Genomic DNA, 102617 nt, shown 5'->3' on the forward strand with positions numbered 1-102617 from the left:
TCTCGGAGTAAATAAGACAGACGAATAAGACTTTTTGAGAATAATTCAATAGAAAACATGAGCCACAACAACGAACACAAATAAGGTAGTTATCAGTATGCGACTTGGTATAGCCCTAATGTCCCATGGAACTGCCTTTGAAAACCGCCCCTCATAAATATTTCCCCATACAGCTCATTCACGGGTTCATTCTTTCCCACTTACATAAATTAAACCATTGGACGGGATCCATTAAATAAAAGATACATTTTCTTCAGGGAATACAGACATTTTCCCAAGGTTTGCTGCGTAGATCATTATTCAAAAAGCTGCGCAGTCTTGAACATATTTGAGGCAAAATAGCTTAGTATGAATTGATCAGTTCGGTGAGATAAAAAATCGGGGGCTTTTTTTTTTTTTTTTTTATAAATCGGCCACCTGCCTCGCTTGACAACAATAGCAAAAGCTATTCCGAAAGGACATTGACGAGGTTGGCTATTACTGATTGCACTCATCTTTTCGGTCTGCGGATTGTCTTCCTTGCCAAGCGTTTTCTGTAGCAACTGCGCCTTGCAGAACGAATCGTTTGGATCGACGCTTTGCTACAAGGGCTTCTGCTCAGCTCAATTCGTTCCACGGCAGCGGCAGACTCAAACATAGACAAAAAAAAAATTAGAGAAACGGCTGATTTGGCCTAGAGGCGACAAATCAGACAAACATTTGAGAAAAAGATAGCGGTTCATGTGCAGGCATATTCAACGCGCTGGCTGCATCCAGAGTGTGTCAAAAGGATGGGATATGTCAACAAAACCGTCAAAAGATACACGTTCTTGTTTTGGATTGCCTGTCTAGTGCTTCTTGTTGAGGGTAAGAGAGCGAAGCAACCCAGGTGCCCATCATCTTGTACGTGCACCAAAGATAATGCCCTGTGTGAAAACATAAGGACGGTTCCTCGCAGCTTTCCTCCAGATGTCGTCTCACTGTAAGTGATTGTATTTACGTGTGTAAATTAACAAATCTCTGTCTGGCTGTTTGGAAAAAGACGTATGCATTTATAGATAGATTTTGCCAAGATTTAACTCATCCATGTTACGTAGCTATTATACAATTGATAGCTACCAATGATCTGTGCGATGATTGTTAGCTATTCGAATATTTAAATAAAAATATAAGCGATAATTTCTGTTGCTTGGTATTTAACGTTTATTATAAGCTAACGGTTACAGTGTTGCAAGACCACCGTTGTGAATGCGTTTTTGTTGCTCGCTCACGGCAATTGTACTTTTTCCTTTAAAGATCTTTTGTGAAATCTGGATTCAACGAAATTGCAGAATCAAGCTTCTCTCACACACCAGCCCTCCAGCTTCTGTGAGTTTCTTTTCATGAGTTTCATTTTTATCTTAAATTGGGGCCTTTATCGCATGCATTGGAAATAGCTATTGCTCTGTTTTAAGATCGCCATATTTAAGTGGACAAAGCTTTGCACTGACAGACGCAACATTGGGACCAAAGTGCTTGACAGTGGTCTCTGTCTTACGTTGTGCGTTTTACCTCTAATATGAATGGGGGGTTAAAAAGCCACCAGAGCTGTGTATTTCATTAGTTTACATGGAGACATTTAATTCCCATGTTTTGACTTGTAAAATATTACAATGCTCGTCTGACTTAAAATTTTAAGCAAAATAGAATAGCGGTTGTTTATGGACATACGTTTTATATATATTATTAGCAGGTGCGAATTAAATATGTGAGATAATTGGCAAATGTTGTCTACCAATTGTTATGCTACAATCAACGTATCAGTTTGCTAGGTTTTGTCTGTGCCATTGGGAAGAGCACGCCCCTGCAGCCCGCTACATAATAAACTCAGACAACAATGGCATCAAAGCATTCGAGCCTATAGTCTGGTGTATGTGGTTTGCTTTGGTGTGATTACTTTTTGCTACAACTCCGCAAACGTCAATACTTCGCACAATACATTTGTCTCGTTGTTCATCAGTTTGAAGGTGTGAAAAATAGCTCACGCTTTGGTGATACTGTGGTAGGATATGACGGGATAGGACAATAATATTGTTACAAATGAGCCATTTTTGGCAACTCATAATGGCAGACACTGTTCAGGATATGCTCATTGTTAATGTGTCATTCCATTTTTGGAAGAATTCAACAGAGAACAATTATTAATGCACAAGAGAGTCAATAAAATGCATTCGATACATGCTGTAACATTTTGAAACCTCACATACTCATTTATATGTAAGAATGCTTAGTAGGCTATTCCAGTCTTTCGGTCAGATAATGGCTGGTTATATACATTGTATCCTCCCATTTTCATTATTTTTATTAGAATTTTATTCTTAAATTTCTCACTGTTTCCTTGTATATGCTACAGTTAATTACCAAACAGCAAAATTGTATTTCCCAAACATTGCAGTGTAGTTATGTATATGTCATCTTTCCCATTGTACCTTGTACTGACTCATATATGAATAAGCATATACTCATCAATGGAACATTGAGACAAAAATGAGTCAAATGCACTTAGTTTGCACACACAACTGTAAGAATTCAACAAAAGGATTTGCTGGACAAAAGGAGTGGTAGAATTACAATGCCCCGCCAATCTCATTGACCCTCAGTGATCAGCTTTGATTTCTAAGGAGGAATATCAGTAAAAGACTCAGTGATGAAAAGAGAATCTCCTGTGATTTGAAAGTTAATCATTTTAATTAAATTACTGTGAGAGTTAGGACACACTGTTCAATCAGCTACATAATATAGTTCATCCTGTAGGTTCTGAAATATTATTTTATCACTGAATTCAAGATACAGTATGTAGTGTCCAACAGTCTCCTGCTACCTGTAACCCGAATTTGGCACTAGCTGTGGTAATTAGATATAATCTATTTTCAGTCAGCCTTGAGTGTTTTTGTATCCTTGATGGAATTATTTGTGTGTGAGTGTCCAGGTCCTATGCTGATTATGTCAAAACCTTTACCAGAGATGACAATTGTTGTTCCCAAAGGAATAGCAACATTATCTTAACGAGTCAAGGATCAAGTGGCTTGTTTCTGCTTGGAACAGTGATCTAAAATCTTGGGCATAGAACAGTTGTCATATAATGTAAGCTTTTATATTGCAGTGGTATAGTTTAAGCCATTCCAAATGTCTACACTGTCACCTGTCTCTTTTCTCCTTATAGCCTGTTTACAGCCAATACGTTTGATTCTATAAACGATGACGCTTTCCTTGGCCTTCCCCATCTGGAATATCTGTGAGTCACATTCATTTTCATATAATTGATCCCACATAAGGTATAAAGTAGATCAGTTGTTTTTATAGTAAAATCTTCACTTCATAATCATTGGCTTTCACAGGTTTATTGAGAACAACAAAATCAAGTCCATATCGCCATATGCTTTCAGAGGGCTAAAGTCCCTGATACACTTGTAAGTATTCTTTAAGTTTTTTGCTAACTATAGTTCAAAAGTACAGATCTTATTTGTTTCTGTCTGTGTCCTCCTAGTTGTCCTGCTGAACTTATCAATAAAATACATTGATGCAATTACAGTACTGAATTATTGTGTAGGCTTAATGGCTACATGGAAGAGCATCTTGCAGTCTAGTTTTCGCTGATACTTCCCCCTTTTCACTTGAAATGTTACATGGTGTGGTATCCAGGTAGAAATAGGTGTGACCTTTGCTTGTTATCCACTGTTAATTTGACCTGTGGATTACTGAGAGGTCAACATGACTCATCTTCTGGAAATACTGAAAGGAGTATGAGTGCTATCTGACAGATTGACAGCCTGTATTCCCATTTTCTGAAGTTGGCATTGGACCTGCTGCTTTAGGCCGGATTCTGCCTTATCTTGCCAATCAATGTACTTTAGAGGCACATGACAACATCCCCAACACTACAAATAAAGGCACACACCTAAATCAAAGCCACTGTGCAAATAGTTTTATAACTGTCCCATTATAGCATGCCCCAAAAACTGTGCTCTTGTCGGCTATAGAATTTGCCCGGAAAATATAATAAAGCTTTATATATTATATTATATGATTAAAGCTTTAAAATAAATAAAGTAAATAGCCTTTTTCTTATAAAATAATCCCCAAGTATATCATATACTGAACAGTTGCATTTAATGACCAAGACCAAATGTAAAAAGTAAGAATATATGTATACATGCATATTCATATACTCACATTCAAGTTCAAGTTCAAAGTCAAGTTTATTCAGTTGCTCTTCCAGTGGATATTTCTGTCTAGGAATATATTTCTGTCTATTTCTGTCTTTTTTCCAGTCCTTTTTATCTTGACTGCAAATAGATATTCTCCATAGTTTGATTTCAATGATGCACACTGGTAATGATAAGATTTTCCAAAAATCATTACTGGTTATGGTACACAATTTTACTTTCTTTATATAATCATGCATGCTGCTGTGGTATAAGCAATAAATGCAATACTTGCTGTAATCTTAAATGACCCCTCAGTCAGATATCCCAGGCACAATATATCTTTGATATGCGATATCAACAATACACTATGAGATGAATACAGTATATAGGTCATACCATGAACAAAAGGTTGGCTCACAATTTCTAAATCAATTGTTGTGTTTTTAAAGTAATGCAGTGAATCACACTGTTCAGATAACTGAACAACTTCACTGTAAGTCATATAAATGGATAACTTTAGATGTGAGGCTATTGAAAAACACATTCAAAGACAGTTTCAGTGTACGAAAAGTACCTTTATTTCTGATTCCAGGCATAATCTAACCACTGTTTCTGACCTAACAGGAGCTTGGCCAACAATAACCTACAGACACTGCCAAAAGATGTTTTCAAGGGCATGGATGCTTTAACAAAAGTGTAGGTTTTTTTGTTGCTTTACTTGCACCATTATCTTTAATCTGTTTGTATCATTGTATATATGCTCATAGTCTGTTTCAATAATCTACAGTTAATTGAAACATTTTCAAATGAACATTAAATATTACATTTTGTTATCATCTCATATGAGAGCTATTCTCCTTCAGTTGCATGTCCTTGATATGGGATGGATGTATTTATCATTTATCCAGGGATCTCAGGGGAAACATCTTCACCTGTGACTGCAAACTGAAGTGGCTGGTGGATTGGATGTACAGCACTAATGCCACTGTGGATCAGATTGACTGCAACGGGCCTCCACTGTACCAAGGGAAGAAGATCAATGACCTCGTTCCACAGTCATTTGACTGCATAACAACAGGTATTGCCGAACTGCTCAATGTGTGCTCTGTTTAATGAAAGCCAACAAAGCAATCATTTAATTGGACTGCAAATGATGTTGGACTATGCATTGTAAAGTTTAAGGTTTAAACTGTGTGCATTAGCATACCAAAATATAATATGCAGTAATAAAATATTAGGCCTTCCTGATTGATTTAATTCTGTTTATTTTGAGGAGATTGACCATATTTGAACTTTTTTTTTTTCCTACAGAATTTGCAGCGTATCAGTCACTAAAGTTTGAGTCCATTTCAGTGGAGTCTTTTTCTTTTGGCAATGATCAGTATATGGTCTTTGCCCAGCCCTTTGTTGGAACCTGCAGCTTTCTGGAATGGGATCATGTTGAAATGGTCTTCCGAAATTATGACAACATTGACAGTGAGTACATGACTAAAGTGACTGCAGGTCAAAATAACAGGTTTGCATTTTTTGGCCGCAACCACTAGATGGTGGCAAAACATTTTCACTGAAGAGGTAAATGATAGCAAAGTAATAAATTGTTTCAGAAAAATGTAACAGATATGTTGCAATATTGCTTTGTGTACTTGAACAATTTAAACAACACTGCGTAAAGTTCTTATTTTATATATTTATGTAATATATAATATTTTTTCCTCACCATTTAACAAATGTAGCTACACATTCTGTTGCATGAATGTCTTAACCTCGTTTGTTTTCCTTGTTTCTTCGTGTGTTTGTTTGTTGCTCCGTTCTCACAGGCACATCCACCGTCGTTTGCAAACCCTTGGTCATTGACAACCAGCTGTTCATTATAGTCGCCCAGCTCTTTAGTGGCTCCCACATCTACAAGCGAGACACGTCGGCAAATAAGTTCATCAAGATCCAGGACATCGACATCCTGAAAATACGCAAGCCCAATGACGTGGAGATCTTCCGCATCGACGGAGAGTCCTTCTTCGTCATCGCCGACAGCTCCAAGGCGGGCTCCACCACCGTGTACAAGTGGAACGGCAACGGCTTCTACTCGCACCAGTCCCTGCACCCGTGGTTCCGCGACACGGACGTGGAGTACCTGGAGATCGCCAGCAAGCCCCACCTCATCCTCTCCAGCAGCTCCCAGAGGCCGGTCATCTACCAGTGGAGCAAGAGCCAGAAGCTGTTCGAGCGCCGCACAGACATCCCGGACATGGAGGACGTGTACGCCGTCAAGCACTTCAAAGCCAAGGCCGAGCTCTACATCTGCATGACGCGCTTTATCGGCGACTCCAAGGTGATGAGGTGGGACGGCTCCATGTTCACCGAGATGCAGACCGTCCCCTCCAGGGGCTCCATGGTGTTCCAGCCTTTCTCCGTCGACAGCTGGCAGTACGCCATCCTGGGAAGTGACTACTCCCTCACGCAAGTCTATCGCTGGGATGCAAAGAAAAACCAGTTTGTCCACTTCCAAGAACTTAACATTCAAGCACCAAGGGCATTCTCCCTGGTCTCCATTGACAACCGTGAGTTCTTGCTTGCTTCCAGCTTTAAAGGGAAAACTCAGATTTACGAACACCTTATGATTGACTTGAGCAATTGATAGATTGTGGAGGCATGTGTTGGAAAACTGCCCTGGATGGAGTTGGACTTGTTAAGACTTATGCATGATAAAGCCCATTAATAATACTTCCAGATGAATGCCTTGCTAGAGAAATCCATCTTTTTCTTTTTTGTCATCAATTATTCCAGCGCTTTTGAAATATTCTTTTTTTTAAAAGCCATTGTTAATGTATTCTCTGCAACTACAAGCAGTACACACATGTACAATCACATCTGTTATTGACAAGGGGGGAAAATAAAATGTACTTTTTAACCTATTTATTAACCTGTTTGGAAGCAGAAAACCGCCAAATAAAATGTTTACATTTTTCTGTCTTTACAGTTGTGAGAAAAATATTTATAAATGATGCTTTTGTAAATAAAAGAGGGACCATGACAGAGAGAAAACTTTCATATGGAGATTAATTCAATTTTAAATCACCATAATATTTGTAATTTAATAATTTAACATGTTGCAGTGCAGAATTAGATGTTGTTTGTGCGTGTGGGGGGAAGGTGGGGTGGGGGGAAATAGCCTTTGGCGAGTTTTATTTTTATTGTTGCTTGTTTGTATTAACTATAATATAGTACTAATAAAGAAACTTCAATATAATGACTGGTTATGTAGTTTTGTTTAACAAATAAAAGGAAACAAAATGTCAACGGGTTGGATAACTTATAAGCCTACAGAATCTGTAAACTAGGCAAGATGGATATGAATATGCAGACTAGCTGAACAAGCAATGTCCTACATGGACAAATAGCATAACTTAATTTTAATATTACGATACAGATGTGGTCTGTAATGTTGATATGAACACTGAAATTCGTTGTGGATTCAATAAAATCTTTATCCTGATCTCAACCTTCGATAAGTGCAAGTTACACCCTCTTCTAACTTGTATTCGGATGTGGCTACTGTATCAAATAAAATGCCAAAATAGCCAAATATGCGTTTACTTCATACATCCACGTTTCTCCCGTTTATAGCAACACACAGACAAATTACAATTTCTTCCAACATAATTGTGTACAGTTATTCTAGAGTCGCTTGTTGCTCATTCAACTTTGAGAAAAACTTTGTGCAACGTTATTGTTGTCCAGCCTTCGCTGATCACAGTTTGCATGAACCTGGCATGAAGGTTGCTCGCGTTTCCCCCTAGCGGAAAACGGAACAGCGAGTGTGTAAATTATGTACCAAGGTTACTTATTAAACTTCATTCACCACTGTTCAGGGACCTGCGAAGGAGCTCTCCCCAACAAAGTATGCTCGCATCTTGCATCTGAAAATGGGTGATTTCAGTGACAGGACCGCAGGCGAACATGACGACGACGATGTTATATCGGCTGTCCCTCGAAGTGAGGAAGACATTAGACTCGAGGTTTTGAACATAGTTGACAACGAGGAAGATGATGAACGAACAACAGAGAGGATTCATCTACAGAGTACAGATAACTGTCATGTACCTGACGATGCAGGCGATTCAAAGACGCTACGGATCACCAGCAAACATAACCTCAGTCCCCAAAAACGACTGTGTTTACCCATGTGTTGCAGAGAAAGTACGGCTGGCACAGGGGGCACCTCATTGGCGAAAGACACAGGTACTTGTTCAACAGTGCTTAACGTTACTTCCAGTGAATTGCTAACGTTATTTTTTTTTAAATACAAATTGACACTACATATAAACTAGCAGACTGACTAAATTAGTTCATTGGCTATTATTTACGCACCAAGCTGTGATACAGGAGCCCTATTGCCACAGAGCTGAACTTGACAAACTTCAGAAGCTGTTTTTACAGTCGGGGCCGGTGACCCTTTTGCATGTTGTGCAAAAAACTAACAAGGCGTAATCACTAACGTTTACAGCAACATCCCGGTAATTGCGTACGTCACCAGTACTACGTTTTTTCACCCTAAAACAAAGTTTAGGCCTAATTCTAAAATGTGATTTCGTCGAACGCATCAGCTAGCTAACATAATAGGATTAATTTGAGCAGCTCGGGTCGACATGTACAATGTGCTTCCGTTGCATGACTCTGCATTTTATAATTTTCACCAGTTGCTCTAAGCAGGTTAATTGTAAGGCAAAGTAAATCCACGTACGTGTGAATACAATGTAGACCTAATTATTATTTAAGGATAATTTCTAGCAGTTAACACCTTATTATAGCTATATAATAATATGAATACTACTACTACTACTACTACTAATAATAATAATGATAATGATAATGATAATAATAATAATAATAATATCTGTTAGCTGTGATGAGAGCTCTAAGAACCGCAGTAGTCCTACAAGAAATAACCTGGCTATTGACAACGCTATAACCTCTCCTATGTTGACTATGTTGAGTAGTTTCAGGTGTTGAGTCGACCCAAGAGAAAAATAAAGTTTAACATGATTGCATGACTAATTTGAAAACTAACCGGTCAGGTAGTTATACATACAATTGTATTCACACATTGTTGAATACATTTACATGTGGATTTAAATGGAAAATTTTGGCTTATGTTTTGTGTCTGTTAAAGTTAAAGTTACAGCCTCTTAGAAACAAGCCATTGGTTTGTCAGTTCTTTTATACTGTATGTTTCATTCTATATGCTTATGATGCCTGAGGCATACTCATACTCATTATGCATACTCGAACTGCCCTTGCCCTATTCATATTTGCTAAAAAAGATAACTTTTGTTATCCAAATAACCAATGTCAATTGTAAGTTAACCATGAACATGGGGAGCACAAGCAGGTCCTGCTGGTAATTAAAATATTACAATAGAAGATCTTCACATTTATACAAGTAATGAAACCCCTGTGTAAATGAGGAGCAATAAGAGCTGAGGTGTGACTCATCATTAATCAACATACAGGCCACTGTGGATGCCTAAGAGGTTGCAGTAGGTGGAGCAGCATATTCAAAAATCCTGATTTTTCTTTCATGATTTGACACATTTTACATGAGTGCAAGGCAAAACAGGCAGGTATAACTTTCAGCCTGGGAAAGAGAAGTCAGTTTATGCAAAGCCCAACACCTGTTTGACTTTGACCACACCGTTTTTTTGCTCACTATCTACACACACACACACACACACACACACACACACACACACTGTACATACGTTTGTATACCCTCACAGTAATAAAATATATAAAATTAAAAAAAAAAATTTTTTTTTTGAAAATATGTTTCCCAGCGGTGTACTATATTTCTGTATCTTAAATGATATTTGTACATTTGTCATTGTGAAGCATTGCAGTAATATTGCTTATTTATGTATTCATTTACTTGAATATACTGTATACTTGAATACATAAATATGTTATATTTATTATTATTATAAGTATATTTGGTTTCCATAAGGGTATTTCCAAATGAAAAGTTGCTGCCTAAAATCTGAGCAGTTTGTTTTGTCTTTCAGCTCCAGCAAAGAAACCAGCTTGCGCAGGCCTTGGCCTAGTGTATGCTCTTCTGTCATCACTTTTGTTCTCCATTTTGGCTCTTCTTGTGAAGAAAATAGACGGGGTACATGCTGTGGAAATAAGTGCTATACGCTGCTTCTTCCAGATGGTCTTTGTGCTACCTGCGTTGATTTATTATAAGTAAGTTTCCAACATTTTTGTCCAAAGTTCTTTTCATTATCTAAAGTTCACTGCTGTCCAGGAGAGAAGGAACTGTAGTGGTGTTAAATAGAACTGGGGGAAAGTACAAACGTGCACAATTTTCAAAGATGCATACTTCCTCCTTGTGTGAATGACATTTTTTTCTGTGTATAAATACTGCAGTCGTTTCTGCCCCTTGTGCTTAATTCCACATTTTGTAAAAAAATTTGACTCGCAGAACTGGGTTCCTTGGACCAAGAGGCCAGCGCTTTTTTTTGTTTTTGAGAGGGTTGTCGGGGTCGAACGCCATGATCCTGTTGTACTACGCGGTGCAGCAGATGCCCCTGGCAGACGCCATGGTCATCGTTTTCAGCAACCCCGTGTTCACCTCGCTGCTGGCGTGGATGTTCCTCAGGGAGAAGTGCACTGTACTGGACCTGCTCTTCACCGTCTCCACGCTCTCGGGCGTCGTGCTCATAGCCAGGCCTCCGTTCATCTTCGGCTCCAGCCTCTCCGGGATAGAGGGAGACTACGCCAACCACATCAAGGGCACCGCGGCCGCCTTCGCCGCTGCCATCTGCGCCGCCTGCACCATGGTCGTGCTCAGGAAGATGGGCAAGAACGTCCATTACTACCTCTCCGTGTGGTACTACGCCGTCATGGGCCTGATCGAGTCCGTCATTGCCATGTTCGTCATCGGCGAGTGGAGCGTCCCCCACTGTGGTCGGGACAGGTGGTTCCTCATCTCCATAGGGGCCATCGGAATCGCCGCGCAGACGTTTCTCACCAAAGCCCTTCAGCTGGAGAAGGCAGGGCCCGTGGCCTTGATGCGGACCATGGATGTAGTGCTGGCGTTCATCCTCCAGTTCCTCTTCCTCGAACAAAAACCAACATGGTGGAGCCTGGGCGGGGCCCTGTGCATTATCTGCAGCACAAGTGGGGTGGCCCTCAGGAAATGGTACAACAGCACCAGAAAGAACACGCAGAACGGGCGCAATGGAAAATAGAGAAATATTTCATCAAATGGGTCAACACTCGTGTGGTATGAGAGGATCTAACGGCCCTGGAAGGCCAGTATTGCAATTTTGGTCACATACATTTAATTTTGGTCTCTACTTTTTTGGATGTAGAACTTATTTTTATACTGTCAACCAAAGAAACAGTATGCAGTAACAATATTACTGGAAATATAACAGTACATTACTTCTGCATGTTTCTATGGAAACGCACAACACTGTAAGTTTACAGTCTAACTGAACCTGCCTTTATTACACTGGCCACGTTCCAGTGGAGCTTTAGCATTGTGGGATTTATGTGATTTATATTATAGTGGGCTGAAGGTCATTAAGTTGTAGAGTTAAAATGTTCGCCAAGATGAAGAACAATTAATTTAATTTTAGATTATTTTTTGTTGTGTGGGCAACACAAGGTTTTTTTTTATTTCAGGTTTCTTTCCGAATTAAGCTTTAAATATTTCCATGTCAGAAGATCAGTGATATTTGGAAAAGATAGGAAGGGTGTAGTGCATATGTTTCACACAGTGAGTAGAAAGCAGCCATGTCATTTGGGGAAAAATAAAGAAGGTATCAGTTAAACTGTCACAAGAACATTCAAAGCTACACTCAAATGGTATCTTTATTTAATAGGATTTTAAAATATATCTTTTCATGAATATATCCAGTATGTTCATTGTTTATATAGGCATAATGTATTGAACAATACTGTACTGGATGTTTTATTTGATAAGTAACCATTTTCTGTTAGGAACAACTAATTAAGCATAATTGCACTTGTTTTTTACATTCTCTTTTTTTGCACTCTCCATGTTGCCCAGTTTCAAATCTTTCAGAATAATATTCCCGGGTGGCATTGGAATCTCGTCGTAGAGTTTTATTTTAATTTTATTTATTAAATCTCTAGTAATGGTTTTAGCTCCCACTGTGGGAACAAGGTCTTTTCACTTAATTGCATACTGCAAAGGATGGATTATAAAGTCAGTAAGCAGTATGTAATTAAGTCCAAATTAAGTCCATATTCCCACAGTGCGAAAGCGGTCTTTTACCTTAATTACCTACTGCAGTGGATAGATTATAAAATTGGTCTGCTTTTTATTATACATAAAATGTGCTTCATAACAATCTTGCAATGATAAAGATGCAAATTTAATAGTCAAATGTTCGTTCTTTGTGTGGTTTCTCATATTTCTCCTCTTGCCACCGATAGCCTTGGTGCTATGTGTAACATTTATTTTAAGAGCTTTTTAAAAGTTTGACTGAACACAGATTGAAATTCATGAAACTGTGGATTTCTATCCTTCATAATATACACTCAATGAGCACTTTATTAGGTATTTATTAGGCTTTTTTTTTTTTACTTAAATCTTTTGCTGCTGTAGCCTATCCACTTAGAGGTTTGATGTGTTGTGTGTTCAGAGATGCTCTTCTGCATACCACTATTGTAATATGTGGTTATTTGCGTTACAGTCACCTTCCTATCAACTTTGACTGGTCTGGCCCTTCTGCTCTGATCTCTCTCATTAATAAGGTGTCTCTCCCCGTAGAACTGCTGCTCACTGGATGTTTTTGTTTTTTGCAGCATTCTCTGCAAACTCTAGAGACTGTTGTGTGTGACTATCCCAGGTGATCAGCAGTTTCTGAAATGCATGATTGTATGCATTGCACGGCTGGCACACAATTGGCTGATTGGATGATTGCTTGAATAAGTGGGTGTACAGGTGTTCCTGATAAAGTGTTCAGTGAGTGTGTATATACAAATCATTTTTCTTCTAAAAGGAAAGAATGGATATTGTATTTGTATTAATCTAAATTAAACTACATTTAAATGTGGGGAAGGTGCACATGCACTTAAAATGTTTAAAAAATAATGTGCTTTTTTTATGTGTAACATAAAATTTCCTCTATATTTCTCTTTTTATAGAAAAAATAAATCCATCCATCATTTAGGCATCATTATAATAATTTCACAATTATTGGGAATGTGTGGTATGTTGTGAGCATAATTCTCCAATTATTTTTGCTGTATTTTTCAAAGACATGTTTTGGATTCTAAGCAATTTTATAAAGAGATATGTATTTAAATATATGTATATAAATATGTATTTTCTTTATTTTATGATGTCTAATCCTCAACAGTAAATATGTTTAATACTACAATGTCTAATGGTGTTTTCATCACTGTCATTCTTATAAACAAAGTTATCCTTTGATGATGTTTGGATGATAACAGTTGCCTTAATATTATAGCAGAAATAGTTCTTATTATTAGTTATTATTGATTATGATAAATTATTATTACAATATATATATTTGTAGGATTGGCAGCCTTGATAAAGACATTTGTTTGAAGCCACTCCCACCCTCCAAACTTTGACCCCTTTTGGTGTTTGAGCTGTGTTTCGAAACACTCAAACACATATTCAATGTAATTTTCACACAGTCAAAAATAGCTTTGTGAATTGTGATTTGTAACACGAATCCAGCTGAAGTTAAGTCATTCAAAATGGGAACTTTGCAGACAGGAGAAAATGTAGGTGTTCATGTAGAAATCAGGAATTTGTATAGCCTTATCAGCGTTTTTACTGCGCAAGCTACTTTTCAGAGAAAAAGATCAATCACTCCGAGGCAAAAACATCTCAATAGAGAGAAAGGAAAACGTTAGTGAAACCCTGGCTTGGTGCATGTGGTGATAGTGAAAACAATAATAGTGACACATAATATTTACATTGTTAAAAATATATGTCAAAAGTATTGACTATTGAAGACTTACTTTAGCATAGTTATTTGGACAAAAACTAAAAATAATATTTTGGGATTCCTAGTCTTTGTCGTTTGTATTTTTAAACAAATATTGAAATACCTTGAAAATGAATGTACAGTGCTACTTTCAAGTAGGAAACCAAGCCACAACAGAGCTACACCACTTCATCCGCCATGGAATGTAAATCTTTCCAATGGCACGGAATGCAATTCTGAAGTACAGGCCATGAGCTGGAATAAGTGATATTGCCTGCTGTATAAATGTAAACTACAGGAGCTAAAGCAGATTAATGGTGTGGGTAGAGACCGGTGTTTTGTGTTCAACAAAAACCATTGAGTCAGGTCATGTGGTCATATGCTAGCGTTTCAGAGACGTTGTCTGTGCCCTGTAGGAGGCCATTGTCTTTCTTTTTTTGTTTTTCTTTGCTTACTGTTTGCCGGTGTACATGAAAGCACATGCGTGTGTGTATGTGTGTGTGTGTGTGCATGCGTGCATACAATTAAAGTATTGGAACAATGACTCTGTAGTCCAGTACATAAAAGGATTTGACTATGAGGTTAAAGTGCACTGTCAGCTTTGTAGGCCATACCCAGTGTCTGGTGAAGCTCTGTCGGTTCCTGTTTCAGTTATTGTTTGTTTCTGGTGCGTTTTGCCTTCAGTCTTGTCTGTAGCATGCAAAATGCATTTTCATGTGGATTCATGGTTTTAGTCTGTTTCTAAGGAGACCAAACATGAATACTCTTCAGCTCAGTTATTGTATAGGTATATTGTAAAATAAAGCTTCTAACAACAGAGGTAATACTTGTAGGCCGATAATTGCTGAATACAGTCGGTTGCAACCTGTACCTTCAGGAAGCAAGTGTTCCATATAACAAAACCAAATTGCACCGTGTTGGTTTCTGCTCAAAACTGGAATTGCTACTAAAAAATTATTCAACAACCATTATCTGTGTATCAACTTTGACATTTTCAATCAATGAATCAGTGATGTCCTCACTTCAAATCAAAAGCTATTTGTTCCATTCAGCATGTGGAATGGTGAAGGCAGGATGGTATGTGTGTGTTCCTCTTCCCAAGCCATAAAGTAATAAACCCTCAGCATAGCTTTAGGGGAGGGGGGGGGGGCAGTGATTGAGACAGAACAGACAGCATGATTAAAATGGAGCAGGCTACTTCAGTTATGTGGACAATGCAAGTTTGTAAAAAATATTTATAAACTGTTTTGCCTGGGTCTCAATGCCAATAGTCCAACCAGTTACCCGACAGGTGATTGATTTAGCCAGTTGACATTCTACTTTCTGGCCCTGAGACACTCTATTGAATGTGAAACAGTGTAGCACTGCTAAATAACAATAGACCATTCTGGTTTAATGGATCACCTTATTGCATTCCCTGCAAAAGTATTCACTTTGCACTACATTCTTATATATATCCATCTATCCATCCATTATCTTAACCTGCTTATCCTGAACAGGGTCGCAGGGGGGCTGGAGCCTATCCCAGCATACATTGGGCAAAAGGCAGGAATACACCCTGGACAGGTCGCCAGTCCATCGCAGGGCACACACACCATTCACTCACACACTCATACCCACTCTCCAATCAGCCTAACCTGCATGTCTTTGGACTGTGGGAGGAAACCGGAGTACCCAGAGGAAACCCACACAAACACGGGGAGAACATGCAAACTCCACACAGAGAGGCCCTGGCCGACGAACCCAGGCAGTGCTACCTACTGCACCATCCGTGCTGCCTATTCTTATATATAGGCAAAAATAAATAAATAAATGTGTCACTGTCCCAATACTTGCATTTAACTGCAGGAGGCCACAGCCTCAAGGAATAGACCATGTGATTCATTATCATAACAAACTACAACAGAGATTTCCCAAGCAAAAGGTCAATTAAACCTTACACAGCATGCGAGTACCTGTAAATTATGTGTTTATGAACAGATTTTGTACAAATATGTGTATTAGTAATAAATAGGACTTATGAAAACAAAGCATTATGTGTATTGCATGTTTACTATTTAATCCCACCAAAATATAAAATAAAAAATGTTATATCTGAAACATTACTAATTGTCCTATTAAGAGGTGTAATGGACGCATGACTCCAGCAGAGGGTGAAATTGGCTGTTAAATATGCCATGATTGTATATTGTTTCTAAGAACTTCATTTTGTCCTTAAAATGACCGTATCCAAAGGTCTGCATCAGAATGCAAATTACCGATTCACTAAATGGAATGGTGTGCTATTTCAATTAGGTTAAGATAAGTTTCCCATAGAGGTTAATGTATGTCATAGGGCAAATTATCCCATCATTGCTTAACAGAGGCTGGGGTGAAATACTATTTGAGTGTAGACTGTAGGTTTTCTAAACTGAAATACAGGCAAAATGAAAAATCTCACCCAGGGTGCAAAATATTTCAACATGGGTATTGAAGACTGCCAAAAAAAAAAAAAAAAACTTTGTGGGGACAAATGTATGCCTCTTCCTCATTTGAAAACATCTGCAGGCAAAGTGGTTTTATTTCTGAATGGCAAGTTGGGATTTGTGGTTCAACACATAGCTGCTGGATTACATGGTAGTCACTTGGGGGCAGAGAGAATGAGCATTCTTTCTGGATGGCATAAGAGCTCCCTCCTGGTAGGCAAAGGGAATTGGAAAATGATTGCAAATCTTCTCCAGCGAGTGACATAATCTGGCCATCGTTCAGCAGGTATTGGCAGGCATCCTCTATGCACTCTCCAGCACCAAGACTCTGCCTTACCCACACCGTGGGTCAGCCAATGAGGGTTTCCAGTGTTACACTACAGAAAGAATCAAATGACAACAGGATGTCGCAGTTCCAGCTTCTGGCCACTAGAGGCCGCCAGTTCCGCTATGCTAATTTTTCTGTTTTGTCTCCCCCACGGGTTTCACCTGTTCCCTTGTGTAATTTAAGCCCCTTGTTCCCGCTGTTTCAGCGTTTGAACTTCGTGTTGTATTTACATGCGATCCATTTGGTGTTCACAGATCGACCTGTCGTTGGTTGACTTACCTACTTCCAGTGTCCATCTGCGTTTGGACATCCCTGCCCTGAGCTCTCGTGATACAATAGGCTACATAAATAAATAAATAAATAAATAAATAAAGCTAATATCCGATTTCTTTATGACAACTGCCGTTTCACTTTCTGACAAGCTGCACATTGTTAAGCAATCATTACGAAAAAGAAACATCTGATTGAGCAATAGATAAGAACGCTGTGCAGCAAAGTTTGAATACTTTCGCAGGGAATGGCAAGAGATGACCAATTCAGCCGGAATGGTCTAGTTATTTAGCAGGCCTGTTTTCAATCGATACCATAACTGGAATGCAAAGGCTTGGTTAAGGAATTGGTTAAGACTCATATAAAAAACGATAAGAAACATAGGAAACGAGTAATATAGGCCGAATATAGGGATTTACCTCAACCCAGCAAGTGGTAGGTATTCTGCACAAGAACACTTGCCATACATAAACCTAGGTGGAGAGGTAAAAAATGATTGAACTGTGGGTGATTAGCTAGCCGTTGTTGAGAATGCCAGTTAAATAATGTTACCAGACCACCAGGGAACCCCCACTTTGTGCTAAGTGGAATCTTTATTCATCGAATTGAGTTAGAATCTCGTTTTAACAAAAGAGGACAGTGCCCCCTTCACTGCATTGTGGTATCTGGCTTTGTTCTGGTCAGAGGCAAGATTGTCCCACACTGGACCACCAGCACCAACACCAAGGTCATATGAATATAGCCCATGGGATGCAGGATCTAAGATTTGTTTTCGTTTGCACATGATAACAGATGCATTATCTACAGATCAAAACAACCGGTAGCAGCTGTAATAAATCGAATTATGAAATATGATACATGATTAGATGCATAGAAATATGAATTCTCACCAAGCTTTTCATGAACACAAATAACCTCATATTGCCTGTTCCCACTGGTAGGCTACTCGTCTCAACAAGACCAAAAATGTACGCATTGAAATTAACATTTATATACCTACAGATTCTAATACCTCGTCCGTCGCCTGCTTTCATAACACCAAATTGTTTTGCTATCACATAGAAAACAATAAACCAGTCGTGGTTTTGAAGAGACAGCTATATTGTGCAAACGAGGAAAAGATTCGGACGTTTCCCTTTGTTTGATTGAAGGATATGGTGAACGTAGCCTACCGGTATCTCCAGTTTCGTTAAATAAGTAACAGCGATCGAGGATAGTGTGCAACCTGCAATAGATCCGCGATGTAGTTTGCACTTCAGTGCATGTCGTGGAAACCCAGAAGTATGCTAGAGAGTGTGCAAAAAGACTTGCAACGTTGCTAATATGAGATAAAAAAGAAAATAGTATGTTCACATTTTACAAAATATCTTCGGTCAACTAACCCTCAGAAATCTAAATTCTGAATTACATCGACTCGATTGGCGCGTCTATAAGTGCATGATTTTCGGTCGCAACAACCAGACCTGGTTAACTCCACTAAACAGTTGAAATAGGCGCCTTTGTTTTCTGGGACAGCAGCCTGTAGTCGTTTTCAGTAAGTGCATAAAATACATTTAAGGCTACAGCGTATTTCCTGGCAGGCGCAGCCTACAAACGAAAAGAATCTGGATGGACTACTACAATGTGTGTGAAAGAGAGAAAGCCCTGCTTTTGGCTTTAGAGAACACAGTTAGCTCAGACATTCCAATGGTGTGACACAGAAAACCTCCCTTTATCTGCTTATCGGTGTGCAGTGGCGCTAACTATTGTCTCCATTCAAAGCGTCTGTCGGGAAAAGCCCACTTCGTTGCAAATACTGAATGAAAACTTTGAAAATTAATTTGATGGTCCTTCGAAACGTGGAAATTGAAAATACGAAGAGCGCTCATGGAAACATGACAGATCTCGACGCTAAATTGCAAACATAGTCGGCTTTGCATTGACAGCGCGGTAAGTGAGAAACTTACTTCCATATATTTTGATAGCGCGCAAACACGTGCATTATAAGACATTGATCTAGGCTTTGTGTTGCTTTCATTTCAAGACGTTTTAAGCAATAGTTACTAACAAGCACTATCCTAGGCTATAACTTCCTTTAAATTAGAAATTAACCTATGCGCTATACGTTGGAAAGTTTCGTTACGTGTTAACATCAACATAACATCCATAGCTTGCTAGCCAGTGGATACGGGTGTTTGTAGGCTACTCCAATTACATTTTGTGAAGCAAAACCATAAATTATTCGTAAATATTCATCGTAAGGTGGTTACTTTACAAATAGCCCAGTAGTAAATACGTAGCCTTATGGCTCCGGAATGGTTCACGCACGAAAAACTAAACGTTAGCAAGGGCTTTCTCCCAGGGTAGTTACTGTCATCTAAGGTTAGTGTAAACATTCGAAAAGTTTCACATCTACAGAACAATGGTCTTCTTTCACCTATAAGAAAAGTAAAAAGGCTTGCAGGTAAGCAGTGTTTTCGCCTGTTGAAAATCCCTGAGGATATTGGTTATTAACCTTTAACCCCAATGTGACGGTAAATTGAAAAAAACAAAACTCTATGTAGCCTATGTAGAACCATGGGACCAGTTGTTCTTCAACACATTCACAATTTGCCAAATAAAAAGGGTTGTAATGGAACTGATTAGATAGAAATAGCCTTTCTAAACTTTTGTTGAAACGTACACCTCTGCTTTCAACGAATTCTGATGAAAATGATCAAGGATTCGCTCCATTTGTGTTTAGCAAGTCACATTACAGCTTTGGAGTATTTCCAAATGCGATGAGCAAAACGTAGTTTATTAAAGGACGTGATCAAATCAACAACAACAATAATAAAACTAATCTGGCCAATAATAATCAATAGATCAACCAATAACAGATAATGATGAAGCCCATTGCTTCTCGGTGTTTGACAGGATGAGATGGGAGGACATGGTCATTATCGTTTTATTAGTTTTAACTAAGATTGCTGCATTCATGTGCCTGCTTGTGAAATCTCAGATAAGGCGGGGCTGTACATCTCTTCTTGTTGATGTATTTTCTTTTCACTTGTGCCAGGGATTTTAGATCCACGCATATCAGCCCATTCTTACCTTGACTATGAGGAAAATTTCCCTGTGTCAGTGAGTCATTCTGTGGAGTTTCCATTGGTATCCAAAAGTATTTTAGTCTCTTGGAACCTGCTGAGGAAAGTGGATTTATGACCAATTTCTTCCATATAGGCAAAATAGCCAGGCTATTTGTACCATTGACTGCAGTATACGCATCAGTATACTTTTGGAATAATAATAAAATAATAATATTTAATAGTTATAATAATAAAATGGCAAGCATTAATAAAAAGAGTTAGGCATCTCTTACCAGGTCAAGCACAATGTCTCAATTGGAAGAAGTATGCAAATAGAAAAATACCGTGGGCTTGCATAAAAATGTAATGTGCACTAACTGGATTTGTATCTTTGACCCTCTGGCCTTAAGGCAGTAGACATACCTTCTCTGCCCTCACACAGAAAAACTTTTTGTCCCATCCAGGGTTAGGGTGTCGCAAAATAGGGCTAGATTAACTTAACTGCAAATTTAACTCAAAAATATAATGGCCTGAAAGATGATAACAAGATTTTGGGACTACTGGCTCATGGGCTTTTCATGGCATTTTGGGTTGTTTGATTATAGCTGTTATGTGAAAATTCTGTGAAATCACTGCAGCCATGGCTCTTTATGTCTGTAACTGTTTTCAAGTATCTCAATTGGAGACTACAAATAATAAATCTGTATAAATTACATGTCAATACATTGAGGAGATGTATTGATATTGTTAAAGAAAGTACAAATGTGGGAAATCCAATATGGTTGGCACTTTATTGATCTTTGAGAAATATTATTGTAGACAATGTGAGAAAATAAGCCTAAATGAAAATGATGTAGCCTAGGCCAAGTTTTGTGCAAACTGGTCAAGCATTCTTGGTGGAGAGATTTTTAATGGGCTTTCATAAAATCTAAACTCTGGAACATAAAATATAATAGGCTTTTTTTTGTGTTCTTGAGGCACATTTTATTGTGAGAAGAACATGATACCAAGTTTCATGTTTGGATGTTAAATTGACAGGAGTTATGATTTTTCAGTTTGCATTATCAGTCTTCTGCTCTAGCACCACTTTGGGCTGTTGGTGCCATATTGTTAGGTCACATGCTTGGCATGGTCTTCTACAAACATACCAGTTGTGCTTTTTCACGGATTCTATATCCATTTTATACAAAAGTGGCAGAAAATATGATCTAGAAGAAAAACAATAGAGCTCCAACAGTTACGGTGCTTCAATTTTAAATCATGATGACCAACTCATGCCACTACTCAGACATACCGTACAACTTTCCTCAATGGGTGCTTTTGGTCAATTAAATTTTCAGTTTTTCCATGAAGTTAGTGGCATGTAGAATATTCCTTGAAATGTTGTTGTAGTCTGACAGTGATTAGAATGAGTAACCTCCTTTTGTGGAGGTTGGTTGTGTTGACTGAAGGCACCCTCCCCCAGATTGTTTAAGACTCCATGGCAACAGGTCTTTTCCCTTGGTCCATTGGTGCTCCTGGAGAGTGTGTCTCTAACCAGCAGAATAGGAATGACTGTTGATCCTCTGCGTTTTTCCACTGCTGGAATATTTGTAGAATGAGTGTGAATTGGCTGTGGTCAGATTAAGGATAGTATTTGTGCAAAAGGCTTCTCTCCAGATAGCTCTCTCTCCCTCCCTCTCTCTCTCTCCTCTCTCTCCATTTCTCTCTCTCCCTCACTCACTCTCTCTCAATATCACAATGGCCTTTGTAAAGTGAGACCTACAATATAAGTTTACATCAAATAAATAAATAAAAGCAAAGTAGCTGCTGCTGAAATCCATTGGCTTAAAAACTATGACTTTCCCTCCCTTCTCGCAGACCTCACTAATATCTTTCCCCAGACCCCCCTTTCCCTGGGTGAAACAGTCCACACATTATTTCATGCAGCAGTTTATTCACTTCCACTGGCGTCTGTGGCCCTGCCTCCTAATCAGTTCCATATGCTTATTAGACGTTCGCATGAATAGGTTCTGTGCGGTTTTCCCGTTTTATACAGATTTCATAATTTTCTGGGTATCACTCCCAATTTCTCGTAAAGCCTACAGGTCACTATATATTAAACATTTCTGACTCAAACATTTCTTCATTTTATTTTCTAAACATTCTGAAGTAATGAGGGGGGATCTGATTAACAGGAGTAAGGTTCACATGAGTAATGGCTTTCGCATTGTTAGTGCTCCCACGGAATGCTGATATAAATGTCTCCATAATAAGTTGAGCAACATAAGGGAAGGTAGTGTTCTCCATCTGAGTTTTATGCATCAGTGACATTTAACATATCAAAGAGTTGAGCGGCGGTGGAATTCTGGGTCGCAGTCACATGGCTCGTCTTTACGTGGGTGGTTGAAACATTGATGCAAGTTGACCATACTCATTTTCTTTATGGCTTTTCCCCCACCGCTGGACCTGAGCTGGTGACAAAGCACAAACAGTGATCTGTTTGTGGCGGTGCGTTGGAAAGCCTTCACTAAACAGCCCCGCACTCTTCCCAGGGGAAATGTTTTGGTGTGAGGTTGACTGCAGTTATATTTATGCAAATTACAGCAGTGAATGTAATTTGCACCAAAATCTTTTGCTCTGTGCAGGATATGGACTATGCAAAGTAAGCACAGAGGCCTATGACAGCAAAATAATTTCCCTAAATTTTACAACCAAATAACATCCAATGGACTTGCTCCTGGTTGAGTGCAATTGTTTCCAAATGTAAATGAGTTTATCTGAACATGTTATTGTTATTTCTTTAATTGCGCTTGTATGTTCCATTAATTATTCAGGCAGCTGACGAGACATTCAGTGCAGGGAATTTGTAATGGGAGGTGGCAGACAGATTAGAAGACGAGTACAAGCATAAATACCATTTCAACCAAGGATGATTTGACCTTCTTACAATTTTTTTATTAATTGCATTAATCTGGGCATATTTACAGAAGCAGTTCTGCCCCTCCCAAAATTGCAGCTGATTGTTACTCCAGGGATACTAAACTGCAATTGTTTGGTTCCATAATCACAATGCCACTTCTGTGTTATTTTGGCAATTCCACAATTATAGCAAGCTTCTTTCAAGTGTCAATTAGCTGCCTAATGCAATTTGTCATACAGATGAACTTAAACCGCTACATATACATAAGATCATTACAGTGAGTGTTTCCTCCAAAGGGTACCGTGTTACAAAGTGACGAACATTTCGTGTTAATCTAATACATTTTCTTGTGGCTTCTTGGACCTCTGAGGTCATCAATGTGCCTCCTTCAAAACTACGGCTTTTTAATGCAGTGGGTTTTTTTTTGGCCTTTTAAAAAATTAAATACTTTGTGACATTTGTTTATTTCAGTTTGCTCCACATGGGTTAGAATTAGTCATGGTCCTAAGTAAGGATTTGTTCTTCTGTATGAAGGTTTTTGTGCAGTGTGACCTGCCAATGATTCATTAATTAATTAATTCATTCAGAGGAACATGACCATAACATTACAAGCCATTTACCTTAAGGCTTAAACAAATTCCTAATGTATTTTACTGTGAAAAGTTAGTTGATATCTGTGATAAATTGACCACAAGGAAGGATATTGTTTATATACACATAGAAAACATGCGGAGAGTAAAAGGAGCTAAGAAGACTATTGTACATTACATTATTACATTACATTACATTTAGCAGATGCTCTTATCCAGAGCGACGTACAATAAAGTGCAAATCAGAACCAGGGAAAATTGTGTTGAAGACTCTGGAGGAAAGTACAGTTCCAAGTCCTAGAGTGAGCACATAGATAAAACTTGAAGAGTACATCAACTAGCATACCACGGTTGGCAGATAGAATACCCAGCCTAAATGGTTTAAGCGTCCAGCGAAAAACAACATACGCAAACAAAAAAAAGTGGGGATTCTTTTTCTTGCACCACCGTGCTGTGTTTGAGAATGGCGGTGTCCTTTGCGGGACACATGCCCTGTACTGATGCAGCCGAACGAGAAACACCGAACATACTGCCAGGAGGAACTGCTGACATACTCTCATTCAACACACAAGCACACTCCGATTCCTTACTGTTATCAGTGTACTTATCAAAGCCACACATCCGTCACTGTGCCCTGCCATCAACAGTTTGACCCAATTAGCTCTGCAGTCATTAAATGAAAGTGGCCATTCAGCAAAGTTTGCTGACAATACTTTCCTATTTAAAGGTACAATAGGTAATTTCACACTTCTAATGGTCAAGAGAGGAATTGCAGCAACAAACATGCTCAAACCACAACACTGTTTATCCCACCCCTTCTCTGTGAACACGCTGACGTTGAAACGCCATTGGCTGTGGCAATTAGAACCAATTTTCAGCCCGTCAACTGCATGTTTTGAAACCCAAATTTAAGGACTATAAACACAGGCAGAGGGTGAGTCAATATGTCACTGAGCCTTTTTCAATGATAGGAAGGGATTTACAATGATCTTGAAACAATGTTTTAAAATCTTACCTTTTGTACCTTTAATTGAGATCTGTTTTAATTAGATCAGAGAAAATATTTAAAAACGCGGCTTTCACAAGTGTGCCACGATGGTGTGTGAGAATAAATCTTTTAGTGCAGTCACAAGTGCTACCGATACAAAGCTCACACTATAGATATACGTACATGCATAGGCTATTTCTACAGTCTATGCTATGAACCCACTTATATTTACTCATTGGTTTTTCTCCAGTATGTCAGTGTATGATGAAAGATTACCATGGTAAATATGTCATGGACATAAAGTAACTTCCCTTTCAAAATCAGTGAAAACGGTGTGTTTGTGCTAAGTAGAAATGACTGTTTCAGAGTGGGTCTTGCCAGATTCCCCAAGAAGGCCCAGCCCTCTGAGATGATCGTTAAAGTGCCTCCTTTTCCCTGTCGTTTGTTCAGAGCTGCACTGCAAACGGGAGGAGAAGCGTGGGCTTGCGGAAAACGGCTTCAACACGCCTTTTCCCGTAGCGGCTCAGTCTGGTGCAAGGCCTGGGCGGAGTTGCGGTAAGGTGGCGCTCTGTGAATTTATGATTAATTTTTAGTGTAGGCTATGTACTATGTGATTTAGACCAACCTTTACCCCATTTTTTTCACCTCTTGTGAAGGCGGCGTTTTCAATTGAAATAAATCTGTGTATTTCCGTGACTTCGGCTAGCCTGATAACAGCAGAACTTTGATCTGTGAAGTGCACACAGAGACCGCGCTCACTCAGCAAGCGGACTCCGTAGCGTGAGCTCACTGCAGATTCGATTTGCCTTCATGACGTATAGAAGAGAAGCGGTGTGAATGTAGTTCTGCCAGGTGGTGAGATCAGGTAATACATGCAGTGCAGATTGTTTTGGGGGAGTAAAATTTATCTTTGTGATTCGGAGGCATTAGAAACTAAAGCAGATACACAGTTGGCTCCCCAGGTGTAAAATCCAGCCATGACCAGCTTGAAATACCAGCTACCAGCCGTTTCAAAACATAGCCTGAGTGATCAAACCATGTTGATTAAAGAGCTGGTCTAACTGGTCAACCAGCTATCAGCTGTTTCAAAACCTAGCATTTTTTTTCCCAGCAGGATTCAGTCATTGTAACTGCTTTCCCAGCAGTAAAACGGCATTAGCAAATCAGGTGTGTCAAAAGTGAGCAGTCGCCTCCTTAGTGGAGCACGAGGGAGACTGCCTGCCCATTTAGACCATGTTCAATGCATCTTAGATGACAGATTTTAGACATTAAACATTAAACATTAACATGTTCTTATTTCTTGTTAAGAAAATTGGCAAATTATAATTAAATTAATCTTCTTGTTCAAACTGCTGCTTTCAATTATTATGGGATTTTTCCCAATGATAAATCCCAGAGAACATGCATTCCAAGCTGTGACCGCTTCTGCATGTGGTTACTGTTGTTCACGCTTTCTCTGATATTCAAAAATGTTCAGAAATAGTTATAGCCTACGGCTAATTCCATGTCAAAACGGAACCAACTCATTCCACAACCGCTGGTGAGCAGCAAAATTTATGGCTGATTTTGGAAAAATAAAGTATACATTTACAGTAAATCAGAACACTATAGCTACATGTTGTATATATCTATTTGTTTAACTGCTTATGACAGAATGTCGTACTTTTTGACAGTTGCATAAGCATGACATATTCACATTAGTCAGGGTGGTCCTGGGACACAGGAGTTTAAACTAAAATCTCAGGAATAAGTCGCGTCTGTGTTGTGTGCCATCTGGGTGATTCACAGCAGAGTATACTCCTTGCGGCAACACATCTAGAGATCTCTCAGAAGAAATGACAATCTTCTTTTTAGCAGGTTCAGAGACATTTCAGTGAACTGATATGGCATAGGCAACTTCGCAAGTTGGATAACTTTCATCATCACAATGTTGGGGATCATCTCATAGTCATGGGCTTCCATTGTAGCCACTGTGGGATCAACAAAAGTTGTGCTTATGTGATGTAAACTATGCTCCAGGATGCTGTCTCGTGGGATTGTGTCACATTCCTCTGGTAAGAACCTGGACAAGCGGGTGGCTGTTTACTGGTCTCTTCTCCTGATGCCACATGCCAATCCAGCTCATTCCACAAATTTCCAGTGGGGCTGACTTTTCCTCTGTAGGCCACCTCACGGGATAACCGCCTCGTTCCCATTTAGCAGGAAGGTTGCGGTCACAGTGACCGCACCAGGAAGTACCATGCCCTGCCGGAATGTGGTCCTGTCAGGTTGAGCCTGGAGGAAGGACTGTGAGTGAATCACACCCAGATTTTGACCGGATTTGATCATTTTTGCGCTGTCAGGCAGCCTACAGTCAGTGGAGATGTGGATTTGTGCCCAGCTCCCTGTCAGACGGTCGTTGTGGAGAACAGACTGCACATTGTTCTGCCGTCTGCGCCACTCCAGCTGCCAGCTGCAGGACTGCCCGTGCAGGGCTTTGAGTCATCGCCCTGTTCCCCGGACCTGGCTTCTCCTCTGGAGAGACCACCTGAGCACCAGCTCTCTGTGTCACCACATATCCTCTGTCCCTCTGACTGTGTACCCGCCTTCTCTAAACCGTGTACCCGCCTTCTCTAAACCGTGTACCCGCCTTCTCTAACCCGCCTTCTCTAAACCGTGTACCCGCCTTCTCTAAACCGTGTACCCGCCTTCTCTATCCCGCCTTCTCTAAACCGTGTACCAGCCTTCTCTAAACCGTGTACCCGCCTTCTCTAAACCGTGTACCCGCCTTCTCTAAACCGTGTACCCGCCTTCTCTAAACCGTGTACCCGCCTTCTCTAAACCGTGTACCCGCCTTCTCTAAACCGTGTACCCGCCTTCTCTAAACCGTGTACCCGCCTTCTCTAAACCGCGTACCGGTCTTCTCTAAACCGTGTACCCGCCTTCTCTAAACCGTGTACCCGCCTTCTCTAAACCGTGTACCCGCCTTCCCTAAACCGTGTACCCGCCTTCTCTAAACCGCGTACCCGTCTTCTCTAAAGCAATGTACCTGTCTTCTCTGAACTGCGGATATGTCCGTAAACCTGAGCCGCAGCTCACTGGGTTACCCCATACCCTTCGACCTTCTGACTGCACCCGTCTTCTCACAGCTGAACAGCGTATATGCAGCCTGTCGGACCTGGGCTACTGGCCGTGGGAAAGTGGAGCTTGGGCTTGGGCTTGGAGGGTGGGGTATGTGGCGGGAGGTGCAGTGACTTGCGGTTCCCAGCTAAAGGCCTGTTATTGATTGAAAGCAGGGCCACACTGTCTGAGTGCCAACTCAGCATCCAGAGTACTTGTGGCACACATGCACTGTACTTCCCCTAAGTAGGGGAGAGAGTAATTTATGACATTTCCCTTTCTTATCTTTTGGTGGGCTTGATGCTCAAAAGGTTAAACCACCGACTTTTTCTCAAAAACACGTATGCACATTTATTTAATAAATACGTTGTTCGCTCTCTCTTTCGCAAACTCATTGTCATGGAGATCAGATGTCTGCCTTAATTTTCTTCTGGAAAAAGAGTACAATAAGGAAATGAACAGTAAAACTGGCCAGAGGTGGCTGACCTGTGATTGGAAAAATATGAAACTGTGGCTGTTGAATCTTGGAAAAGAGCCGGCTAGCTCTGCCAGCGCGTCAGTTGTATTTTCTGTGGGATTGGGAATGTATAAGGGAGGTATCCTGGACTAGTGAAAATGACCCAGAATCACTGCATCTCCTCCGTAATCCCCTCGGACTGCTCTCCCCTATAGAGGCCTTGCATTCCAGACGCCCACTCATTTTCCAGCGGTGGTTTTCTGCTACGGCCCGGCCGGCGGGATTCAGGACAGCTGTGTGGTTTCCTGGGAATGCTGAATTTCATAAGGCTCACTACGCGTACCGTGGGGAGAACCAGGCGTCGCTCTTCAGCCAGAGCGTGGTCACACAGACGGAAGAAAACCGCAAACGTCTCTTTCGAAACCACCAGCCACCGTGGGGAGAGACCTTTCCAAGTGCTCTTATGTTGCTCTGCGTAAGGGTCAATGCTGAGTTCTGAAGAGGCTATTAAAAGAAGTCTGAGCGTCGACTAAATCATTTCTGTAGACGCAATACAATTGGCCATGGACAAGGGGAGTGACAGTCTGAGTCAGACTCGGTTTAAGCGATCCACAAAACTATGTGGTTCAGAGGTGGATGTGAACTGGAGGGGCTTGAATGAAACTCAAATATTTGCCATGACTGGCAGTTTCTGAATTTAAATACTGTTTTTGTGCTTAAAATGTCATTTTGATAAACTTTAACACTTGTGAATTCCTGAGGTTTGCCGTGTGTGTTCTTTCTATACCCATCTAGTGCATTCCAAATATCATACTGTAGGCACTGATGCACATGCGTTTAATGCTGCAAGTCAGATAATATTTTGGGGTAAAAGGGTAGAGTTAGATATGAGTGAAATGGTATGCAAGCATTTTATTGTTTTGCTTCACGTTTTTTGTGACAATGTTGACGCTAATGTGTGTTATTCTTACTCTTTTTTTTTTTTTTTTTTTTCCCAGTCCGTGAGATCCCAAGAGGTCGGGCATGTCAACAGGATCGAGGAGTGGCGAGACTGGGCTCCACTGACCCTGCATCACAACGCCCCCCGCCCCCACCAGGCCCCGTGAAATGCTCAATGCGCAGTACTGACATGTGACCGGCCCATCTACGGGGGGTTTACTCAGGAAATTCTTCCCTCGCTGAGGATTTCTCTCACTCGCCTGGTTTTCACAGCTGGAGGGGCTTTTCTGCCTGTTTGTGACCACCACTCCCAGTATGCCCGTTACGCACATGCCCAACAGGAACCCAACACCGTTCTGACCGTGGGGCTTCACACTGTTAGCCGGATACTCACTCGCTCTAAATGCTCTGTGATATGAGTGTGCGTGAGGGCCCGAGGACTCCCTCCCTGTGTGTCTCCATGCCTCCTGACGACCCGGGCTCCCCTGTCATTGGACCCCCAGGACGGGGGAGGGTCGCATCAGCTCTGCCGGCCAGGACCAGAAATAACCCAGGCACCCCGGACTTCAGCCTGTCTGACAGTGTCGAACCAGAGGGGGAACTGCAGGAGTCACCCCCTCCTTCCCCGGCCGACCCGGAGCGACAGGCCACCTCAGCGGCCATTGGCGACGCTTCAGCGATGTCCAGCGACCTGGGATCGGCCGTCCACATTGACAGCCCGGGCTGCATCGAGGAGGGCGCGGGGAAACAGCAATCATGTGACCCGGTGGAAACACGGCGAGTCTTCCAGGAGGAGACGGACGGGTCTGGGGGGAAGCAGCCTCCTCTGGGAGAGGGTGTGGAGGAGGCAGACAGGCCTTGGGAGGAGCAGCCTCCTCTGGGAGAGGACATCCCTCCGCCACCCCGCGTGACTCCAGGAGCGAGTGCCTCTGAGCGGGACTCCCGTGTCGGTGCTCAGAAGTGCAGGCTCTTAGGCTGCCAGTTGAGCATGAGGAGAGGCAGCCTGCCCGAGACCTCCCTGCCCCTGGCCTCGCGGGGGGACAAGGGCACTGGGTGCGCCCGGTGTGTGAAGGACGGGTACTCCAGCTTGGAGAGGGCCTCCCGGAGGAGCCGGGCCAGGACCTCCGTCCCGGGCTGCTGCCGGTGTTCCTCCCAGGCTGCCCCGCTCCTAAAACCCAGCCCGCAAACGGGTCAGAAGAACGGCCTGTCGGAGTTTGTGCGCAACAAGAAAGAGCGCTCCACTGTGCTGGTACGCAGGTACTTCAAAAACAACCGCGAGGTGAAGAAGTCTGTGTGCACGGGCACCAGAGCCATCGTGAGAACGCTGCCCTCGGGTCAGATCGGAGAGCGGGGCTGGCTGGCTGTTTGCAGAAAACCCTCCCATGCGTGCGAGAGGCGCATCAGTCCAGCCAGCGGACGCAATGCGCTGTTTCAGACCGCCAGCCTGCCAGCCTGCAGATATCTCCGCCGTCTCGAGGTCACACGTCCAGAGGTAAGGCCGTTTGCTTTTCGCCAGGAGGCTTCAGCCGGCATGAAAGGGGCTTCTGTTACCCGGCCGAGCTCTCACCTGCATGTTCTCATTTCTGTGTTATTCTCAATTCCACACCGTGCTGTTAACTGCCAACAAAATGATGACCGGCGTCAAACTTTTCTGCTGTTATGGAACAGTTGAGCAATATGGGTGTCTTTGTACTTTGTAACTTTAAGGGATTTTAACTGATGATGTGTTTCATTTGAAGGGGTTTTGGTGTAATGACATAAAACCAGCACCTGACTTGGGTGTCTTCCATGTTAGGGACTGTGAGTAGATATTTCTGGAAGAGGAATCCAGCCACTAAATATGGCACCGCACTGTTTCCAAATGCCGGTCTGCCTCTTGATATGTGTGAGAAAAGAAAGGGTTAATTCCTTTGGTTCTGTTCCCTGTATGATAAAAACACTGGCTCAGTAAATGGGCAGTGTTACAGAGATGGGGATTCCCATTGGAAAACATATTGTAACAATTAGCCAGACCACATGAGTAATTCCTGCACCTCATTGTATGGAGTGCCAGGGAGAGAAGAAACCAAACCCGTTCACATGCCCCCCCCCCCCCCCAGAAACAAGGTACTGTACTCTAGACACACTGACGAGACATGACAACATGGGATAATGATGCTTGTGTGAGATTTGCTGAAGGCTCATAAGGAACTGTTTATTTTCAGTTTAACTTAATTTTGTGTCTAATGTTGTAAGGGAGAGGGGGAGGTAAAAGAGCCCTGTTTTTCCAGTGGTAAATGTCTGCTGGAAATCTCTACAAATTGCTTTAAATGCCTCACCTGCAAGCATGTGGATTTCAGTGAGGTTTTCTGGTGCACCGCACTTGAATATTATTTGGATGTTTCCCAATGTGCCATGCATGGGAGTCTTCTGTTCTCCAGACTGGCCCATTGAAATGGTGAACACTGCTTGTTTCTTTTGGAAGGACAATGGCTAGAGTAGATCTCGCTGATAAACTGGACACAGTGTACTTAATCCACTCTAGGGTACACACAATAGTCATTTTTCCATTATGAGAGTGGCAATGAGAAATGGTCATAAAAATCTAATTGGCTCATTAAAACATATTGGTTGCAGGTCTGTGTTTTAATAGCTGGACGGTTATTATATTTGAGTAAGGGAAGCCATCCCCTCCCTGCGCATATTTACTAGCGACATGTTTATGGCATCAAGGTTGTTAGCCTACTATTTTAGGGAATTGTATTAGAAAAGCGTTCTCACTAGAACTCCCTGATTAGTTTTTAACTCAGAACGAAAATTCTCATAACCGCCTTTGACAAGCTATCTACAGCCAAATCAGCAGTCTATTGAAGTGCGAATTAGACGGATAATCTTAAAGTGCTGTTTGGTAATAGTAACAAATGAAAGCCTGTGTCCAGACGTAGCTCCCTTGGCGAGACTCTAGCTGCAACAGTGCAGTCTTTGTGTTCCCTCTTTGATGTTGCAGACAATGTCTGCAAGTAGCCACGCAGCGAGGCGAGTGTGAGCCGCGAGTGCACATCTGGTTGTGTGCCAGACGAAAGGATGCCTCGGCTTTGTCTGTTTTTGGCTTGCGAGAAGCGGCGTTACATATGTACCCTGTGTGTTCACTTAACGCCTTTTGAATCAGGCCGGTTTGGAAGCGAGCGTGCCTGGTCGTCAGGCCCGGGAGTCTGAATGAAAAAGAGGGTACGCCGTGCGTGGTCGTTTTTCGGTTTTTCTCCGTCTCCTTTGTTGTTTCTTAATGAAGGGTGATGGCCAGAGAGGCTCTGTGCCCCACACACTGGGTGCCGAGGTCACGTGCTCCCAATGATTCACGTATTGAGCTCAACCAAATGGCATTCGCCCCGCTGGAGAACAAAGCTTTTTGACTGATTCAGGTCTGCCAACGGTTGACAGCGCTTGACAGCTGGGCCCACATGTAAAGATGCTCATGAAGCCTGTATTGTCCGTCTTAGAAGATTGGGCTCTGAACTGTTTTAAATCACAAGCTAACACTGGGTTTGGAGTAGGGTCTGTAAGATGACCCTGGATTGGTCACATGGGGGAATATTACTGTACTCTAGAGAATGTGTGTCTTTTGAGTGTTGACAATAAGTGTAGCATGCTTTATGTCTGTGTTAAATCTTAAGAGAGCAATTCAGATATATTTTTAAAAAATCACTTATGGTTCCAATGGAAATATCAAAACCCGATGAAATGTATCTGGCTCTAATATTGGACCAAATGTTCATTATTTTCTATTCGAAATGATAATGTTGGGTCACTTTTGTGCTGGGTAGTGGTTTGGCAGGGAAAAGCAAACAGGGTTTGAGTTCATCACGAGGACAGCCTTTGCTCAAATTGAGAATTTAAGTTTTAGCTACACACTTGCACCCAGCTGCATCTTTTTGATTGTCTTTATTTCTTTTTTTCTTTTTTTCTTTCTTCCTTCTATATTGAAAACACTTTTCCTGCTTTTGGGCTATTTTTCTTCTGGAGGGTGTAGGAATCGAGAGAGGAAATTTGGTAGGTATCACAGTCCATAACGTTCTTTGAAAAATGATTGAATTTGTTCCGGTCCCGATATTAAGCCATGCATTCTGTCCAGCGGCTATGTGCACAGACAAGGGTTTCAGCCTGCCCTCGGTGCTGGAGGTTCCCATGGAAAAGTGCTGAACACGGGTTTCTATTTTGCCGGGGAGAAAGGATCCATCATGCAGCAGGCGGATGAATAACGGCTGAGAAAGTGCAGTGATGTTGCTGGTGGCTCGCTGGAATGGCTGCTCCGGAGCATAACTCATGAACACTCGCCAGTGCGTACTCGCCACCACAGAACAAACCTCTGTTAGGATCCGATGGTGCCGTTGGCTGCAGCGACCGCAGACGCTGGCTTTTTATTGCCCCTTTGTGGTAGAAAAATATGGCTCGTATCAACTCTTAAGCTCAAGTCTTGGCTAATAATGAGCCTATTGAAAAGGTTAATAATCGAGACGCCTGTCAAAACAGAATCTTTAGTGTTCCCGCTCGGTTACTGTGGAAACCAAACACATGCACTGTAAGGCCTTTGTGCGTTCTCGCCCGCCTTTCTCGCTTCAAACCGCCGTCGTCAAAAGTGATCTGTTTCCCCCTTCGTTCCTGACTTTCGTAGAGGAATTCCAGGGTGTCCAATATACAGTATTTATTTGCAGAGCTTACGAAGTGGGCCAAAACACACAGGGTTGTGGAAATAGGCTTAACCAGAGGGGGCTGGGGGGGGAGACGGTGTACCCCCAGCACAGTGGACGAAAGCCAGCCATGTTCCTTCTGACCAGAGCCATGACCCCAGGAGGCGGGGCTTCTCTGGAGACAGCAGAACCAGCACTACTGGTGTACGAGTTGGCAGCCCAGGGCAGTTTAGATATTTAAACAGGGAGAGGCTCCAGGCCTGCAGCAGTGGGAAAGACAGATTTACATTGACCGATGACACGAGCCAACCCGCTTTGCGCATTCAATAACATGTTACTTCACCGTTTTCAGTAGCCTGCATTCATTTTTCAACTTACTTGAATGGAAAATGAAGTTCATTTGCACTTTCGCTAATGGAAAATGAAATGGGGCCACTTGTTGTGACAAGATGGCATTATGAATTTTTCATATACTATGTCATCAAAGGCTTTTTTTGGCAGCTTCGAGGCACTGCTTGTCACGATTGAAAATTTAGCGTGCTAATTAACAAGGTTTAACACAACAACCGTTTCCATATTCATCAGGAGACGTTGTCTCTGCCTGTGTGGGGGTCAGGCAGGCGACTGGGTGGATGCCCTGGTTTGTTCACGGAAACTCCACAAGCGCGTCTACCTAAAATTAATGCACACCTGCCGCCAGGTTGCTATGAAAACATTACGTAAATCCATTTGTTTGGACAACACGTCTCCTGGCTTCCTGTAATTGGGGTCATGTGCACGTGCTTTGTTCTGGCACATTATCTCCCAGCAAGTTTGAACAAAGGCCTCTGCTTCCCGTAATTGGCTGCATCTTCGTCTCTCCTGACAAACAGATGTTAATGTCCGGGAAGATTGGTCTGCCGGCAAAAGACTAAATCAACAGAAACAGCCCAGCCGGCCGGTAAAAAGGCCACGCTTTCAAATTAGCAGGGTCTGTAGGAAGAGACCCTAAACCTTCGCTGACCCTCATCATCTTAAAGGATGTACGGGAAAAGGGCTGGCGTGCAGTAATTCATTTAGGCCGCATGCTCGGATACTGGCCATGGGTTATGTGAGGAATAGCACCGGGACACAAGGGCTGGCTGGGGACGGAGATAGCCGTTACCATGTCGTGAGCAGAGAGTGACTCACGCTCGCCAGGGGAAATGAGGCAGGAGTTAAAGCAGACCCCAACACAGAAGATAAAAGAGAGAGAGCTCAAATGTGAAGTAATGGTATACGAATCAAAGAGGCAGGCTTGGGGCTGTATGGAGATCTATTGAGAATATAGAGGGGGGGGGGATTGCCATGCAGGTGATGAGTAATGGAAGAAGAATTGTGGATGTGAAAATTTTGTAGCTGACGCACAAGTCTGATATTGGTAAGATATACTTCTATTAAATTAATTGAATATCAAGCTGTTTTTATGTGAAAGCCTTTGAAAGCAGTATTTAGCATCCAGCAGTAATGCATAGTAGCTACATCTGTACTATGTAGCAATCTTCTATCTCGCATTTCAGCTGGATCAAATGAAAATATCTGTTAGGACTGGTTTAGAGTATTTATGGTGGGTGTGGTTAACAACAATGGTGTCAGATTGCTACTGGACCATTTCTGAAATTCACTGCACTGTTTTTCATTGCCTTTTTGTATACATCTGTACTAGAGTACATTGGCGTAATGTTCAGAACTTCTTTTAGTACTACAACAACAACAACAACAAAAACCTAATTACCATGCAAAATCTTGTCAAATATATAAAACGTTCCAAATATGCTGTCCAGAAAGGATGAACCTCTCTTTATGACCAGAAACCCAACGGGCACACTAAAACTTTCATATTCCTTACATTTTCATTTTATTCACTGAGCCTTGAGGCTTGTAATGATTGGGTCGCAGGGGAAGCTTGTGAGCTTGAAATAGGGGAGGGTAAAAGCTGACCTTATAAACCGCTGCTGATCCAGAACATGTATTTCATGCTGTTTGAATAAACAGTGGCAATTTAAACAGAGTACCCACTTATATACTGATTCATATTTACCCATTAATGCAGGGGCTTTTTTTTGTATTCATTCTATGAATCACTTACAATCATAGAATGAATAAAAAGATTGGTGTAATCCATATGTTGGTTAAGTGCAATTTAATCTTTCTTGTATCAAAATGATTTAATGCAAACAGTGTTACAGCCTGCTGTGTTTCAGGCTCTCTAGCCTCTACTATCTGATTGGGTGTGAGTATGAATAAGCAGAAAAGCACAGAGAATGATGTAATGGTTATCTTACAGGGAGGATTTGTTTCGTAAGCAAGAACAGGAATGACACCCGAATATATGACTCCGCTTTCTGGAGGCGTATTTTCAGAATCCTGAACAGTTATATGTGTTCTTTGTTCCAAATTCTGTTGTTAATTACTGGTTGTTTCCCTTTTTTTTGTTTCATAGATGATGAATCAAACATTTTGGACGTTTATGCTTCACACAATTTGCAAAAACAGAAGGAAATCTATAGCCGATTTTCTAATTTGACTAATTCACTCGGTCACGGGAATAGCTAAGTATCCGCGTAAAACTGCACAAACTGAGCAGAGAGGTGCTCAGAGCAGACTCTCCCATGCTCTCTGGACTCTCTTATGCAATCCGTGGCCCAGTCTGGTACAGATAAATCTCAATTTCTTTTCCAAACTGGATGACATCCTGCTTCGCTTTTGCCATCTGTTTTATTCTACCGAAACCAGGTCAGAGTGCGTGTATGAGAAAATGAGAGAAATACGTCAGCCTCTATCGTAGTGAATCTTCGTTTATCCATGATCTCACGAGGAGATGTGGGCTTTCTCAGCTTCTGTTTGATTCTCACATCAGTTTAAAAATACCAGGGAAATTTAAGATGGCAGTTGTGCTTGTAAACAGCCTCACTTGACTCCTGCTATATTTAGTGAGCAGGAGCGACTTCACTTAGCCTATTGCCTTAAATCACTATCTCTGGCAAGGAATTCTGTCACACTGTGCTACTGCTAACATCCCGAAAATAATTCCAATAATTATATATACTACTGTAATATCTACGGCTAATTTATTCTGCTTGTTTAAGTGCAGTAACTGATAGTGTGCTGATTATTGTATTGGCTTGTAAGGAACCGAGAGTTGTGTAACGTTGCCAGGAGATGGCCTTGTCTGTTGGCTGAAAACACAAACGACTTTGGATAACAAACCGTTCGCCAACATGAACAGCAAATAATGGATGTAGATCCAAAATCAATGGCAGATTAATTAAAAGAAAGAAATACACAAGCCCGTTCTGTGAAACATTAAATAAACCGATGAAATTGCAGTTGCTAAGAACAACAGGAATAACCCTGTCTCCAAACTTCAGGGTGATGAATGATCTCAATACACATTACTACAAATATATTTAACAAAAAATGTATAACCGAGTGCGCCAACACCCCGCGCACTTCCAGGGGTGTCGGCCAGGGTTTCTCTTCAGTTAGCCATGGCCTGATTCCAGTGCGAGGGACAGAACTGTTTTTATTACCTCTGGTCTCCAGCCCCACTCCTGACATGAGATATGTTTTATTTGTGTATGCCTTTCATGTGAACTTAGAGGCAGGATGAGCTCAGTCTCTCAGGGGAGAGGAAAGCAGGGCTGGCGATGATGAGGATTACCCAGGCAGAAGCGCCGAGGTCAGGGGTCAGAGGTTATCGCAGACCGTGGAAGTTTTTAATCAAAGGTGAATGAAATATGGCTCAAGCAACAATAGGCTATTTGCACAAGCCCCACTAAATGCAGGATGCTGCAGTGAAGTCAGCCAAGGCCTTAATGGGATTTTCCTACTGAAAGTGTGTCAGAGACTTGTGCTGCAGCTTGTGTGAAAGCTGTTATATTTTTGTTGGAAGCATCGGAAGCATCCAGAATGCAGGAGCTCTGTTGCTGAACCGTAGTTCAGAAGTTGTTTTGTCTTCATTTAGAGGACACTTGTACTTCGTCCTTGGCAAAACCAGCAGCCATAATGCAGTTGATTGTTCCCCTCCGTTCATGAGGACAAAGTTGCCTTTCGAAGTGTGTATGTATTTAGGTGGAAGCTACTTGTGTTTCAGGTAAATTTATGAGGTTCAACAGGAAGCTCATTCAGAAAACGCTGCGCTGAGTGTGGAACAGCGCGGAACAGGAGGAACCGTCAACAAAGCAGCAGGTGCTGCCGCAGGGAGCGTGTACTCGGGACTCAGGAAACTGGGCGACTCGCTTTAAGCACGTCTGCTGGGAATACAGCTCTTACACACTCCTCAGAGGCCACACTGTTTGAGCTCCGTAGTTAAATAACAGGTTGTAGTGTAACAGATGGTAATAAATTCTGCTTTGAGGCGCAATTTATTTCAACTTGTTAAAATGTGGGCTCTGGGCTGGCATGTCCAGCTAAGTCTGTTGTTGGTTTAAGTGATGCAACCCACAGTCTGAAACAAATCAAAAAAGCCTGACTGTGGCTGGCAGGCCTATAGATGAATTGTCCTTAACCTCTCCCAGAGAGGGTGGGTTTTTGTCAGTGGGCTCTTTCCTGCCTTGTGTCGTAATAGTAGCTGCTCTCTGTGACTGGCTGCTTCTGTCTGCTGTAGCTGTGTGAATTGCAGACCTCCAGGACACTAACTACAGTACACCTCTCAGCTGGTGGAATGCAGAGTGACAAATGCGTCAACCTGCTGTGCAGTCTTTTGAGGACGGGCTGGTTAATGTAAACAGACAAATTGACAGAGAATGTGAAATGAGCCATTCCAAGCAACAATGCGGTCAAGCATGTTTGAGGTTTAAAAAGCTCCGACACTGTGGTTTCTTTTCAGAATCATGTCTGTATCAGTCATTGTGGCATCTATGGTTAAAATACATGATACATGCTTTTCTTTCCTAAACAGTCCTTTTTTAATGTTTAATTTAGAATTCTGAATCATATACAGCATGTCGCACTTATTGTAGCCAAGGCGAAAGCGGGCAGACAAGCGCATTCTGTACTCCGAAATACGTGACTTCTCCCAGCTGCTGCTTTTCTTGGGTTGGAGGAGGACACTTCATGTACGGCTTTAGTAAGCAGACTCCAGGCGCCTGGTCGACCAACAAAGGTTCCTCTCTGCTGGCTAAACCCTCCCTAACCCTACCGCCAATTTCTGTTGTTTTGTGAGGCTACTGTCCGTTATTACTGGCACAGTGGGGACGTACATCCATGCACTACTGCTGTGCCATAACAAGTCAGGAGTTAGAGGAGAACGTTCCACGTGTGGCCTTAGCCAGTGGAACGGTCAAAAGGACGACCAAAATTTGGGGTAGCTTCGAGCAGGGTTAGGGAGGGTTCACCCTTGTTCTAGTGTGGTACCCCACAATAGAAGAGTTCTGTGAGTCCCCCAGGAACCCACCTCAGACATTTCTAACACGACCGAGAAGACGACGACCGCATATTGGACTGGAATTTGACCAAGACGAACACCTCCTCACCCACCTTCAAAGAGCACACTGGGGCCCAGAGATAGCCCCACTCCGGCCCTGTTTTGTGTTTACGGGCGCCTGGTTTGGGGCTGCGGTTTGACGTGTGGAGAGCAGGCCCTCTCGGACCAGCGCTCCGGGATCGGTGGACCGCGCGGCGGGTGTGGCTGGCTCAAGAGGGGTTCCTCCATCACGCAGGAATGCGCACATGGACCGGCCTGGTCCCGTGGGCCTGCAAGGCCTCGTGCTCTGATTAGGGTGCGCTCTGCTCTGCCAGATGTTCCTGCTGTGAAATGTGTTAGGAGAAACACAACATGCCTAAACAAGCGTGGCCTAAAAGGAACATCTTTCTTTTGGGGAATGTTGAATTTGTACATTTTGGGAATGCGGTGGTCATGGCGATTGAAGAGTAGGTGCATTTGGGATTAGCAGTCATCCCAGAATACATTTCTCCACAATGCTTTGGAGCCCATTATGCTTGACATGTTTAGCAGGGCTGTGGGTTTTGGTTAACCAGAGTTAATGTCCGCAGTACAGTGTCAATGATACTGTTGTCATTACATTTCTCTTTGCCTAAACATTGGACAGTGGTCAGTATTTCTGAAAAATGTATCTTGTTCTGAAAAAAACAATAAAACATTCACTTCAGAATTCTTTATTTTAGCTTCAGTATTTTCAATTCAGTATTCCCACAGTGTATCCCACTTGTATCAGACATGGTTGGTTTGGAACACGAGAAGCCAGCCACTCTTGTATCTTGTTTGCACATGTTTTTGAGCTTATTATAAGTGAAACTATTTTGATAGAGTGGGAAGATTTAAAGCACACTAGGTCATGCCCCCAGTCTTGTATTATCTGGAATGTACTCCTCCATTTCATAGTCTCAATTGCACATTGCGTACCTTCTGATGGAATATACTGGCTAACCTCTTATTGTAACCATTAGCAGTTCATGTTACCATACCATATCTTCACTCTCCCCATTAGCTTTTGCATTTTTTTTTTTTTTTTTGTGCATTATTAATCTTTAATCAAAGCTTCTATTCTGTGGCATTGTATGCATATTGTTGAAATTGTGAAACTTACTTTTCTTGGGAAGCACCGTAGTTGTAGGTAATGTGAGTAGTTTGTGACTTAACTGTGACTATATTTTAGGATGGCTGCACGTGGCTTTGTTCAGTGCTCTTGGTTGCCATCTAGTGATTTGCTAAGGGATTTATGTTCTGTAAGCTGAGAGTTAAATTTGTGCCCTTCAAACTGGTAAAAATTCATATTTTGTCAGTTAGGACCATAGTGCTGTGTGTATTTGCTTGTGTGCCTGGTGCGGGCATTTATTTGAAGGGCTACTGAGCTATTATTCTGTACTGGTTCCATGTACTTTGGTCCTTACATCTCATTCTGTTGCATTTTAAAATGTTATGATTTTTTAATTGCAGTCTTTCTATTTTTTATGAATGTTTTTAGAATGTAATTTAGCTTTTCAAATGATTTGAAAGCAAACTCTTAACACTGTGGCTGTGGCCATGTGTAATAAGGGTGTAATAATGTCTCTCAGTTAAAATAGATTAGAGTTTATTTTGTTCCATTTGATTTGTCTCTTTTTCATACAGTGTGCTCACAGGGCTTTCCAAAAGTTTTAAATGGTTTGAACATTCAGCATGATGATGATGGTATATTTGCTTCACCACACGATGGTATAGTGGTGTGCCAGCTAATTCCAAGTCTTTCGACTAACCTCCTTTGCAGATAACCACCAGGAGGCAGTAGTGACCAGGGAAATGCATTGCAGTCCTGTGGGGGTCATTGCGATCTCTCTGGTAGTTGAGGTGATCCATCTGCAGGAACTGAGCCAGCAGCAGCTACTGATTCTTGCTTAGAAAAAACACAGGGAATTTAGCCTACCTTATTGTCAGACTAACCCAAGCATTCTGTAAACCTTTACTGCCCCTATGATAGATAGTTCCAGTATTTAGTCTGTTGTGACTTGGGTTGGCTTGCTGACATTGGTTATTACACTAATGGGCAGAAAGCCAGGGTGATTTCTTTGTATTTGATATTGTCGTAAATACACACACACCATCTAATCTTTAGATAATTAGATCGCTTGCACCAAGGAAAGGTGTAGCAGGCAGTCTCACACTGGGAAACGCTTAAACAGGAACCGACTGCCTCTGGCTATACTTGGCTAATTGGCTATTTCCTGCAGGTTCAGTTGTTTTAAAATGTAGTTAACGGGAATATAAAGCTCACTTTTGGCTCTGTTGCTACATTTTCTGTATACAAACCGGCTTATTTGTGTTGTGAGGGTCGGCTTCAGCGGAAAGCCGAATACTTAAAGACGGTACTTATGATGTTCTCATGGCAACAGTGCCTGGAGCAGGGTAATGAGAGGGATCAGCGGCTTGGTTCAGGGTGAAATTTTCATCAGTTCCCCCTTCGCAAAGATAATGAGGTTATTACATGGACAGCCATCGCTGTCTCACAAGCAAGGCAATCGGACCGCAAGCTTTTTTTGGTGTGTGAGGGTTTTATATTACTGCCTAAATGTGTGTCAGTTTTATATGCCGAGTGATTAGACTCGCTAATTGGCCAATTCAGTGCCGTGGAATAATGTTGAGGATTTCAGTCTGCAAACATATAGTTCATTGGATGGTGTAGGACATTATGCCATCTCATCATCAGATGTGAAGTGTTTTGACAATGCTTAAGGTTAATTCCGGGGCAACTAATTCAAACTGCCAATGCATCATCAGCACTTTATCAGATCTCTAATCAATTTACATTTGTTATCAGTAGTCTGCTACTAAGAACCCATTTTAAATAAAATGTAGTCCTCTAAAGCTAAACTAAAGCTTTCATCGGTCATGAAAATATGTAAATGGAAATTAGTATGTTATGTCTGTGTTCTAATGACTGGACTTGTGAGTAGGCATAAATGCAGTTTTTCATAAAATTTTGAATGCTGTACTCCTAGCACATGATAAACGTGTTTGTGTGCGGCAGGGTTGGACAGTACAGTGAGTTATTGCCCTCTCACACGCTCCCTGACCACCAGGCACTCTCGTTACTGTGGTGAAGAGACCACACTGGGTGCCCAGGGACCAGGTACAGCAGCTAGGGGCAGTGGTGAAGTTGCTCCCTCCACTGTCCCTATGGTTTTCCTCGTCCTCCATGTGTGTCCCTCAGGCCCACCTCTGTCAGTGATGGAGTGAGGTCTGTGGACAGAGCCACACTGCCACTGCCTTTGATGCTAGCTGATCTATTTGCATTTTGGGACAAAAACCAGGAACGGGCGATTTAAGAGCCGGTCCTGTGGGACAATCCGACTAGATGGATGTCCCCTCCAGTCTCTCCCTGGAAGGGTCTCGGAGTGTTCGGATAGCTCCGCGTTGAGGTCGAGCCTCCGGGGGCACTGTAAGAATAATTGCTGGATTTTCTTTTTTAAACAAACGTTTTCCGAGCGGAGCGTCTTGACGCGACGCTGTCTGGTCTATGCGGAGAAGCTTGAGAACCGCGGAGAAGAGCCTCTGTTCTTGGAGAGGTCTTTGTGTCCGATAAGATCTCTTCCTTTTTGTCCCATTACTGAGGACTCATTGCCTCGTGGCCAAATAAGGGGAGCCCTCCCAAAACTATCCTTCAGATCCTTCACTCTCCTCAACCCCTTCTCAGCTGTCTCCTCTCCTCTGTTGGGACCCCTTCCTCTGCTCTCCAGCTGGGGAGGATTTTAAAGGAAACACTCACTTCTTTTAAATTGCTCTCTGTTCTGGATACTGCTTGACAGTTGGCACGTTACAGTAAGTACAGTTCTTTTGGACTTCAGGCTATTCATGTCATTGAGCGATGCATGTATATTTTTGTTTTATATTTGTTTTATCAAGCTGTTTGGATTCATTTCTCTTTCTCTTTTTATGGAACTTCGGAATGCTGCTGGTTATATTCTGCTGCTACTGGTTTAATTCCTTGGTCCAAATTCTTTTCTGGTTTTACACAAGATTCTTTCTAAGATGCAATTTCCTGCATGGAAAAAATGAACGTGTTTTATAGGAATGGTCTTCCAACACTTATCAGTTTACACTTTTAATTGCAGATTGAAATAATTCCAATTTTTCTTCAGAAACCTTCTGTACATGTGTGCTTGTGTGAAATTTAACCCCAGGGAAAGTGTTTTCTTAGAACTGCCAAGTTTTTGCACCAAGCTAATGGCTCATACATGTTTTATTTTGTAAGTACTTTTGTGTGTCAAACCAGATACTTTTCCTGGGATGTGCCTAGATACCAAGTGACCGTGTTCATATGATATGTAGAGGACGATGTGTCATACAGAGTGGTCTGTAGAAGGGGCCTCTATTTTTAATCTCTGTGTGTCTTGATGTTCCCTTGAGAGAAATTTGAACTGTTGAACGGAATAGCCACAATATGAGAAGCCTACCACCACACCAGACACTCCACCACATTATAATGGCAAAATCACTATCCACTAAAGATTTTTAATTTCATTACTTGACAATAATGTCTATTGGTTTAATACACAGTATGAGAGACATTTATTTTGTGATCATTACAGAGACATGTATGATCAGTGCTGGTTAGCATCACTGTATATGCCCACCTCAGTTGCATGACTGTGCGTCTGGTTGAAAGACTAATATTTATTGCATATATTTGCACTAATTTATTCGGTCCTGTTTATGACTGGCTGTAAGCCTATGTTTTTCAGTGCAGAAGAGGTTTAGTCATTCTTTTGTTGTCTACCTACCTTAGCAATGGGCTAATGTCAAAAGTAGAATGTTCAACATTCAGAAGTCAGTCCAGGAAAATCAAGCAAGAGCAGCCAAGCAGCCAAACTTCATAGACTCAGCAAGAACGCAGACTGAAAGCTTCTCCAAGCAAACTGCAGTGCTTGGTAAAGACGGAGAACAGCAGAGAAGCGCCTTGCACCAAGTGAAATACTTTGACGTTAGCCTTGTGTGGGCGTGATCCTATCGCATTCTTCTCACAACAACATGGCTGACACTGTTACCCACTAAAGCAGAAACGTGTGTGAAATACGCGTGACATCACCGTAGTGGGCGATGAGATGGCGCAGTCACGCATGGGACTGGCGTGGCGCGTAGTGTGTAATGGGTTCCAGCCCTGTAGTGGAGTTCCTGTGCATGGGCCCACTCTGATTAAATACAGTCTGGAGGCTTCCAGCATGGTTCCCACGACTTTAGGACAATAAAAAGAGCATCATAAAACTCACACGGAGAGGTCATGTACATGCACACATATCAAGGTCAATAAACGCACGTACCGTATATGCACACATGTACACTGATACAATCACACAGACACAGGCATTTGTGTGCCCACATGTACGTACTTGTAGTTGTACACTGACAAATGCAGACGCACACTCTCACAGGTGTACATGTATGAGAAGTACACGCACACATACTCACACACACACACGCATGTACTCACAAGTGTACACACATATCTGTACACACACACACACACACACACACACTTAGCTGTACACTGACAGACGCAGACACACACTCTCACAGGTGCGCATACATGCTTGCACACGCACACACACATGCATGCACTCACAAGTGTGCACATACCCATACATATATACACACGCATACACTCATACTCATCATTGTACTCACAAACCTGCGCACACACACTGAATCTCTTATGTCTGGGCTGCTGAAAGTGAACAGCCTCTCAGTGGTGTGTGTGTGGGGAGTGGGAGCTGTGGGACATGGTGAAAGGACTCCATGTGAAATTCAACAGGAGATTATGAACTGGCACAGAGCTGGCCTGCCTGCAGCTGGAGAGGCTGTGCGAGAGCGCCCAGCGTCCGTACAGAGTCAGCGTCTGCACAGGTACTTAGGTCTGCCCAACCGCTCGCTGCAGCTGGAGAGGCTGTGAGAGTGCCCAGCGCCGCCGTACAGAACCTGTGCTAGAGAGAAACCGCGTCTGCACAGGTACGCTTTACTGTCAACCTGACACTTGTTCTTCTCGCTCTGCATGTTGCTGAAGGCTTGTGAGGTTTTTCAACCAGTTTCCCTCATTCCTTCTTCCTCTGTAATCTTTGGCGGATTTGCGGCTTAAATCTGCGGAACATGTGATGGGCTTGTTTCTGAGCGAGTGTGTGAATCTCGTGTTTTGTTTGTTGCGAAGGGGTTGATGCTGGGTGGTTACACGTGCGGGTGTTGGCGTGTCTGTGCTGACGCACTGTGTCGGGACTCCGGTGAGCAAGCGGTGTTGTTCGAGCCGAGCACAGCGTGTGAAGGATGTACGGAGATGCCTTGACCTTGCAGCACCGTCGTGTGGAACTGCACCACGTTTAGCCTTCAGAAAGTAATTTCCTCTTCTCTCTTTGAAAAGAAAACACCAGATTATCTGAGTGCTCTGACAGTTCTGAAACGTGTGCTGTCAGAACACATACACAGGGAGTTAAGTCCCATTTTTTTAAATTGATTGTGGTACATTGGCCTATTTTATCTGCAGAACATTTACAGTAAGTCATAAAGCCATTTATCTTTCTGAAGAACATTGTTTTCAAAAGATCATTTCATAAAGTCTACAGTGAAGTGACCAAATGAACATTGAAAGTGAATGCTTGTGAATTTAACTTGCAAATGACACGATACTATAATACAGGCCTATGCTGTGTGTGACGGTGTAATCTAAACAAAATTCATGGCATTATTTCCATGTTGTGAATTTCTGCACGCAGGATTTCTGCAGCACTCTGATCCTTGGAAAAGTGGTGAAAAGTGGAGTCTTTGTTAGCACAGCAATAAAAAGAATTTATCGGTTCATATTCCTAGTGTTGGCTAACCGAGTTGGCATAATTTTGGCTGATATGCTCTGTTTGGGTTATATAGCTCATATCTGGTGGTGAATTACTGTGTTTGCTGATGTTAATCAAAAGTGTAATTTGGTGCCTGTTTTATCTGGGTAGAAACTGATACAGCAATAACTTGTAGAGAAGAGCATGCAATACTTCCATAAGTTTGACGCTTATTCTTGTATTTAAGAAACATTGGCGAACATAGTGGAGGTCTTTTTCAACTGACTGTCAGTAGTCACGCTGCAGGCTGTGATAATGGGATGAACAGTAGGGCTCCACTGTAGCCCTAAAAACATCACGTTTTGTGTTACGCTCCGGTCTCCGAGCATTCAGGGCTGTCCACAGGGGCTGCTCGTGGCTCAGACACAGCCGGCAGCCTGGTCCCCGGAGGTTCTGCTGATGGCGCGGACCTTCATTGGAGAAAAAAGGCCTGTGGTGCCAGTTATAGTCCAGGCACGTGGTCTACAGGTAGACCCTCAGCCTGGTCATCATAAGCACTGCTCTTCAACATGTTACCTCCCAGGGACAGAGAGTGAGTGACTGAGTTGGGGGAAAAAATAAAATTATTCTGGGCCATGGCTTTGCCGTGCTCTTCTCTCACCGCAGCTGTGCTACGGACTGAATGAAATAAACCAGAGAAACAGTTTCAGCTAAATTTCACAGTTAAATTTCAGCTTTCAGCAAGCACTAAATCACAGAAACTTTTTTTTACTGTTAACCTTCATATTTCATCATGTGCTGTTGATGGTGTCATTTCCTGCCTTCCAAAACACACAGGAAAAGAATGTGCCTCCATTCGCTTTGCAGTAGTGTTAGCCAATCACATGGCTGCAGGGTGTCAGGTATGCTGAATGTGTGACATCACCTAGTAAGCATCTGGAGCATAGGAATTTGCGTTGGCACACGTTCAGGAACAGCACGACAAAAGATGCACATTCCATTACCAAGTTAAAAGGTGAGATTAAGTGAACGGCTGAAATGCTTATACAGTAGAAAATGTACTTTTTCTGCATTCTATCTGTGGGGGATGAATTTTACACCGTTATATAACAGATTGGGGAGTTATGTTGCACATTTTGGACTTATGAGAAATGAAGACCAAAGAACAAAAGAGCTTGTGAGTTGGTCTGAATTTAGTGCTTCAAGCTCGCAAGCAGTGGTGGAAAGAGAACTGCCATCTTAGATCCACATAACCATATTCCCTGCCAGCTGACTTGACAGTAGCGTTTATTGCCAAAACATTCAGTAGACGTAACATTCAGTTCTTCACATTTTTTCTTTCATAGTAAAATCATTTTCTTGATTCTCCCATTAAGAACACAAGTTGTTCTCATGCCCAGTTTTGTTTGTACAAGGTCTCCAACAGGAGAAGTACTGTCTTCAGGTATCTTCTGCCAGTCTAAACAATATTAATTGATATTCGATAAGTTCGAGCCAGCCCTGTCTGGATAAGGGAGTAGAGCTGGCCTGGACGTAAAACATTTAGTCAGACGTGAAATACCCCAGATGTCTAAGTAAGCAAGAAACATTGCCTTGTGGAAAAGAGGCCAGACTGCACTTTGCGAGGCCTGATGTTAGCAGCTGGTTGCCCATTGACTTGCCCATAGATTGCTGTGTGCAGATATGAATGCTGTGTTTTTATGAGCTTTTGTTTTTTTAGTGTGGATTAAGGATATTTTACAGATATTTATCCACGCTGCACCAATCGTTGCATTCAAACTACTGCGTGTAACCAAGGCTGTTTGATTGATCCCTTGCGATTAAAGGCCAAGTTTAAAAGAAAATAAATAAATTATCCTTTTTTCTCTTTTGTTGTTGCTCTGAAGAGACACAAGACCTTAAGCAGCTGTGTGTGCTGGCAGAGCCTGCAGTGGAAAACTCTCTTGGTTTAAATAATCTTCTTCTCAGGTCAGATGAGGTTATGAATGTGTTGGATTCATGTTTTTTTGTTTTTCTCTTAACAAACTGTGTTTCTTCTGTAACTTGAACCATGACATTAAAACAAGGTAGCGCTGGTAAAAGAAAAGAAGAGTTTTCCGTTCTTTAAGGGATATACATGGTTGGACAGTGAGGGAAGGGGGTGAATATTTCACATTTGGACCCCTTCAATGTAGCAGCTTCCTGGAGTCCGATTTGGGGTGGCAGTGGGGGCTGGAGAGATCTCACAGACACCACGGTCCCATGCACCCCCCCCCCCCCGCTCTGGGCTCAGGAGTAATACGTCTGCCTGGCTTCTCTCAGAGGAACACTGTGTTCAGGAGTGCAGCATTGTGATCATTTTGTCTCCCCACTTTGTTGCTTTACCCAATGCCTAATTTAAAGCCCCGTCAAGACTACAGTAAGCGTTCCCATTCCTGGCCCTGTCTCCGCAGAGCAGGTTCATCACGTAAGACACCACCGAGAGAGTGCACCGTCTCTTCCAGCATGCCGCTGGGTCTGGAATTTAGGGATTCAGAGATGGGGGTAACAGTTTGGGGATTCATTAATATCTTCTTCTTGATGTGTTGACAATTGGATTGGTATGGTAGCATGGACTGCACACAACAATCCAGTTGTATTCACAGGTATTAAATGATTTGATTTGAAATTGATACCACTTTTAACAAACCAAAATAACAGAGGGGTTCAGGGGCATGCTTTTGGAAGACATTTTTGGAAAAACAGCCTTTTAGATTTTGGGAGTGTTGAAGCTGATTAAATCCATTATAGAGCACCACAAAAAGTGATGTCTTCACTTTGAATGCCAAGTGCCTAGGCTACAAAAATATTCTGCTGGCGTGTAACATTATTGCCCTGATTTGTCTGTTAGCATCCTAATCTTTGGATTAGGGGCGGCCTGTAGTTGTTAAGGTAAATGACTGGGACACATAAGGTCGGTGGTTCTAATCCCGGTGTAGCCACAATAAGATCTGCGCAGCCGTTGGGCCCTTGAGCAAGGCCCTTAACCGTGCATTGCTCCAGGGGAGGATTGTCTCCTGCTTAGTCTAAATCAACTGTACGTCGCTCTGGATAAGAGCGTCTGCCAAATGCCAATAATGTAATGTAATGTGAAATAACACAACCAAGCTCGTTTAGGGCATTTTACATAAGTGTGCCTCTGCAGACCCCCAAAAGGATCACCACAGGGTCAGCAAGGTTTGATGAAAAGACAGTGCTCGTCAATATAGCACTATTGCTCCCATCATTCTGCCACCTCAGTGGAATGCTCCCAGAACTGATGAGTTGAAATAGCACTGTATAAACCATGGGTTTTCCACAGACAGTGTTTGGTGTCTTTAGATAGCTAATGAGGTGGGAAATAGTTTGGTGTCATTGGTGGTGTAGTACACTGGTTGCTGAATTAGGATCTTGTAGGCATAAACCAGAGGTAATGCAAGTTACCTGTGAGTCAGCATCCAGCTGTAATACAAAGGTTAACCAGGTTTGTTGGACATACAGAGATAACAGGACCATTGTTACCGCCATCTTGTGACTCTTTATTTGATGATTTGTTGTTTTCCTGTATATAGAGGGGAACGTGGAATGGTTCGAGGAGACTCGCTAATACAATCTCCTGCACACCATTTGCGTATAGCCATTAATATTGCACCTTTCCACGTAATTATATTTCTGCATTGCACATTATTGAATATATTGTATTAATTTGAACTTGCATCCTCTTGACTTACACCACTGCACACTTTAGAGTCAGTTTAGAGTCCTAACACACATAGACAACCTAGGATACCTGCACCCCGTAGTCACTCGCCTATACACCAGTGCCATCACAAGATACATACTATGTGTATCATTGTAGGCTATACATGCCACAGGCACGTCCGCGTCTATACAAATAGATAGTGATCATATAGAGCCACACTATTGGCGGACATTTGCAGTTCCTTGTGTTGAACTGTTAGAACAGAGGAGCAGTTGAACTTATCTTTTGGAGTCAGATAAATGAGAACAAAATAAAATTAACCCTGTTTAAAATTAACCATTGGTCAGACTACACGCGTTTCCTTCACCTCTCGGATACTTCCGCCTTTTGGTGTATTTGGGGGGTTTCTTACACCGGTATATCACTACGTCTGTCCTACATGCCTTTTCTTAGCCAGGTACCGAATGGTGGTATTTAGTACTGCTGTGTGCTTAATCTGCTGAGCTGTAACTCGCTGGAAACCTAATTCAGTTTGTGCCAGTTTCAAGTATAGCCACACCAGTAGCACACTTTTGTGTCTTGTGATAAGGTCCGTGTTCTTTCTCTCATTGGATCTGTATAAGAACATTAGATCCTTAAGGCCATTCAACTAATCTGAGCTTGTCTTTTGCTTCTCTCAAACCACTGAGAATATATTTTAGTAACAGCATTAAAAAGACAAAATTGCTAGTAAGGAAATAAAAGTGGATTAAATAAGAATGGAGTAAAGCAATAATTTAGAAATAATATCACTGCAGTGAGAAGAAAAATGGATGCATAGTTGTATACATAATAAAGTCCAATTAAAACAAAAACTTACTACAGTTTCACAAATTCAGTAAACTGTCACTGGTGAACCATGAAGAGTAGGGCAGCTTTTCTCAAATTATAAATTAATTAGGTATTTTCATGAGATGGGTACTGTAAATGACACTCAATGTGGTTAAGGAAAAAAACCCCTCCATTTTAATCTTTGAATTGCTTGTCTGTATAGCATGCACTGCACTTTGACCCACCCACCCCCCAAAAAAAAGAAAAGGCCTGTAACCCTAGCCCACCTAGCTTGTGCCACTTCCCCACACAAACATCCCAGCTCATGGGCCAAGCACTTCTCTATTGCGTGGCTGAGACAGCTGCGGCCTGTTTTGGTCACATGACCCGTGGTGGGGAATGCTAGAACGTTCCGCAGGTCACTTCCATATCTGAAGAGCAGTGCGCTGAGTCAGTGTGCGAGAGGCAGACCCGGCTTAATTAATGTCGGGAAAAGATGGCTGACATGCTCGCTGTGTGACAGAGTGGCCCTTCGCTTCGGTATGATTTAATGTGTTAATAGATTGCGATGCAGTTCCCCCCGACCGGCAGGCTCCAGGATGGTGGAGTGTTGTGCAATGTGGCTGACGGCAGAGTGTCCCAAGTCCTCTGTCAGGGGGGCAGTCGTAAATCAAAGGGAAGAAATCAAGGAATCCATGTTGAGGGGAATCGTGTATTCAACTGCAGTCAAGTTTCAATCCTCCAATTATTCAACGTTTTGGGTCCTAGGAAAAAGGATTCAGTCCTGTGCAGTTTAAGGAGTAGTAATAAATGAAGTAGATGGTTATAGGCATTTTATTACTTTTTGGGGTACCAACAACTTGAATGATGAACACCATACGTAGCCAATGGAATATGTGCACACGAGAATATCCAGAGTTAAATTAGTAATTGAATTTCATGTAGCATTCCTCAGTTATGTATCATGTTAACTGCTAAGCATTCTGGTTTACGGTATTATGTCTGAAACACAAAACTGCCCTTTATGCCTGCAGCTGGTTTCCAGACATTAATATTATGAGTCTGATATAAAAATGACGTTATGCTGGTACTGTACAACATGTTTGAATTGTTTAGAGCAGGGCTGCCAAAGCCCGTTTCTGGAGATCTACTATCCTATAGGTTTTCACTCCAACCGTAGTGGAAGGAAAAAAATGTGAAAAGCAAGAATTTAAGACTCTTTGCTAGCTACAGGAAGCATTTACAAGCTGTTGTAGTTGTTCGAGGAGGAGTTAACAGGGTTCCCAAACTTTTGCACAGGGCTTTTTTCCTATTTTCTATTCCTTTAAAACTGTAAAAAATGGATGTAAAAAGTAATCTTGCTTAAAATTAAGAAATCTGCCATGTTTTTAAGTTTTACCATTTAGAGGTCAGGTTTGCTTCTGTCCACTTACAGTGGTCTCCGTCAAAGCACACCTCATTCGGCAGTAAGACATCTCTGAGCTGCTAAGTAGTAGAATGAGGTGTGCTGAAGTAGGGCTGGATTAAAAACGTACGGGGCGGTAGATCTCCAGGAACAGGGGAGGCCCGGTTTGGAGCCTCTGGGACCCACAGGGGGTCTGCGTGATGTTGTGTGCCCTGCACTGTATGCAGCTGCTCGCTGTACGTCAACAGCCACGCATTCCGGGCACTCCTGCGTGTCTGCAGCCCTCGAGCCCTGCCGCGTTGCTGTAAAGAGTGGCTCCAGTTCCAGAGGCACCTCCGGGCGCCGGGCAGCCCGTCCTCCTTTCCCCGAGGCTCAGGAGAATGAGCAGTATACAGGCAGGAGCCAGCGTGCCCGTGAGGATCGCTGCACTGCACCGATTATTTACCAGCATTAAAGTCTTTGTTTTACACGGACTGGTTTTGTTGCCATTAATTGCAATGGCACATTTTTTTACAGGGATTTTCTATACAGGAAATGACCATCGAGAAATAATTTACATCTTCTGTAAATTGTTATTAATTATTAGAAAATTCACTGATGGTCAAAATGTTTAAGTCTCAGCCCTGTCACCTTAGCAAGCCATAATAAGTATCGTGCCTCTTTTGTCTCAACTTTTGGCAACAAAGTGCATTCACGACTGCGGTACTGCGAGATCGCATAGTTTGAAATTGTGGCACGGGCCCAAATTAGCGTGGCCGTGTGTGATCTCACTCCCTTTAATGTTGATCGGTGCCCTGCCTGTGGTCACTGGAACCCGGGCCAAAGGCACATACAGTGACCGGGAGGCTGGTGCCAGCCGCTGTGAGATGTTCCTGTCGCCGGTTTCAATAACAGCCCACATTCACCGACCCTCTCCCACCCGCGCCGTCCGAGAGGCCAAATTACTGTCTGTTTATGGGCTGTGCCGATCTGTCTCCTGTCCTGCTCCGCTTCATCGCAATGGGATTATACCCCATAAAATCTTGGCTTAAATAAAATCAATAAAAAGGAACAGTCTGGTAAGAAAGCAGTTCACGAAAACGTTTGGATCGTCTTCAAATGGTCACTCTTCTCAGCCCACCTGCTCATATACTTGATTTGTTGTCTTACATGTTTGTGCACTTTGCCGGAAAGGGAACACAAGGTTATGGTTTTGTAACGCTGTTAGTTTTGGGGAGGGGTGCCTTTTTGAACGTGCTCTCTTGGTTGGTTTTTGTCCCTTGGGTAGAGTTTAAAATCTGACAACTGTAAACTGATTTTGATCACTATGAAAACAGGAAACCCATCCCATGAAAAGGGCAATTATCTCTGGGCACACTGCAGTGGAACGGCCTTTCCTTGACTTCTTGTTGAATTTCTTCCTGGTGACAGAAATGAGCCTTACATACCGGGATTTGGCTTTTATTCACAAATGATTGTCTACTCTGTACTGGACTGCAGGATTGTGCAGTGCCACAGCTGGACTTGGGTAGGGTGGATTTAGTTTGGCCAGTGCTTCTAAGGTTTCTGTCATATCAGTTCCTCCCCTGGAACATCCAGTCATCCACTGCCTCACAAGGAGAGATATTCAGTACCGGTCAGTGCTTACACTCCGGTAGTACTATCCGTTATTGTGGAAGGTATTCACTGGCTCATGAGTACATCAGGGGAGTGTCACTTCAGACCAGGAGGCACCGTTGGCTGTTTCAATTGTAAGTTTTGCATGTTTTACGAGTATTATGATGTGTTCCACTAGTAGGTGTCTCTGCCTTCAAAATAAGGTTTTGTATAATAATCAAATATATGCAGTTTGTATTTAAATGTATTTAGATATGTATTTTTTACATTTTATAAACCAACCATACATTTGGCAACATGATATTGCGCTTATGCTTCCTAAAGTTTTGGACCAGCCTATGTCTTCATGTAATACATCTGATCTGTCACAAATAACATAGTTAGTGTTGTAATGCTGTGCGATTTACTGAAAGAAGAGTATAAGACATAAAAAAAACATTTCATGTACAATATTTCTTAAAGGAGTTGCAATAGGTGATTCATGTTTATGAACCTTGAGCCGGTAAATAGGCTGTTTCTTTTTCTCTGCTTTTAGAATGTCAGACTAGTCTGAATTTTTCTATTAATTTCCATGAAAACCAGTTTTCTTTATTTTGGGGACTAAATTGCTCTGTTCCACCTGCTCCTGTCAGAACAGTGTAAATCTGATGAGATGATGCTCTTGACTCAGCATTATTGAGAATCCTGTATCCTCTTTCTTTGGCAATAATGTGCATAATTAAGGTGGACAAATCGTAGTTTATGGGCATGGAGGTCCTAGAGGACTCCAATTATTGGAAGCTTAAGCCATTTATCCTGTAATTAATTTAAATAAATATATATATATGTGTTCTCAAATCACTCATATTAGATCAGTTTTACTTTTCATAATATATGGGCTACATATTTTCCTGTAAACCCTTACATCTGTTGTCATCAGATCATGAACGAAGGTGTTGGAAGTTACTGACGTTTATTTTGAAACAAACGCAGTCACTTGTCTACTACTTTGGAAGCTGTCGGCTATATTTCCTGATTGGACTGAGCATCATTAGCTGTAATAATTTGACCCACATTGGCATGTTAAAACGATTTGCTGTATCTCTTGTAGAGTATGAATTCCAAAAAATGGTGTTTATGAAAAAGAACCCATTCTGTGGCTGATGGCTAGTTCTAGTACGCACAGCTATTTCATTGCAATGACTTTGTGTTGTCGTACAGAATTTCTGCTGCATCTGTGGTTGATTTTCTTTAAGAATTTTGACACCTGTGGCAGCAGATTTTAAGATGAGCTTCCAGATTGCTTCAGAATAGCATTAGGGAAATCAGACTAGAAGTATTCACTTTGAGGCTGTTTTAATGCTCAAAACTGACTCACATTGGTAGAACATAGAGTATAGCATTAATAGAATCTCAGTAAGTCTTCTGTGAAGTCAGACGCAGGCTTTCCAGGTACTGAATTAGTGTCTGTCCGGACTGCTGTTAGGGTCAGTAATAGCTGTGTGATTGCTCTTCCCTATAGAGCTGGCTTCTCTGGTCCCAGATGGAGTAAGAAAGAAGTGATTGCCACCACTGAATATCAGCACAGTACAGGTTGACCTACAAAAAGAAAGATTTTTCATCTTTCGTTCTTTTCTATTCACAGCCTTTTCATTTCAGTCTTGAAATAGCCTTGGGAAATTGTGGGAGATACACTGTGTGCTTTATGAAATTAAAGCTTTTTTTCATGTGAAAATGATGTCTAGTTTCAGACACTATTTTTGTTTTTATTCTTGTTCTGTTATTCTCCTAATGGACATTTAGACAAATGCTGTACCCAAATTTCTCTACTACAAAGTTCATAGAACTGTATTTATCTGTATATTTTCATGGCATTATAATAAAACATCTAATCAAACATGTACTTAACCTATTTAAAATATAAAAAATGAAAAAAGGTTCACCAAAAAATAACACCAACAGTTTTCCTAATTGTAGACATTAATTCTGCTGACAGAGAGAGGTGTGAGAAACATCTGTGGTGATTAATGCATTTATTTTCCAACTATTTAGACCTTAACCTACCTGTTCAGTACTGATGTACAATACTGATGTCATTTTCCAACATTAGATTCCTTCAAATACAGTTTGTGCAGCAGCTCACTGATTGATCTGAACTGGGCTTTGTGGCGAGACAATGGTTTTCACTTTTCCCTTGAGAGCTAGACAGGTTGGGGGCAGGGGAAAATATTGCTGTTTCAATGACTGAGACAGACCTTCAGTTAGCCTAATAGTCATTAGTGCTTCTGACTAAGCTTTGAAAACCACAAAACCCATCTCTCAATTCTGGCTATATTTTTGTACCACCATGTACTGTATATAGGGAGAGCTGCAGTGCAGCCCTTTCTCATGTTACTGTGTGTCAGCTGGCTATAACGCATGTAACATTTGAAGCCTGTATAAGGAATTTCTATATTAAAGATCCTGGTTGGAAACCGTGCAGTCCGTATTTGGTCAGTATTTGGACGCTGACACAGTTTTCTTTAGTTTTGGCTCTGCACTCCTGCACACCGGGTTTGATGTGAAACCGTAAGGTTAAAGTGCAGACGGTCAGCTTTCATTTGGAGGTACTTACATCCATATCAAGTGATCCGAATAGGAATTACAGCCCTTTTAATACATAGTCGTCCCAATTTTACGGCTGTAATTCCTACACGGATCACTCGATATGGATGTAAATACCCACAAATTAAAACTGAGCCTGCACTTTTAACCTCACGTTCATCGTTTCATTTCATTATCCACAGAGCACAGAGCCAGAACTACAAAACTACTGTCACTGTTCAAATACTTATGAACTGCACTGTATATTCCTTATGTATTCCATTATTTCAGTGATTCAATATGGTCTGTTTCTGAAGCGTTGCTGAAGCATTCCAGGCCCAAGGATTTCCCTCTTGATGAATATACAGAGGGCCGTCTTTCAGAGGTGTATGCTTTTTGATTCTGTGAATTGCTGCCTGTTATTGTCCATATAAACTGTGGCGAGTTGGTTGCTTAGAAACTGAAAATGCAATAAGTGACTGGAAATGCAATGACTGTCCGGTGCGTGGAGGAAGAAATATAGAGAAAGTGGTGGCAATCAAGCCAGCAAGCAGCCGCACACGATGTTACTATCAGCGCTAACAAATGGGTATTCAGTGTATTTACAGCCAAGGACAGGTAGTGTGAATCCACGCACGTGCCTGGAGAAAGCACATATTGTGCTGTGGTTTTTGGAAAGGGCATTCAAGATGCCTCCGTTTTATTCTCTGCCATGCTGGATGCATTAAAAATGAATGAATGTCCGTGAAAGAGAACTCTGGTTTTTAATGGTTTTGACATTTCCATGGTTTGGAACATTGAAAGGCGGCCTCCTTTCAAAAAATAAAAGGGAGAGTACACCTTCGTTTTATGAACAGGTAATTTGAGAGCCTTATTAAAATGCAGTGATCCCTACAAGCATGCACTGCTTGGCTTCTGATCCTCATTTGTAATATTTTGTGAATTGGTTGAACCCTCTCAGCTGATTAAAATTATGTTCGTGTTTGTGTAATTTTAAGCTTGTTGGCAGCTGTGCCGCCCTGCACACTACCCCTGGAAATCAGTGACCCCCAGTGTTGCTGAATCTGGTCTGCACTCCACTGCAAAAAAATATATACGCCATAACACATTTTAATCTCGTAATGAGATTTGAAATCTTACTGTAGAAAATGACTGTTTGCTTGACAGGTGAACTTTTCTTACCGCATTCACAAATCTTGAAATTTGTTGAACTTTTCATTGGAAATATTTTTGTCTTATATAGCAAAAAGTAAATGTAAGACTAATACACTTGCTGAGATTGGCTTGTTTTTTTGCAGTGTGATAATCTTGCCAATAAAAACTATAAAAAGGATTGGTGTTATTGATGGGGCAACCGACACTTCCTACCTAGTAGAACAGAAGGGCCTTAGGCATTACACATACATCCAGACCCTGTGCCACCTATAGTAATGAATGATCCCTCTGCTGAGCCAGGAGTGCTGGCTAAAGGCTAAAGCTGCCTCTGCCTGTCACATAACCCTCACCGTTTGATTAGGTCAGCACAGTTCAGTCCGTGTCCCTGCTGCCTGGAAAGTCAGAAAGGCTTGAAATGCACTGAGCCAATCTGCTAAGCGCTTGTAGAAAAGTCAGCAGGAAGGAAGGAAAGTGACCAATTGCAGAAAATGCAGCAGAAGACGTTTTGTGGACGCGTATGATTTCAGTTCTCTGGGGTCATTTGGGTGTGATTGTGTCAGCCTTTTATCACTTTGTTTCCATGGCAGCCGCTGTACTAAATGCACTTTCAGCAGAAGTTATGGGTGAGCAATATAAAATCGAATACACCTCGAGTGGTCCAGATAATGGAAGCATATATGCTTACCAAGAACTGCATGCGTATGCTTGCCGTAGATGTATAGGTCTATTGTGATTTGGAAAGGAACCAAACCTCAGTGCAGCTCACTGTACTGTTTATATGGTGAGCTGTCACTTTAACCTCTTTAACCTTTGGAATTACACATTTTGTATTGACGGTCGTACCCAGTAATATCTACATCTACTTCTCCCCTCCCTGAAGACACATGATTATCACTTTAACTATTTCATGGGTAAAAAGAGGTTTAGGCAAGAGAGAATCCCTGTTCCTGCTCTGGCATTCAGTGATTAGCTCTGGCAGTGAGTTGTATCTGACAGCTTTGTGTGTGTGTGTGTTTGTGTGTGTGTGCAGGTCCACTATGCGCTGACAGTTGAAGAGGACCTGCTGCACTCCTCCAGGAAGCTCCTGGCCTCCGTCACATCCGCCTGGCGCCTAACGTGTTTCTGGGACGCGGGACCATGCGTGTGCGAGAGGCCGACTAGCCTGCGCGCCTCCCTGCCCAGAAGCGCCATCTCCGCCCTCATCACCGGGGCCCTGCTGGAGGTCACCGCCACTGTCGGTGCCCGGAGCGGACTGCCCGGCCTCGTCGTGGGATCGGCCGGCAGAGCCATGCTCAAAGGTGGGCATGCCGAGCTACACCACTCCTAGCGTCCGCTAGCTCCTCGTGGTCATCGCTCCTGTTTCTTCCGTTTTCCTTCCCGCTGCTAGTTTTCTGTCCTATTCCGTGGTCACTTCAGCTGTCTGTATTTTGGTTTCCTTCAAACCGTTATGTGAAGGAACATCAGCGTTCTCTTCCTGGTTTTCCTATCTGAAACGCCCACCAAACGTTCGCAAAGAGCAGTGACGTAGGCTTTTTGAAAAGTCCCTTACCCTGCCCCCAGAGCCCAATTCTTCTTTCCCCTTTCCCCCATGTCTCCTGTGGTCCGCTCTCTGTGGAAATTATGCAAAAACATACACGTGGGAAATTGTTTTCCAAACTGCTCCGAGCTCCAGTTAGGCCATAATATATTAAAAAAAAAGCTGCATGTGGGCCTTTAATGTCAGTTGGCACAGCGTAAGCTGCCTTTTGCTCTGTCCTGTTTTGAATGTGAGAAGCAGTTGGCCATGTCCTGCTCCGAGGCTCCTCTGTTTGCATTGGTGCTGTGCAAACAGACGCTCACTTAATCTTGTTTCACACTCTCCTATCAGTTATCAAAATATCTCTGTGATTAATAAGTGACCTCTGCAGAATTCACCATTTATGACCATACCAAGGCTGTGTTCCCCCAGCCTCTATTTGAGGCAGGGTTGTGGGTCGGTTCACCAGCACTAATGGATTCGGAGCTGCATTGCTGCACCCGGGGCGTGGTATTGGAACGGAGGTGTGAAGGAAACGAAACCACAACGGCTACACTGGAATGCTACTTTATATTTCGCAGCAAGTTTGAGATGCACAGATAATTAATTAGTTGTTATTCAGTGTTAATTGCGGTTAATATCCATTCTAGTTTTGGGTCCTGAGGGATGTTTTAAAAATACTCTCGTACGCCACATTTTAGAACTATAAATAGGTATAAAAAGTGTGTTATGGCCGGAGGTGTTAATGAGCACAGGCAAATGTATGGCAGTGAGAAGTTTGTCTTCCTGTACTTGGTTGCTTGGCATTTTGATTGACTTTGATTGACTTTGACATTTTAACAATGAAAGCCACACAGAAGTAATCACCACCATATGACATTTTGGCACTGAAGAAACAGTTTTTTCCAACATTTTATGAAATTTTTTTAATAATGTACACAAAACCAGAAAGAACTGGTAAAAAAAGAAAAACCAGTATGTGAGTTTCTTTTTATCTAGACTGGGAAAGTACAGTATTGTTACTGTAACTGTGGTTAGTTCTAATATAGATATTGAATGTGGGGAGGAGATGTTGTGAAGAATTCCCATTACGTTTTCCATCCCAGTCGCTTCCCATGGCATTTTCCCACATGTCCACTTGTGTTCCCACTGTGGTGTTTGTGGGCAGACTGAGGCTGGTGTTTTTCATCTTCTCCATGTCCGCCTCCCACTTACGTTGCAGTAATCACATTTATTTTTTATTCATATGTGTGAGAGACTGTGCGTTACGTGTTCTTTGAATTATTTATGCTGCTTGATTAAAGGCACCTAATGGCTATCCGCTGCCTGTTTGCTTTTTAATGGACGTTTTCGTCCTATCTTTAAACAAAACGCACCCATTTTCGCTCAGGCGTATTCGTTCAGACGCTTCTAGAATCGCAGCATTAATGTGCGTCCTGTGTGACAGACACAGCCCAGGTCTTGTTGGCCTTGTTGGTGAAGCTTATGAGTGAAGCATGGTGGGACTGACGTGTTCGCCCCTTTCACAAGCTAAGAGTTATGATTATGGACGGCTCTCTTTCACTCTTTCCACAAGATTTTAAAAGTAAATTCAGATTCAATATGCACTTGAAAGAGGCCACTGCCTCTGTGATGAGGACGAGCACACCACTTGATTGTTGTCTGCTAATCAGATTCCGGTTGCATAAATTTTTGTGGCCAATCTCTCGGATATGACCTTGTTGTCCCCGTCTGCGTTGTTTAGCATGACAATGAGGCGGCGTAAATCAAGCCCCATCCTCTATTAAAAGCAATCTGGCAAGAGGGCCGTGTGACATGGTGTTCGCCGCTTGGTTTGATGGAGTGACACGCTGACCCCCGCCTTCCCCACATTCAAAATATTAACAGCAGTCAGAAGTGAGGAACATTCCTTCATTGTAAACAAAATGGCGGCATTTTTTTCTGAGCCCCCCCGCCTTACAGGGCTGGATATGAGGCAATGTATAGTACAGTAAACCGGGTATGCGTTCATCGTTGTGCAACATTCAGTAGAGAAAAAAGATAATTAGCCAGACCGGGTTAAGTTATAAAAAGATGAACTGCTTTTGATAGATGTAGGCTACTGCAGATGTTTGGCGTTAGATGGAATTTAGGTTGCATGATCCTATCCACAAGCTGTTCCGAATAATTTAAGGTGTTCTGTTTGAAGTCATTTTCATTCTTTCCATTGTACTTCATGTTTTGACACAACATACAAAAACGCAGCCTGAAACACAACACTATAAAATACATACAGACCAGTTCACTTTACAAATGGACACATTGCTAAGTGCATTGCTGTTGGCTATAGTGCATCAAAGACGTAGAGTATTATTCCTCTGTTGAGGAAGTGTATTCACCCCATAAATTAACCTTCATGTTTCACAACAACCAGTCCATCTCCCCAACCCTGGTGTAATCCACAGCACATTACACTCTGTATTTTTATACCACATGAATCATTGCATGCAACAGTTTTCTGATGAAAAACCCAAACTGAGAGCTTGGAACAAAGTAATCACACAGTATAAATAATTAATGCCAACAGTGATAAATTAGCAGAGCCTGTAGTGTGTGGAGAACAGACAGAGGGTCTGAGGAACAGCATTGCGTTTGAATGCTGTTTTGACAACAGTCTAGGGAGGGATTAGGTTTCCAAGATTCGGTCAGTGAAGTGCAGATAAATTCCCAAGTTAATTCGCAGTAATGCCCAGTTCTTTTTTTTTTTACCGCCTTTTTTATCTTTTAAAAATTTTATGAAGCAGCTTTCATGTATGGGGCAATATACTTTCATGTGCAGATAAATGACCAGCTGCGGTCTATGGTGCACAATACTTGAGGCAATTTGAATTTTTCCTCTAGGCCAGCTTATGCACGCTCCCAAATTCACAGAGGACTACTAATACAGTCAAGTCTTCCAAAAGTGGAGAACAAATGATGTTCTGGTGGTATATACATGAAACATGGATACTAAAATTCCAGCCACTCTAGTGGAGAAATGGGAACATTGTGTCTGACTTTCTCACAGATTCCTTGATGAAGGCTCAGAGGCAAGAGATTTGTTTCTCCCTCCATTTCTTCCAAAGAGTGGTTGGAATTAATGTGTCTCATTACAAATCTTGAGAAAATAAACATGGGGTAGAAATAGGTAAAAAATTTAATTACACACATTCATGGGAGATTTTCTTGGCCTGCTCTTTGGATATCCAGCCCAACAGCGCCTGGCTTTTAGCTGAATTCATTTAGGACAGGTCGACACTGAGACGTGGAGTAGGGTCTACATGAGCTCCTCTCACTATTGTGTAAAGCAAAGGTCCTCCAAAGCTAAAGACTGGCAGTGCTGTAGGAAGCCAGTGTGCATGGCAGGGTCAAGGTTAAGCTTGCGTGCTTCGAATACTTTCTCAGGACAGAACTGTTTGCCAGGCTGGCTGGAAAAGGGATGGCAATCGTTTGACAAATGAGTTTTTTTGGGACTATGTCAAACAGGGAGGCTAGCCGTGCCTCTGTACTGCACCAGCTCTGGACAACATTAATGTTTATGTTTTCTTTTGGCAACTGTCGAGGGTACTCCTGAAATACTGTCCTGTCGGACGAGAAAGAGCGTGCGCTGGCAAACAATAGCGCTGTTTTTGTCATGGCTTAGTCAGGTTATAAAGATCCTGTAGGTTTTTTTTTTTTTGGTGGAGGCGGGGAGAAGATGAATAAATTGTCTGTGGTATTTAACGTTTCCCCGTTCCGTAAAGAGTCAGGTTGTCGGAGTGAGAATCAAGGCAGTCACTGCTGAATTTCTCCCAGTGTGTATTTATTGATGGAATATATTTTGCAAGTGAAGTAACACGATTACTTTTTTATGCTGTGGCAGTACTCATTTGAGAAGTTAAATTGTGTCAGGTAGAAGGTGAGTGTTCTCAGCTCTGTATTTCTGCTTATATTTGATTGCGTGGTACTTTGTGTGGTTTTTGGAACGTGATGTTTTTAACCAGGCAAATGCATTGCCTATTAAATTTTAACACCAGAATTTAGTGCATTCCATTTCTGAAAATAGTTGATGAATTTTTAATGCTTCGCTCTTGCATCATTCTTGTTAAATGTCCACTGTCTTTTTTGCTGCCTCATTTCACACACACCGCCCCAACGGTTCATACACACATTCGTCCCGCATTGACAGTCCTTCTCACAAAAATATCTGTGTTGCTGGTAAAATAAGCAGGGAGGTGTTCCTCCTCATTTACTGAAAGAGTACAGTGGGAAAGGTCATTTGGATTCCTGTTGCACTTGTATCAGCCTCATTAGTCGACGACCCCGTCCCTTTTCAGAAAGCATCTCCCTGCGAACCTTCCCTGGGCCTTAAAAGGCCAGGAGTGAATATTCAAACGGCTGATTTCCTCCTCGGAGTGGCTCTGTCCACCGCTTTCATCTGCGAGTAACCCGACCTCGACACGTCGCGGGGGGGCGGGGGGGGGTCGGGATTCGACAGCGCCGCTGGAGCGCGGACGTTAGTTATGCAGCGCGTCAGCTCCCGGCAGTGCAGACCTCGGCAACTGCTGCCTGCCAGTTAAACGTGGACAAGTGCACCTCGCCGGATACCCCGGCTCCCTCGTCCTCTCTCTCATGAAGCACTCCCGGAGGATGGACTACCGGCTCATCAGTAAGTGCGCGCTCCTCTCTACCTCCTCCTTCCGCCCGCCTGGCATGTCCTTGAGACGTTATTTATTTCTTATACAAAGTAAATCACAGGGCTTTCCCTCGCCCATTGCTCCTCTGTCTGACACGTTGTGTAAACTGATTTCCACTGCTGTTTATTGTTACTGGAACACTGGAGGTAAGACACCTTGTCGTATTCTGCGGTTCAACAGCAGCGCGGCTTTGCGTCGGTGTGTGTGCCGAAAGGAGGAGAAACGTGAGGGATCGCCTTTAGCCTTGTGTTTTGACGAACTTTTACTGGACCGGGGTGCTGGCAGCCTTACTCGATGTGTCTGCAGTGCTTTTGAAAGAGATTCAGCAATTTATGAACTCGGATCCAAGTGCGTGTCTGGGGTATCGGGTTCTGGGGTTGTATGGGTTCTGTGTCTGAATGTTAGTTTTAGAAAATGTTCTCTATGACTGAGTGACAGTTGTGTAGAGTGCTGTACATTCTGGATTGTCTTTATGTGCCTTGCATATTCAGAATTGTAAGGACTTAGAACCTTGCCTATTTCTGTTAGGGTACAATATGATATGAATGTCAATATTAATTTGACTGCCAAGAGATCATCTGATGCAAAGTGGAGTGAATGTAAAGAATTGAAAATATTTGTCTTGAAGTACGTGGTTTCTGTTGGTACTAGCCTTTCAGTATGTAGTTTTGCATTATTTAACATGTGTATACATATACTTGCTAATGCTTAGCCTACCGCCTATATATCTGTCTGTCATTGCGTAAACAGACACACACACACGCACACACACACACGCACGCATGCTCAAGGTTATTTTCTCGGATAGAAAAGTGATTCAAACAGAAGCACATTGTGCTGTAGCTGTTGAATGCTTTAGTTTTATCTTCATACTGTAGTGAAAGCACCTCTCCTCCACACTGCTCCATAGCTGAGCCCTGTCTGTCACATGCCAGCCCAGCCATGGGGACCACAGCCCACTCTGTTTGTTTTGATGGAGGCTCTGACTGGACCATAACCATTATTCCTGCACAATGACAGGTGCCCCTTGTGAAGTGGTCACTCCAGTGAGTCATCGGAGCAGATGCTCCTCGCTTTTCATCAGAATAACAATTTAATCTCTGAAATCTTCCACCGTGGCGCTGCTTATCTGCTTTTGTGGACGAGCTGCGTGGAGAGTGCCCTCCAAGACAGGGGAAGCGCGCGTGTGTGTGGACGCCGTGTGAGGATGCCGTGTGTGTGTGTGTGTGTGTGTGAGGAAGACGTGTGTGTGTGTGTGTGAGGAAGACGTGTGTGTGGAAGGTGTGTGTGTGTGTGAGGAAGCCGTGTGTGTGTGGAAGCCATGTGTGTGTGTGTGTGTGGACGCCGTGTGTGTGTGTGTGTGAGGAAGACGTGTGTGTGGAAGCCATGTGTGTGTGTGGACGCCGTGTGTGTGTGTGTGAGGAAGACGTGTGTGAGGATCCCGTGTGTGTGTGGAAGCCGTGTGTGTGAGGACGCCGTGTGTGTGGAAGGTATGTGTGTGAGGAAGGCGTGTGTGAGTGGAAGCCATGTGTGTGTGTGTGGACGCCGTGTGTGTGTGTGTGGACACCATGTGTGTGTGTGTGTGGACGCCATGTGTGTGTGTGAGGAAGATGTGTGTGTGTGTGGACGCCGTGTGTGTGAGGAAGACGTGTGTATGTGTGAGGAAGACGTGTGTGTAGAAGCCGTGTGTGTGTGGAAGCCGTGTGTGTGAGGACGCCGTGTGTGTGGAAGGTGTGTGTGTGTGTGAGGAAGCCGTGTGTGAGTGGAAGCCATGCGTGTGTGTGTGGACGCCGTGTGTGTGTGGACGCCGTGTGTGTGAGGATGCCGTGTGTGTAAGGAAGCCATGTGTGTGTGGAAGCCGTGTGTGTGAGGAAGCCGTGTGTGTGTGTGTGGAAGCCGTGTGTGTGAGGACGCCGTGTGTGTGAGGAAGCCGTGTGTGTGTGTGTGTGGAAGCCGTGTGTGAGGATGCCGTGTGTGTGTGTGTGGAAGCCGTGTGTGTGTGTGTGGAAGCCGTGTGTGTGTGTGAGGATGCCGTGTGTGTGTGTGGAAGCCGTGTGTGTGTGTGAGGATGCCGTGTGTGTGTGTGGGGAAGCCGTGTGTGTGTGTGGACGCCGTGTGTGTGTGGACGCCGTGTGTGTGTGGACGCCGTGTGTGTGTGGACGCCGTGTGTGTGTGGACCCCGTGTGTGTGTGGACGCCGTGTGTGTGAACGCCGTGTGTGTGAGGTCCGGAGGAAGTGTGCTCAGGTAGCTGTGTTGACGGAGAAGCAGGATTTTCGGTGAAATTAGCAATGAAAATAAAGTCGAGTGTCCTCTTTTGTTCTGCTCCGCGCATTTTAAGCAGGAAATAAATAAAGATCAGATGGAGGCCTTTTTTTATAGCATATTATTTGCAACATAATGATTTTTTTTTTTTCCCCGGCGATTTATTTTACATCAAAAGGAGGCACATAATACATGAAGAAGCTTTTAGGCCATCTGTAAAATTTAGCTAACACAGTTCATCTTTTTATTGTTTGATATTCTGATAAGCTATTTAAGCCCTGCTGGAGGTCCTGTGGCTCGGCAGAGCAGTCTGAAGCAGGGTGGATTGAGCAGGTGATAGTGCGGCGATTACAGTGATGGATTAGGCACTGCTGATGCGCTCCTGCTGTGTCTTGCACTAGAATTCATTGCATCTTAAGAGGGAGAGGCGCTGGTACTAGCACACGGAGCAATCTCCTCAATGCACTTTATTATGGAGACTTGCGTATGTCTTACGCTGTTCGTGGGGGGAGTGGGTATTTCAGCGTCAAGTATCTCAGATTATTAAAGCCTCTTCCTAGGTCAATTTTAGATTGACGTTTGATGAAATCGAATTTGCTGAAATTCTAGAAGCTTCTAGTCTGTTGCTGAGGGAACCTACTTCATTTTTCATTAGACAACAGAACCAAGGTTTGACTTGGTTTTCAATTGAAATTTTAAACTGGCAGTCTGTAATCTGCATTTCTAATTATTTATAGTTGTCAAGTGTTCCTGGTGACCAATTTTGTACTGGGCGTGGGGCCCACCTTTGGGGCCCACCTTTGGAGATGATCCTCATCATCCTTGGATAATGAATGCTAATTCTAGCTGTGGGACTTCCATAGGCAGTTAATTAAGGATTAGGTGAAATGAACACTCTGGGAATTTCAAACTGCCTCCACCTCCACCTGGGAGAGCTTCACGACTGCACGTACAGCCTGCATGTTTATCACATTTCATTTCCCTATCGAGAGCCCATCGGTGGAAACAAAGAAGATTTCTTTATTTCCTTTATTGCTTTACAACACAGCTCCGTTATCTGTTTCAGTAGAAGTGTTACATAGTTCTTTGTTTCTATGAAACAAACCGCAAACTCTGGGGAGAATACGGTAATTGGAGCTTGACCGCATTCTTACCATGTTATTGCTCACTTATCTGACCTGTAAATAGCGATGAAGATAAATAAACAGAGTGCTTTTTCACAGATCATTGTACAGTAGTGTCACACATCACTGTTGCTATTAGCTTTTTGTTTGTGTAACTTTGTTTGCCGATGTTTGTCAGGGCAGTCGACGAGTTGTCAGCTGCGTCTACCGTTTAGTGCTTAATTTTCTCTCTTAAGGCAATACTTCCCTCTCTGGAGCCATTTCACTCTGATTCCTGGCCTGCTCACTTGTGTTTGTATTAAAAGTCATTCTGGATAAGAGCATCTAACAAATGCCAGCAATGTAATGTAATATCAATAAATGAAAGCTATTTTTTACATTTTGTTTATTCAGATTAAAAACATACTTCAGAAACTTTAAAGCCTTCATTTTGCAAATGTCTCAGGTGTATTATTGAATAGGCAACGATCTCCTGGTGAGAGGTCTGTCTGGAGCAACTGAATACTGCAGTTTTCCATTTTTATCCCAAGCTTGGTGTTTCATATTGGCAGAGGGTGTTTCTCATTTGACATGAATAAATAAAGCACGTTCAGCTGGATTCTCTGGATTCTCAGAGGAGTTGGGTTAATAGCCTTGCTTCACGGTTCCACAGAAGCCCACCTGGGATTCCCAGCCGTAACCTGAAGATCCAAAGGTCCAGTGCCCTAGACACCACACACCGCCCATAATTCAATTCCTGTTTCCTAAATTTATGACATTCGTATAGATTGCCTAAGTGTTGCCCTTATTAATGATTAAGCAGTTTACAGAATCTCTGGTGCCTGTAAGTCCCCACTCTCCCTCTACATTCCTCAGTAAAGTAGTTGAGAGTATAGACAAATTATCCAGTATAAACCCTTTAAAAACCCCCCTCATTTTTCGGCACATTATATTAGTAGCTGCAGCTTCCTGTAGTACGTCCGTAAAGGAACTTGGAACGTGTGAATGGCGAGTTTGTTGGCTGCCGTTTTCCAGATTAGCATTACGCTCACCATACCAGCATGGATTCTGCTCATGCTGTTCTCTTTGTGACCTCAGAAGAGGTGTCCAGTAATCAGGACAGGCAAACACTGCGTGCATACGTACATTGGGACATCAGAACTATGTACAGTCAGACTGCTGTGTTTGGTTTGCGCTTGTAGCCTCTTCATTACCTCATAAGTTTTGTATGGGTGACTATTTATGGGAGACTATGACCAGAGGGCTCCCATAATGAGACATAAGTAGTTTTCATGTGAAAGTTTGAAGTGTGTCTATGGGTACACAGACATGGATGCAGCAGTAAGTATTAAGTAAGTATTAAGTAAGTATTCATGTGGATCATGCATGTCACAGACATGTTCTTCTCTACAGACCTACACGTTTAGCACACGTCTCGCTGACACGTCCCCGTCCCCGTCCCTGTGTGCCCGCAGAACGCCAGCTGTGCGGAGCGGTGGCGGCCTCCAACGTCATGCCCGTCAGCGTGGCGGGCATCAGCAAGGAGCTGGCGGACCTGCAGCACCTGGTGCAGTTCCCCGAGGAGATCGCCAGCATCCTGACGGAGCAGGAGCAGCAGCTGTACCAGCGCGTGTTCCCCCTGGACTACCTCTGCTTCCTCACGCGCGACCTGGGCGCCCCCGAGTGCCACAGACGCCACCCGCACCTGAAGGCCTCGCTGTCCGCCCCCACCATGTCCACCCAGAGCAGCCGGCGCAACGGCGTGGAGGACCTGGTCACTCGCTTCAACGAGGTGAGAGACGCGCGCCGAACACACTCCACCACGCGCGAACGCTTTTCCTTTCCGAAGAACACATTCCTTTTCCACTTGAAAAGCAGTGTTTTTCAGAGTCTGTGGAGGCATCGTATCCCTCCATGGACTTCAATACTTGTGAGGTTAGCCTTGGCGCAAGGTCGTGTGAACGGTTTTGCGATGGCGAGGCATTGTGGCCGAGTTTTGAGAACACAGGCAGAACTTCTGCCCGGGCTAGTCATAAGGTCATACGCAAACCAGCCTCACGCTACCAAGGCAGGTCTGGCTTCTGGAGTTAAAAGGGAAGCAAAATGGATGTTTGTCACGATCACTTCATGATGGTGAGTGAGAATGGAAAAATACTTTTTCATTTAGTTCATGAAAATTAATTCCCATAGTTATTCCAGTCTCTCATGAAATTGATTTTATTTTTGACTGTCAACGGCCGTGCAGAATAATGTTTCTGCAATAAAGTAGACCTTTCATTTAAAAAAAAAAAAAAAAAACTATTTAAAATTAAATTGACCTCAGTACAAGGGCTTCAGAATTGAATTGCAAGATGTTTTTGAGTCTTATCTAACTGTCTCCACAGAATTAGTCTTTTTGGCTAAAACTTGCACTGCAAGCTTTCATCATCCAGAACCCTGTGATGCTTTTGTTTGAGATAATTTTGAAATGCATTTTACTTTTCTCAAAATAATTTTCCCCTTTGATGTGACATAGGGGCCAAAGAGAGCCAATAGAGCCACAAATATTTCTTATTAGTAATATGTGCATTTAGTCATAATTGGCAATGACCTCATAGGTGTGCAACCCCCAGTCGGCCAAAGGGTCACTGACAGGTCATTAGGCTGCTAATGGCATGCAGCTTATTTTAGTGTGTACTTGCCTGCTTGTACATTATAGGATATTAATTACAAGCTAATTGCATTGACATAATGAGGAATTACAGAATCTCAAACTTGCATTTGTTCTTTAGTTGTTTTTCCCCCTCAACCGATTGGCTATAGAATAAAATATTATCAGCCCATATTGCTGAGTAAATATGGGATCTCAGACCGAAGTGAATATAAAATGTACATGAACATATGCACCCACAAAATCACAAAAACCACCCAACAGCTCTCTCTTATCATTAAGGTCACTTCACATAGTAATATTATGGGTCATTTTGGAAAGTGTTTTGGAAGGCACTGAACTTAATTAAGCAAAACAAATTCCCCAGCCTCAGTCAGACTCAATCTCAGTTTTAATCGCTCTTTGATTTGCAAGCTAAGCAGGCCATTCATATCAGTTTTGATCCAAGCACCATTTTATTGTCAGATGTTTTGTTACATCATTGATCTTCAGGGATCATAATTTCATAGCGATTACATGGTTGCATTGTGATTTATTATGAATGTCTCTTGGTGTTCAGCCCATCTTGTTCTCATTATCGTTGTCTCTGATTGGTGGCGTTCACTTGTCCATTCACCTCAGTCTTTTACTGGTCTGTAGCCCATTGTGCCAATCTGTTAGAGCTTGTGGGGTGAAAATGATCTTGCTGATGGAGACATGGCTGGGGAAATCAATATTACCTGTGGAACAAAAGTTCCGTCTTGGGCTAATAACCGTATTTGGTCATCTTTGGCTGCCATGGTTATTGACATTTAGCATTGAGTGCTTCATATTATACTGTAATTATATGACGGCATGACATAAAGTTGTCTCTTCGATTGGATAACTGTCCTTTATTAGAAAGCTTGGAGTGATATTCGCAGCAATCAAAAATATTCACAGGCAGCCCAGTTTTGCAGAGGTTTCTTTTGCAATTAGGATATATCAAGTTTGAGACACAGAAATGTAGAGCTGATGGACGATGTTTCGTGTTTGAAATGCAAGCTGATTTTTGTTTTGAGAATAAGAATAGCAGCGCCCATTTGAAATGTCAGGCTTTGTAAAGTCAGAACCGGGGACGGACGTCTCTGTGCTGACACCGGGGACACCTACAGCGTTGTCATGGTGCTAGCCCATGTCACTCCATTGCCACTGATTGAGCTGAGAAAGGTGTCCATCCTGTAATAATAATAGGTGAGAATGGAAAAGTGCCCTTGTGATGAGCACTGGAAAACAGCTTTCAGCCAGCATTTTTCCCACAACAACTATTTCAGGGAGCTAACAGTGTACTTTTTTATTTGGACAGGTTTTGTCATAGTGAACTTGGACACACACACATAGAGCAGCACTTTTGTCAGACTGCAATGTATAATTTGTTAATTTATTTTTGTGTCACGGTTACCCTTGCTTTATCCAGGTCATTGTGACCGTTGATTCCATGTTCCATTCCGTAGAATTTCTGGTTGCACAACGCTCCCTGCTGAGACGCTTTGTATGTAAACTGCATGAAGGCACCTTCACCAGGTTAATGAAGCCTTGTGTTATCCAACCACAGAGTCAGACAGCAGACATGGCTCCTGCTCCTATTAATACCACTGGCTCCTAAATAAGAACAGCAGTTTCTGGGACATGGGTTCGGATGCTTCCATCCCCTTGCCAAGTATGCGCACTAATCCGCAATGGCTAATCCACGCTAGCTACCACTGCATTTGTACACGGCGCGAAATGACAAAATGGGAATGGTGTAATGCACTGCAGTGCCTTTTTAGTTGCTGTAAGGGTCAGGGAAAGCTGGTGATAATCTGTCGGGCGCTAAAGCCTTCTGGCGTTTTGTCTGTCTGTGTGAGTGATGGACGTGGGGGAACATGGTCTGATCGCCCCTTATCTTTTTATGCCGCACAGTGATGAATGCATCCCCTCAGAACATGGCTGCTGCTGGCATTTTCCCTCTTTATTTTGTAGAGGGGGTTGGGGTAGGAGGTTGGGTTATGTGCACTTTAGGGCCTGTTGCGTAAACCATCAAACCCAAGTGATACCGTTCAAGGCATAATTTTTTGGCGCACTAGTAAAATAATGTCATCGTTATTATTTTCCTCTGTGTTTCGTGTCTCGTGGAGGTTTTGGCCCCCTTGCATAACCTTGTAAACTGATATCTGGGAAGTTTGTTTCCCCCTTCCCAGCACAAGCCAGCTGACATGTCTCTCCGTATGTAATCCTAGTGCGCTGGGCTTGCCAGAAGCATGCCAGAGAGATGACACGAATTGGACTGTCCTACTTACTCTTGGGAATCTGTGGGACTGTTTGCGTAATCTACTGTAATTGTTTCTGTCTTACATTTTAGCCGCTTTACAACAGCAGGCAAATATTCGTTCCTGCTCTTGCCCAATGATTTTCGTTCAATAATGCAATAAACATTATGATGTTAATAGAGGGAAAATGTCCAATGTGTTCACCACTGAGACATTTAGCAGAAGTTTTTATTTTAAAAAAATATTTTAGTTATTTTTCAAAATCCCTCCAAAATTCTCTCCCCAATTTTGAAATAGCCTGTTGTGGTTCTCGAGTCCGCCCTTATCCCACATTATCACCACTGTAGCACAAGAGTATGTACACCTCTGACACACTCACCAATGAACCACTAGTTTCCCGATGACAGTTCCCATAGTACTGCAGGAGAGCTAGCACCTCTTGGAGCAGAGGTATCAGCCTGTTGGTGCCTGGCAATCCATGCAGCAGTACCTCAAGGAACCCAACTTAAAGCATCCTGCTCCTGGGGGCTAAAGCCGGTTTTTATCCTGACTCTCGAAGCTCAAGCCTGTGATATCTCCACTTTAGGGTTCAGTCTGCACTTTTTCAGAATACATTACTGTCTGAATCACTCAAGAGGCCAATAAACACTATTTTCATTACAGAATCCACGAGTACTGCGGTCAGAAAAGGTATTCAAATATTGGCAGTGATGGGTCCATTGCTGAAGGCTTACATAATACTACCAGGTTGATTTTTAAATTATCTGCTTTAAATTACACATAAGTGTTTTCATTTCTGTTTAATTTGTTTTTGTTGGAATTGCTTTGTTTTGTTGCTTCACTGCACTGAAATCTCAGTTTTTCAGCATTTTTATTCCAAGAAAGTGTCACCCTTGCCAGTGGATACTTAATATGGGTACCCCCCCCCCATTTTTATTTTTTTTAGACAAGGACATGTCTTTATTATCTATGCAATAATATGAGCATGATTATACTTTTAATTGTATTCTTCATAAAACAAAAAATACATAACATTTTTCCAATCAGTTTTCCACATTGATTTGTTTAGGGGAAAGTACATTTTATTTGAGTGTGTTAAATGCAGTGCCATAAAAATGTTATCCCCCAAGTACTACTAACCTCAGCCTATTCTTAGTAGGAACAAAGGATTGTGTGTATATTAAACTTGAGAAATGCACATTCAGTGGATGTAGCAATGTAACTGGAGCATTATATTTTATGTATGTTTTGTGAAAACCCCAGAAGACACAGGACAACAGGAAAGTAGTTTTATGTATACTGTCTCCCTTGGGGGAAAATGATCTTAAACTGAATGTTATTGCATATTTTTCAAAGGATCCAAGTGTTTTGTAACCAAAGTTTTACTATCCCCTTATGCTGAGGATTTCTGAGGTATAAATCTGTGAAACCGGGGTTCTATTGTATTTACTTAACCTTTTTAAGGCACCATCTATAGATAACTGCACAAACTGTGTTTTTGGCTCTGTTGAGTTACAGTATATGTGAGTTCTATGGCTGTGGGCAGACACTCTGGTTTTCTGACCTCCAGGTGAGTTCCTGGGTTACCTGGCTCATCCTGACGGCTGGCTCCATGGAAGAAAAGCGTGAGGTCTTCTCCTACCTGGTCCACGTGGCCAAGTGCTGCTGGAACATGGGCAACTACAACGCCGTGATGGAGTTCCTGGCAGGTCTCAGGTGGGGATCGGGATGATCGTAACATTGTTATGGGCTTCTTGGTAAGCCCCAGAGAATCTGTGAGGCTTTGATGGTATACTTGGCAGGATCAGGTAGTGCTCAGGGCGGCTACAGTTCCTTCTTCACTTCGATGGGAGTTCTTGGCACTGCTCGGACAGGGATCTGCTAAAGCTTTAGGGACTCTACGAGGCTGTGGTGGAGTACTTAAAAGGGTCATGACCAGGTCATGCTCAGGGTGCTGCAGCTGTGTGATAAAGTTTTGTGCCGGCAACTGTAAATGCAGCTCCCTGTCTCTATAATGGAGTCTGGTAAGGACCAGGATAACTGCTGTAACGAGATGACTGTTTAGTCCTTAGCAGGGTCAGGTGTAGATCAAGGCAAGTTCGACTCTGAGGGCAGAAGAAGAAGAAGAAGAAGCAGAAGAAGAAAGATGAAGCAGAAGAACACATTTAAAAATATGTACATTTCAGTACGGTAGTTTTCAGGTTAAGTGAGGTCCGGGATGACTGTGGGGGTCTCGGTAGGGCTCCGAGCGCCTCTCCAGGAGGCAGTGATGGAGTATTTGGCAGAGCGAGGTAGAGCTGAGCTCCATTATCATCCAGGAGCAATGTCGAGCTGGGGGCCCGCATCGCTCCATTAAAAGGGAACAGTCGGCTCCGCAGCGGATCACATTGCAGCACTCTGTATTACCGCTGGCACTTTGATCTCCTGCGGCCTCTGGCAGGGACACAGCGGTGTCTGAATGTTGTACTTTATTCAAGTCTGAATTATGGATCTGCGGCCATTACTGCGGAGAGCTGAGACGCAAGGAAGCCAATGCTAGCTTTTCCAATGGTCGAGGTCGAGGAAACCTTTTTTTTGTTCATTCACACAACTGTTTCAGAGTAAACACCGGCCATGGTAACCTGGGAGAGTTATTGTGTTTATCTAATTTGGCACAAAGTGTGGTTGCCAGAGGGGAAATGGAAGCCGTCAGGAAGGGCTTTGCTTATCTGCTGCCTTGTGCTCCACTCTCACAGTTGTATATACAGTATCTATCCACTGGGACAATCCCATCTGTTTTATGTGGGCTGTTTAGTTATATCTGTGATGGCATGTACTTTAGGAGTTAGCATTAGTTCTTGGTAATAGTCACACATTGCCTGGTAGTTGAAGTTGGGGTTTAGCGACAGGTTGAACCCCTGTGTGACCAGGTCCCGTAAAGTGCTGAAGATGTGGCAGTTCATGGACCAGTCGGACATTGAGACCATGCGCAACCTGAAGGACGCCATGGCGCAGCACGAGTCCTCCTCCGAATACAGGAAGATGGTGAACCGCGCCCTCAACATCCCCGGCTGCAAGGTGGTGCCCTTCTGCGGGGTCTTCCTGAAGGAGCTCAGCGACGCCTTGGACGGGGCGGCCAGCCTCATCAGCCTCCGCCCCAAATTCGACTCCCAGGAGGACTCCATCGAGGTGAGACCAGTGCCCATTTCTTACGGCCTGTGACATTCGCTTAGGCTAGAGGTTTCCAAACTGTAAGTTTTGACTTATGTTATGAAAATTCATGTTGCATGTTTAGCTTTGTATTTCTATGCACTGTCTATTCTCCTTGTCCCACTGTTTATGTTTATATTTCAATGTGTTATTGGACCGCCGTGACCTTCATCCTGATTAGATACGCTATTCGCGTATTGGTGGTGAACCAAGATCCTCATGTTTTTCTGGTGTTCCATGCCGGGAAAGAGTTTGGCCTTGCACTTAACCTTGCATGGCCTCTCCCAGCCTGCCCTTGCGCTGACTGACTGAGACGCTTGTGTTCTGCAGTTTGTCACAGACTACAACGGCCAGGACAACTTCCTGCAGAGGGCAGGGAAGGACGGCCTCAACAACCCTGAGAAGGAGGCCACCGTCAGCAACATCCTCCAGACCATCCGCAGCTGCAACCGCAGCCTGGAGTCGGAGGAGGGTGAGGACAGCGGGCGCGAGGGCACCTCCTCTCGCAAGAACTCCTTCAAAGACAGGACCAAGAACCAGTGAGTCTCTTTAAACATTGTCAACCTTTTCATGTTTCATTTTGATGGGGTTTTAAGGCTCAATTTGAAGTTGACTTCCTGTATGAATCACAGCACATATTTGTGTGCTTTTGCTTGTATGTTTGGGAAGCTAGTTTAATTGGTCCATTTTGTGCCTTTTCTGTGAGACCGCTAAAGTTTTTTGATGGAACTGCCTGCAGATATGCATTCAGTGAGCACTTTATTTGGTATTTATTAGACTTATTTTTTTGACTTATTAAGTCTTCTGCTTCGTCTGTGTTCAGAGATGCTCTCCTGCATACCACTGTTGTAATACGTGGTTATTTGCGTTACTGTCACCTTCCTGTCTGTTTCGACCAGTCTGGCCCTTCTCCTCTGACCTCTCTCAGAACTGCTGCTCACTGGATGTTTTTTGTTGAAATAAAAAAAAAAATGAAATCAGTAGTTTGAGACCACCCTGTCTGGCACAAACAGACATCCCACGGTCATAGTCAAGTCACTTAGATCACATTTTTTCCACATTCTGACGTTTGGTCTGAAAATGCTTGAATGAATGCATGCTTTTATGTATTTAGTTGCTGCCACATGATTTTCTGATTAAATATTTGCATCAATAAGCTGGTGTCCAGGTCTACCTACAGTAATAAAATGCTCAGTGAGTATATGCCTGCCATTTAAGAGAACTACATATTTAAACCTGCTGCAGGTCTTCATTAAACCAGTAGGCCTGTCCTGAGATACGGCCCCTGAATTAGTCAGCACTGATAGGGGATTAAGGACCTCTTTCCCTGATGGTTACAGGCTGCACGACCGCACTGTCCTTCTGTCTCTATCTGCCTTCTTTCTCCTGCAAGTAAACCGTGACTTCACTGCAAATAGCTAATGAGACCATAAATAAGGACGTGAGCCCGTTGCACTCAGCAGTGATAAAGTAACAATCATCCATCATTGGGAAGATTAAATCAGGCCAGAAAAAACTTCTCCAACTTGTTACAGTGGAAGTAAATGAGTGGAGCGAGGACTCTCTGCGTGTTTGGTGCGACAGAAGGCAGGTGATTCACAGATAGCCCAGAATGCTGTGCTATAATGCACGTGTAGGCATGAGTGAGCAGACCTTGGCCGGACTGAGTCAGGCTGCTAGCCATTGCTCATCAGGCACTTTCATGTCTTTCATCTGCGGTTTGGCACGTTTGATTGACGCGGCGGGGACTTTTCTGAGCAGGGAACTTATTAGATGAGACCTCCTGGATGAATCACCGGCAAAGGTTATTAAAGTAGTCTCACGATGCTTAAAGTCCCATTTGAGGTAATTTTGCTTATTTGGTTACCCCATCGCTGAAATAGCCAATCAATTGAGGAGCGGAGTGGAGCACTCTGGACAGGCACGTGTCCTCTCAAACGCGTGTAGCCTCCCACTGCCTGTCTTCACTCCTCAGTTCACCCAGCTGAGCGGTGCAGTCATTGTGCTGGAAGATTGCATTCACGGCAGGGGCTCCATCGACCGGAGGGGCCGCTGTCGCCCAGATAAAGGTGGGGGGTTAACCTCGCAAACAAACCCCTCGCTCCTCGGGCAGCGCTGTGGCCAATCACGTTACCGCCCTGAGAGGTTGCTGCTGCAATCGGCGCCAGAACAGTTGATTGATTAAAGACAACGAGGAGAGGCACTGAGAACGAGCTTTTCTACTGGACGTGCAACCTCGCCGTCCCTTCTGTCCATCATTAAGTAAAGCTAACCTCTGGTCGTACATGTTGCAATATCAAAAACAAGGGAGCTGCAGTTTCACATGGGGATGCGTCTTAATGGAAATTTTTGAGAAAAACAAATTCCTGAGAGTATATTCTGTAACAGCCAGACTTGAATGCACCATAGTACTGTAAAATTATACTAATTACATTGTGATATTTTATCTGACAACATGATGCCCTAAATCAGTGGTACCCAACCCTGTTCCTGGACATCTGTCATCTTGAGAGTTTTATTTAAACTCTAATATGGCACGCCTGATTCTACTAATTGGCATCTGAAGGGGATCTCTAGCTGTTAAATGAGGTGTGCTTTGTTAGGGTTTGAGTGAAAACCTACAGGGCAGTAGATCTCCAGGAACAGGGTTGGGAACTATTGCCCCCAAATCTATTGCCCCCTTAATTTCTTAAAATGGGCAAGATAAGGTTATGCATGTACTGTATTTAAGTAAATGAAAATGATTATAATTTTTCATACTGTAATTCTTATATGTTCCCGAATGAAGGAAGCTAAAGAAAAAAACACAATCAAGATTTTGTCTTTGGAATTTACCATTATACTACCGTATATTTATATACATCAAACCAGTGTTCCTCTCAGAACATAGGACAAGTAGGTCTAGATGTTTTTTGTTAATTAACTAATGCTAAGTTTGTTTCCCAGAGGGTTGTAGGCTCCAAAAGCTGAAGCTGGAGCTCTGTTTGTCCTCAGTGTGTTACACGCACGTGTCGGGAAGCCTTTGGGTCCGTTATTAATTAGTGTCCGGTTCACTCTGGAACTTCTCAGCGCCTGTGTTGCTCTTAGTATCCAGTGCTGGTTATTTCAGGGGCTCCAATAGCTTCTGGAGAGGTTAGCCAAGCTTCCTGCCGAGCTCTTCTGGCTGTCTTACTTGCATCTCCCTGATGGTTTAATCTTAACTCCTCTCTCACCCTTTCTTCCTCATCCCTCCATCATAGTTCATTCCCTGTCAGGAAAACATCCGATTCAAGCAACGTCTTGTAAGTCTCTTGACTTTCTGGACTTCAAAGCTGGCCTGCTGGGGTTTTTTTTTAATTGAGACATGCAATGATGTACTGACAATGCCTTTCTTGCACGTACCTGTTTTACTACTGCGGAAGTACGCTTGCATATTATGGGTGTACATGAGAGTGCTTGCTGAATGAAAAGAATTTGCTTGTGAAATATGTTCTGGATTTTATCATGGCTGATGTAATATCACCGCACTGCTAACCCTGTTGTTGGTAAGACTGAAGACAGCACTGCTAAGCTCACTGGGTTCTTCTGTGTATCAGTGCTTGACCTGCAACTTTCCTGATTGGTCTTCAGAGTCAATCTTGTTTCCCTGCTTGACTAGAACGTTTCCTGGTTTGCTCTTAAGGCCATCTGTGTTTCTGTACTGGGCCAAAGCCTTTCCTGACTGGCCGTCAGGGTAATCTGTGTTTCTCTGCTTGACTAGAGTCTTTCCTGATTAGCCCTTAGGACCATCAGGGGTTCTCTGCTTGACCAAAGCCTTTCCTGATTGGCCCACAGGTTCATAGTGGGGGACCTCTCGGACTCGGATGGAGATTTGTCAGAGCAGGCCAAGGAGGTGGAGTTCCAGGGGGTGGAGGAGACCCAGAAGGCCTTCACCCATGGGACGGAGCTCATTCCCTGGTACGTGCTCTCCATCCAGCCCGATGTCCACCAGTTTCTCCTGCAAGGTGCCACAGTCATCCACTACGACCAGGAGACCCACCTGACGGCCCGCTGCTTCCTGCGACTGCAGCCCGACAACTGCTTTCTTACCTGGGCCCGTCCCCAGAGCAGCGGCCTCAGCAACTGCAAGCCCCAGTACTTCGGACAGGTGGTGCTCAACGGCCTGACCGAGGGCTTTTTGGACATTTCCATTGTGAAGGCTGTCTTCATGGGCCACCAGGCGGTGGATATCCACGCCGTGTGTCTGCAGAACAAGCTGTGCAACATGACCCCGGAGGAGAACGGCATCACCCTGCTCTATGGCCTCAACACAACCGACAACAAGCTCCTCCATTTTGTGGCTCCCAAGTTCACGGCCCGGATGCTGTACGATGGGCTGAAAGAGCTGGTCAGCGCTGTGAGGAAGATGAAGAGGTTTCCTGACCAGAGGCTACAGTGGCTGAGGAGACAGTACATCAGCCTCTATCAGGTGCTCATTTTAAATTGAGTTGTGTACTGTATTAGGCGCTGTGTACTGTATTATCTCCTCAGTTGTTGTTTATAATTACATGAAAAGCATAACCTGTACCTGGCAGCCACAACTACTGGGGAGTTTTAAGAATATTGTTCTCGAAAATATTCGAAATGGACATTTAGTTTTGATTTTATTTATTACAGTACTATACACAGTCCCACTTTAATCATTACCTATCTTGAATCTCGAAGAAGGCCAGTGCTATTACACGTCAGTTATTACCTGCCTCCCAGCCTCCCAAGGGTTTAAGAAACGATTAACAAACTGCACAAAGGCTCCCATTTTAAGACTGATGACCGTGGTGTTGGTGCGTGCAGGAGGACTGCAGGTACGAGGGCCCGACGCTAGCCCAGGCCATAGAGCTGTTTGGAGGCCGTCGCTGGAACACAGGTGCGTCAGGCACGGAGAAGCCCAGCGCGCAGAAGAACAGCCCCCTGGGAATTAACACCAGCAAGAAAAAGAAGAAGGCCCTCATGAGGGTTAGTAACCGTTTAACCCAAAACCGTTTTCTGTCCCTCGCTTGATTTGTGTGTCATGGATTCCACTGAGCGCGTTCCTCGTGGTTCCCACAGGGCGACAGCGGGGATGCCACGGACGATGAAATGGTGTCGCGGAAGACCCGGAGCTGTAAGGAGTCCTTGGGCCGGACCGGGTCGGACCCCACAGACACCGTGGATCAGGAGGAGCATGGTGAGTCGTTTCCACACTGTCCTCTGTCCTTAGTTTTTGTCATTTTTACTACTGAGGTTACAATTGCTAGCCACCTTTAGTTTCCTTTTGTCAGGAGTAAACAAAAACGAACCTACTGAACTTGGGATTACACAGGATTGAAGTCAAATCTGTCTGAGGAATGCTGGGTACGGGCTTTCTCATTCCTGGGAAAAGCACACAAGCGTCTGATTGTTCATTTCATCACTGGACTTTTGTCCAAGGCCTAATTTATTGGGAAATAATTGTGGTACAGTTGTTGAAGTATCCCATGTACATAGACACAGTATGAGAAATTCAAAACAAATTATACTAAATATAATGAGTGTTACATTATATTTAGTAGTGATACATTTTCATTTTCAGTTTGCTCTGGGTATATTGAGGTGTACTCACATGCATTTCTCTATAGAAGATGGCAGTGCCCTGGGCCTCCCCGGACCTCTGTCCCTGTCGGCCAGTAAAGCCCAGTCCCCCAGTGGGTCCTCGTCCTCCTCCTCCAGCATGTGCTCCACCTCCACCCCCGCCCGGCCGCTCTCCTCCCCCGTCCTCCCCTCCAGCTCCAAACCTCAGACAGGGTAAGCCATCACACCTGCGTCCTTCTACATGACTCATAGATACGGTGTCTGCGCTGTCTCACTCGCCGCCACTGCAGAAAATAAAGGTCCACGTGCCCTTTTGAGGATAATGTTGAGAGGAAATCTTGCCTTTCTAGGCTTTTTCTGGACTCTGATGTTGATAAAAACAATTAACAATTAAGATCTATGGTGTTAGATGTATCAGAATACACAAGCAAAAATGGTCAACAAAATAAATAAAAAATAAAGGCAATAGCTTTGTGAGAGCATTAAAAATATTTTTATTACTAAGCCCATTACTGTTGATTTTGATCATTTGATATTTTAAGACATGACACGGCTCATTTACACTTCACACTCTCGGCCTATCGCTTTCATTTGTATTGGGCCCGGCTCCACATGAGAGAACGAATCAGCTGAACCCCGGGAACATTTCTATTGGATCATTAAGGACAGCACTTGAATGTTGAGAGGCCGCTTCAGAAACAGGCCGCAGGTGTTTGAGGGCAAGATCAGTGTCTCCCAGCAAGTTCCCCCTCTGCGAGTGACGTTTCACCTGTGTCCTGTTCCCCCTCCCTCACCTCCAGGGCTTGGAGCAGTCGTAGCTGGCACGGCCGGGGGAAGGGCTGTCTCCGCGGCTTTCAGAACTTCATGATTTCCGACAGTATCATGAGCTTCACAGAGTTTGTGGAGCTCTTCAAATCCTTCAGGTATATCATCTTATCCTCTTTCTTCCAACTGTTTATATGTATTGTTTTATTGACTTTTATTTAATTTTATATATTTTTCCAATATATAAATTGACTACCTGCATGGCACCTTCACGTTGATTCAGGGATTCAGTTAGTTGGCGATGAGCGGTGAGGAATGATTGAATCTTTAATGATCCATGGTAAATGTCGTCTCGCTTGCGTCTGCAGCATCCGAAGCCGGAAGGACCTTAAAGATTTGTTTGATGCTTACGCCGTGCCCTGTAGCCGCTCTGCCCCAGAATCTGCCCCGCTCTACACAAACCTGAGGATTGATGACAAGATCACCGGGCTGCAGCCTGACCTCGGTGAGTACCTGCCTGAGCTTCTCTGTCTCATACCCAGGACAGGCGTCCACCAGAGTTTGCTGAGCCAACATAACCGTGTTGGTTCTTCTGATACTTGGAAATCTTTACATGCCATTAGGTTCACACATCGTGGAGGATGACAGTGGACTTTGGCAGATGGAATGAGGCATGTAAGGTCGCCTGTTTTTTATCCGCAGACCTTCTGACGCGCAATGGCTCCGACATGGGCCTCTTCATCCGGACCAAGCAGCAGATGTCAGACAACCAGAAGCAGATCTCGGACGCCATCGCAGCAGCCAGCATCGTGACCAACGGCACGGGCGTGGAGAGCGCCTCCCTGGGGGTTCTGGGCATGGACATCCTGCAGCTCAATGACTTCCTGGTCAACTGCCAGGCGGAGCACCGCACCTATGATGAAATCCTCAGCATCATCCAGGTGGGAAGGACTACATTACCCAGCAGGCCACAGTCACACTGAATATCTCTCCTATCCTGAATTTGAATTTAACATACATACAATATGAAGCCCCAGATTTGTTGTCTTTTTTAAAGAACTTGGTGGCTTGCATTACATTACATTACATGGCATTTAGCAGACGCTCTTATCCAGAGCGACGTACAACGAAGTACGGCTTAGGCATATCCCATCCAGCTTTTAGAATGTGTGCTAATTGAACCATACCTGGAATAGTTATTATAGTTCATCATATAATCATTTTTGTTAATTAATTTTTTTTTTATTTGTTTCAGAAATTTGAGCCATCTGTGAGCATGCGCCAGATGGGCTGGATGTCTTTTGAGGGTTTTGCAAGGTTGGTATAGTTTTCAGTGGCACAGAATGAAAGTGACATGATGCTGTGTGTGTATAAATGCTTCCAGGGTAAAGCTCGACACCACGTTCTTTCCAAACTCTCTCTGCAGGTTTCTGATGGACAAGGACAACTTTGCGTCCAAAAGCGAGGAGTCTCAGGTGGATGAAGAAGACCTCCAGTACCCAATGTCCTACTACTACATCTCCTCCTCCCACAACACGTACCTCACGGGTCACCAGCTGAAGGGAGAGTCCTCTGTGGAGCTCTACAGCCAGGTGAGGAAGCCAGGCAGTCTGGACTTCATAGTCATGGAGGGGGGTTGTTTATGCCCCTGAGCCTCTCGCTAGCTGAGCTCCAGGCAATGCCAACCTGCCAAAAAGCCGTTTTGTTCTGGCCACTCAAGTAAATAATCGTGGCTTAGCAAGCGATGATTTTTCAAACCCCTTTTCGGCGAACTTCAAAACTCCCCTGGGACTAGAAGGTTTTGGATCTAAGCAGACTTCTGTTATTCTAAACACCAGACTGTTATGATTCATAATGTCACTTTGTGTTGGCAGTTTTGGCAGCTGAGGGTGCTCAGTTAATCTTAGCTGGTACCTCCCTGGTTCCCCCAGGTTTAGTTTAGGATAATAACGGGCTGCTGCCCCCCTCTCAGGTGCTGCTTCTGGGCTGCAGGAGTGTGGAGCTGGACTGCTGGGACGGAGACGACGGGATGCCCATTATTTACCACGGTCACACCCTGACTACCAAGATCCCCTTCAAGGTGGCTGTCAATGCCGGCACTGTGTCCTTTTGTCTGATTGGCGATTCAATCGCATGTGGCCGTTTGAGTTTTTTCGTAGCTTGGGACACGCAGTTGACTATTGCATTTTCACCCGCTCACTTTTACGCCCGCTTGTTCGTGCAGGACGTTGTGGAGGCGGTAAACCGGACAGCATTCGTTAATTCCGACATGCCCGTCATTCTGTCCATCGAAAACCACTGCTCCCTGCCCCAGCAACGGAAAATGGCTGAAATCTTCAAGGTACCCTCGATGGACTAGACAACACATATTTTGATAGTTTCTTGTGTCGCCTTTGTTTTCCCCATATTGTCCCATCCCACTTTGATGTAGCATAATTGCAGCAGTAAAGATGCTCGCATTTGGCCCGGATGTGTGTGCTTGCACAGATTCCCATCAGCTTTCCCTCTTGCTTGTTTTCCTTTCCCCTTTGAAGACGGTGTTTGGGGACAAGCTGGTGACGAAGTTCCTGTTCGAGAGCGATTTCTCCGATGACCCCCTGCTCCCCTCCCCTCTGCAGCTGAGGGGCAAGATCCTCTTAAAGAACAAGAAGCTGAAAGCGCACCAGGCCCCCGTGGACATTCTGAAGCAGAAGGTAAAGTGGCACAGAGCGGAGGATCAGTGGCGGTGTCTTATCGCGCTCCCATGTTGATCCAGTTCAGGCGAGCGTGGCTAACGTTCAGCTGGCTCTTAGGAACTGCCCGGGGCAGCCATTCCGGCTCCTGACATCACTGTTTCCCCCTGAAACAGGCCCACCAGCTGGCCCACATGCAGGCCCAGGCTAGCAACGGCACCACAGCCAGCAACTCCCCTGGCAACAATGAGGATGAGGAGGAGGAGGAAGATGAGTATGACTATGACTACGAGTCCCTTTCGGATGGTGGGTGAAATTAACTGTGCTCAAACACACCCCTTGTGCTCTGAGCGTTTAGTGTACATTTATTCCATTTATTACGCATCTTAACACAGATTACCGAAACAGCATTATCTTACTACTGACACTCCTCTGACTAACCTAATGCTATCACTTGCTTTTTAACAACAGGCAAAGCTCTGTATTTAAGGTCCTGATACCAAACTAGTAGGGGACACTGTTGCTAGAATCCATCACAGCAAGCACTTCAGGCTTCTGAAATAAATTTGTGTTGAGCTTTCATTTATTCAGCTGATAAAGTGTCGTGTCAACCGCATGATGGGTTTCTGTGAGCTTAGTGCAAAGTATGATTCTTCAGCAGTATTAGATTTTTCTGCAATTGATAAAAATGGCAGGAGGAACTGTGGTGTCCTGGCTGTAGAGTTTTAGATCATTTCCACTACATGGCTTTGCCCTCTGCAGTGAACTGAAATGGGTTATTAACTCTCCTTCCTGCTTTTTACTTGGAAGTAAACCCTCCTATGAAGTGGGTTCACTTTGCAGGTATCCTGGTATATCTGTGCCTCTTTCTGCTCCTTCTCCCTGTCTGAATGTTCCTCTTTAGCTGACGTCCTCACTGCCAATACTGCCTCTTGTGGACAGGAAGGTAACAGCACTCTGTGTCAGGCGGCTCCGTTGCATGTCCCTCCATATGTGCAGTGGCCTCATGTCGTGGGTGTTTGTTGCCTGCCATTAATCGGCATTGCATGAATCAGTTTGCTTTGTGAGGTTCATGAATAGACTGTGTTTATATATAAAGCCTATTTAATATGACTAATTAGTAATGCTGGCAATAATATTAATAGAGCAAAGAGTTAGCTTGCCATGGAAGTGTGTGTCTGACTGCTCTCAAAGGAAAAGAACCTGTGTTATATCAGACCTTTGAAGAGACAGCGGGATGGACTTGGCATTACCGAGGCAAAAGTGCAGTTTGGTAACGCAGTGTTTGCCGTACTCCTCCAATCTGTTTTAGATACACACTGGGCAGTGTAGTGTAAACACACCACCCCCATCAACGCTGTGTTTGAAAATGTCACGACCTTGCTAGTGGCGATGGCTCACCAGGAAAAAACAAAGACATCTGGTTTCTCAGGCCCTGTGCTCCTCTGCAGAAACCAAATGTTTCCAACTCTCTCCTGGGAAAAGCTTCCATCCTATGTAACCAGAGCTTTGTGAGATATAAAAACAAAGACAGTATAGACGCAACCCGGTCCACTCTCTGAACAGAAAGTTAGTCAGATTTATGAAGAAACGATGGAAAATGACTGTTAAGAATGCTGCAACAATACGGATGCATCGCATAGCCACACAGCATATACCTGTGCTTTTGGTTGTTTGCTTTTAGACCGTGATTTTGCTTATCCAGTTACCGGTCTGTCAAACGCTGTGGTGGTGTGCATACAAAGTGAGGCCTGTGTTTTCCAAGTTCATGCAATTCTAAAGTCACCGTTTTACTGTAGGGGACAAACTGCTCCATTTTTGTTTAACTAATGACTCCCATCCATCTTGTCTTCAACAAGATGCAGGCCACACAGTTTTACGTATGAGCAAATGAGCTTCACAGAACATTTTTGTGGTGTCCACCATTGTATAGCTTGTGTATTCATTTACAGTCATCCAGTGCTATTTGTTTACAATTTCCAAATTTGACACATTCATTCATAAGACATTTACCTGACCAAAATCTCTGTGCTCATGTAGATAATATCTTGGACGATCGGCCAGAAGGGAAGTCATCCAGTGACAAACTCCAGTACGAGTCCAATGATGAAATGCCCAAGAGGATGAAGAAAGCGGACAGTTCGATTCAGAGCAAAGGGAAGGTGTGTAAAGTATGACTCAACTGGATGATAACCAGGTCTCTGTGAGCAATTGTTATTTCAGGGAGGTTTTCTTCTCCAAAACATGCACATTAAAAGCCATTTTGTGTCTTTGCTTTACAGATTTTTGACATGGAGCTGGGGGAAGAGTTTTATCTTCCGCAGAACAAGAAGGAGAGCCGGCAGATAGCTCAGGAACTCTCTGATTTGATCATTTACTGCCAAGCTGTCAAGTTCCCAGGTCTGTACCTCGTCTTCCCTGTTTTGCTGCAGCTGTAATTCTGTTTCTCTGAGCCAGTTAAGGTCCATGTGCTTGTGTATTTCTTATGGGAATGCACTTTTCTTACTTAATTACTGTGGCTTGTGAAGGCAAGTAAGAAGCCCTCAGATTGTCAGGTGCCAGTTGAAATGTCTAGAATTCCTATGAAAAAAAGGAGAATATAAAAAAACATAAAAAGTGGTGTATTGCTATAATGGCCCTGACCTCATGTCTTTCACTGTGTGTGTGTGTGTGTGTGTGTGTGTGTGTGTGTGTGTGTGTGTGTGTGTGTGTGTGTGTGTGTGTGTGTGTGTGTGTGTGTGTGTGTGTGTGTGTGTGTGTGTGTGTGTGTGTGTGTGTGTGTGTGTGTGTGTCTGCGTCTGCGTGTGCGTGTGTGTGTGTGTGTGTCTTTGACTGCATGTGTGTGTGTGTGCGTGTCTATGCACCCACATCTGTGTGTGTGTGTGTGCGCGCGCATGCATGTGTATCTGTGTGTGTGTGCATGCATGTGCGTGTGTTGTGTGTGTGTGTGTGTGTGTGTGTGTGTGCGTGTGTGTGTGTGTGTGCGTGTGTGTGTGTGCGTGTGTGTGTGTGTGTGTGTGTGTGTGTGTGTGTGCGTGTGTATCTGTGTGTGTGCGTGTGTTTGTGTGTGTGTGTGTGTGTGTGTGTGTGTGTGTGTGTGTCTGTGTGTGTGTGTGTGCGTGTGCATGTCTGTGTGTGTGGGAAACAGGCCTTTCCACCCTGACTCCATCGGGCTCTGGCAGAGGGAAAGATCGTAAGAGCAGGAAGTCCATCTTTGGCACCAATCCTGGTAAAAGCAGCCCCGGGGAGGCTGTGACACTGGTCCGTGCCCCAGGGAAAGGTAGAGTCACAGCACGCCCCCTCGACGAGCTGGGAGGGGATCACACACAGAGCCCTAATGGGAACATGTCCCCAATCTCTCAGCCCAGGAAATCATTCTCAGCATTCACTTTCACTTTCAGAGCAAGGATAAACAGTCTCAATCACATTTTCTGTTTCTAGATGACCGTTTCAATATTTCTGATAAAGTCATTCAAAAATCATGTTGTTGCTGTGAAATGTCATATGTATATCTGAGTTAGCTTTGTTCTGGTATTTAGTTTTGTTTACTATACCAATTGTCGGCTTCTCGATTCAACATTCTCGATTATAACCGGATCTTCGCACCTTCTTGGCTATATCACACTTTCCTGAGACTAGCACTGATGCGCTCTACTTTTTACCTCTCTGTATATGCGTGTCTGCTCAGTGATTGTATCATAATGTAATGAAATGTGAAACTGTGAGAGCAATTGACTGCTGACTTGTTTTCAATTTATACCAAGCCTTCTCTGTCTGGCTGTAGATTTGTACTGTATTTGGTTGTATTTTCACTGATGAACTCCAGCGAAAGATCATTATCTTGGTAAATGAACGCTGTGTGACTAAGCTCCTCCCATAAGGGACGTCAGAGACAGACCAAATACGTAATTGTTTTGGATTCAAATGCTTTTCTGTGTTCAGTTGATCTTGCCTGGTGCACTTCAGCCAGCCAAGAGGATCAGAAGGGGGGGATTTGCCCTTTTTGACCATACTTCATAGGTTCCAATACACCAGACACGCTGAGTAAAGCGTCGAAACGTATTCGATTTCAAAACAATTACAGTGTTAATGTTTGACCCAGGTCTGGTCTGGTCGGGGGTGCGGACGTTGATGTATCTGGCGCCCCCCGCAGGTTCGTTGGAGGGCATGCGGCTGAGCTGGGAGGAGCAGACGTCGCCCCTCCTCAGCACCAGCGCCTCCCTGAGCGCCATCATCCGCACCCCGCGCTGCTACCACATCTCCTCGGTCAACGAGAACGCCGCCAAGCGTCTCTGCAGGCGCTACTCGCAGAAGCTGATCCAGCACACCACCGGCCAGCTGCTCCGCACCTACCCCGCCGCCACACGCATCGACTCCGCCAACCCCAACCCGCTCACCTTCTGGCTGCACGGCATCCAGCTGGTGGCGCTCAACTACCAGACTGACGGTGAGGGACGACCCCGCTCGCCCTGCACTCGCCCTGTTCGCAGCCTGTAGCCTAGCGGCTAAGGGGCTAGAGTGGGACCTGGATGGTCGGTGGTTCAAACCGCAGTGTAGCCATAATAAGATCGGTGCAGCTGTCTTTGTGCCCTTGAGCAAGGCCTGTAACCCCACGTTGCTCCAGGGGGTATTGGCCCCTGTTAAGTCTTATCAACTGTAAGTCGGTTTGGATAAAAGTGTCAAAGTAAATAACAGTTATTTGCTGTCACAAAAGTAAATAAGTGTAACGTAATGTTCTCCCTCGAGGTTGTACGGGCATGTCACATGACCAACAACAGTCAGGCACGCAACTTCTGTGGGCATTTAACATAAGGTGTAATGTGGTCCATGTGCAGGGTAACTGGTTGAGAAGGACATGAAGTCATAGTAGGCTTTTCTTAGGTTTACTTATTGACTTAAAAATTGGCTGAACAGATACTGGGAACTTAACATGGCTGTAATGTGTTTGAAAAATATAATGTTCTTGGTTTTTTTCACGGTTTTCAAAAGCTTGAAAGGATAAACATGAAAAGCCAACCTTTGTTCCCATGCGTCAGGGCCAATGCAACATTCCCAAGCAAAATGAAAGATAATGCAAAGCATAACTGGACCAACGGTGGATTTGGACTAGCATAGCCACAGCTGATTTTGTTCAGGCCTGGTGTACATTACTCAGGGCTCTGTGTGTATCAGATGCATTCGGAGCTTTGTGTAATATTGTGGATTACTCATCCTGGGTTAGCCACACTTTGCTTTCAGTATCACTTTCTTGGCATTGTATTGCTCCATTATCATCGGATTAGTTGATGTCATGCAGAAATTTATTCTGTGCTCAAAGGATCGGTGCCGTACCTTATCTCTGATTTACTTTAGCAACAAAAGAGTTTCACTCTCTCTCAACGTTTTCTTCTGTTAATGTGGCAATGTACTGTATATTTGTGTGCTCCCCCTGTGAACAAGGCATTTGAATTACCAAAGGGCAAATTCCACACAGACATTAGGAAGTGTTTTTTTTCACACAGAGAATAGTCATTGTGTGGAATAGATTGCCGGGAAATGTTGTAGAGGCAGAAACACTGGGGGTTTTCAAAACCAAGCTCAATAAGGTGCTAGATACTATCTAGTTTGTAGGTAAGTGGTGAGCACTACATACGCTTTAGTGTACCTAGCATTTTTTGTCTGAATTGCCTGTTCTCATTATGTTATAAGTGTCATGTAGAATGGTGGGATGGTATAGTAGAGAGATGCTGTGTATGTGTGTGCGTGTCTGTACGTGTGTGTCTGTCTGTGTGCGTGTGTGTCTGTGTATGTGTATATGCGTGTGTGCATGCTTGTGTGTCTGCGTGTGTCTCTGCGTGTGCCTGTGTGTGTGTGTATGCACTGAGGGAAATGGCCTTGACACACCGCGCTCTCTGTGCCCCAGACTTGCCCATGCAGCTGAACACGGCCGTGTTCGAGGCCAACGGGGGCTGCGGCTACGTGCTGAAACCGCCCGTGCTGTGGGAGAGGAGCTGCCCCCTCTACCAGAACTTCTGCCCCCTGGAGCGCGACGTGGAGAGCATGAGCCCCGCGCTCTTCTCCCTCACGGTGAGCGGGGCTGCCCGTCGGGGGGAGAGCATGTTTGTGGAGCCGTAAACGGGAGGGCTCTCCTCACCTGGCACTCTATTACTGAGGCCTTAATGCCTCCATCTTACTTGTCTTTGATTGTTTCAAAGGGACAGATCAAAGGGGCCTGTCCGTTAAAGAAGGGGGGGATGATGGATGCCCAGGAGCTGTAAAAGCCTGTGTGTAAACACAGGGCTGTTTTAACTGTCATAAAATGGTGGCCTGCAGAGCGGAAGGTTTACTCGGTGACCGACGAGCCGTAATGTATCGGTGTCCATTTCCGTTGCTGACTGTTTTTTTTGTGCAAATATATATTTATTTTGCTCTTGGAGAGATTTCCCATCTGTGAATACAACGTCATAACAAACTAGTGATCAAAACATTGATAGGGCAGCCCAGTGTGTATGACCTAGGCATAGCACTCCAGTGAGCATGACTGGACGTAATGTGCCAGGGAATCGAGCAAGAGCATTAAGAGCGTGTGAATATGACTTGCACATACGGGGTCAGTAAATATGACCTGCACACGACCGGCTACCAAGTATAACATGCACACAGCAGCCTGGTGAATTTAACAGGGACGTACCAGGCCGGTGAATATGACGTTGGCGGTCCGTGTTGCAGATCGTTTCGGGCCAGAACGTGTGTCCCGGCAGCACTGCGGGCAGCCCGTGCGTGGAGGTGGATGTTCTGGGCATGCCGGTGGACAGCTGCCACTTCCGCAGCAAGCCCATCCACCGCAACACGCTCAACCCCATGTGGAGCGAGCACTTCCAGTTCCAGGTGTACTTCCAGGACATGGCCTTCCTGCGCCTGGCCGTGGTGGAGAACAACAGCTCGCAGGTCACCGCCCAGAGGATCCTCCCTCTCCGAGCCCTCAAAGCAGGTGGGTGTCATGCACCCCGCCTGCCGGAACATTCCAGCTACACTGCAACGAATTCCGTCTCAACTTAATTCGGTCTTAAGTTTTTTAGTCTTAAAACCTGATTTTTCTCCCAGCTAGAAAATATTGGCTTCAAGTTACATTTAAGTAAGTTTACTTTTCTTTGCCAATTAACAAATCTTGAAATGATTCAAACTGTCTTGCAATATTTTTCCTATTCGGTAAAAATGTATTAGAAATAAGACTAAGTCTAAATATAAGACTAAAATACTTCAACCTTTTTGTCAAATCAAATTATTTAGACCCTGTATTGAGCTATAAATGACCAATGTTCTAACATTTACCATTTCAATTCAACTTAATTTATCATTATTTTTATTTTCGAACTAATTTTGTGGGTATATAAAGACTATTTCTGAGTTACTGGATGCAAGCATCACACATGCTGACACTTTGCTCAAAGTAGTAGTACTATTTGCATGGACATAATTGCCCATCTACATTATATAGCCTACTAAAACAATGTTGCCTTGCCGTGGAAAGTGTTATGTTAGTGGCACACTAATGGCTCAAAAAGCACTTGCATTATAGGTGTTATTTCTGTCCGTGTCTATCTCTGGCTGGTCTCAGCAGCTGGGAGCTCATAGCACTGTCATCCATTGCTTGTTATTGCTTGACGTTTGGAGCGGCAGGTGGAATGTGTGATGTGGCTGTCGTTTCAGGCTACAGACACTTAGGGCTGAGAAACCAGCATAATGAGGCCCTGGAGGTTTCCAGCCTGTTCATATACAGCCGGAGGATAGAGGAAAGTCCTTCCGGAAACTCGATACCTGCGTCTGTGGTGAGCGCTCGGCAACCGCTCCAGCAACCACAACCGGCATGCGCCCTGCCCTGAGGGAATTACAGGTTTAGTGCAGACAAAGGGCAGGGAGCCATCTTGGATTGTTTATTTATTGACGGATTGTGGCAACTGAAAATAGCTTTTTCTAGATTTACATCTTGAGTTTTCTTTAAAAAGCTGAGCTGAGCTACAAAAAGCTTTGCGCACATAAATGCTCTTATTTTCGACTTAAAGTTGCAATATCCTGTTTATACTTAGATAACTACTCTATATTGTGTCTGTTTTTGTTTTTTACACTATTAGTGATTGGAAATTAATTAACATTAATTTCGATTTATGCTATACTGTTGTCATTTTAGTAACAGTGACAGTCAAGTTTGTTTTTGAATCCACATATCTAACTTGATTAGGCACAAATCCCTAGACTTGCCTGAGGCAGATTTACAACTACTGTTCGTGGTCGGACAAAAATGAAACGATGTATTTTATTTGGCCACAAGGCTGCATAATGCCAGGAAGTTGTGGCTGCAGTAAAACCCTTCTGGAATTTTCTGTACTGTGAAAGGGCCTTTTTGTCCGTGAGCGATGGAGGCGCACAGAGTAATGCGCTCTCTGTTGTGTTTTCAGCTGTTCAGCACGGAGGACCGGCAGGCTGCGGCTCAGTACAAGGTGACAGTGCACGGAGTCCCAGGCCCTGAGCCCTTCACTGTGGTGTGTGTGAGTGAGAAGACCACTGCCAGGCAGCTGCTGACCACTGTGAGTCCCTGCTACTACTGCCCGCAACAAAGCAGTGTCAATCACAATCAGGCCTACCTACACCATGGCACAACATCACAGCACAATATCATAACACAAATCAGAGCTACCCACACCATAGCACAATAGCATAACACAAATCAGACCTGCCTACACCAGATCACTTGGCTTAGGACTGCTCATTTCAGGACCTGTTTGTGACAAAATTGTAGTTTTAGACCAGCTTTCGTGCACCTCATGCTACATGCCACATGGTTTAGACCTGCTTCGAATGATTTAAACAGGCTACAGGCTCAAATACAGATCGACATTTACTTCTTAAAGTACATAGTCTTTAGAAAACTAGTGGCAGCACAGCTGCCCATCAGTGAACCCTTTTGTTTTTCACTTGCTAAACATTTTCAAGTCTGATGGGGGTTTGATTTATGTATTTTCTATATTTTATGGTTGATAGCATTAATATTGAATTTGTATTCTTTTGGCAATGCTGCATGACAGATATGCTGACTCAGACTCTGTCTCCACCCCCAGTTGCTCCCCTCCTCCCCAGTGTCAGACTACTTCCTCTCGGAGGAGAAGCTGACCCTGTCAAAAGACAAGAGCGACACCAAGAAGCTGCCCCAACAGCGCCCCCTAGCGCCAGAGGAGGAGATCCTCACAGTGGTCAGCAGCTGGATCCCGGACGAGGGCTACGTGGGAAGGATTTGTCTGAAAACCAAAGAGGAGGTACATTCTGAGTGGCATTACCAAAGTCCATATTTCAGCATGAAAAATGAAAAAAAATATCTCTTGCACTATACTGTATAATGAAGCTTTGCATGACATTTCATGGCATGTGAATTGTTAAAAGAAGAAAATGTCCGTAACTTCATACAAGGGACCTGTAATTATAATAATAATAGCAAACTGTAATAATGTAAAAATAAATGGGTAAAATATAATTTAATAGAAATAATGTAGATAATATTTGATATACAAAATGTTTTCCTTTTTGGTTGATTGCATGCATAGAGCGCACCCTGCTGGTTGATTTTTGCACATTGGAAAACTAAAATTGTGGAAACGTCAGTGGTTTCCTTTGGGCGACCAATATTTAGAAATGAAGAATTGTATGTCATTGATTAATATATTTCCTATGCTAAAATGAGAGGTATATTATGATGGGTCCATATGCCCTGTAACATACAAATTACATTCTTCAAGTTGTACTTATATTGGTGTACTCAATTTTGTCAGTCATGGTCAATACTGATAAATTAGTAATGTTGAGTTGTATTACTGTGAACAGTTCTGGACATTGAGTAGTGCCTGGGTGATGTTGCTAGGCAGCATTTATGTACCTGCAGGGGGCAGTAGCGCTCTGGCAGGATTTGCTGATATAAGCGGATTGAGATGCTCAGTGTGTGTGCTGCTTTCAGAACCTGAATGAAAAGAACTCTGTGTGCGAGGGGGTGGAGGAGGTGACCACCAGCACGGAGGATGACAGCTTCTTCGTCCAGGTGCACGACGTCTCTCCCGAGCAGCCTCACACGGTCATCAAAGCCCCGCGCTACAGCACCGCTCAGGATATCATCCAGCAGGTGAGGAGGGCCGCAAAAATCACTTTATCCTGGTCCTCGCTATCGTGTCTTACACTGCCGTTCCATATACGATGTTAACTTCCCTATACTGACATGTCCTAAGACACTGATGTCTTACTCGGTTGTACAGTCATACTACTACAAAGATAAAAGTACTGACATAGGCTTAAAATGTGACCCAACGCAAGCTTCTCACACTCAAATATTTCACTGGAGAGCAGAGAAGCATTGCAGACTCACTATCCAGTCATGATTGAGTTAATACCAGAATCATGTCCCTGAAAATCTTATTTATCATTCACCTATATTTCAAAAGGTCTAAGGTATTGACCAGATTGTACGACTTGCATCAGTTCTCCCTTCACACTCCAGGGTGAAAAGAACCACACGCTGTGGTTGTAATGTTTATCTTCAACAACATGACAGAATAAGGGCGTTTGTGCTCGTGGCTAGAAAGCAGAGGGCAGTGTGGGCTGTTTGTCCTTCAAACAGAGCCTGAAGCAAACTTTCCACTAACTTCACAATGTTCACTTGCGTCACTGTCTAGTGCACCCCGGCAGCTAGGGAACTGGGAAAATAAATTAACTCAGAAATAATGTTACATTTACATGTACAATCAAACCACCTACTGTAAAATGCAATATTTATTAGAATAATAGGCTATATTTTATATATATTATTAAATAATGGGATAGGTTTGTAACACCAACCACACTACACAATAAAGGTTAAAAGTTTCTGATCGTGCTAGAACTTTGTCATAGCCTATAACAAAGACATACACTCTGCCACACTGCATGAGCCAAGATGTCTGACAATCCTTTACGATCTAAGACAAGGTGCACTTTGTCTGGGACAGCAAAATCGTGGCTTACGATAGCTAATGTACAGTCAATGCAGGGCTTACTGAAATGCTGGAGTCCCCTACAGTGTGATATGATGTAGTATTGTTTTTTTTTTGGTTTTTTTAGGCTTATTGCTCAAAAAGAAGAAAGCAATTTGACTTGACTAATGCTAGTAAATGGATAACTAATATCATTCTATTGTTTAGGCCGGTAGTGTTTGTCAGTGGAGTCCATTGTAACTTTTCCCTGGCTCCAAAGATTTACATGCGTCTGCCCATAGTTTCAGCGTCTTGTGATTGAGTTGTCCTTGATGCTGTTTGTCATTCTTACCCGACTTACTATATGCAGCTGACTGCATGCCAGATCAAGAATGTAGGCTAAATAAAGGAAAAACATTGGGAAATATTTGTATTGTTGTTAGATTTTTATGATGGAGGGCTGCACAGTACAGCTACCTAATCAATCTCTTCAATATAAGCAGAACTAGATTCTATTTTATATCTAAATAATATTCATGTAGGGCGGCACGGATGGTGCAGTGGGTAGCACTGCCGCTTCACAGCAAGGAGGTCCTGGGTTTGAATCTGTGTGGAGTTTGCATGTTCTCCCCATGTTTGTGTGGGTTTCCTCCGGGTACACCGGTTTCCTCCCACAGTCCAAAGACATGCAGGTTAGGCTGATTGGAGAGTCTAAATTGCCCATGGGTATGAGTGTGTGTGTGTGTGAGCCTAAATAAAGAATGGTGTGCGTGCCCTGCGATGGACTGGGGACCTGTCCAGGGTGTATTCCTGCCTTTCGTCTAATGTATGCTGGGATAGGCTCCAGCCCCCTGCGACCCTGTTCAGGATAAAGCGGGTTAGATAATGGATGGATAATGTTAATGTTAACATTTTAATATTTTCTTACACAGCATGCATGCAAACACCTTGAATCAACTCCACCAGCATTTGAAACGGTATGGTCTTGTGCCTTTTGTCCCGCTTGACAAACGCAAGCAGAAAAACAAGCTTTCTCTGCAAATGCAAGATATACAGCAGGTCCATTAGTCCTCTATGATTTAGATGCAAATTACTTTGCGGGCAGACAAAATAGCAGGCAGCCATTTCCCCCCAAGCCTTCTTATGCAAGTTCTAGTGGGAGAGGTACCTGACCAGAAGTAAGTACTTGTTCATGGGGTTATGAAGATTTAGGGGCATTCAACCCATTCAATATATAATAATATTCAAAATAAATAACAAGCGCACTGGGTTAGGTAGGAAAATCTAGGTTGAGAAAGTAAAATTCTTGCCCAGTATTTTGTTTCAATCACCTGGATTTGCCGATTAGCACAATTTTTCAGCCAGGAGCTAGAGCTAATTAGTGAAATCAGCTGGCTGGAGTTAATGGATGGAAGAAACACTTGGCATGACTTTTACTTTATGAAACGCATATCCGGAGTATGTGTTTGGTCACAAATAACGCTGAACAGATTGCGCAAAAGACCTAATCATCATAAGCCATGAAGCCCTCCTTTTCAATAAGAAATAGCTCTACTTTTGGCTTGCTTCCGCCATTTTCTCTTTGCCAATTGGCAGCATTTCCGGTTTTAAAATGACAACTAGATAACCGCCATGGGTGCTTTGCACACCACCAGCAGGGCCCAGTGTTAGGAGTGACGTTAGCCGTGTCTCTTGCAGACTCTGAGCAAGGCCAAGTACTCCTGCAGCATCCTGAGCAACCCAAACCCCGGTGACTACGTCCTCATGGAGGAGCTGGCCAAGGAGCCCACCAACAGGAAGGCCTCCACGGGCAAACCGCTCCAGCGCGTCCTGTTCGACCACGAGTGCGTGTTCCAGGCCCAGAGCAAGTGGAAAGGAGCGGGGAAGTTCATCCTCAAGCTCAAAGAGCAAGTCCAGGTGAGGGATCGGCCAACGCCACGTCCTCTTAGGGAGCGTAGATATCCATCATGGAGGATATCCCATTTGGCATCTGTCAATTCCTGGCCGCTATTTTATATTTGGATAACATTGTGTGTATAGATGTTATTTCTTGGTTTTTGGTGGTGAGGATTTGCATAATGTAACATAATGAACAGGCCATTCGACCCAGCAACGCTCGCCTTTTCCTACTACTATCATGTACCTACTGCTTAGTTTGCCTAAAAGCTAAATAGTATCTAGCACCATATCAAGCCTGGTCTTGAAAACCCCCAGTATTCAATACATGTCCTGGCAAGCTATTCCACACAGCGAATGTGTAGTGAATTAAAGAGAGTGACACCAGAAGGCAGATAGGGCACGTCTTAGTGTTTTGAGTCTGAAGCTGTACTCCAGCGATTGCTGTTTGTAAGAGCGGAGCAGTGAGATGTGCTTGTGTTGGGCGCGGCTCGCAGACGGCGCGCGAGGACAAGCGGAAGGGCATCTCCTTCGCCAGCGAGCTGAAGAAGCTGACGGGCCGCAGCCGCAGTGTGTCGGGCGGGGCTCAGCAGCCCTCCGCCGAGAGCGCGCACAGTAAGGACGAGCGCGCCGCATGCAGCTTGCACTTGAGTGAAGCGTCTGAGTAAGAGGGGCTCTGGAGTGTGTGCATGCAGTCCCCCCCCCCCGAAGGTACGGCTCACGCGTCTCTCGTTCTGCACTGGGGGGGAGAGGGAGAGGGGGAGGGATGGGGGGGAGAGAGGGAGGGATGGGGGGGAGAGAGGGAGGGATGGGGGGAAGAGTGGGAGGGATGGGGGGGAGAGTGGGAGGGATGGGGGGGAGAGGGAGAGAGAGAGGGAGGGAGGGGAGAGGGAGAGGGAGAGAGGGAGGGAGGGGAGAGGGAGAGAGGGGGAGAGGGAGGGAGGGAGGGATGGGGAGAGGGGGAGAGGGAGGGAGGGAATGGGGAGGGGGAGGGAGGGAATGGGGTGGGGGAGGGGGAGAGGGAGGGAGGGAATGGGGAGGGGGAAAGGGAGAGTGGGAGGGATGGGGGAGGAAGAGAGAGGGATGGGTGGGGAGAGGGAAAGGGAGGGGGTTGCCGTTGCATTGCATTAATACTGGTTACCATTTTAATACTGTTTGAGAGCTATCAGAAGCAACAGTGTCACCACGTCTGCTGAAATTGCTGAATTGAAATGTAATTGTTTGGCCATGATGTAACAATTAACATCTGGCACAGAACTAACTGAGCTCATGGGATATTTATTATACTGGACCACAGACGCTCATCAGACTAATGGGTTTGGAGTATTGAAGTGCAATTAATAGCTGGATGAAAGGGGTATTCTGAGCACTTCATTTTCCAAACAGCTTCATGTTTATTGCTTCTGACTCACTTTAGCCTTGTAATGTGCTGCACTGTATTCTCCAGCTGAATATAAATTGTGTTGTGGTTTGATGAATTGATTCAGATCTCTCAGTTGAGTAGGGAACATGTTACAATTGCATTTTTAATGCACTTTTAAATGTTATAGCCGTTTGTGGTCTGTGTTGTACTACATGCATCTGTGTGTGTGTGTGTGCTGTATTGTACTATATGCACATGTGTCTGTGTATCTGTGTGTGTGTGTGTGTGTGTGTGTGTGTGTGTGTGTGTGTGTGTGTGTGTGTGTGTGTGTGTGTGTGTGTGAGTGCACATTTGCAGATGGATGCAGGTGTATTCATTCGTGTGTAGTGACACAGCCTGTGTTCATGCTGTAGTGTCACTGCCCATCTGTAGGACGGTTTCCTAATGGACTCAGAGCCTGGATGACAGAAGGCAAGATGGAGGCAGAGAGACTCCTGGGTGGAGACCCCACCCGACACAGACCCCGGCCCCCAGGCACTGCCTCGTCCTTCTGGTCCTTCCCCCTGCTGCGAAACTGGAAACTGCCCAAATGAGCCTCGCTTCCAGACACACGCTGAACATCACCCGAGAAACAGGCTTATGGAGGCTCGTCCCCCTTCCCCCGCCCCCCCACCCTTGGCCTGAGTCTCCCAGCAGTGGGACAGGACGTCCCCGCCTGGGTCCTGCTCCAGTGAACGAGGCAGTGGAGCTCACCTAGCCTGCGATGATTGCGTCCCTCCCAGGCGAGGTGCATTGTCGGGACAGCCTGGCCGTTTCGTGTGCTCAGCCCGGCTGAGTGTTTGCTTTAGTCGGTCAGGCTCGTTCAGAGGAGGAGTTTCTGTCGTTTTTCAGGAGGAAGCGCTCTGTCCATCTCCGCTCCCTCCCGTCGGTAACGAGGACGTTGAGAAGGCGGTCGACAAGCTGGCTTGTTGAATCCCCTTCGTTTGTGTCCCGTTTTTAAAGAGTACTGTACATGATAAATGTTTGTGTTTTTCTTTGTTAAATTCTTAACATTTGCACTTTGGCATTTGGGTACTGAAAGGACAGTTCTGTTGCTCTAATAATTGCTTGGGTTTCGTTCTTTAAGCTACCAGTGTTACAGCTTTTGCTCTAAATGTTAATATTGATTTCCACAGAATTGATTTTTGCTTGGTTTGATGGTGTGCTTCGTGAAGCATTTACGAGTGGGGCAGAGATTGATGACGGTACCAATTCCCAGGTGTCAATATTCACATTAATCTCTCTCTCAGTTAATGCAGCTCATAAATCATTCACTGTGAAAATATAAGTTCTGTCTCCTCATCAGAATAATGGTCATTATCCCCCCCCCTCTGTAATATGGGATAACGGCACAGTTATTCTACCTGTACCAGCACAGGAAGTGTTATAGCTGACTATTCATGTAGTCCTCTTTGTCACTCACCCACACCTCAGAGACTAATCTACACACTGCAGGCCACATAGTACACCACAGGAGAGCTAGATGATTGGAGGAGATGCTTATCTCTACCTGATAACAACTTGGAGGCCCAAAGATGCAAGCTGGCATTTGTAGAGCGGCAACTGGAGGAGCCCTGCCCAATTCAGACTACTGCAGAGGAAGACGTCTGTAGTGTCCAGTTGAGTGCAGACTCATGGTAATAGCTGGATGATGATGCAGCTCACACGCGTTCTCCAGGCCAGTTGTGTCTAAGCTATAGGGTTAGGTATAACTCTGAGCCACACAGCTCAGATAGTATATAGTATACATATAGCATAGCTCTGCGTGATTATGAGCCATTATGGGCATAGCTGTTCATTTTTTTTACTTTATATTTATTTTTGTATTAAACAATAATAATTATATCAAAGACGAGGACAGCTGATGAAAGCCTGTTGGGGCTCATCTTTCTTATTGAGACATAGTGGCATCCCCATGTTTTAATTGATATTATTACTGCCTTTAATAACCACTGAGGAGTGATAACAGTATGAGCGTGGCACGCAGTAATGCATTTCAGTTATTTTGTAGTTATTGGCTGAATATTTCAAAGATTAATGAGATAAGTGAATTCAAGACTTAGACTTCCTTTAGGATATTTATTTTAGCAGCCTGTTCATGATCTCTTAAGTGCATTTTATTTAGGAAAACTGCATTTTTTTATAAATGTATTATTTTATAGTCGGTTTGTTTTTTCTTGTTCTGTTGACAGGAAATTGACCCATAAATAGGCTTCTGCTCTTTTTCTTTGTTGTTACTATTGTGAAGTGCAATTTTAATTGCTTTCATTTATGTCATTTAATAATCTTTCCATACTCAGAACTCTGGTCTTCTCCTGTTCATGACAGTTGGAGTTCTAGTCACGGAGGACGACAGGTTTTATGTGTGTATTTTTTCACTTGTTAAAATTCCGTTTTTTGGTTGGAGCTGTTATTTAGATGAAGTGGTGGTGGTGTGTGTTGGTTGCTAATGTATCTCCCAGGCCTGAAGAACTCTTTAGGGCCAGCACTTAACCATAGAGTTACACACATGACACTCCTGGTCAGTGTTTTTGTATACATTCATTTGTTCATGCCTTGCCTCGTGTTTAAGTGCGTGATTATCTGCAATGCAGGTTGTTTTTATTTCCCCTTTATTGCAAATTAGGCGTCAGTTTTATTGCCATGCACTTGTGCCTAATTCTGGTACGATTCACTTGATTAAATGTTTTTGTGGCATTATATGATTTATTAAGTTCAGTTACATTCTAACAAACTTGAGGAAATTGTGGGTTATAATTACACTAGTAGTACACACTACAACAGTTCTTATATCCATTGTTTGGTAGTTTGCTCCTCCGGTTAGTTCTAAAAATGTCCCAAGTCTGATTTTTTAAATGTGCATGTTCACACATTATTTGTGCCCAAATCGTACCATTTTGATCCTTTAAGCTGTTGTGTTTTAGTTTGTTAGTGGTTTACCTGTTTTCATTGTAATAAAAAATGTAAACCTCAGCTGTAATTTTACAGTTACTGTTCGGTTCTCTCCCAAGTAGAAGGTTTTCTTCATATATTTTGATGCCATTTTAATTTATTCAGTGTTGTAGCCCTGGCTGGCTATGTACCCAAGAGTGAGATGTGTATATAACTTTTTAAAATGTATAACTGTAGAAAAACTATTTAAAATTAATGAATGTATTTAATTTATTTTTGGGGTGAATCTCTTCAGCCCCCTGCTTATCAGTCTTTAACAGTGCACATGTACAAAATTCATGAGCATCCTCATGAACTCCTGTGTCGCAGTAGATTGTCATTTTATTGGTAATATTATAGCGAAACCTTTTTTTTGTTTTTTTTTATTCATAATTCTTGTTTTAGTGCCAATATATAGCCTTTTTTTAACGTTTAGATTTAGAATTGCATTTCACCATTAGGTTTTTTGTAAGAGGTGCATTGGTTTTATTTTGCATACATGCAGCACATGTACGAGGAAAGAAGAAAGTCCACCTGGTAACTTAACTCTTTGAGCCTTTACCACTTATTTCTTTATATGGACCATTAACATGTCGAATTTATGTGCTCATGTGACAGTCATCTGACTACTTTCTCTGTTGACTTGAAATATATGAATGTATTGTACCCCATTACAGAAATAAATAGATATCAGTACTTTGTCTCAGAATGTTCATTGTCAGAATGTACATTGTATGATGCACAATGTTCATACAATGTCATCCATGCATAAAGAATGTCTGGACTTTTAGTTTGAGTTGTATTTCTACAAATCATTTTGGTTTCGGGTGTTCAAGCTCTTATTACATGTCAGATTACATGAAACCAGTTCTTTTTGTAAATAACAACGGGAGTGAATATAAGCAAAAGTGGGACTTTGTATTTACAATAGCAGTCAAGCTGGTATGCAGTAATCTTCCAATGTGGGACTCTCTCCTCCCTCCCCCACAGTACTGTAGCGCCTTGTATCTTGTTGCCAAGGGGACAGAGAGCAGAGGCGGGGGGTGACGGTGTTTTACATATTGGGTTCAGTTCCCCTCCCACTCCCACATAGAGAGGGTCAGTGCATGAATTGGGGTCACCCCTTTTGATGTGAACAATAGCACTCATTTTTGCACCCCAGTGATGCCCCTACAGGTTCATAACAGTACTGAACAGATTCCAGAGGATGAGAAGTTTAATGCCAATGTGCCCCAGCCCATCAGAAATATCAGATCAGATATAGCCTGACTAAAATTGGAGGCCCTGTTTTCTTTCTATGCTTTCTGCATGGAAATAGAAGGCTGAATA

General features: G+C 43.5%; 3 protein-coding genes across 3 annotated transcripts; all 3 read left to right on the forward strand.

Annotated features, from left to right (window-relative positions):
• Window positions 1-218: 218 nt before the first annotated feature.
• Window positions 219-7305, forward strand: lgi1b (leucine-rich, glioma inactivated 1b). Its single transcript, XM_061227298.1, has 8 exons — window positions 219-961; window positions 1276-1347; window positions 3182-3253; window positions 3357-3428; window positions 4791-4862; window positions 5075-5244; window positions 5478-5642; window positions 5984-7305. The coding sequence occupies exons 1-8, from the start codon at window positions 771-773 to the stop codon at window positions 6799-6801; spliced, it is 1632 nt and encodes a 543-aa protein (XP_061083282.1). The 5' UTR covers window positions 219-770; the 3' UTR covers window positions 6802-7305.
• Window positions 7306-8008: 703 nt separating this feature from the next.
• slc35g1 (solute carrier family 35 member G1) lies at window positions 8009-13579 on the forward strand. The gene is made up of 3 exons (XM_061232217.1): window positions 8009-8405; window positions 10226-10406; window positions 10645-13579. The coding sequence occupies exons 1-3, from the start codon at window positions 8090-8092 to the stop codon at window positions 11411-11413; spliced, it is 1266 nt and encodes a 421-aa protein (XP_061088201.1). The 5' UTR covers window positions 8009-8089; the 3' UTR covers window positions 11414-13579.
• A 5247-nt stretch (window positions 13580-18826) lies between these two features.
• plce1 (phospholipase C, epsilon 1) lies at window positions 18827-101984 on the forward strand. The gene is made up of 35 exons (XM_061232017.1): window positions 18827-19150; window positions 25199-25303; window positions 29303-30735; window positions 58439-58706; window positions 68460-68776; window positions 73472-73617; window positions 74811-75069; window positions 75421-75629; window positions 78904-79537; window positions 79900-80061; window positions 80155-80272; window positions 80703-80868; window positions 81456-81578; window positions 81789-81925; window positions 82123-82361; window positions 82676-82737; window positions 82847-83012; window positions 83393-83500; window positions 83645-83761; window positions 83955-84113; window positions 84269-84398; window positions 84997-85038; window positions 86133-86254; window positions 86375-86492; window positions 87241-87372; window positions 88246-88539; window positions 89995-90158; window positions 90801-91062; window positions 91782-91900; window positions 92528-92656; window positions 93188-93382; window positions 94075-94236; window positions 96758-96976; window positions 97453-97570; window positions 98751-101984. The coding sequence occupies exons 3-35, from the start codon at window positions 29647-29649 to the stop codon at window positions 98909-98911; spliced, it is 6846 nt and encodes a 2281-aa protein (XP_061088001.1). The 5' UTR covers window positions 18827-19150; window positions 25199-25303; window positions 29303-29646; the 3' UTR covers window positions 98912-101984.
• Window positions 101985-102617: the final 633 nt, after the last annotated feature.

The sequence above is a fragment of the Conger conger genome, chromosome 2, assembly GCF_963514075.1.
Source record: "Conger conger chromosome 2, fConCon1.1, whole genome shotgun sequence".
Taxonomy (NCBI): domain Eukaryota; kingdom Metazoa; phylum Chordata; class Actinopteri; order Anguilliformes; family Congridae; genus Conger; species Conger conger.

Excerpts from the sequence above, each read along its gene's own strand:
- lgi1b (XM_061227298.1), top strand. The coding sequence starts at position 771 with ATGGGATATGTCAACAAAACCGTCAAAAGATACACGTTCTTGTTTTGG. Across the intron at positions 4,863-5,074 it reads ATGGATGCTTTAACAAAAGT|GGATCTCAGGGGAAACATCT; the intron begins GTAGGTTTTTTT and ends TCATTTATCCAG. Across the intron at positions 5,643-5,983 it reads AAATTATGACAACATTGACA|GCACATCCACCGTCGTTTGC; the intron begins GTGAGTACATGA and ends CCGTTCTCACAG.
- slc35g1 (XM_061232217.1), top strand. The coding sequence starts at position 8,090 with ATGGGTGATTTCAGTGACAGGACCGCAGGCGAACATGACGACGACGAT. Across the intron at positions 8,406-10,225 it reads CTCATTGGCGAAAGACACAG|CTCCAGCAAAGAAACCAGCT; the intron begins GTACTTGTTCAA and ends TTTGTCTTTCAG. Across the intron at positions 10,407-10,644 it reads CCTGCGTTGATTTATTATAA|AACTGGGTTCCTTGGACCAA; the intron begins GTAAGTTTCCAA and ends TTTGACTCGCAG.
- plce1 (XM_061232017.1), top strand. The coding sequence starts at position 29,647 with ATGCTCTGTGATATGAGTGTGCGTGAGGGCCCGAGGACTCCCTCCCTG. Across the intron at positions 81,579-81,788 it reads GAGCTCTTCAAATCCTTCAG|CATCCGAAGCCGGAAGGACC; the intron begins GTATATCATCTT and ends TTGCGTCTGCAG. Across the intron at positions 93,383-94,074 it reads GTCTGAAAACCAAAGAGGAG|AACCTGAATGAAAAGAACTC; the intron begins GTACATTCTGAG and ends TGCTGCTTTCAG.